General features: G+C 52.8%; 6 protein-coding genes across 16 annotated transcripts in view; 2 read left to right on the forward strand and 4 right to left on the reverse strand.

Annotated features, from left to right (window-relative positions):
• Nucleotides 1-1096: 1096 nt before the first annotated feature.
• On the reverse strand, nt 1097-8315 carry MYMK (myomaker, myoblast fusion factor). The gene is made up of 5 exons (XM_058038473.1): nt 8181-8315; nt 5740-5854; nt 3129-3277; nt 2231-2347; nt 1097-1243 (listed from the first exon to the last, which is right to left on the reverse strand). Exons 1-5 carry the CDS (start codon nt 8313-8315, stop codon nt 1097-1099), a joined length of 663 nt encoding a protein of 220 aa, XP_057894456.1.
• Nucleotides 8316-17159: 8844 nt separating this feature from the next.
• Nucleotides 17160-43755, forward strand: ADAMTSL2 (ADAMTS like 2). Of its 6 annotated transcripts, none has more exons than XM_058038444.1 (19): nt 17160-17491; nt 18927-19038; nt 19895-20037; nt 20514-20589; nt 20940-21042; nt 22632-22777; nt 22880-23003; nt 23947-24027; nt 25055-25230; nt 26138-26480; nt 27176-27524; nt 31293-31396; nt 33236-33362; nt 35216-35429; nt 37768-37923; nt 39709-39879; nt 39968-40144; nt 41001-41145; nt 42597-43755. In XM_058038444.1, exons 2-19 carry the CDS (start codon nt 18928-18930, stop codon nt 42713-42715), a joined length of 2865 nt encoding a protein of 954 aa, XP_057894427.1. In that variant the 5' UTR covers nt 17160-17491; nt 18927; the 3' UTR covers nt 42716-43755. The 6 variants fall into 6 exon arrangements, with proteins under 6 accessions (XP_057894427.1, XP_057894428.1, XP_057894429.1 ...); XM_058038445.1 differs by having other exon boundaries at nt 26138-26402; nt 27143-27524; XM_058038446.1 differs by having other exon boundaries at nt 26138-26402.
• A 121-nt stretch (nt 43756-43876) lies between these two features.
• FAM163B (family with sequence similarity 163 member B) lies at nt 43877-68304 on the reverse strand. Its single transcript, XM_058038449.1, has 3 exons — nt 68030-68304; nt 46439-46554; nt 43877-46357 (listed from the first exon to the last, which is right to left on the reverse strand). The coding sequence occupies exons 2-3, from the start codon at nt 46529-46531 to the stop codon at nt 45782-45784; spliced, it is 669 nt and encodes a 222-aa protein (XP_057894432.1). The 5' UTR covers nt 46532-46554; nt 68030-68304; the 3' UTR covers nt 43877-45781.
• Nucleotides 68305-77455: 9151 nt separating this feature from the next.
• DBH (dopamine beta-hydroxylase) lies at nt 77456-92458 on the forward strand. The gene is made up of 12 exons (XM_058038286.1): nt 77456-77833; nt 79833-79979; nt 81196-81453; nt 82999-83175; nt 83792-83894; nt 85038-85204; nt 86539-86682; nt 86766-86804; nt 87838-87897; nt 88566-88693; nt 89116-89275; nt 91984-92458. Exons 1-12 carry the CDS (start codon nt 77456-77458, stop codon nt 92116-92118), a joined length of 1896 nt encoding a protein of 631 aa, XP_057894269.1. The 3' UTR covers nt 92119-92458.
• Nucleotides 92459-93947: 1489 nt separating this feature from the next.
• On the reverse strand, nt 93948-120442 carry SARDH (sarcosine dehydrogenase). The gene is made up of 21 exons (XM_058038180.1): nt 120374-120442; nt 118880-119180; nt 117283-117461; nt 116028-116207; nt 115168-115291; nt 114904-115004; nt 113725-113829; nt 113195-113324; nt 110858-110944; nt 110671-110761; nt 108810-108951; nt 107271-107354; nt 106464-106577; nt 105827-105965; nt 104954-105067; nt 103105-103252; nt 102282-102375; nt 97124-97286; nt 95899-96067; nt 95396-95531; nt 93948-94383 (listed from the first exon to the last, which is right to left on the reverse strand). Exons 2-21 carry the CDS (start codon nt 119172-119174, stop codon nt 94216-94218), a joined length of 2763 nt encoding a protein of 920 aa, XP_057894163.1. The 5' UTR covers nt 119175-119180; nt 120374-120442; the 3' UTR covers nt 93948-94215.
• A 3447-nt stretch (nt 120443-123889) lies between these two features.
• The window catches only part of VAV2 (vav guanine nucleotide exchange factor 2), a 120501-nt gene continuing 106177 nt past the window's right edge, over nt 123890-138213 (reverse strand). For 2 of the 6 annotated variants that reach the window (XM_058038138.1, XM_058038136.1), the window contains 17 exons: nt 138108-138193; nt 137727-137859; nt 137026-137040; nt 136523-136632; nt 135778-135879; nt 135585-135673; nt 134812-134828; nt 134023-134044; nt 132732-132859; nt 132520-132594; nt 131944-131996; nt 131165-131281; nt 130961-131048; nt 130754-130877; nt 129812-129898; nt 127799-127953; nt 123890-126274 (listed from right to left, as the gene is read on the reverse strand). In XM_058038138.1, the coding sequence (XP_057894121.1) occupies nt 126227-126274; nt 127799-127953; nt 129812-129898; nt 130754-130877; nt 130961-131048; nt 131165-131281; nt 131944-131996; nt 132520-132594; nt 132732-132859; nt 134023-134044; nt 134812-134828; nt 135585-135673; nt 135778-135879; nt 136523-136632; nt 137026-137040; nt 137727-137859; nt 138108-138193 (1449 nt within the window). In that variant the 3' untranslated portion in view covers nt 123890-126226. The remainder of the gene's footprint in view (nt 126275-127798; nt 127954-129811; nt 129899-130753; nt 130878-130960; nt 131049-131164; nt 131282-131943; nt 131997-132519; nt 132595-132731; nt 132860-134022; nt 134045-134811; nt 134829-135584; nt 135674-135777; nt 135880-136522; nt 136633-137025; nt 137041-137726; nt 137860-138107; nt 138194-138213) is intronic. The other 4 variants (XM_058038139.1, XM_058038137.1, XM_058038140.1 and 1 more) reach the window with 3 other exon arrangements.

Raw genomic sequence — 138213 nt, forward strand, 5'->3', positions numbered from 1 at the left:
CCGCTTGCCAGTGACTCTTGGATGCTTGGGGGTTCATAATTCATTTCTATTTTTGTTGGAAGCTCATTCGGTTTTGGTTGTTGCCCCGTCGCAGGAAGTTGCTCTGATGAATGACTGGGGTGGATTTCTCTTCCAGAGGAACCCAGGCTTAATGTGGGCTTTCTGTGGACATCTCTGTATATCAATACTGCTCTAATTGTCCATGACATATAGTCTTGGCCTTTTTCCCAGACAGTCTAAATAAATCATACACTTCTGCTATAGTAAATAGTCTGTTAGAGGAGATGTTATAGGCTTACAGCCCTCCCCCCTCCCTCCAGGAGCTTCTTTTCTCTGCCTCTCATTTTCCATGTACTTTCCATACCAATGAGGCACCTGCTGCCTGGGCCTGCAGGTCTGCAAGGACAAAGTGCCCAGTGTTGCAGGTCCCTCCAGGTTTGAGGGGCTGTGGTGGCCGTGCCCAGAGCTCTGCTGTGGAATTGGCATCTGCCCCTGACTGAGCTGAGTGGAGCTGGATAGTTTCCCACTCCGCTGAAGAAATGCTGGCATTGCACACTGGCAAGGTCTTTGTTAGTATATATTATTTACATCAAGAGAATGCATAAATAAAATAGTTAATATCTCACAAAAAAATACAGGTTCTGTTAATTGGGTGTTGCAAACCAAGCTTTGTGCGCACAGCAAACCTGCACGGAGGGCACAACTTGGGTCCTGCCAGCCCAGGAGAAGGTGACGTGGCTGGGAGGGCAGGGGTCTCCTGGGGCAGGGGACAGGTCACAGCCCAGCTGAGTGCTCCTCCAGGGAGAATAGGGATATGTACCAAACTGGAAGTGCAAGCTTTGCTAGGGCTGGTGGTGGAAAGGTGAATCACAGGATGGTTTGGGAGGGACGTTAAAGCCCATCTTGTTTCAATGCCCATGGGCAGGGACACCTTCCACTAGGCCAGGTTACCCAGGGAGCTTCCCAGGGGAGAAAATCCCAGAGCAGGCACGGAGCTGGTGGGAAAAGATACCAGAGGAAAACCCAGCACAGGCAGGCCTTTTCCTTTTGGCTGCATCCTCCATCACCAGGGGCAGGAACACGCGTGCCCACGGGCTCAGACGCAGCAGCAGAGCGTGGAGCAGTCCAGCCTGGCGGGGGTCCCGGCACTCCCAGCCTTCTTGTTCTCCTTGGGCAGCAGCAGCACGAGGGCCATGGCCAGGGCACAGTGGTAGAAGCTGTGCACGTAGGTGTAATCCCACTCCTGCGGGCAGGGAGAGCGCCGTGAGAAGCGGGAGCAGCAGGGCCGGGGACATTAAATTTCTACAAGTAGCCGAAAGGAAGGGGATAAAAAAGATTCCTGAACCTTCTGCCTCCCTTTGCTGTCAGAGAAGAAAGGATTTCCAGTGAAAAAAGAACCCTAAAGCAAAGGGGATTTAACACGTTCTAATTTGCACATTTCCCGATTCTTGAATGAAGTGTTTCATTACCCCGCGAAGGACGCGGCGGCGAGGCCGGGGCGCGCGGGGAGGCGGCTTCTGCTAAGTGACATTTTTATGTTCTGCTAGAATTTGCAATTACTAAATGCTTTGAAAAATAATCCTTGGGGATGCCTGTGAGGTTGTATCTCGCAGCTCCCAAAGCACAGAGCAGCCGTAACGGCGGGGCTGAGCGCAGGCACGGCCGGCAGCTGTGTCGGGGGGTTATCGCCTGCCCGGCGGGACCCTTCCCAGCAGGATGGGGGGACTGGCCAGCAGCAGGAGGAGAAGGATGTAAACACAGCATCGAGTGCCCCTGGGAGTCACTGAGAGTCTTTTCTTTGGCGTGAGCCAGCTCTGGATCCGGCCATGCCTGGGTTGGATCCAGTCCCTGCCGCGTCGCTGTGAGGTGTCCTTAAGTCACCCGTGCCCAGTTTCCAAATAACCCTGCTCGCGCTTGACAAAGCCATTCTGAGGACCACATGTGCCTGAGGAAAGCACATCCCCTGTCCTTGTCACTCACTGAATGGGGGAAAAGAGACAGAGCATCGCCCTGCGTGCTACTTGCTGTCACACCTGCTCTGAATGGATCAGGGGATGGGGACAAGCATGGAGGGACCCTTGTCCCCAGCATGCCACCCCTGGAGCCCCACGCCTGAGCTGGGTTTTGAGCAGGGCTGGATGCAGCCCAGTGGTGTGAGTCGGGCTGTCCCTCTCTTGGTGATGTCCCTCACACCTTGCAGAGTCAGGGAGGGTGAGTGTCACACAGGTACCTCAAAGAAGAACCTCAGCATCAGCGCCAGCGCCCCGAAACAGAAGCCAGGACCAATCTGTTGGGTGTAGACACTCTTGTCAGGATAGAGCCCTTTCTTCTCCTTCATCTTCTGCAGCTGGGAGGAAGGAGAGAGCACACCAAGTGGATTCACCTGGATTTAGCTGGCTGCTCCACCCTCATTCCTTGTAATAACACATTTTTTTAAATATTCAGCCCCAAAGCCAGCTCAGGTAGAGTGTGCCCTCACAAACCCAGCTGTGGGAGAGCAGATCCCAGCACAGCATCTGCAGGCTGGAGGATGCAGGGTGCTCCCATGCCTTGGTCTCCTCCTTGCCCATCCTCTCCCCGTGGTGGCCACTTGCTTTTAGCTGCTGGCTTAGTGACAGTTCATAACTGAGACTTGCACCACTGTATTTCCACGATGTTTGGCATCATCTTTCTGCAATTTTTATCCCATCACTCCTGCAGTGGCTTCCCCACCTCACTCCCAGCTGGGTGCACAGCACAGTGGGACACAGACTGCAGCACTGTGCCCGACTGTCCCAGCTGGATTCAGGCAGACTGCAGACAGATTCCTCCCCACTTTATCACCGTGGTTTTATCCACATCTTCCCCGGATCTGGGGCAGTTTACCAGATCCCTCTGCCTCTGAGTAGCTGTAAAAACTCCATAAATACGTTCCTGCTGATTAGAAATGCAGGGACAGCAGATGTGGTAGATTGCTCGGACCGATCGAATCTGGCATTTATCACCGAGGCTGCTGTCTGCCTTCTGCTCAGGTTGAAGGAGGAATCACTGTGAGACTGAGAGCTGCACTGTGAGGAGGAAATCCCTGGCATGGGTTCAGCCCTTTCCCCAGGAGGAGCACCCCACAGGGCCCGTCCTGCCCCACGTACCCATCTGACCGTGATCACCAGCACGGCCGTCCCGATGGGGCCCGAGTAGACGCCGTAGCCCCAGCGGTCGTGGTAGATCCTCACGGCGATGGTGAGGACGCCAAACATGATGAAGGTCGATCTCTTGGGCTCGTCAAACTCTGCCAGGGCTGAGGGACAGAGAAGAGGAAGAACCAGCTCACAGGCCCCCTTTTACAGCTGCTTCCCTAAAGCCTTCCTGGGGTCTCGCCCCCCCTGCCCTGGGGTTGTATTAATGTGTGGTTTACTCTTCTCATGTCACACTGCTGGGGAAACTGAGGCACGTGGGGCAAAGCAAACCATCCTGAGGCATTTGAGTGGTGGGTCCAGGAGATGATTGTTGGGTTTTTATTTCAGTGTTGTATGGGAGAGGTTAAAGGAGATTCCCTGCCCAGAGGAGCTGCGGCTGCCCCATCCCTGGAAGGGCTCCAGGTCAGGTTGGATGGGGCTTGGAGCAACCTGGGATAGTGGAAGGGGTCACTGTCCATGGCAGGGGCTGGAACAAGATGATCTTTAAAATCCCTTCCCACTTTAAACCCCTCTATGATTTCCCTTTTCCTTGCCCCAGAATTCAGAAGCGATTGCAAAAACCCTCATGCCCTGTGAGCCCACAATCAGCTCTTGGGTTCATCCTCCATCTCCAGCCTTCCCAAACTTTCCAGCTCACTCTGGCACGGGCTCCACCACCCCAGAGCAGTGGGGCTCCCCCACTGATGCCATGGGGTCCCAGCTGCCCAGCCACACCAGCACCTGCCTGGGCTTTGCAAGCTGGAAGTCGCCAGTGTGAGTAAATTATTAGAGGCTTTTGTTTAGCACAGAATGGGGTAATAACTGATAAAAGTTATGGATCCCAGTGGGCTCCATGCTTTTCCAGCTTGCACAGCTGTGTTATGGCTGTCCTGGATTTGCATTCCGGGAAGTTTGCCCGAGGGTCTGCGTCCGCACATGTGCACTGGGGCTTTACAAGCCACAGTGAGAGGCTTCCCTGGGCTTCAGTCACCACACCTTCCATGTCCTTGGATCGTGCTTTTATAGGGAGTTTGGCTAAGGGATAATGTCCGCATGTTAATCTCTGTTGTTTCCCAGAGGGTCAATATTTTAAACCTCCTAGTCCAGGATTTGTATTTTTTTGCGAGGTTTCTGAACGCAGTAATGAAGCAATCAAGTTGAATTTTGCTGCAAGGAGCCAAAGTGTCTGGATCAGCTCTGACCTACCCTGACACTGCTGTTATCCACTGAAAATGCCCTTTGGAAATGATTTGCCTCGTTGCCTTTTCTAGCTGAGCAGAGAGAGCACTGAGGTGCCCTGGGCAGTGGGGGAGCCCCCTTGGGACTCACAGTTTGATGGGACAGAGCCATTCCTAAGGGTAATATTTCCTCCACATATTTTTCCCTGAATGGTAAATTGATCCTATTGCATGCCCTGGAAGGGGGGTGCTCCTGCATCCTCACAGGATGAATTTGCCCAGCTGAGGGGTCTTACCCCTGCTTGTGCTGGGTTCTGAGGCTGCAGGAACCCCATCCCTGCTGGAGGTCCTGCACCATCCCTGGTGGGGCAGAAGGGAAAATCCTGTGGTCATTTTGGGGCTGACTTCAGCTTATCATGGGGAGAAATGGAAACTCTGTCTGGAATGGGCACTGGTTAGAAATGGTCCAAATTTTTGGGCAAGACCTTTGTTTGTTGGAACATCTCTCTCCCCTGACCCAGCTCTCTTCTCCTGCCATCAATAATTGCATCTTTCCAAAACTCATGGTGACAAAATGGGAAAATTATAGGTTTGAACTTTTTGTCTTCCTCATTTTTTTTTTTGTTTCTATTATATTTTGTTTTGGTGGCAAATAAGGAAGAAAATGAGGAAAAAGAGAGTGAAGCAAATGTGGGGAAAAGGAAAACTGAATAACAGGGCAAGGGGTGGGATTTATAGTAAAAAGGAAGTGAAATAAATTTCTGCTTTTTCTAAGCAGATCTAATATTCCCATCAGCCCAGCCCAGGCTTTTGATAAACCAGGAAGTTATATTTGTTTTGACTAAACCACTTTGATTCTCATGCTACCAAGGGAAGTGGGAGATTCTGCATTTCTTAATGCCCCTGAGTGAGGCAAGACAGGATGATGGGCCTGATATGGGGAAAATGAGCAGAAATGGGAAATTCCCTGGTATATGAGGTTTCAGATTCAGTCATCTCATAGTCTTGTCCTGCCTTGAACTACAGCACAAGGTTGCCAGTGTTTTATTGTCATTTGAAGCAGAGGACATGTGTGAGAGCTGGTGCAGGCAGAGGAACACCTGACCAACAGCACCAGCAGGTGCCTCTTTATCTCCAGGAATAAAATGTCCCCAGCCACCACTCAACTGGTCTGGAGCCCACCAATTACAAAGACTTTCCAAGGTGTTAATGATACAAAACTGGATTAATCCTGAGCACAGGCTGACTTCCACAAAGGACAACTTCAGTGGCAGCTCAGGTGGAGCTCAGAACGAGCGGCATTTCTGGGGACTGTCCCCACTGACTGTCCCATCAGCCATCCTGACAAATCCAGCCCTTCCTGCCACTGGTGCAGCTCTCAGGAGCCACAACAGACCAGTTCTTACCCATCAGGGACACCCAGATGGACAGGGCTGTTCCGTAGATGCTGAAGTACTCCAGGATGTCGTAGCGCATAAAGCACAGCACCGATAACCCAGGGCCGTCACAAAGGTGGTGGAACTATTCAAAAAGAAAAAAAAAATTATCAGAAAACCAGTTTCTTACCCACTTACCAGTAAGGTAAAGGCTCTATCAACTGGTTTGAAATAGTGTAGCTGCTGAGAGGATGGCCAGCCAGGCCAGAACAGTGTCAGCTACAGCAGGATCACTGATATGCAGTAATGAATATATTTGAGTGATAATGTCATCGTTCCCAGTTGCAAATTGCCCAAGAATCAGCATTCTTCTCTTTTAGTACAAACTAAGACAGGCTTTAATTTGTCTCTTGGCCAGAATTTGCAATCTGATGACCAAGCTGCTTTGAGCTGGGCGCTGGGGGACGGCCTCTCCAGCAGAAGGAGGACTCTGGGGTTGTGGTTTTAATTGCGAAAGATTCTTGTAAAACAATTCAGAATGAGCGTCCTGATGAAATGTGTATGGATGCCAGGTCACTGTCCAGGCTAAAAGGGTTTATATGGCCAGACTCTGAATGCTGGGGAATTCACTCATTAGTGCATTCCCTTAAAAACTGCCAGTTCTTGCCCATTAACTCATTGATTAAGTTATTTGCAAAAAACCCCATGGTCATGCAACATAAACGAAGACCACTCCAAGAAACCTTTTCCAGTGCAATCAGAGGAATGCCGGTGTTTGCCTGGCTCTCTCCCTTTCCTGCCGGCCCTCAGCCCTGCAGGTTTTGCAGTGGCAGCACCAGGCAGCTCTGCTGTTCCTGAAGAAGTCCCTGCTCCGCTTGGCTGGGCGCCCTTGGAACGCTGCTCGCTGTCACGGCCCGGTGGGGATGCTGATATAATTTATAATGGGAATTGCTGCGAGCCCTCTGGCTGCCTGCAGCTTCTAGAAAAGATTGCACCATGGCTGTAACTCTTCTCCCTGCTTGAGATTGGGCTTGGGGAGTCTGGAGCCCGGGGGGAAGAAAGGGTGGAAGGCAGAGCGTGTTCCTGGCACTCGTCTGCCACGGCCATGTGCTTTCACTGCTCTGTTCAGCTCTCCTGCTGGAGGAGGAGTGGGATGCTACAAAAAATGCAACAGCAGCAGCTGCTGCCCTTCCAACCCCCTCCCCACCATGCTGGCAGCTGCCTCTCCTCCTTTCCCTTCTTTCCCTTCCCCTCTCAGGGAGATTTTTCTTCTTCAATCTCTTCGGAGAGGACCTGTTCCACCTCCCATCGAAACCTGTGCCAATTTTCCTACTGGCTTCTTGAGGAGGTGGGGCAGACACAGACCCAGTGCAAAATGGAATTGTAGATGTCTGGCTTCCCTGGGGAGCTGGGGTGGGGGGCTCAGGGATATTTTCGTATTAACTGCTCCTGTAGTTTTTATAGAACTGGCAGAATTTCTCCCCCTGCATTGCGGTTTAATCAGCTCAAATGGTCAAGGATGTTCTGTGGATCCTTAATAGGAGACCAAGCTGATTTTGAGCCATGTGGAAGAGCTTTTCACACTGGGAAGATCCTTTCTCTACTCCCTGCCTCAGTTTCTCTGTACAAGGACCATGCCAGCCCTCATGAGATGCCTTGAGATGGATGGGGATTATTGGGAAACGCAACATCAGCTGGGTTGCTGAGCTGTTTCCTTCATATTCCTCAGCAGATCATTGAAATGTAGTTAAACAGGAGATTTTTTTCCAGTGGGAATGCTGCTTTGGGTTCTCTGGTGTCTGTATGGAGTAACTTAGCAGGGATACAAAGCCCAGGGCAGCACATGGCTGGGAGCAGGAATAGGAATATTTTATATTTTATATATGTACAGACATTTCTTCACTTGTTATTTCCACACAAAGGAAGGCCAGGGAAACAGCCTGGTAAAAGACACATTTCAACCCACAAAGGGTTAATAATTATTGTATTTCAGCCTGTTTTAGTCTCTCCTTTCCCAGTGCAGAAACTCCCCTGACTCCAGCATTGCTCCCATCCCCAGCTGGCAATTGCAAAATCAATAATTTGACTACTATGTGCTTTTGGCTAAAATGACAGAGGCAGAGCAAGAGATTCTGGAGGCAATTTAAAGCCTAAATTCAGCATGGCCACTTAGCAGCTGTAAAACAAAGAGAAAAGCCAGCTCCAAAGCATTGCAAATCAGTCAAGGCTCTTTGCACCCAGACCTTCTCCCTAATCTCAGCCATAAAACACCACTAAATCTCTGTAAGGCCACACTGTAGGACATCCTAAACTGGAGCATCAGTTGCTCAGCGCCACACATGGTGGGAAATAACTGGAAAAGGATATTTTAGGGGTTGTGCTGGCTGCTCTTGGGTGAATCAGCTTCTCAGTGCTACAGGGGGCATCTGGGAGGATAAAACATGCAGGTAGAGGGGAAATTGAGCACTTACCGCCACGAAGAACATGGTGAAGAAGTAAACCATGGCTTCCATGTGGAAACGCCGCTTGGCCGCGATGCTGATGGTGGGGAGGAAGACCAAGGAGCTGAGGGTGGGCAGAAGGAGCTTGGCCACCAGCGAGCCCATGGGTGCCTCGTGGGCCAGCAGCTCCTGGGAGCAGGGCAGGAATGGTGGAGGGAGCAGTGGGGAGTGTGCTTTAAAGTTTAAATGCCCTCGTGGCAGGGAACAGCTGCCACCGCCACAGCCCTCGCTGCTGCCTCATCCCAAATTCCTGAAACAGCCGGTGGCTCCGGGCAGCAGATGCTCTGTGCCCCCAAAAGTGGCCTGGGTGTTTCTAAAGGAGGAAAAGGGAGTGTTGTCCTTGCACGCCTTGTGCTGGGTGTTGGATTTGGGCGCATGGTGGGTGAGCTCGGGCTCTGGGTTTGCTCGCTCCTCATGGGGACATCCCAACCCTACACCCTGCTGTCCCTGTGCTGAGCCTCGTCAGTGCTGCTGGAGCAGTCCTGCAGGGAAATCCATCTTCTTTCCTCACAAAGTGGAGGGGCAGGCACTGATCTGTCCTCTCTGGTGGCCAGGGATAGGACCTGGCACTGTCCTGTGCGGGGTCAGGAGCTGAACTTGGTGATCCCTGTAGATCCCTTGCATTATTTCATTATTCTCTGCTCTACATTTCCACATAGGAAGAACTGGTATGTGGCAGGCCCTAGGGTTTTTTTAAACAGTGGGATGTATCCTACAACCTTTATACACTTGAGAAACACACACCAAGCTCCAAACCTGCCTTTTATTTCCCCACCTGGGGACAGACACGGGGTAGCTGGTGCGACACAGCACCCAAGGCCTGCTGCCAGTGCCTACGTGCCCTCCGTGGGGCTCAGTGCAGCCACATTTCCCAGCCATGCCCTCAGCCTCTGCAGCCTGGCCACCTCCAGGAGCTCTGTCTGAAATTCAGGAGCCGAGCGTCTCCGGGCTGGAGGAATTCGAGCGGATTGTCGTGCGGAGCAGGAAAAGCTGGAGGAAAGGAAACCAAAATCCAAGCGGCGTTCGGGGCTGCTAATCCACTCAGTGGTTCTCTCTTTTATTATGACTTTTTATTATATCGCTGCTGCTCCCCCCCTGCGTTAATATCTTTTCCTTGGAGCCTCGCAGGGATTCTCGGCATCCTTTCGGCACAGCTGTTCCCGGGACACGGGCGGCAGGAATGCTCCGCTTGAGCAAGCGCCTTTGTGGCTGCGGCTTTGGGGAGGAGGCTGGGAGCTCTGATAGCAGCCACCAGCTCCGGGGCTGATAGGACGGGCTGGCCTCTCCCCCGGGAGGGGGTCTGGAGCAAAGACAGGCACTCACGGATAAAAAAAAAATATTCTTTAAAAATATTCTTTAAAACCACTGCAGGACGTTGGAGGGGGAGTGAGGGGTGTGTGTGTGTGTGTGTGTGCAGAGAATGGCACAGAGCATTGACACAGGGCATTAAAGCATTGACTCTGTGCCCAGAGCCTTCCCTGGGGCTCAGATGAGCTGGGTAGGGCTCCCGTTTTTAGTTGATACTGCAGGAACCATCCACATTCCCCATCCACATTCCCCATCCACATTCCCTGGCTGGCTGCAGGCATCGTCCCTCGGCGGGATGCTGCCCACACCACATCTCCAGCCGCCCTCCTGCCTGGGCAGGCTATAAACTTACCACAAAACTCTGCAGAACTGAATCTTGACCAATAAATATTGAAAAACCCCGGTGTCCCTGTTTACTGTGAAAATGAATCCCTCCAAGCCAGCACATTAAATACCCTGGTGCTCCCCAGGTGTCCAGCCCTGAGCTGAAAGCAGAGCTCCAGCACAGCCCAGAGTGCCCAGCTCCTTTTTTGGGCCATATCCTCAGATGAATCCATTATTCTGTGTCCACGATCTGCTTGGACCAAGGATGGTGCCATGGGGCACAGCAGGGCTTGTCCTCATGGGGGTTTTGAGCAGATTTGGGGTTAAGAGGGGGTTGCACAAAATATTTTGCATCCCTGGCTATGAAAACATCATCTGCCCTGCTTTTGTAGCCATGAGATGGATGTGAGAGAGGTGAAAGCACAGCTCCAAACCTGCTGCTGAGGGCAAACCTCCATGTCTGGGTGCAAAGCAGCCCCCACAGAACTTGTGGGGACACGGCAGCTGTGCTACAAGGGTGGTGGCTGTGCACAAGGCAAACACATCAGGTGAAAAATGCCATCAGGCAGTTGTTAAATACATCTCCTCACCCCAACCCTTTGCCCAAAATCCAGCTGGCTCCCATTGGAAAGGAAACCCCGTTGGCTGCTGGATGCAGCAAGTGCCAGCCATGGCAGGCACTCCCCAAGCAGGGAAGTGTTGGAGCTCTCAGGAGCAAGAAAACATTCCACAGGTTGTTGGGGGTTTTATTCTATTTTTTTAAAATTTTTTTACTCTCCCAGCTGCACACCCTGGGCTGGTGGTTGGGTTGCTGCCAGCGCTGTAGGCATGGGGGGGAAAACAAACTCCCATCAGGTTGCACACATGTTTCAGCTATTATTGAAAAAGAGCCCCCAAAATAAATGGGGAGGAGAGGGGCAGGCAGGTGGTGAGCTCCTGGCAGGAGCTGCTGCTGCTGCTTTAAAAGGTCTTTGTTCACTGCGAACACCGCGGTGCAGACGTGGGTTGGGCAAACCTTCCCGGGAAGGAACCCAAAAAACAAAGGGCCAGGACTTTGTTCCTTCTTTCCTAAACAGGTAGGAAATGGAGAAAGAGCAAATTTTAGCTCCTGGAGTTTAAGTGCTGCTGGAAAGGGAATTTTAAAACCTGCATTCCACAGGGCTAATTTCGTGTGGATCGGCGTGCACGCAGGAACGGTGATATATATGGCTGAAAAGTGGCTCCCAGATGCCAAACCCAGGTTCTGGTATGCTGTCCTGGATCCTTCCAGGGTAACATTAACCATGGCTTGCTGCAAGCCCTTCTACCCTTTCAACTCAGACGTTGCAGTGGAGGAAAGAGACACAGAGAGTTTTGTTTTATTTTTAATACGAGGGTGATGGTTTGAAAGCAGTGTGTGTTGGAACAGGGGCTGAGGGGGCTGTGCCAGCTGAGAGGATTGAGAGTATTTTCTCCTTGGGGTGAGTATGGGATGATCTTTCATCTGCCTGTGTTGCAGACTGGGTCAGAATTGAAACCTGCTCAGTAGTGTCACCAGTCAGTGCCAGGCTGGAGATACTGGTGATAACGACCCAAAAACAAAGAGTGAAGCTGCAGTTCTACCTGGGGTTGCACTTTGGTGCTGCAAAGTGGTTTTTACCGCTTCATTACTTCAGAGTTTAATTTTTTATCCCCACAACCCAGCTGATGGTGAGAGGCTGGATGGTGGCCTCCATCATGTGACAGAGTCCTGAACAATGTGACAACCATGGCACCATCCAGTTTGTGATGATTTCCTGCCTTTTTTTGATCGAGAATCCTCCTGGTGTGGAAGCACCTGGTGCAGGAGTGGAGCAGCCCACGGGCACGAGCCCTTTCCTGGCTAGCTGGAGAAGGGATGGCAGCAGCACCTGGATAAAACACCTCTCCCCATCCACTGCTTGGGGCTGGAGGTGAGATCCTGGTGTGGGGAACAATTTCTGGCCAGCTGGAGCCCAGACACAGCCCTGGCACCAGGGAAAGGAGTCCCACAAAGGCAGAGCCACCAGCTGGGCTGGAGCCCTGCTCAGCCACTGCTGCAGCCCCAGCTCTGATCACCCAGCCCCAGCCCTGCCAAAGCACCTGCATCCTCCTCGTTTTATTAGTGGAATAAATTGCCACTTAAAATATCCATTCTCCCTAAGGCCTGGCCTCATTTGAAGCAGCTTTAGCTGAATACTTACCCTTTAAAAAAAAAAATCCCCCTTCCTGTCTCCTTGTTGAATAAACCTATTATGCATATTGCTCTCAGGTATTCCTGCTGCTGTTTTCCTTAGGGTTTTTTCACTCTTCCCTTTCCTCTCAGCCCTGTCATGGCCCATGACAAGCATGTCACCATTAATGATAAGGATATCTGATTTCTTGTCACCACTTTTCCATTGCTCCTACCTTTGGGATGTCCTGGGGTGGCCCCCCACTGACAAATTCATGGAGGCAGTGCAGGGGTTTATTGCTCATTTCATGGTGTTTAATGGGTTTTTTTACAGTCATAACTCCTGGAGCCCAGTAACGACGTTGAGGGTCTCAGCTCTCACCCTGTTGGTCACAAAAATGTCATTTTCTGCAGAGAAACGCTTGAAGCTGTGATGCTTCAAGGCTCAACATCCAAAAAGGGAATGAAACCAGTCTTAGGGGTTTTGGGGAGTCTGACTCACAGATTTTGCATGCCTGTGGTTGGCAGGGCTGCATAGCTGATGGCCCTCAGCACAATACTGCTCAACTTCCATGGCAGACTCATTCCATTCAAAGAAAAGCCTTTGTACTTTTTTTTTCTCCAATCTTTGAATAGCTAAAATTTTGAACCGAGCTTGACTTGCCTGGAAGCTCCTCCAGGTTCTTGCAGGAGTGTGCAACCTTTGGGGACAGGTAAGCTTGAAGTCTGCACAGAAAAAAGAGGCTCTTGAAACCATTGAAACTCCACAGCAACGACCATACCTGGGGTCACTGCGGTCACTTGTGGCTTTCAAACTGCCCAGAGACATTTTTCACAGGAATCTGATGGTGGGAGCAGCTCGGTGGCTTTGGCTGGTTCAGTTTGACTCAACATTTTGCAAAGCCTCACGCCAAGATGCCATAAATCAGGCCCATGCCCAGTGTGTGGGGACACGCAGGGATGAGCTGCCTTGCCCAACACTGCGCCGCAGGTCACTCTGCAAGGGACCAAAGAACACTTCTGCCTCTAAAGAACGCTTCTTTTGGTCTCCTCTTGCGTGTTTTACTCACCCAGTGGTGGGCCACAGCTGCAGCCCTTGGCTGCCAGGGGCTTTTTGGGGGGCTTTGATCCCCTTGGTGAAGTTCTGGTCGTGCAGGGACCTCACACGCTCAGGGTACAGCTTTCATCTGCCCATGCCACACCAGTCTGGGCTGGAAACAACTGCAGAAGTGTCAAACAAATGCATCAGTTCTGCAGTCAGGATGAAAAAGGAAGAAAATCAACCAGTTGTCTCATACCTGAGGGAAGATGGAGCTGCAGGGGGGCCTTGGGCAAACAGATTCCTGACCATGCTCACACTCCTGGACCTGGGCAGGAATTTTGGGGAGCCTGCTACAGCAGAGCCATCACATCTCCTGTGCCAGGAAAGGGCTGATCTGGCTGGGAAAGTGGTGCTGGAGCTCCCTATCCATGGCTCTGGCTCACCAAGAGGAGATCCTGTGATACAGAGTTCATGGAGGTCTCATTCCAAGGATGTGCTTGGGGCTCAGGGGTGCTGGGTGTCAGCTCCAGCAGGTCCAAGGCTGGTGCTTGGGTCAGGATGGAAAAGTGTCCTGCCATGGGAAGCACAGGGAAGAGGTCAGTGTGTCCTGCCGGGATCAGAGCGGGCTGTCACTCTCTGCTCCAGGCTGAGTGAGGTCCCTCTGCCCCTGCAAAGGGATCCCCCAGCCCTCCCTCTCTCCTGATCCTGCAGAACCCCGAGTTTGTCCTCTCAGCTGAGCATCCCTGGCTCCTCCAGCAGCCCCAGTGCCCAGCCCAGGGATCTGCTGAACTCCTTTCAGCCAGGGAATCTCCTTTCCTCCACAGGCTCTTCTCTGGTCAAACCAGCAGCCATTGGAGCGTCTGCTGCTGCTTCGGGTTTTTTGCACTCTGAATTCCGGGGTGGAAAAGCCTGGCAGCCTCCTGGGACAGGGCTGTCCTGTGTCCCTTGGGGTGGCTGTTCTGTGTCCCTTGGGGTGGCTGCTCTGTGTCCCTCTGGGGTGGCTGCTCTATGTCCCTTGGGGTGGCTGCTCTGTGTCACTCAGGGTACCTGCTCTGTGTCCCTTGGGGTGGCTGCTCTGTGTTCCCTAGAGTACCAGCTCTGTGCCCCCCAGGGGTGGCTGCTCTGTGTCCCTCAAGGTGGCTGCTCTGTGTCCCTTGGGGTGGCTGCTCTGTGTCCCTTGGGTACCTGCTCTGTGTCCCTTGGGTCCCTACTCTGTGTCCCTCAAGGTGGCTGCTCTGTGTCCCTTGGGGTACCTGCTCTGTGTCCCTCTGGGGTGGCTGTCCTGTGTCCCCCAGGGGTGGCTGCTCCATGTCCCTCGGGTCCCTGCTCTGTGTCACTCAGGGTCCCTGCTCTGTGTCCCTCAAGGTCCCTGCTCTGTGTCCCCCAGGGTGGCTGTCACCCACCGTGTCCTGGGGCAGTGGCAGGAGTGAATGCCCAGCAGTGAATGCCCAGGATTGCTGCTCTGCCTCTCCCAAGTGCCGGATGCAGAGAGCAGAGCTGGATAAGGTACTCTCATCCAAACCCTAAATTTCCCTGGGAAAGTCCAACACGAGCCCTCAGTGACCGTCCCGGGTGGGAAAGGCTCTCGCTGTCCATGCAGGTGCATCTTGTCTCAATTTACTGCGAGCCCAAAAGCAGTAAATAACATCTGCAAATCATTTCTAACGCTCCAGCCAAAACCCGGGAGATAAAACCCGCTGTTGTCCGAGCCTGGCCGGCCGTGATTAATGCAGTACCTGCAGCAGCAGCCCCGGGGCTTTGGGGACACCGCTGTCCCCGGGGTTTTGGGGTGGCAGCATTGAAGCTGCGGGGTTTGGCCGATGTGAAACTCGTGTTTTGGATCTGCTCCGTGCTGCAGCGTGTTCTCGGGGCTGGTCGGGCTCCCATCGAGGCGATGGCATCGCTCCTGCTGATTTCACAGGGCCGGGGCGGGGCTGTGCGAGCCGCCAGGGATAACACTGTGATTTATGGCAGCAATCAGTTGCCACTAGGAGCTGGTTAGGAATTTTCCGATGAAACGGGGATTGCGTCAGAAACCGCTGAGTCATCTCAACTGTTTCATAAAAAAAAAAAAGAAAAAGAAAAAATACTATATTAAAAAAAAAAATCTTTTGGCTTTGATGAACTTTTGGTGAAGCACAGACTGAGTGTGTCTCGCCTGCTGCCGGCTCCCCCAGATCAGCATTCCCAGCCTCTGGCATTGCTCCTCCAGCCTGGGACAGGCTGTGAGGTCACCCAGGGATGGCATCTCCTGGGCTGTCACCTCCTGCCCATCCCCGGGGCTGGGGGATGCTGGGGCTCACAGGGATCCAGGCTGCTCTGGCGTTTTCAATGTGAAATAATAATTCGATGCTTTTAAAACCTCTCGTGTTCAGACTTTTCCCTCCTGGTTGTTCCAAAACGGAAAGGGTTTTCTCCTGCATGTCTCGGGCTGGGATATTTTGAAATGCAGGAGTTGGGTGAACTCAAGTGCTAAATTTTCCCAGTGTCCTGGTCACAGCCAACCGATGGAAAATTGAAAGTTGCAAATCAACCTGGCTGGGTAAATTAGAACAGGCTGGCAGACATTTAGCCAAACAGAAAAGGAGACTTCATTTCCCATGTAATTTTTTTGGGACGGATTCTCTGTCACACAGACATCCCTGGGAGGACTGGATCCAAATTAACAACGCTGGGATTTCTGCAGGGTACAGGGAGCTGTGAGGGAAACTGTGCCCATGGTGGGGGGACAGTCACCTCAGGGCCCTGCAGATGGGTGCCCCTGGCCTGTGGCAAATGGTGACAGGGCTGAATGTCACCCTCAAATCCAGGAACAGCCAGAGGGACAACATGCAGTGCAGTGCCCTGCTGGGGTTTGCACTGTGCAGGGAGGGAAGGAGGAAAGGCTGGAGCTGAAACATGTCTGGAGGGATGTAGGAACTGTTCAGGTGGGCTCCTCAGAGCTGCTGGGATGTGCTGAGGAAGGCACAGGAATGAATGTCACCACATTTGACACATACAGACCTCAGAACGCAGACAGATGGATCATATATCAAATATAGGTTGCACACACTGTGGCTGTGGCCTTCTTCCCCACAGGCTTTTCTCCCAGACACACAAACACAGATCAGACACGACCTGTGCGTGGCTGTTACTGAGCCAGGGGATTTGTCCACACCAAAAATGGCTCTTGATGTGCCCCAAACCAATTTTCTGACCCCATTTTCTGCATGGCACAAAACTATTTCAAGCAGCAAGACTGGGCACTGAGCTTGACCAAACAGCACCATAAGCACAGAACCTTGAGGATTTGGCTCATTTTCCAGCAGCAAGTGAAGTGAAAAGCCTGGCAGACCATTTCCCTGGCCATCCCAGAGGCAGCACGTGGCTGCACAATGCCCGTGGAGGCACCGGGAGATTTTTGGTGATCTGATGATGGGGTGGGGGCAGCAGGTCCCGTTCTGCCGCCCGAGGAGGGGAGAGCAGCATCCTCCGGGGGATGCCGGGGTAGAAAAGTGCAGCATCCTCCGAGGGTGCCGGGGAGTGGAGCATCCTCCCAGGGAGTGCCGGGGGAGGGGGAAAAGCAGAGCATCCTCCAGGGTGTGGGGAAAAGCAGAGCATCCTCCAGGGTGTGGGAAAAGCGGAGCATCCTCCAGGGTGGGGGAAAAGCGGAGCATCCTCCAGGGTGTGGGGAAAAGCAGAGCATCTTCCCGGGGAGGGGGGGAAGCAGAGCATCCTCCAGGGTGTGGGGAAAAGCGGAGCATCTTCCCGGGGAGGGGGGGAAGCAGAGCATCCTCCAGGGTGGGGGAAAAAGCGGAGCATCTTCCCGGGGAGGGGGGGAAGCAGAGCATCCTCCAGGGTGGGGGGAAAACCGGAGCATCCTCCAGGGTGTGGGGAAAAGCAGAGCATCCTCCTGTGTGGGGGAAAAGCGGAGCATCTTCCCGGGGAGGGGGAAAAGCGGAGCATCCTCCAGGGTGGGGGGAAAGCGGAGCATCCTCCGGAGGATCCCTGGGGATTGGGAGCACAGCATCCTCCCGGGGTTTCCCTGCCTTGCGTGGACCAGCGGGAACGCATGCGTGCGGTGCGGGCTCTCCCCGCCTGTGCCCCCCCGGTCTCGCCTCAGGAAACCGGCTGGCGGCCGCGGGCCGGCGCCGGGGGAGGCGAGGGGTTAACCGGGGTGGGGGCATCCCGGGCCGAGAGGTGTGAATTCCGCCCGCTCTCCCCCTGCCTCCCCCCCGCCGCCGCTATAAGAGCGGCCGGCGCGGGCTGGGGGGAGCCACTGCGGCGGCTCCTCCTCGCTGGAAGCCCCGGCGCTTTTGGCTGCCCTTTGAAGTCGGAGAGGGAGAAGGAGGGAGGGAGCGTCTGGGGCCGCCGCTGCTCCGCTCCGCTCCGCGCCGCCGCCGCCGCCGCTCCCGCCCGGCCCCGGAGCATCGTCCTGCCCGGTCCCTCCGCCGCCAGGTACGGCCCGTTCTGTCCCACCCTGTCCCACCCTGTCCCATCCTGTTCTGTCCCATCCTGTTCTGTCCCATCCCTTGCCCGCGGAGATGCAGCCCCGCATCCCCGCCCCGCATCCCCGCCCCGCATCTCCCTCCCGCCGCCCCGCTCCCGGCTCCGCGATGCTGCTCACGGCATCCACATCCCTCCCCCCATTTCTTAATTTTCTCTCCATCGAAGCACGCAGCCCCGCAGCCTGTGGGATAAACTCGGAGCGCGCTCTGGTATTGGCTTGGAGTCAGGAGTGTCTGGGAGCTTTAATGAGAACCAAGTGTAAGGCAAGGCTCAGCCACCTGTCCGCGGGATCCCCGGCCAAGCGCTCTGGGCTCCCATTAATCAATGGCTCTGCCTCTTGGAAAGTCTCTTTAGCACGCTGCACCTCTCCCCCAGGGCGATTGCAGAGCGGATTTGGGGACCTGGAAGCCCTGTGGTAATTTTGTCTAAGCCAGACAGCAAAGCGGGGCTGGTGCTGCCGGCAATTCAGTGGTTTCAAAACCGCTACAAAAAGCTTTGCAAGGAGGGAAAAAAAAAAAAACCCAAACAAAAATGAGTAGGAGAGAAGCTCTTTATATTGCAGGTCTGCAGTCCTGCCCTCTCTCCCCAGGAGCAGCACCTCTCCCACCCCCTGCTTCCCAAAGACACTGCCTAACTGCTTTTCAAGGGAAATTAGCTTAGGGGAGGATATTTTTTTTTTCTTTTTCCTCACAGACATGAGCTGCTTTGATTGCCTGGAAGCATGATTTCCTGAAACCTGCTCCTTTCTGGCTCTTGCAGGGAGGTTCACAATAAAACGTATTGTGGTTTTGAGCTGGGTTTTATTTAAGAAAATGCCATTCTGGGTTGGTCTCTTTCATGAGGCAGATGGAGAAAGAGATGAAAGGCTGACACTTGGGATAGCTCATTTCTGCTCTTTAATTGTGGGTCGTGTCTTTTCTATAAGGAAAGGAATCTTCCCTGGGAGCCGAGGGGAATTGGAGTGGAATAAATGAAAAAAGGAGGAATGATGCCTGCTAATTGAATTTTTTTGTTTTTGAAGCTTTTCATCTCATTCTTCCAGGAGCAGTCCTGTAAATGGGGATATTTAAATGCACTGCTTTTATAGATCCAGGAACACTTCTGGCTACTCACTGTGCTTCAGTGTAAGCCAGGCTCTGTTCCAAGGCAGCCTTGGAGCTGTGTCAGGTGCAGCCACTGGAAACCAGTGCAAAGTTGTGGTTTGACAGATAAAAACCCAGCTGGGAAGTGATCCTGTACCATGTTCATGCTGCTATTAATGAAATAAAACTTCAGGCTCAGGTCCCTGCTGGTCGGTGTCACCGAGCTGGAGCAGAGCTCAGGAACCCAGAGGTCTGGGGCTGGGTGGGAGGTGTGCTTAGTGCAGTGTTTGGTTGCTTTCTAGGATGAAGATATCCAAGTGGAGGTGGAGCAGCATCTCCATCAGTGCTCAGCTGCAGCTGAAAGGCACCCTGGCCCTTCTTCTCGTGGGCAATGTTGTCTTTGTCATAGCTCAGGTAAGGCTGTCAGGTTTTGGGGGCTCTCTGGGCTTTAAAATGCTCTGGTGTCTGGGATGGGAACCCCCTGGGCTGGCAGAGCTGTTCTGTGCATGCATCAGGTTCTCAAAAATGGTTAGGACTTCTGACTTGCCTTCACTCATCAGTCTGGGCTTAACCTAAGTTGTGCCTACCATGGCCAAGAGCATTCACAGAGCATTTCTAGGACCCTGAAGGGCCATGCCCTGCTCTTGGTGAGCACCACTCCTTGCTCCCTGCAGTGGCTGAGCTTTCATTTGTTTTCCATGCAGCATTTGCAGTTCCTCTGCCCTCTGATGCATGGTCAGGACAGGGGATGGGAGCTGGGGGTGTCAGGGACCCTCCTCAAGTGACAAACCTGTGCTTGCAGAGAGAGCACACAGGGTCCTGCACCCTTCTGGCACTCCCTGGCACTCACTGACCTGCTCTGCTGCTGCAGAGGGGTTTTGCAAGGGTTTGTTGAAGCTTCCAGTGGAGCTTCCAGCTGCAGCTGGCTCTGCAGCTCCCTGAATTCTCTGTGGAGCCAGAGTCAGAGAGCACCGAGAGTCTCGCAGAGTTTAGGGCTGTTTGGGAGCTCGGTTTTGCCAACTGAGCGAAACAATGAGAATTTCCTCTCCTGAGGAATCCCAAATATTGCCACTTCATTCCAATTTTGTAATGAAAACACAATTGCAAGAATGCAGGGATGGAAACCTCAGGCTTGACCTCAGCTGGAGAAGGCAATGCCTGGGTCGAGTGGGGCAGGCTGGGAGGGGAGGGCTGCCCTCAGTGTCCCCACACGGGCTCTGGGGTTTGGATGTGACTCCTGCTTCTCCTGCTTCCCCTGTGCTCCGAGCAGGACCTGGCACAGACGTCCAACAGCCTGGAGGAAGGGTCAGATGTCACTGCTTACTGGTGGGGAGAGTGGACCAAGTGGACAGCGTGCACCAGGACCTGTGGGGGAGGCGTGAAATCCCAGGAGAGGCACTGCCTGAGGCAGAGGTACAGCCCCAGGGGCTGGGCAGGGGCTCTGCAGCAGCTGCCTGACCCCAGAGGTCACAAGCACTGATGGAAATGTGTCTGGGCAAGCCCTGCTGGGGCAGGAGGGGGTTTCCTGAGCTGTGGCTGGTGCACAGGGGCAGCAGGCACAGACTGAGCCTGTTCTCCAGGCCTCGGGGCACAGCAGCCCCCGGTGCAGGGCTGGTTGGGGACCCACTGGTTCCATCTGCTTTGTGCCTGGCTCTGCCCTCTCTGGGCAGCGTGGTTGCCAAAACCCCCTTTGTAAACCTTGTCCCCATGATACCTCCTGGAATAGTTGGTGATGCAGGTGACAAAACCACAGAGACCTTTGCTACCTGCTCCAGGGACAGATCTCTGTGTGGCTCTGCTCTGTGCACACTGACCTTATGGAGAGCAGATATATTTAAACAAGGGAAAATTATTTCTGCCCCCCATCTAACCACCATTTCCTTATTCAGAAGGAAGTCGGTGAGTGGGCTGGCTAATAAAACTTGCACTGGAACATCCAAGAGATACCAGCTCTGCAAAGTCCAAGTAAGGATATCCTTTGTCTTGTTGGGAAAGTCATGTGTGGCATTTCTGGGTCCCTTGGAGAGGGGACACCATTTGTCCTCAAGCTGTCACCCTCTTCCCTGTCCAAGCAGCTGGGGGTTCTCTTCTTTGGTGCCAGTTTCTGGGCTTTGGGCATTTTGCCATAAAAACCAGAGAGTGGCTCTGGCAACAACTCCCAGGGGGCTCCTGCAGTGGGGGGAGGAAGAGGAGGAGGAGGAGGACGTGGCCTGGCTGGGGAAGGTGATGGAAACACTCCTTGCAGCTGGTGCTGATGTGCCAGAAACCTTTCCCGCACTTTGTTTCCCTCAGGATGTTAATGTATCCCATTCTAGGAGTGCCCTGTGAACGGAAGGAGCTTCCGAGAGGAGCAGTGCTCGTCCTTTAACTCCCATGTGTACAATGGCAGAACCTATCAATGGAAACCTTTATATCCTGGTAACAAGACATTCTTTGTGTGTTTCATAATGCTCAGCCAAATATTTTGATAGTTATGATGCTACAGCCCGCAGGAAGGCTCCTCCTCTGCTGTTTTAAAGTGGTTTTTCAGAGGCACAATCAGCTGTCTCCCGAGCTCAAAGGCTTGTTTGGCAGCTGCAGGGTAGCTTGAAAATTAAATAACAACATGAATTCATGTCTGTAGCCTGTGTTGGTCACAGCTCCCAGGGACCAGAGGCTGCAGGAGGATGTGGGAGCAGGAGATGTGAGGGCTGTGCTGGCAGGGTCAGTCGGGCTCACCATGACAAGTGTCCTTTGAGCCAGGGCCATTGCTGGCTGTGCTGTTTCAGTGACATTTGGTCTCTCCCACGCCCTCTGTGTGCTCTGTCAAATGTCACCGAGGTGCAGCTGGTCACTTTGGTCATCTGGGGTGAGCAAGAAATGCAGAAACGACTTGGGACTCAGAAACTGAGCTCTTATTGAATTTTTATTGAACACTGAACTCCCATCAAAATCAGGCATTAAACACAAGCCATGGATGAGCTTTAGAGCTGCTGGGAAGGCAGGACCCTTCTTCTGAGGAGGCTCCTGAGCTCAGATTCTTCAGATCCATAAAAACAGAGATGGGATCAGATCCTTCTTCATTTCAGATTCATTTGAGTGCTTAAAAATAAAGATGGGATCTCCTGCAAACTTTGTTTTAGGGGTCTGTACATACCCAAGAACAATTATCTTCATCAAATCAATTTCCCTGTGTACCAAGCCCCTGCCTCTCCAGCCTTTGCAGGGTCAGCAAGGCAGAACTTGGTCCATGAGCTATTTCTCCTTGGTGGCTTTTGTCCCTTGAAAGTGACAATTTCCTTAAACACATTTGCTGCTCAAGCTGACTCACCAGAGATGTTGCAGGAGTTGTTTTGTGTTTGAGCAGTTCATGTGGCTCCTGGGGGATTTGCAGAGAATATTTTGACACTGATGCTGCCTTGCTTGGGTGTGCAGGCCAGTGGGTCTCTGATTGCTCAGGAGTTGGTGGAGACAAACACTTGGGGTTCTGATGCAAATATGATTTTGTCATCTGCTTCCTGTGGATATTATAAAATGTGGGATTGCTGTGCTGGTGGGTGCTGCCAGCCAGTTGTTGTCTGCAGAAAGCAAAGGGTGAATTAAGTCCATCTTGGGTAAATATTTATGGAAAAATTATAGATCATAAAATGCTCTGAGTTGCTATGGTTTTGAATATAGTCTTACAGCTGTATTTCCAACAATATATGTGTAAATTTAACTCATGTATCAAGCGTTGCCAAGTGCACATGCATGTTTTTGTGTAATGTACTTGCACAAAGCAGTGCTGCTGCCTCAGTGCCTGCCCTGGGCTGGTGCTGGTGATGCCCCTGGACAGCAAAGGCTGTCACACTGTCCAAGTGCCATCTCCTGCCTGTCCTGAAACACAAGAGATGGCCACTTGTGAACTCTCACTGCTCTGCAGTTGTGCTGCTGTTGTTTAGCTTGGCAGAGATTCGCTGGCTTGGGTAGGATGAAAGTTGTGGTGTTTCTGCTGTTTTTGAATCTCTCTTTATATCCTTTCCCCTTAGATGACTATGTTCACATTTCTAGCAAGCCCTGTGACCTTCATTGCACCACCGTGGATGGTCAGAGACAGTTAATGGTTCAGGCCAGGGATGGAACATCCTGCAAATACACGGATTTCCGAGGGGTTTGCGTGTCTGGAAAATGTGAGGTTGTTAAACATTATAGCAAAAATCTCGTTAGTAGCATTCAGAGAATCGCAGTGGGTGCGACGTTTGCCTGACCCTCAGTGCTCTGTCTGTGCATTTTTTAGCCCATTGGCTGTGATGGCATTCTCTTTTCCACCCACACCTTGGATAAATGTGGAGTTTGCCAAGGAGATGGGAGCAGCTGCACCCACGTAACCGGCAGTTACCGGAAAGGAAATTCTCATCTTGGTAAGGCTTTGGGGATTGAGGGCTTGAGTTGAAAGGGCTGGGTTTAAAATTGACTTTTTTTTTTGGTAAATTGTTTTTAGGTCTTACCAACTGCCCAATTCAAGTTTTTCCCACGTGTTCTATGTGTGTTAATGTTGCTTGTTTGGGCAGAGAAAATCTTCTTTAAAAAAAAACCAAAACAAAACAGGAAATTTGCGTGGTGTTTGTCAGAAACCAGAGGTCTCTGATGATGAGTGGTGCAAAAGGGTTATGCAAGAGGCTGGTATCTATTTTAGTCTTTTTTAGTCATTTAGCCAAAAACAAGACACTCATGACCCAGTAAGACTAGAAATAAACGACTTGTAATAACAGGAAGCAACAATAACTTGAAAGACCAGGATTTCAAAAATCAGTGTGATGTAAAGCAGCCGAACATACAAGTCCTAAATATAACAGTCTAATTCAGGAATTATGATTAATGCTCTCTGAGATGGAGCAAACTGCAGGAACTTCAGTGCTGTGGGAAGACTTGTCCTGTCCCACCTTTTGTCTGGTGCTAGGCAAAGGGGAGGCAGAGGAGAAAGCAGCTCCCATCTCCTGCTGGGGTTTTGGGAAGGCTGGCTAACACAGGGATCAATACTGAACCACACAACAGCTTCTCTAGCTAATAAAACCATCTGTATTTTCTCATATCAGTTTAGATAAACATGATATTTGTGCATGTAAGGACTGAATCCTTTTCCCCCTTGGATGTGTTTTTCCTCCATAAACCAAGACACAATTCGCACATTTTTCTTCTCTATCACCAATAAGCTCCTGTTTGCAGCCTAAAACATGAAGGGTTGGGGCTTTTAAATCCATTAAAAACGTGGGTCCAGGCCAGGGTGTTGGCTAGCTTGCAGCTCTGCCTGAGGAGGGCTTGGTTCAGATCACTGGTCACAAAGATCCTCTGGTTAATCCGTAGGCTATTCCCTGGTCACGCACATTCCCGCCGGAGCGAGGGATATCCAGATAGTGGAACGGAAAAAGTCTGCAGATGTTCTGGGTGTGTATAACCTCTTGGTACTTCCCTAGGATGCATGCCTATGCTGGTTAATGCTTTTTCCAATGCAGAGCTGGATGTAGTTTTGTCATAGAATCACAGAATATCCTGAGTTGGAAGGGACCCACAGGGATCAGCGAGTCTGTTTGCTGCAGACATGAGTTAAATCCACAGGCAATGTAAATCCATCCATGTTGTCCAAGCCAGGGTTTTGCTCCTCTCTGCAGTCTGAGCACCTGGGCTGTGTTTGTCAACAATTTGATTGCTTTAAAGCAGAAAATGTTGGTAAATATGATTTCAGCAGGGTGTGACAGATGCCCTAATGCTGGATCACAGATGGCCAAGTGACTTCACCTCTCTGGTGATCCCCTCAACCTTTCCCTGCCTGGGGAATGTGCAATGACAACAGCACCAAGGGGATGTGACCTGCGTGTGGCCTTGCTGAAGTGTTGGTGACCACACACCCATCTCACGGGGGAGGTGACAGTGTGGAAAAATCCAGACTTGCAAAGAGAAGCACATTTGCTGCCTCAGAGGCTCGCGCCTCTGGAAGGTGGCTGTCACTTCCCTGGAATTGTTCAAGGCCAGGCAGGATGGGATTTTGAGCAGCAGTGGAAGGTGTCCTGGCCCATGGCAGGATGAGATGAGCTCCAAGGGCCCTTCCAGTGCAAACCATTCTAGGAAGATTCTATGGATGAAAAAGGCTTGTTGACGTTACCAGTTTCTGGGCTAGCTCAGGGGGCATCAGTGGCATCTTGGGCCACTGTGGGCTGGTGCCAAGGGGGTGACAGGATCCAGGGCCAAGTGTCAGCCACATTCCCAGGGGTTTGCAATGTGGAGGGACACGTGGCCCAGAAACTCTGAGCACATCCCCACATGGTGAATGCTGCAAACAAGTGGCCAATGCATTGCCATGTAGGAGAATCTCTTTTTTTTATTGCTGTGGCAGTGATTTTACCCCCTGAACACACCAGGGGCTGCATCCAGAGCTTTGCATGTGGCAGCACTGACTGTTCTCTCTCCTTTGAAGCTGTGGCTGATGAAGCTGGGTACTATTTCTTCAATGGGAACTATAAAGTGGACAGCCCAAAGAACTTCAACATTGCAGGCACGGTGTTCAAGTACCGCCGGCCCATGGACGTGTACGAGACTGGCATCGAGTACATTGTTGCCCAGGGACCCACAAATCAAGGGCTGAACATAATGGTGAGCTTTGACTTCTCTTCTCATGATGGGAAAGAGAAAATCCGCCTTGGATTGAGGAAGGGGTGAGCATGGGAGCAGAGTCCTGGCATGGTTTCACATGAGGAGGGGATGGGAGCAGTGATTCTGGCCAGTTCCTTACCCAACCTTATTTTATTTGTGTCAGAGCTCTCGGATTCAGGCGGGGCTGTCAGTGGTGAATGTGGGCTTGGTAACTCCTCTCTGCAGGGAGAAGATGCCTCAGGCACTGTGAGGGGATTTCTCCTCTGTTCCTTGGCATTTTTATCCAAGTTACCTGGCAGGAAAAGCAAAAATAAGAAACTGGGCCAGAGAGCTTAGACAAGTGCATAAACCTTAAACCCCAATTCTCTCTCGAAAGCAAACCATGTAAAACCAGGTATTTGGAGAAAAGTCCCTCAATTTTCTTCTGGGCAGCCAGCCAGAGCCCAACTCCTGACATCTTCCATGGAGCCCCAGGCTCCTCTGGAAGGGGAAGGGATGGTTGCTTGGGTGTTTAAAAAGCATTAGACCACTATGAGGCTGCCTCAGCTGGGAGTCCCCAGCCCCAGTGGGGTGTAGCAGCTGCAGGGGAGGGTGTGCTCTTTATAAAGTTACAAAAGTGGCTTTGCAAGTGATGGTCTTGTGAAGTTGCTGCCCTGAGCCTCTGGTCACTCAATGGCCAAGGAGGAAGTGTGATCTGGGGCTCCTGGGGTTAATTCCCATTGGCAACACTGCCAAATAACCCTTAGAAAATGGTGCAGGGCTCCAGCAGGAAGAAGCTGGCACTGTGAAGGAAAACACTCTGGAAACAGCAAAATTGATGCTCCCCAAGTGTCAGGTCCAAGATGAATCCCATGCTTTGCCTGCCACAAATCTCCTGCATCCCCTAACAACTCGATTTCTTTGCTAGGTCTGGAATCAAAATGGCAAGAACCCATCCATCACGTTTGAATACACTCTGCTGAGGAAGCCACACTCAAAGAACCTGCAGCCCATCTTCTACACCTTCTCCGAGTCGGAGAGCGAGGAGAGCCGCGAGTTCAACGGGGACGTGCCACTGGGCTTCATCCAGCACAATGCAACCTATTTTGGGAAAATCTCCAGTGAAAGGATAGACTTGGAGAACCAGGTGTTTGGAAGGCAGGACACGGAGGAAGATTTAAACTTGAGCAAAGGTCAGGAAACCAATGAGGTCTATGAAAGAGCAGAAACAATTGACTGTGAGCCAAAACTGAAGGGCAAACAACCCCAAGGTAAGGAGGAGACTTGGGCCTCACTGTTCTGCTTCTCAGAGCTCTTGTTGAGAAATGCTCTGTTTCTACCTCTGGTGGTTCTGCTGGTTTGTGTTTTGGAAACCTCGGAAAGTTCTTTAAAACATCTCTGCTCACAAATCCTCTTTGCCCTTCAGATTCTGGTTTCTGGTGGGGGTGTGTGGGGGTGGACACCGGGTGAGACCTCCCCGCTGGTGCCCTGCTGTGCTTTGCCTCATGCCAAGGACAGGAGGGAGCCCTGGGTGCACAAAACTCCCCATCACAACATCTCCCATCACCTCCCACCCCTCCAAAACCCCTATTTGAGTCCCTCGGGCATCCCACCCCCAAATTGCCTGGAGTGCCTTCCCAGCATGGCTGCATGGGCTGTGGGGCCATGGGAGCACCTTCCTTTCACCTCTGCTATTGCTTTGGGCAGTGCTGGCGGGTGCTGAGCTCCCCTCTGGCCACACCATAGCAGGATAAGCCCCCCCAAAGCTGCACACCCTTGGGAACCCCATGAGACCCCCCTGCCCTGCCTCTGGCCCCCCATGTGGCTGCTCAGGCTCCGGCGCGTCCCCGCTGCTCCGGGCTGCTTCTCCCTCCCAGCCTCGATGCATTTTGTGGTTGTCACTGTGGTTTCCCCCCTGTTGGCTCCAATCTAGATTCAAACGTAACCAGGTCTACTTACCAGACAGACCATGACGACAGAGAGCCCGAGGCCAGGCTCAGCTCCAGGGAGTTCCTTCTGGAGAACGCCATCACGGACAAGCTGCTGGGCAAGACCTCGGACTCCAAGGAGCTGCTGCTCAACGTCACCATGAACAGCATCTTCGCCCAGGGAGACCCAACCAACTCGGTGGGGTCACCCCTTGACAGCCTCTACGTGGACTATGAGGACAGCGATGGCCTCGTCACCTACTCGGTGAACAGCACCTTCATGGAGCTGAGCAATGGCAAAGCCACCAACACCTCTGCAGAGACGCCCTTCTCCAACGCCACCGTCACCATGAGCAGCCCCCAGGGGAACAGAACCCACAAAGCAAGGTAGGAGACGTGCCTTTCGTTAATAAATCCAATTTATTGATGTTCTTGACTTGTAAAAGCTCTGTGCTCAATGCATGGTTTCCATCCCTTTGGAAGCAGGAGGTAAGTGGGGGTAGGATGGTGGAAATGTTCTGTTGGGAGTTCATCTGCAAGGAAGGGCCAGAGGTTTGGGAGCAGGAAGGCATGAGAAGGTTTAAGCAAGAGGAAATCTTGATGTCCCCCTCATTGGCCATGCTGAAGTCCATGCTGATGTTTGTCAGATGGGGCCTTGCTCTCTGCTGTCACAGCTTCTTGTCAGAGCCACAGCCATGAGGAAGCCTCTTCCTTTTGCCTTCTCTTGACGTCCTGCTCCCATTCCCCAGCCCCTTCCTCCGAGTTCTGATGCAGCAGAAGTTGGTCCTGGCCCCTTTTCACCCACCCTGTTCAGTGCCACCTATGATCCTCCTCACTTGGGATGGCAGGAATATGCTTCCAGCAGCTCCCAGGTGTGGCCCTGCCACCAGGAGCTCCACTGTAGGTCCAGGAACAGCCTGGATTTGTTGCCTCAGCTCAGGGAGTCACAGCTTGGACAGGAATAGCCAAAGCTCTGCAGTAGCAGCTCATTGTACTGGGACTTAGATGGCTGGTTTGAGTGGAAGTGGGGAGGTAAAGAAAGGCCTAATGGAGCTTTAGCAGCAGGTTTTGCTCTGGGGAAAGGTGGAAGGAAGTCTTGGGGTAGGTGCTGATCCCCAAGCCTGTATCTATCAGCTTTTGAGATATCCCAGGGCTCTCTGGGGAGCAGCCTTGATTCCCAGCCCAGAACTCATTCCCAGTGTGGCCACATGGGGACTGAGATGGGGACAGTGCCCACAGCAGCAATTAGCCCTGCAATTAGCCCTCCTTCATGGTCAGCCACCCACGGTCAGCTTGAACTGACTCTGGGGCTTTGGGAATATCCAGGTCCCAGAACCAGGTGTGGATTTGGGTCCCACTGTGCATCCCCACGGCACCCCAGCCTCCTGTCAGCCTCCTCCTGGACCTGTAAAACACAGGATAAGATGCTGAGCTGGAGGAGATGCAAAGCCCTGAGCAGATGCTCCCTCTGGGTAGAGTTAGCTGGATTCACCCACAGCTTCCACTACGTTATGCTAAAGACACTCGTGCTGAAGAAAATGGCCATGCAGCCAGATGGATCAACAAACTTCTTAATGATAAGAACATGAAAACCTTGCCAAGGGCTTGAATCTATCATCTCTCCTCGTGCCTTGGCTTGGGAGTGCTGCCTTCAGCTGCCAAAGCAAGCATTTCATCCTCTCTGACAGAGAGGGCAGAGCCCTCAGCTCCCCTTACCCTGCCCTGGGGACTGCCCATCACACACCCTGTGTCCCCTCAGCTGCCCCCCTGCACCCCAAAACTCTGCCCCAGCCCCTGTGAGATGGGGGCAATTCTTCCCTACCTCCTGGGAGTACAGGGAGCTTGGCTTTTACAGGGCAATCACAGAACACTGGGGCTCCAGTGCAGTTTTTGGGTGCTAAAAAGCTCCTTGCACTGTCCCTGGCTGCCCAGCTATTGATAACAGTGATTTAAACCCCTTCAGGAATGTCACCCGGCACTGACAGCAGTTTTCCACCTGTTCTTCCCTTGGTTTTGTTCCACAGTGTCCCCTCTTCTCTCTCTGGAACAAAATACAAACTTTACAGATCAAAATACTGATATCCAGACCAGTTTTGCACCAGCCAAAATGCTGAGAGATGCTCAGGACCTTTCAACAGGAGCCACGAGTTTGCCCCTTTGCTTAGAAACAAAAACCAAAATAAAACACAGGAATGAGAGCCAGGGGCTGTGGATGATGATCCGTGGTGGTTTTGTGTGCATTTGTCAGGCTTATCCCTCTGCTGTGGGAGCTGTTTTGGGAAAGGGGGCAGCCCAGAACTCAGTGAAGGGTGAGGGAATGGTGCTAATTTTTGGTGCTGTATCTTGCTTGAAAAGCTGATTAAAAGCTCGAGAAGCAAATGTGTGACTTTATTATTTAGCTCATAATCAAGAGGAAAATTGAAAGAAAAGAGAAAATGCCCCCAGTTTTGTTAAACAATGGGCTGCTGTCTGTATTGAGAGGAGAACAAAATGACAGTTTTGTCTTTGCTGGAAATGAGCTGCCCTGTGCCCAAATGTCGGATTCCTCTGGAAAGATCTTGTCCCTGGGACCTTGACATGCATAGAAGCTCTTTATTTGGGATCACATACACTGAAGGGACACTGTTGAAAGATTTACTGTCCTCAGATGTGGGATAAAGCTTATTTTGAAGATTTTATCCTTTTAAAGACAGAGGAGTCCTGGTCATAGGATAACTTGGTGTTTACTTTGGTGCCTCAGAGATCAGGGGATAGACTGGAGGATCTGGGTAATATTTCCAAGCAAATTAAAGCACAAAAAGCAGATGTTGACTATGTTTTAATGAATTTGTGAGCCCTCTCCTGGCTGGGTGGCAGCTGGTGGCACAGGCCAGGGATCAGGAGCTGCTGTGGCAGATAAACACTATTTATAGTGAGCTGAGATTGTTATTTTTCCACTAAAAAAAAAATTTAAAAAATAGTCACATTCATTTCAGTTCCATTTCAAGTGCAGGAAGCAACCATTTGCCAAACTGACAGAGGCAAAATCAACAGGGAAAATGAGATTGTTGTTGTTTTTAATCCTTCTGGAGGCTCAGTGCTGGCGGTGGAAGGAGGGTGGGTCGGAAAGGAAACGGCTGGATTCTCAACAGTGTCCTTTGAAAGGTTGATTTGATAGGCTGGACCTCAACTTTTTCTTACAAACAACTAAATAAGGCAATTTCAGAGCTTCTGCTGCCTAGAAATCATACAAGCTGCATATCCTGCCAGGCCAGAGACAACTGGATGTGAGGATACAACCTTGTACACTATTCCAGTGTAGCTGTTCCAAGGGTTTGGACCAAGGTATGAGAACAGAACCGAAGCCTTTTGTTGTAAAGGTGCAGTATCCCTGAGGTGTTCCCCCCTCCCAGCAAGGGGAGCAGCTGCAATTCTTGCTTGGATAAATGTTTTTTCTCACACCAGGCTGACTCTGTTACTCCTCTCCCCGTGGCATTTTGTGTTTGAGCACAGCTTGGAGCTGGAGAGATGCAAATTCCCCGCTTGACATCCAGCAAAATAAATCAGGCCAAAAAACAGAGTGGCAAAAGCAGTGGGCTTTGAGGGGAGAGCTCAGAAACTCCTGTGCTGGCTTTTGGAGATTGGAGCAGCCAAAATCTCTGCTGCACTGAGCAGCACGAGTGGGTTTGCCCAGCCCTGGAGACACAAGGGAGGAGATACTGCACCTTTAGTCACTGTGGGCCAAGGGCCAGGTGTATTTGAGCAGAAAAATGCAAACTTTTGTTAAATTCTGAACTGTTTCTACTTGTGGGTATTTTTATCCCATTCTCTCTATTTCTAGACAGTGGAAGCTCTGCCTCTAACCGGGCTGGGGATTCTACTTGGGGCTCAGGACAGGTATGTTGTGAAACTAAAAAAAATTAAAAATTGATTCAAACAAACGAACCTCCCAAAAAATCAGAACAACTAAACCCAACCAAAGCCAAACCAAGCACATCCCCTCCCAAACCCAAACCCAACCGAACTGCAGCCAGATGTGTGTGTCTGTCATGGGCTGTCACTGCTTGCCTTGTAAATGGCTTTTTTTTGTTTTGTTTTGTTTTTTTTTTCTTTTCTCTTCTTTTTTTTTTTTTTTTTTTTTTGTTTTTTTGTTTTGTTTTGTTTGCTTATTGCTAGAAACAGATTGAAGTTGTTAAGAAAGGGCCAAGGTGTGAGTGCTGCTGACATGTACAGGTGGAAGCTTTCCTCCCACGAGCCCTGCAGCTCTACATGCACCACAGGTAGTTATGAGAAGCAGCCAAATTCTGAACAGCCTGCTGAAATCACCTGGTGTGTGAGTCCATATTATGTCTGTCAGGGATGGGAAGGAGCTGGTGGTGTTTAGGGGATCTCACGGGTTCTGCTTTAGCACGACCCCAGCTCTGCTGTGCCTGGGTGCAAAGGTGGGGAGAGGAGCTGGGGGCTGAGCATGCAAACCCCACTGAGCTCTCAGGTGTGTTGGGGAACCAGGAGGTGATGCCCAATGTGTCCATCATCTCTCCAAACACCCTCCCTCTGGGAAGCTCTGAGCACTGCCTTCACTTCCCAACACTTTGTGTCCCCCCTGGGGCTCAGCAGGATCCCCAATCCTGTCCTGAGCCTCCTTTTTTCCCCCCCCTTCCTCACCTTTTTGACAGCTTCAAGGGGTTTGAAAAGCTCAGCTGCTTCCCTGCAGAGAGAAATTTTAAAGATTGTTCAGCTCTGGCAGGAAACACAATAGCATTTGGCTTTTTGATTATGTTTTGTTTCTCCCACTCCTTCTACCCTGGAGCCTGAGCTCGGCTGCGAGGGTGTAAATCTGGAACAGTGACAGAGATGCCAGGGATATCAAAACTGAGCCTCTATTCTTCAGGCAGAAATTCCCTCTTTTTGCATTAATTCCTCTCTTTTTGCCCCTTGAAAAGCTTCAAGGCACCCGATCTCCTCCCTCACGCCTTGGTTAGGGGGTCCTGTCGATCCCTTGGGATGAATCAGGCGTGTGGGTTGTGCACTTGTCTGTGCTGCCCCTGAAATTATCCAGAGCCTGCAGTGCTTCTGGAATTAAAAAGAGGGAAAGGAGTGGGAGAGAGGAGTTTACAATCTCAGGGACGTCTCTTGAAAGATCAAATGCAAGGATTTTACATTTTAAGCATTTGCACTGGTCCAGCAGCCTCGTGCCTGCAGCAGGAGCTTTGCGAGCCTTCCCTTTCCCAGGATCCTGTCATCCACATGTTCTGGGACATTTTTGACTTCTTTGATCCCCTCTGAACAAATTTCTCCCTTGGCTGGGCCAGCCTGCTCTGCCCTGGTTTGCAGCAAGCCAAGAGAGGTTTAACTCAAATTTCTCCTTCCTCGCTGCCTTTTCTCACTGACATATCGCAGAGAGGCAAGGCCATGTCAAGAGCTGTAGATCTTTTTTTAGTTTCATGTAAACCATATGTTCTCCAGAGCTGCAATTCTTGTTACCTGTAGCCAGAGCAGCCTCCTGGTCCCCAGCCAGGTCCCAGAATGGACTTCCCAACATTTACTCTGGCACGGGAGGCTGTGGGGGAAAAGGTCTCGCTCTGACGGCACCAGCTCAGCTGCCTTGGAGGGGGAGCAGGAGGGGCAGCACCTTCCTTGCCAAATCCCCAGGATCCCTGCCTTGGCCTGGAGCTCTGGATGCACCTGGGGAGCACCTGGTGCAAAGGGAGGGGTGGAATGCCCCGGGGGAGTGAGGGATGGAGTGGGTTTGGGGACTGTTTGCTGTCGCCTCCACCCACCACCCTGTCTGCCGAGCAGACTCGTGGTCCTGAGTATTTCCTATAAAAATGTGTTAGTCATGTATTGGTTTTGGTGGCAAGCCCTGGCAGGGGTGGCCATGCCATGCCCTCCTCTGAGCTGGCCAAACTCAACCACACTGCTCAGATTGGTGGGGTGGCCACTGTGATATTCCCTCCCAGCAGCACCCATCCCATGGGACAGAACTCCAGCTTCCTGCTTCCCACAGGGAGGGAGTTTTGAGAAATGCAGCTAAAACCAGAAAAACAACAACAAAATAGTTTGGATGTGCAGCTCACCAAGCACTCTGCTCTGTGTGTGTGTGTTCTCTCTGAGCCCAGGAGTGATGTCCACCTATGCCATGTGTGTTCGCTACGATGGGATCGAGGTGGACGATGCCTACTGCGATGCCATGACCCGGCCCGAGCCCATCCATGAGTTCTGTGCTGGGAGAGAGTGCCAGCCAAGGTACTGCCTGCACAGGGCACTCCTGCAGCCTCTGTGTTTCCTCTGCCCTGGTTGTATTTTGGGGGAAGGTTGCTGTGGATTTGGGGGGCAGCAGGGATGGCCCACAGCACCCCCATCCCTCCTCCCTTAATTCCATCTGGGAGGCAGCAAGAGTTTCCTCCTGAGAGCTTTAGCTCAAGCTACCCGAGCTCTCCATAAATCCTGGCAGAGTTGGCATCTCTTTTTGGTGTCATTTTTTAAAACAAGCATTAGGGTACCTTTTGTGCTTAGATTCTCCCACTAATCTTTCCTAAAGTTGTCCCTCCTTATGGCTGTGCTGCTCCAGCTTCAGGGGCTTGCACTGTGAGGGAGAAGGGCTGCTCTGTGACTTTACCAGTGACTTCAACTGGGGAGCACTGGGAGCTCATGGGGCAGCCACCAGCACTTGGGCAGACAGGAAGATGCTTGGGCGGCCAAGGCTTTTCAAAGAAAAAAATGTTAATTTTGGGTGATCTGGATGGGGAAGTCCTTTGTTTCATTTCCCTCCTGAAGTTAGGTGCCACCTCTAAATGACGTCTCCAAATGTGTGACATCTCCCTAGGGCTGCCTGGACCCCCAGATGGGGTGTGAGGCCTGGGGGCAGCTGGGGCTCTCCTGCTTGGAGAACAGCAGCTGCCCACCTCCAGAGGAGCTGGGAATTCTGATCCGTTCACAATTAGCTCATTCTTTAATTGCGGTAATATTCCTGTACTGTACAAAAGTTGACCTTTTGTGATTTTCCCCTGGATTGCAAGCTGCTCCTGTCTTGTCAGGACAGAGGTGGCAGAGGACAGTAAAGGACAGGCAGTGCTTGGAGCAGATCCCAGCTCCTCCAGCCTGTCACTTGTGCTCAGCAGAGTCAGACTGATGGTGGGACATGAATTGTGTCCCACTGGGGCTCGGGCAGCTCTGTGTGACATTACTGCTGGCATCTACAGGGTGATGGATGCCGTGTCCTCCCCGTACTTCAGCTGAGCAGACAAAAAGAGGAGGTCAAACACGGGCAAAAAGCCTGACAGACAAATGTGCTGGCAGAGCCTGTGGTGACAAACGCTCACTTGCCATTGAGGACACTGGGCCAGGCCCTGCTGTGCCGCCCTGCCTCCTGACAAGCTGGTTTCAGCTTCAGGCATGAGCTGGGGGCTGTGGGGTGAGCCCAACATATGTTGATGCTTCCCATCCCTTGGGAACAGCCCTCAGGAGTTGGCAGCCTGGCTGCAGCTCACTCCTCCCTTGATGCTGTTGAGTCAGGGATGGAATGAAAGACTCCAGTCTTCAGAAGGTGAATCAGAAGGCAATTTAATGAAAGCAGCAGGTCTTTTTATAATGTGGCTCGCTAAAGTGAGACTTGATTGGTCTCAAAGTGAAAACCTCTCACACTATTGGTGAGCTATGAACAGCACACTCCGGAGAACCACATCTTTAAACAACGGTTATAGAAAGAGAGAGAAAAATGTTTTAATTCTTTTCTCTAAGTTTCCCACAGCTTCCCAGGATTTTCCTGGGACAGCTATGTCTCTCTCTGCTCAGAGGATATGTGATTACACACTCCCTGCAGCCAGGGCTGCTGTGGGCTGCTCCATGGGGTGATGGGCTCTGTTCCCTGCCCAGGTGTGTGGGATTCACATTTTCTGAATCTGAGAGAAGCAGAGAAAAGAATGATACTGCCACAATATAATAAAGTAATTAATTAGTAATTCTGATATCCATGGAGTCCTCCTCGTCATTCCTCCCTGCCATGGAGGTCACCGCTTTCCCATGCCTTTCTGTTGGAGAAGATCACCTTCCCATGCTTTCCCATGCTCTCCCATGAATTTCCATGCTTTCCTCCGCAGGTGGGAGACGAGCAGCTGGAGCGAGTGCTCGCGGACGTGTGGTGAGGGGTACCAGTTCCGCATCGTGCGCTGCTGGAAGATGATCTCGCCAGGCTTCGACAGCTCCGTCTACAGCGACCTGTGCGAGGCGGCCGACATCGCCCGGCCCGACGAGCGCAAGGTCTGCAAGAACCCGGCCTGTGGGCCCCAGTGGGAGATGTCCGAGTGGTCAGAGGTGAGTCCAGCGCCTGAGCCTGGCCTTTGCTCCCTTTTCCAATTTATCCTGATGCTTTGTGATTCCTGATGATTTTTTTTAGGTCGCTGCGTGGCCTAAAAAAGAGGCTAGATAGAGTTAAAGAATAAAGTAGGGATTTATTAGGAGGCCTCAATGGATCCACCTAGGCTCAGCCAGGGCTGCACCCAAGATGAACCAAAATGGTCCCAAAATGCTCAACTGGTCACGAAGTCTCTCACTTTTATAAGCTCTGCTCCGTTTGCATATTGGAATTAATCGTGATTCCTGATGCTTTGTGATGCCTTGTGGTTCCTGATGCTCTTCTAGGTCACCATGCGACCTAAAAAAGAGGCTGGACAGAGCTTAAGAATAAAGTAGGGATTTATTAGGAGGCCTCAATGGATCTACCTTGGGCAGCACAAGAGCCCAGCCAGGGCTACATCCAAGATGAACCAAAATGGTCCCAAAATGAACCCAAGATGAACCAAAATGGTCCCAAAATGCACGACCACTCACGGGGTCTCTCACTTTTATCAGTTCTGCTCTATTTGCATAATGGAGTTCATTGTCCAATTACAGCTTTAGGTTATGCAGTCTCATCCTTCTTGTTTTTCTCTCTCCAGCCCACGGTGTTTGTGCTCTTGGGCTGAGATTTGGATCATTTGTCCTTGGTCCCCAGCTGGAGCAGGAATTGTTTTGTCTCCCTGCTCTGTGCACAGAGCTCACCATGCCCTAATATGAAGCTCAGAACTACACACCAAGGCAGTACAGAATCTGAAAAATATAAAAGCTAAACCCTGAGGCATCAATTCTCATCCATAACCATCCACAGCCAGGATACACTGCCTGCAGTAATGCACGTGGATCAATGTGCATCAATATTTTTCCCCTTAAAATGAAGGCCTGGCTCCTGTTTAGGATGGGAGGCCATTGGTCACTCACAGGTAGGGCAGGAGCCCATGGCTCAGATCTCCCTATCAGTATTTCCTTGGCAGCCTCTTCAAACCCAACGTGCTGGGAAGGTGATCCCATCTCACACATAAATTACACCCCTATAAACGTCCCTTCCTCACCTCCTTTGCACCACATGCAGAATAAAACCTTTCTCTAGCTGTGCATTAAACCAGTCCCCAAAGCCTCTGGGAGATGCTTTGGGGAGGGTTCCAGCTCACTGGTTTCCTTGGGAAAACCTGTGGAGAGGGTTTGTGCCCCTGAATCCCTTTCCAGGCACGGACAGTGCTCCAGCACATCCCTTACAAACACAAACCCATGGAAATACCCAAACCAGTGCTGCTTCCTCGGGGTGCCTCTTCCCAAATCAAGCACAGGCCTGATCTAAGCAGGAGCAGATGAGCTCTGAGCCGAGCTGTCCGTGGGTGCCAACCTGCCCCATGGTTTGCATCACGAGGAATATGACTCTTCCTCCTGGGCAGCTCCCAAAAACTCGTCTTAGTCATAATTTAAACATCTCCATTCCCCTGCAAGCTGGTGTGCATCATTTCCCTGGAGCTGACAGAGGGGCTGGTGCATTCCCTGGTGGTGCAGGATGTTTTGACTTTCCCAGCTGGTAGAGAGGAGCTCCCTGAGCACGTGCTGGAGCGTTATTTTGTCCAGCATAGCAAATGAGTGGTTTATTTTACAGAAATGTGTATTCTCCTCCAGCATTTGTCAGGGACAGATTGCTTGAGACAGTGCTGGAGTAGATTGTTCTTAGCCAGCAGCAAAGCTAATCTCCTTTGGATCCCATCAGAGATGGGGTGCCAAGTTGGCTGGGGAAATAGGCATTAAAAAAAGCACATTTCAGGGCTCTGAGGATTAACATCTCGGCACGGTGCGTCTGGGCCCTGTGCTGTTGACACTTTTCCCTGCTTTACGTTATGCATGGAGCAAATGTAATGTGTATGTGAGACTGTAGTAACTCAAATCCAGTTCTAAATAATGTCACTGGGCTGCACGATGCCAAATTTATCCACAGCACAAAAATCTCAGTTGTGCAGTCAGGAGGGGGAAAGCATTCTCCAAAGTGGGGGAAAGGAGCTGGCTGTTCCTGGGAAGGAGGCGAGGGAGATCTCACCCTGTCTCCAAGTGATAGCTAAAGCTGCTCAGCTCTGAGCAGACCCTCCTGGAGCCTTTCCGCCCTTCTGGCATCACCTGTTGGAGAGCACAGCACCTGGGCAGGACACAGCTGGGGCTGTGGAGGGGGTTTGGGGGAGTCATTTGTGCATTCCCAGCGTGCGCTTTTAAACTTTTACGTTCAAATATGGGAAACACCCCATCCCAGAGCCGGCAGCTGCCGTGGTGCCGGCAGCCCCGGTGATGTCGCTGTCCCCTCCGGCAGTGCCCGGCGCGCTGCGGGGAGCGGAGCGTGGTGACAAGGGACATCCGCTGCTCGGAGGAGGAGAAGCTCTGCGATGCCAGCGCCCGGCCCCTGGCCGAGAAGAACTGCACGGGGCCACCCTGTGACCGGCAGTGGACAGTGTCCGACTGGGGACCGGTGAGACCCCGCCGTGGCCGTCGTGGTCCCACCGCAGGCTGGCTTGTCCCTGCTGCTCCTGGGGGTTTTGGGGTTGGGCTCATCAAACAAACCCGCACTTGGGTCCCAACAAACCTGCAGGCAGCCTGTGCTGGGAGCTGGCCTCAAATAATTCCACTGCTTGGGGTCTCTCGGGTCACCTCCGTCAGCGCTGTCACCCTGAGCCGCCCTGGCTCGGGCACTGGGGGTGATCCAGCATCCCAGTGGATCCTGTTCCTTCCCCTGGGCTTCTGCCTTGTGCCACCCTGGCTCGGGCACTGGGGGTGATCCAGCATCCCAGTGGATCCTGTTCCTTCCCCTCGGCTCCTGCCTTGTGGGGGATGTGGTACAGCAGGGGTTAAACCCTGAGAGACCTGGCTGAGGGCCTTAGTGGGTGTCAAAATCCTCTTGTCTGTCTGCTGTACAGCATTCCTTGGCAATGCTGATGCTCCATGCCCAGAAATTGAACATTTTAACTTTTTCCCCTTTTTTATTTTCCATTTCCCCCTTTCTGTTTCCCCTTTCTCCCTTTTACCTTTTCTCTTTCCTCCTTTCTTCCCTTTCCCTATTTTTCTTTCCTCCTTATTTTCTATTCTCTTTCCCTCGCTCTTTTTTTTTTCCTCTCCCCCTGGCTTTTTCCCTTCCTGCACAATTCTGCTCCAAAGACCCCCTCCATCCCAAGCTATTTTTACCCAGGTTTTGATACACTCACATCAGCTAAAAATAAGTGGTTTCCATGGCAGCAGCAGTGCTAGGAAACACCGAGAGCCTCTGCAAGAGCAACCACGGAAGCACGGGGAGCACCGGCTGCTCCGGGCACTGGGGGCTGGATTTTTCCTGCCACTTCCTCGGTCCCCTTTGTCACTTTGGGAGCCACTCTGGGGTTCCCTGCTCGTGGTGCTTCCCCTTTTTCCTGCCCTGAGATATGCTGGGTGCTGTAGCACAGGTTGCCCAGAGAAATTGTGGATATCCCATCCCAAGAATAAACCTCTCCTTTTCCAAACCCCTGGACAGGCTTTGGAAAAACCTGAGATAGCAGAAGATATCCCTGCCCGTGATAGGGTGTTGGAACAAGATTATTTTTAAGGTGCTTCCCAACCCAAACCAGTCTGGGATTCCATGATGATGGAATCTCTATTGGGGGATCTGCTGACCATCCTTGTGGCTGTTTAAAGCCCCAAAAACCTCTGTGAAATTTGGGGGAGGTGGGTGTGAGGAGGCAGCTGGGCCCTGTGGGGGCCTTGTGTCTGTTCTGAGGGCCCTGTCCTTGCTCTAGGGCCCCTGTCCCTACTGTGGGGGCCCTGTCCCTGCTCTGGGGGCCCTGTCCCTGCTGTGAGGGCTCTGTCCCTGCTGTGAGGGTTCTGTCCCTGCTGTGGGAGCTCTGTCCCTGCTGTGAGGGTTCTGTCCCTGTTGTGAGGGTTCTGTCCCTGCTGTGGGGGCCCTGTCCCTGTTGTGAGGGTTCTGTCCCTGCTGTGGGGGCCCTGTCCCCGCTGTGGGAGCTCTGTCCCTGCTGTCATGGAGGCCCTGTCCCTGCTGTGGGGGCCCTATCCCTGTTGTGAGGGTTCTGTCCCTGCTGTGGGGGCCCTGTCCCTGCTGTGGGGGCCCTATCCCTGCTGTGAGGGTTCTGTCCCTGCTGTGGGGGCCCTGTCCCCGCTGTGGGAGCTCTGTCCCTGCTGTGGGGGCCCTGTCCCCGCTGTGGGAGCCCTGTCTCTTCTCTGGGCCCGCTCAGGGGGGTTCCCTGGCACTGAGTGCCCGCTGTGGTTGCAGTGCAGCGGCGGCTGCGGGCAGGGCAGGATGATCCGGCACGTGTACTGCAAAACCAGCGACGGGCGCGTGGTGCCCGAGTCCCAGTGCAACCTGGACACCAAACCCCTGGCCATCCACCCCTGTGGGGACAAGAACTGCCCCTCACACTGGCTGGCACAGGACTGGGAGCGGGTAAGTGCAGATCCTGTGCTTTGGGGTGCGCTGGAGGGGTCAGGATGGGGTGTGCAGCTCTCAAGGGGCCCTGCTCATGACCCCACAGTGCAACACGACGTGTGGCCGGGGTGTGAAGAAGAGGATCGTGCTCTGCCTGGAGATTGTCAATGGCAAGATCAAGACCCGCAGCCCCTCTGACTGTGACATGGCCAAGAAGCCCGTGGAGGAGAGCACGTGCTTCGAGAGGCCCTGCTTCAAGTGGTACACCACCCCCTGGTCTGAGGTGAGCAGAGAGGGGGCCCCAGGGCTGTGCTGCCCCATCCCTTTGCACCAAGGGTCCCTCTGCCTGCAGAACCCCCAGGAGATGGGTGAGTCCCTGCAGGATGTGGTCCCTGAGGGTGTTTTTGCTGCGTGGTGCAGCTGGGGCTGTCTGTGCTCAGGGAGGACAGGATTGAGAGGGGCTGTTTAAGGCCAGCTGTAGCTTTATTTTTTCTTTATTTTTCCCCTCATGCCTGGAAGTGTGGATTGGAGCCCACAGGGTGACTGGCCAGGGGATGCAGAATTTGGGGATGCTCCATCACCCTGCACAACCCAAAAGGCAGCCAGGCTCCAATGGGCTTCCTGCAAGCCCTCCTGGATGCAGCCTCCCTGATCTGAGCTCCAGGAGCCTCATTTTTAGTCTTGCAAACCCTATAATTAACCAAAACAAAAGCCCTGCTGTAATCCCAGCTCCATGAGGCATCCAAAGGGCAGCAGGCAGTGAGTGTTGGGCGCAGCAGTGGCTCCACATCCTCCATGGACGCAGAGAGACCCCACAACCTCACTCCTGGTGCTCTGGGGGCTTCTATGGCCATCCATGTCCTACAGAGCATCACCTGGACAGGGACAGCTCATTTGTGGTCCCTTGTGAAGAGCAGCAGGAGGAGGGAGGGTGTCAGAGCCAGAGGATGGGACCACATCCACCTCCCCTGGGCAGAAGCTGATGGTGCTGGCAGCAAAGACAGAGCAAGGGGACAGCGGCGTGGCGCTGGGATGTGACATTCTCCTCCTGCCCTAACATCTCCAGTGAGCAGGTTCTGGCTCAGAACAGCCCCCTGGCATGGCAGGGTCTTGCCTCACCCTTTCTCTCTGTCCCCCAGTGCACAAAAACCTGCGGGATTGGCGTGAGGATGCGGGATGTGAAGTGCTACCAGGGCAAGGACATCGTGCGGGGCTGCGACCCGCTGGTGAAGCCAGTGGGCAAACAGACCTGTGACCTGCAGCCCTGCCCCACAGAGCCTCCAGGTGAGCCCCACAGCCTTGGTTTGCCGTGGATCCCTCCAGCAGCACTGCCCCATTTGGATAATGATCCCAGGGAGGATGTCAGGGACAGCTCTCCCTCTGTGCCCAAGCAATGCACAGGCTCCTTCTGGAGATAAATTAAGAGGAGAGCTCAGAAGAATCATGTTCTGACCTGAAGATAAAAGGTGCCTTTGGAGAGCTGATTTGGGTGCTGCTTCTGTAAGATTCCAGCTACAGCTGAGGAAGTTCTGTCTGTGCCATTATTTTAATGATTTTTGGTCTTTGGGTGTCCTGTGGGATTTGTAACTATCTCGTTATCTGGCTCGTCTGCTGGCTCAGAGTCCCTGTGATCTTTAGCAAACACACAGTTCTAATCCTTTAATAGGATTTGGGAATAAGGACAGTGTGGGAGAAAAGCATGAAAATGGGTGACAGATTTGGGGCCAGCTCCTGGCTCAGCTCTGGGTGCTCTCAGCTGTCCATTCCCTTGGGATACATGGAGCTTGGGAGTTGCCTCGTGGCCACCTTGCCCTGAGAGCAACCTGGTTTCATGCATCCTATGGATTTCAAGCAAAAAATACGTATATAAAAGTATAAGTCCTATGGGTTTAAAGCAAAATATTGCACTGAAGGAGTTGGGAGAGCGCTGAGGCAGCCTCATCCCTTTCTCCAGCATCTCACTTCCCCCTAACTCTGGGTGTGGCACTGCTGGATTCCCATTCCCTTTCTCAAATAGCTTCCTTGGGATAGAAATTGTGAATTTCAGGGGAAACCCTTGACCTGGGGACAACTCAGTGCCTTGGTGGCTCCAGCAGTCCCTGGGCAGCTCTGTTTTACAGCAAGGACATTGAGCTTCAGGGCTGGGACCAAGTGAGACTCCCCAAGGTGTCAGGTGGGAAGGAACAGCTCAACCTGCTCATGCCTTTGGCCAGGCTGACAATGACATTTCTGGAGAAGCTCCATGGTGCTTTCCAGGGGATGTCAGGGAGGTGGCAGCCACAGCTGGGCTGATGTTGTTGCTCATCAGCCCATGGTGTTTAAAGCTGTGTAGGGTGGAAAATGACCTCATGAGCTCACAATTGTTTATTTTCTTCTTCTTTTCCGTGCCATGCCTTGAGACATGGCACCCTGGGACACAGGGTACTAGTCTGCTCACACCTGCCAGCAGCCACGAGACAGTGGCACCAAAAGTGGCACAAATAAAGCTCCAGCAACATTTTAATTCAGGCTGGGAACAGCAGGAGAGACATAAATTAAGGGAGAAATCCTACCCTGACCACCTACTCTCCAAGTGCTTTAACAAAGGTTAAACCAAAAACCAGCCACCCCAGCCCCAAATTACTTCAGCACCCGAGAAAAATCAAATGTATCTGTCAGGGATTTAACCTGTGACCCCTGGGCCATATTTCCAGGCACTTAATGTCCTGCTAAAGTGTATTTTTTTCTCCCTGCAGATGACAGCTGCCAGGACCAGGCAGGAACCAACTGTGCCTTGGCCATCAAGGTGAACCTGTGCAGCCACTGGTACTACAGCAAAGCCTGCTGCCGCTCCTGCCGTGCCCCCCACTCCTAGGGCAGGGCTGCCTGAGCCAGGGCTCCTCCTTCCCCTGCCCTCACAGCCCAGACACTGCTGACAAGGATGCTCTTGGCCTGGTTTGTGTGTCCCCACCGAGGCAGGACTCCTCTCCTGGCCGCTGGACGTTGGGAGCCCCCCGGGGTCGGAGCTGTACAGAAATCTTGTATATTTGATTCCCCTCCCCAAAATCCAGCTACACCCAAGGTCTTGTCCTGTTTCTTCCCTCGGTGCAAGGTTGGGGTTGGCGAGGGGAAGGTGTGAACTCTGGGAAGTGCAAGTTTCCCTTCCCAAAATGGGCTTGGTGGTGCCTCTCTCCTGATTTATCCTGAGGCTCTCCTTAGCTGAATTAATGGAGAAGCTGTTTGTTAAATAAACTCAAGCCCTTTTTTGTAATATGTAGGTGTATACTTTTTCAGAGAATTTTATCTTATAATCAAATGTTAGTTTCATAGTCCTTACAACCCCTCCCTGATGCTGACATATTGTATATAATATGGAAACATAACTGCACTTTATATCACAAAAAAGACGTGCTCTTTTTTAATATATTTGTTTACAGACAGTGAACTTTATCCATATAATCATTAATTTGTACTCATATGTATATTTTAATAAAGTTGTCATATTTATGGTGGTATTTTGTTTTATTCTCCAGTTTGTAGTGGAGTCCTGGGAGCACTGGAATTGGGGCTGGGGATTTGCTGGTGCCCAGAGGAGGCAGAGCAGCTTTAAATCAGGAGAATCACAGCTACTTGGACAGTGATGGAAGGAAAAGTCCCAACAGTGGGGGGATTTTGGGACTTTTGGGGGCCCTTTGGGGTTCTGTGGCTTTAGAAGCTGCAGCCCTGAAGCTCCTCAGGAGTTTGGGAACAGAGAGATTTCTCATAGTGACAGCAAGAAAAGGGCTTTTCTGAGCTCCCAAGGGGTTATTGCTCTGTGTTTTTACTGTGTGACCCTCCCCCCAGACACTGAGCCAAAGCTCTTTAGCATCCCCCAAAGTTCTCTGTGCACCCCAAGTGCTGCTGCAACCCTCCCTCAGCATCAGGGAGCTCCTGAGCCCTTTGCAAACACCACCCCAGATTTGCAGATGCAGGGTCAAGAAAAAAGAAAACAAACAACAAACCTCAAAACCCATGTCAAAGTAATTTATTTCTTTTTTTTTTTTTTTCTTTTTTGACTTTTTCCCTCCCCAAAATCTGAGATTCCCAAAGTCCTGTACAACAGATCACCAGGTGAGGGTTAGTGAAAGCCAACCATTTGCTGAATTTCCAAGCTACAAGGGAAAGAAACGAGGAAAAAAAGGAGGAAAGGAAGACTGGTAGGAGAAATCACAAAAAACAGGAAGAGAAGGGCTCAAGGCATGGGAACAAACCCCAGTGAGAACTGTACATGGGGGCATGGCCTGAGTGGCTGCATCCCTCTGGGATGTGCTGGGCCACAGGGACCGAGCCCGGAATATTAAACACGTAGGAAACCAACCCCAGCCCTCCCCACCCCAAACAGAACCCCCCCAGAAAGTCAAAGATACTCATTTGCAAAGACTGACTTGTACTTCAAAAGGTTTCCTGCGGAATTAAAAGCCCTCAGTGGTTTGAAGTAAAATACCCAGCCAGGCTGCAAAGTGTCCGTGAGCCCCGGGGCCTGCAGCCATGGCTGCTTCTTCTTCCCAGAACATCTTTAAAAAGGAAAATTTCCCTGGAGCTCAGCCCTGAGGCCATCTGAGTCTCTGTGCAGCCAGTCCATCCTCGCCAGCCATCCCCAGGTGATGCTTTTAACCTGAATAATGCCCAGTCCAGGAGAAACAGGGAGTTCTGTCACATGGAGGGGAGGAATGGAGACAGCCACGAGAAACCAGAGCAGGAGGCCCCTCAGAGCTGCAATTCCTCTCCTAAATCTCTGAGTAAGCCCCAGGGCTCCCTTGCAGCACATTTGGTGCAGAGGGACCAGCTCTGAGCCTGCTGCTCCCCCAGGCTGTCCCTGCTGCATCCAGATGGGACAGAGCTGGTGCCACAACCAGGCTGCCCAGCCATGGCAAATGGCTCAATGGAAAATGCAAATTAGAGGTTTTGATTAAATTTAAAAGTGCTTTGACACTGTCTTGGATGGGAGGAAAGTGTCTTTTATAAATTTTTTGTTTAAAAAACCTCTCCCAAACAAATAAATGTGTAAAAATGTGCATGCAAGGGGTGGGCACACAGTGACCCCTGTGCCATGGAGCCCTCAGCCAGAAGTTGAGTGTGGCATCACTTGGAGCAGGGATGTTGATTATCCACAGGGATATTCCTCCATCCCAAGGTATGCTGTGTGTCATTTCCATCACTGAGTAATGCAGAGGTTTTACATCCCCAGCCCAGCTCCTTCAGGGGGTCCTTGAGGCTACTCTGGGGGGCTCCAGGGACAGGCCCAGCCACCATCCTAACCCTGAGGGGATTGTGCCTGGCACCTGGGATTGTGCCTGGCACCTGGGATTAGTGCCTGGCACCCGAGATTAGTGCCTGGCACCCGGGATTAGTGCCTGGCTGGGGCAGTGGGATGGGCTGGGGATGGTGCAGGGCTCACACCCACAGCCATCCCCACGGCTGCAGCAGGGAGCAGCACAGCACAGGCTGGCAGAAGGGTGGGCAGTGACATTTTGGGGTGGCTGAGTGTATCCTGGGGCTCCCAGGTCCTGCCAGCAGCTGCTGCTGACCTGCAGCACGTTTTCAGCCGTTTTCAGCCACCCATGAGCCCCATCACCCGCTCATCACCCCTGGCCAAACAGTGAGGAGGGGCAGCTCCTCCATAGAAAAGGATGCTCAATATCAAAATCCTCTTTATAAAAGAAAAAAGCAAACTCTGCAGAGCTGGGAAACCTCTCATTCCAGCTGCACCCTGGCACTCCTCACTTGAGTTTGCTCTGCTCCCTCTTTATACCGCCAGCCCGAAATACATTCACTCGTTTTTTCACTTCATATTTTTTTTGTTTTCTTTTGTTTTTCCCCTATTCAAAACTCCTCCACGGACTCCAACCAGTCCTCCCCGCTGCTGTCCAAAGGCCTCGGGGCTGGGTGGGCGGGCGGCACCTCAGACATCGGTGCTGATGCTGCGGCTGCGGGAGAACGCCTCCCGCATGGCCGAGAGCCGGTTGGGGTTGAGCGCCTGCAGGTTGGACACGGGCAGCGCCAGATCCTCCTGGCTCACCGTCTTGTAGCTCACCCTGTCCCCCCCGTTGTGCAGATCCTCGGGGGGCTCCTGCAGGAAGAAGGTGGGGGGCTCCTGCAGGAAGGAGCTGGGGGGCTCCTGGAGGAAAGATGTGGTGGGCTCCTGGAGGAAAGATGCGGTGGGCTCTTGGAGGAAGGAGGTTGGGGTTTCTTGGAGGAAGGAGGTTGGGGGCTCTTGGAGGAAGGATGTAGGGGTCTCCTGGAGGAAGGAGGTGGGGGGTTCTTGGAGGAAGGAGGTTGGGGGCTCGTAGGGAGTGCAGCTGGGGCAGCTGGGCCGGCTCTGGGCTGGTTTTTTGGCGAAGGGGGATGAGGAGTAGAGCGAGGGGCCGTTGGTCAGCACTACGTTGCGGTTGCAGTGCAGCGGAGGGATGTGCGAGTGCACGGCGAAGTCGGGCTCCTCCTCGTCCTCCTCGGATTCATCCTTCTTGCAGCAGTAGTACTGAAACGGGAGGGGCTCAGCTGGCACCTCCAAAGCTGCCACACCATCAGCCCTCCCCGCTGAGGTACCCCCAAGCCTTACCTGGAGCCTACAGTAGCAGAGGACGGCGATGATACAGAGTAAAATGACAGTCGCTAAAATTCCACCTGTGATGACCACGGTCCCGGCTGTCATCCGCCCTCTTCTCCATTAACAGCCTGCAAAATTGGGTACACAGATAAGGGGCTGGGCTGCAGAACCCCAAACTCTCTGCTTACCCCACTTTGAAGTGGATTAAAAAGCAGGAGGGCTCTGAAGGGCACAATCAGGATCCAGTGGGCACCCACGGGAAGTCACCAAGGAATCCCCAGAAATGCCACCTTGTAAGGGTTAAAAATATTTCATGCTGAGTGAGAAGCAGCTCAGGGGTCACATCAGGAAGGAAAGCCAAGGGAAATAACACCAGGCACCAAGGGCACTCTCCCAGCTCCTACCTGGTGGTAGAAAGCTCCAGTGATGGGAGAAGGAGCCTTGCCATAAGGATTTCTGATCTGCACTCATTTTCTCTGAGCCTCTAATCCATTTTCCCCATGAAAACAATGTGGTATTTGAATTTGGAATAACCTCAGCTGCTAAGTGAGCCTTTAATGACTGCAGGGAGCGGGGTGCTGCCCTCCCTGAGAGCAGGACCTGTCTGAGGCACCAGGATCCTCCACTTCACCACGGCCAAACCACAGTCTTGGGGGGCTCTGGGGACACCCCTGGATGATGTTTGACAGCCCCAGGTGAGCTGTCAGTGGACATCACAGAGATGCTGTGGCTCAGCATCATTTTGGGGTACCACCAGCACTCTTTTCTCCCTGGAATGCTCCTTGGGAGCTGGGACAGCACAGGGAGCAGCAGAAGGTCCCTGTCCCTGTCCCTGGGCTCTCCAGATGTTGTGTACCATGCACAGCACAAGCTCTGCAGGATCAGACACAGATTTTGCCCCAGGAAGGATGCTGGGCAGACAGGGTACCAGCCTGCTCACACCTGCCAGCAGCCACGAGACAGTGGCACTAAAACTGGCACAAATAAAGCTCCAGCAACATTTTCGTTTGGGTTAGGAACAGCAGGAGAGACATAAATTAAGGGAGAAATCCTACCCTGACCACCTACTCTCCAAGTGCTTTAACAAAGCTGGCTCCCAGCTCGTGCTATCAGGTTAAACCAAAAACCAGCCACCCCAGCCCCAAATTACTTCAGCACCCGAGGAAAAGCAACTGTATCTGTCAGGGATTTAAGCTGCTTCCAAAGCAAACAAACCTGGGCCATATTTTCAGGCACTTAATGTCCTGCTAAAGTTGGGTGAGCGCTGAATGGATAAAGCAGCATCACGTTTTTATGGTGCTGCTGAGCAGCTCGGGAGGAGGGAAGGGAATTCACACCCCTCTCACACCCCATGGCCACGGGGCAAGAGCAGGGCCAAATCCTGCCCTCCTTCCTCGGGGAAAATGCTCCGAGGAGGCTCAGGGTGAGCAGCACAGCCATGGGAAGGGTTTGCAAACGATGCATCAGTGATTTAGAAACTGGTTGCTGTTTGAAGAGGGATGGAGGCGCCTGGCTGGGGCAGGTGCCAGCTGGAAATGCCCATCCCTGGGCCCTTTGCTGCTCCCATTTGCAATCCCCCGGAGCCAAGGGCAGGGGGAGCAGGGCTGCGACAGGAACCTGGCTCTGGGGTGGCCACTCAACCCTGCAGGACCTGGAGGATGGGAGCTGCACCCATCACAGAGCATCAGCATCTCCCTGCTGGCCTGAGATGGGAGGACGCAGGCAGAGCTCTGCCAGGGAGGGCTCTCTGGCTCTTCCACCCATTAATTAAAGCCCCGGGGCACAAGCCAGGGCTGCAGGAGCCGATTTCCCTGGTTCCTGTCCAGCCGAGCCCAGCCAGACGTGGCATCGCAGCCACTGCTCCCTCCGGAGCTGGACCATTTGCATTTCTGCCTTCTCCCCTCCCCAAACATACTTCTCTGATTAAAGCTGCATACCTGGAAGCTTTAAACCCTCCAGCGTGCAAAGGGGGAGGAAAGCAGAGCATGTGGAGGCCCATAAGCTGAACAATTCCTGTCTAGACCTCCTTTTTACATTTGTTCCTAATTTCACGCTCCACAGGCTCCCAGATTCATATATTTAGCAATAAATATCCTGGTAAAAGGAAGTGCTTTGCAGCTCTGCTGTGGTCTTGGAGAAGGTATGCAGGAGCCCAGGCAGGGAGACAGTCCCAGGAGAGCTCTGATCCTTCCCTCAGCTTTAGGAGCCCTCCAGCTCTCAAGGATGCCTGAACCCATCCAAACTCAGCCCCAGATCATCATCCATCCCTGGCAGACAGCAAGAAGGGGCTGCAGAGGGGTGTAACCCCACACAGGCTGTTTGTGCCCAGCCCAATAGCCCTTTGCTGCAGGAAAAACAAATTCACAGTTCCCAGATTGTGAAGGTGCAGGTCCTGCAGGAGCTGTTTGGTTTTAGACACAGCCCAGTGCCTCCTGCTTGCTTTTGCACATCCCTGCCACAGCTGAGGATGTGGATTTTGAGGTTGAGCTGTTCACTAAGGGCTGGATCTGCCTCACCCGCTGATGTCTTTAAAGAAAAGACTGGCCATGGCACTTGGTGTATAGTCTGGTTGAGGTGTTAGGGCATGGGTTGGACTCGATGACTTTAGAGGTCTCTTCCAACCTCATTATTCTGTGATTCTGTGATCTGTGACTCTGTGAGTAATTCTGTGATTCTGTGATTCTGTGACTGTGATTCTGTGACTGTGATTCTGATTCTGTGATTCTGTGATTCTGTGATTGATTCTGTGATTCTGTGATTCCTGCCTCCCCTTGGGCACTGCCACAAGGAGCTGCCCAACCCAGGGGCTGGGGGAAGCTCCTCCTGAGCAACACTGAATAGGAGAGGGAGGATTTGGGTGAGAAATCATCCTCTTTGCACCTCCCCAGCACCTTGAACACGGCCCCAGGACCACCAGGGGGGGTGCCCAGTGTGGGGAGAGGCTGCTCACAGCTGTGCCTGGCTCTGTGCAGCCTCTGGGGAGGGCTGCGTGGGAGGAAGGCTTCCGAGCAGCTGGGCGGGCTGAGCTCAGCCCAAACCAAGGCTCCAGCAAATACCTGGCTCTGGAAAGCTGAGCTCCAGGTCCAGGAGCTCGTGTGGACTGCCCTGGGGGTGAAGGAGACCTGGGGATGGAAAAGAAAACTGCTCCTGGGTTCCTCTGAGCACCCAGCTAAGCCAACTTGTAGTGATTAAGAATAATCTTGTGGACAGTTAAATAAATGAGGCTTTCACCTGTCCCATCCCACCCCAACTCCCATCTGCAGGGTGACAAAGTCACTCCAAAGTGTTTTGCACCAGCTGGAAGTGCTGCCATGACAAGTGGTTAAAGAAAGGGAATGCTGGTGCTGCTGAAGCTGGGCCTGCACAAGGAGATTGTGTTTTACATGCAAGGAGCTGCATCCTAAAGCTTGTCCCTCTGCACTGCCACTGCATCCCCCAGCAGCACTGGGAGCCAGAGGCAGCGCAGCTTTGAAATTTGGGAATTGCCCTCATTCACCTCCCTCCAGGAGCTGGAGATTCAGACAAAACAGCCAGACTGGGCACAAAATGCCAGCTGGCAGCACAGACAGGAGTGCTGGCAGGATTGATCCTGCCCAGTGCCCAGCAGGCAGAAACACCCCCTGCTCCAGAGAGCTGAGCCCCCACCTTGATGAGCACGCAGAACACACAGGGACAAACACAGAACCCCCCCTCCTGCTCCAGAGACACTCAGCTCAATCCCTGGTGTGAGACCCTGCCCCTGGCTCACAGATTGTGCAGGGGAGCTGGGCTCAGCTCTGCCCTGTGCTTCCAAACAGCCAAGAGAGAGAGAAAACAGCCATGGAGAAAGGAAAGGAGAAAAAAAAAGGAAAACAGCCATCCCAGCCTCGGCAGGGAGCAGGGCAGGCCAGCACCGTGTCCTAGAGTGACACCACCCTGCCTGTCCTGGCTCTGCTGTGCACGAGCACATCCCTGGCTCTGCTCTGGGCTTGGACAAGCTGTTTGTGCACCGAGGGCCTGGGTGTCCTCCAGCACTAGGGAAGGGCCTCTGAGGGGGGACTGAGCCCAGCACAGCCCCCAGGCTGACCCTCATCCAGGCAGCTCACTGGCAAAGATCCAGGGCAAGGACCTCAATGGGGTGGTGATGGGGCTGGGGAGATTTAATTTCTGTGTGGAAAATGGGTGTTAAGCAGCTGTGTGAGGGCAGATGAGCCTGAGCCTGTGTGCTGCAGGGAGAGCCCTGGTTGGGCAATGCAGCCAATTCCCAGCTCATCCACCTGCCACCAACCCTGACACTGACACTGCTGGTCAGGCCCTGCCTCAGGAGGAAGAAAAAGAGCTCAGTATGATGCCAGGGGAAAATGTGAGCAATGCTGGCTGGCCCAGATGCCACTGGGCCTTGCTGCTTTCTGTCCCCATGTCAGGTGCAGTCAGCATTCAGGACCTTGAATCAGAACAAGAAATCCCACTGCAATAAACTGTCCGGGGCAGAGCAGACTAGATCCGAGCCCTTGATGCTGTAAATTCAGGATAAGCCTGGTTTACACTCCTCTGTGCTCACCCTGGGGCTCTGTAGGTGCCACAAAGGCAAACACCAGAGAGCATTGGTGTGAAGGAGCTGCCACCAGCCTGGGAGGGGGGAAAGCAGCAAATAAACCACGAGCCAGCACCAGTTTGGTGGCAAATCCAGCCTTCCTCGTGCATTTCCCCAGTTCCTGTAATCCTACCCAGTCAATGAATGAGAGCTGGGCTCTGGGAGCAGCCAGGCAAGGTGCCAGCAGGAGCCTTTGCATCAGCAGAGCCAGAGGGCAGGGCAGCTGCCAGAAACACAGGCAGGAACAGAATGTGGCTTTCCAGATGAAAAACACGTCAACCAGAGGGCCTACACCAGTCCTGTGTGCTCCCTGTCCCCTCCTGGGGACAGCATTACTGACCTGGGACACCATTCCTGCTCTGGGGACAGCATTCCTGCTCTGGGGACAGCATTCCTGGCCTGGGACAGCATTCGTGGTTTGGGGGCACCATTCCTGCTCTGGGACACCATTCCTGGTTTGGGGACAGCATTCCTGGCCTGGGACAGCATTCCTGGTTTGGGGGCACCATTCCTGCTCTGGGGACACCATTCCTGCTCTGGGACACCATTCCTGCTCTGGGGACAGTATTCCTGCTCTGGGGACAGCATTCCTGGCCTGGGACACCATTCCTGGCCTGGGGGCACCATTCCTGGTTTGGGGACACCATTCCTGGCCTGGAGACACAATTCCTAGTCCGGGGACACCATTCCTGGCCTGGGGACACCATTCCTGGTTTGGGACACCATTCCTGGCCTGGGGATACCATTCCTGGCCTGGGGACAGCATTCCTGGTTTGGGGACAGCATTCCTGGTTTGGGGACACCATTCCTGGCCTGGGGACACCATTCCTGGTTTGGGGACACCATTCCTGCTCTGGGGACACCATTCCTGGCCTGGGACAGCATTCCTGGTCTGGGACACCATTCCTGCTCTGGGGACACTATTCCTGGCCTGGGACACCATTCCTGGTTTGGGGACACCATTCCTGCTCTGGGGACACCATTCCTGGCCCGGGGACACCATTCCTGGCCTGGGGCTGATGTTCCTGCAGGCATTCACACAGCCAGGCTGGGTCACTGCAGACCCCTGCCTTTGACAAGGCCACCTGGGCACTCCCCAGCACAAGGAGACACGTGCCACCATTCCCTGCTTGCCCAGCAGGGCTGTCCCCATGGGAAGTCCCATCTCCAAGGGGTTTGTGAATATTTTATGAGCAGAGAGCACTTGGCTCTCTGTTGTGCCCTGTTGGGAGAGTGCTGCTCACAAATTCCCAGGCTCATCCACCACAGATGGGTCCTCCTGGGTGCTGGGGATGGCTCAGAGATGCCAGCAGTCCCAAATTCCCACCTGCATCCTCCAGGGCTGTGCTCATCCCATCTCTGCTCAGACATCACCCTTGGCAGAGCAGCTCCTGCACTCAGGAGAGCTTTCCCCACCCTGGAAGGTCCCACTATTGATGATCCCTGGAATTAGGGGAATTCTGTGAGCCTGTGGCACATCAGAGAGGGCTCCACCAGCTGGGAGATGCCTGTAACACTGTCCTGGGCTGTTAACAGCAAACACAACAGAGAACAGAACATTCCACATCCACCTGGCCCCTTCTGGTGTCCTTAAAGACTTAAAGCCAACTACAGAGGTCACTGTCACTGTCACAGGGGTAAGCCACAGCCCTGACCCCTGTGAGAGTCCCCCAGCCTTCCTGCAGCTGGGATGTTTCAGCTCCCATTGATGTCCAGAGCAGAAACCACACAGTGAAAAGGGAAATTCTCCCCTGATCAATTATTTACCAGCCAGGACCTTGCTGGAATAGTGCTCAGCTCTGCAGAACAGGATCCCAGCCACCCCCAGGCTCGGGCAGGGCTCAGGGCACACCTGGGGATGGCTGAGGGCAGGACAAACCCTGCTCAGGAAGGGTTTTACTGCCCTGACAGTGGAAACCAAGGAGGGACAGCAGGATCACACGGGTGAGCTCTGGGTGATTTCGGGATGGATCCCCCATGTCTGCATCAACCAGAACACACAATAAACTCCTCCAGAGGGCTGGAAGGACAAAGGGCAGTTCCTCTCCTCTCTGCCCATTCTCAGCTCAGCCCTTTGCAGCCAGAAAATCTCCCCCAGTGCTCGCAGAGCAGGGCTGAGGTGGGGAATGGGTCACACTGAGCTGCTCCTTCTGCCTGCTCCTGTTATAATTCAATATAACCACTTATAAAAACAGTATTTCAGATAATTACCCCCCTGGATTTTATAATGAAAAGTGTTTTGTTCAACATCACGTGTCAGTCCAACAACTCCTTGCTGTATAAGCTTTTTCCAAATACCAAGGACACTCTGTATATGCATCTCTGCAGGTGTCCCTGTCACAGAACTGAATTTTGGGTCAAAGGGACCTTTAAAGGGTGGCACACAACCTGTGTGACAGCAGCTCACTAACAACAAAACCCAGCAGAGGAGGCTCAGGCTGATCCAGAGATCCATCCTACAGCAAGAGCCACTCCAACTGTGGGGTTTCCTTAAGTTCAAAAAGCAGAAGTTCGCGGCAGAGTCAGGGATGCTCTCACACAGGAATCCTCTCTGTTTTTACAGCACAGATGAGCTCTCAGGCTGAGTTTCCAGCACTCTTCAGAAGGTTTCCTTGGATGCAGGGGTTGCCCATCCCGGCAGTGTGGATGTGCTCGGCACTAATGAGGCGCTAATGGCTCTGAGCACAAGCAAATCAGCCTCACAGAAACAATATTTGCACAGCTCATCAAAGTGCCGTGAAGGCTTACTAAGCACAGAGACAGGCAGGAATTTCAATGACTGCAGATGCTCCGTGGAGAGGCTGTGCTGGGGGAATCGCTGAATCACCTGGATGCTGCCCTTGGCAATGTCCCCTCCTGAAGGTGCTGCTGTCCTCACTCCAAAGGGACTGGGGAAGGTGCTGGGGACATTTCTGCACTGGTGAAGTGCCCACCCTGCTCTGCCCCTCTGTGAAAATGAATGGCCACATCCTGAAAGCATCCACAGGGGCGTTGGCAACATCGAGAGTGTCGGGAAAATTAATCCACAAATTTATGTCCAAAAAGGAGACAGAGGAGTCATTTTACTTTGTTCAAATAAAGGCAGAGGCCATGGGGCATTCCCCTGGGATCTGAAATTGGGGGAGAGATCCCCAGAGGAAACCCCATCTACAGGCTCTCTGACACCAGTGGCTCACTCCAGCATTCCTGCTGCCCCATCTCCCAGGAAATGCCTCGAGAATGAGGTTCCATAGCTCAGACAGGGCTGCTGGGCCATGGGGATGGCAAACACTCACACAGAGTGCCCAGGTGAGCTCTGAGCTGCTGACAGCCCTGGCTGGGAGCTGGAACTGCCTCCTGCTCTGGGGGCATCAGCCCTGGGATGGGATGGGATGGGATGGGATGGGATGGGATGGGATGGGATGGGATGGGATGGGGTGGGATGGGATGGGATGGGAGCAGCACTGCCATCCAAAATGACCCTAGGAACAAGGATTTAGAAGCCAGGGACACTGCACGGAGGGACAGCAAGGTCCTGGTACTCTCTGATGGCCACACAGAGCAGCAGAAGCAGAAACTCTCCCTGTGGCTGCTTTAGCCCCTGGGATTTGTGACTCTGCACATGCCACAGCCTCTGCATGGAGAACCATCCCTATGGGAAATCACAGGCTGAGGCACCCAGCTGTGCTAATGGAAGCCCTGAATGCTTCAGAGCTCGTGTTTGCACTTTTTAGCATCTGCTTCAGGCAGGCCCAAAGTCACACAGAGCCCTGCTTGGTTACACTGCCCCAGCTGCAGCTTCAGCCTCCCTGCACAGCTGGGACGCAGCTCTGGCTCTTTCCATCACCTCTGGTTTATCCCATCACCTCTGGTTTATCCCATCACCTCTGGTTTATCCCATCACCTCTGGCTCATCCCAGCACATCTGGCCACCCCAGCACCTCTGGCTCTCTGGCTGTGGCAGTGCCATGCCTGGCAGGGAAAGTGCTGCCACTCCAACACCCAGTTTTTCAGACAGGGAAGTTGTCTGATAAACCCCAGCTCTGCCTTTGAAGCCAAATTGCCTGAACTCCATCAAATTCCAGCCCGTTTGCAGATGACCTGGCTTCCAGCTGGCCAGGCACAGGTGAGCAGCGAGCTGGGAGCAGGTCCATGCTGCAGCAGCCCCCAGCAGTGTTTGGGGAGGGGGAGCCCCTCTCCTGACCTGCTGACCCCACAGATGTGCCAGGAGCTGAAGGAGCCATCGATCCCCAGCTGTGCTGAGCCGTGGATCAGTGAGGGGGAGGGCACCATGGGCACTGCCAGTCAGCACTAAATCCAGCAGCTCTGCGCTTCCAGGGGCTGGGAGCACATCTCCCTGGGATGGGAAGATCCTCAGCAGATTAAAGTCTTTGTGAGCTGCACATCCTGCTTGCCTCTGCTCAGGAGTCACAGATCCAGGCTGGCAACCAGGGAGATATTTTAAAATAAAATGCAGCAACCTGGGAGCTTCAGGGGCACCCTCTGTCCTATTTTATGAGCAGAGGGCACTTGGCTCTCTGTTGTGGGAGGGCTACTCACAAATTCACAGGCTTATGGGAATGGGTCCTCCTGGGTGCTGGAGGTGGCTCAGAGATCCCAAATCCCCACCTGCATCCCCCAGGGATGTGCTCATCCCATCTCTGCTCAGACAGCACCCCTGTATCCCTGCCCACCCCTGCCAGCTGTGGGTGGCTCTGTGGCAGCTGGTGACATCTCCACAGGCACCCCTGAGCTGTGCTGGGCTCTGCCTTTCCATGGAACCCCCTTTTCCCTGCTCAGTCCCCCTCCTCTGCCCTGGGGACACCGAGCTGGCTCTGTGCTCGCAGCTCCTGGTGTGACACCAGGGGACTCCCTGGCTGCTGCAGCCAGCCCTGCCTGGGATCTCCAAAGAGACACACACAGAAAAAACCACCAGGAAAAAGGGTTGGGAGTTTCCATAGCTACAGCTTTCCGTGGCTCTGGTGGAGGCTCTGGCTCAAGCCCTGTAATGAGGCACAAGCAGAGCGGTTTTTTCCCACTCCAGCCCAGCAAGGCAGCGTGGTGCATGAATAAAGGAGAGGAGAAGAGAGGGGGAGCTCAGGGATCTTGGAAATAACAAATAAATGGTAAGGATTGGAGTTTGGCACATGTTCCCATGGGGCAGGGCATGGGGAGGGAGGGAAGGAGCCCCTCAATTATCACAGGGTGAGTGAGAGGAACCTTGTGAGGAGTGGACAAAACTTGCTGCATTTCAATCCCTGTCTGCCTGCTGCCCCCAGGGAGCTGCCACAAGCAGGGCATTGCAGAGGTTTGGGGTCTCTGTCAGGGCAGAGCCTCTGCCCACAGCACCTGGGACGGGGGGCTTGCCTGGCCTCCCCTCCATGTCCTTTCATCAATACAACATCACCTCCTCAGGGCTGGTGCCAGCGCTGTCACACATGCGTCACAAAGTGATCACAGAATCACAGAATTCCAGACTGGTTTGGGTTGGAGGGACCTGAAATTTCATCTCATTCCACCCCCTCCCATGGGGGGAACACCTTTCCCTATCCCAGGTTGCTCCAAGCCCTGTCCAGCCTCCCCTTGGACACTTCCAGGGATCATGGGCAAGAGGGAGATGGGCTTCCTCAATGTTTGCACCCTGGAGATTTTCTACAGGCAGTAAAATCTCCTTATGTTATCCCCTTTAATAAGGATTTATCATTGCTGCATCAGGGAATTAATACAGACCGTCTGAGAGGGTAATTTTCAGATTCTTGGCAACTTACCATGAACCAGTTCCAGAAAATTTTCCCTTTTTTCCTCACCTTAATTTTGTTACAGCTTTTCCTGGGAGATGAGAGAGGGAAAGATTTAACTCAGATGGAAAAAAAACCCCACCAAAATGACAACCCCACAACAACAAAACCATAAGTGAAAGAGTGGAAAACATAAAGGAACTCTCACAGCTCAGCTGAAAACCCTCATTAGAAGAATAAAGAAACAGAGAAAAACCTTCACAAAAATTGCTCTGCTCAAGCCCACGTGGGCTGGGAACTGCCAGGATCAAATGTTGGAGATATTGACAGTTCCCAGGGACAGCATCTTTCCAAAAGCAGAACACGTGTGAGGGATCTTCTTGCCTCTTGTCAGCACGGGGATGACACCAGCCCTGCCTTTGAAATGACTCTTGGTGCTGGAGAGGCCCTGAGGGTGAGGCAGAAGCTCCTGATCCTCATCTGCCCCCTTGCTGTGCCCAGCCAGAGAAATGCTGCCACAGGCACCCAAATGTGGGAAACTGAGGCAGCTGAGGGAGAAGGATGGATGGGACCAGAAGGTTCTGCTCAGAATTTGTCCTTCTGAAAGGAGTGACTCTTTCCAGAATTGCTGCATCCACCTGGATTTTGAAAGGATTTTTTTCCACCTGGATTTTGAAAGGTTTTTTTTCCACCTGAATTTTGAAAGGATTCTTTTCCACCTGGATTTAGGAAGCTCCTCACCAGACCACCAGGAGCTCCAAGAGCTCTGTGGGAGCTGCTGTGGCACCAATGGCTCACTCCAGCATTCCTGCTATCCCATCTCCCAGGAAATGCCCCAAGAACGAGGTTTCATGGCTCAGACAGGGCTGCTGGGCCATGGGGATGGCAAACACTTACACAGAGTGCCCAGGTGATCTCTGAGCTGCTGACAGCCCTGCCTCCTGCTCCAGGGGATGCTGGCACATCCTGCAGCTCCTCCCTGCCCTGCTTGGCTCACTGGCAGCACCTCAAAGGAGCAGAAAATGCCAGGGGTCTTCTCTGAGCAAGCCAAGCCTCAGAGCAGGGCTCTGAATCACACCCTGAGGCACCCACAGAGCCCTGGGAGGGCCCAGAGCCCTGAATCCCCCAGGGATGAGCCCACAGAAGTGATTTCATCCATCCTGGAAAGCAGGGGAGGCTCAGACAGCACCCCCAAATCCCAGCTGGATTCCAGCTTTCCTCCCTTGCTCTCTTTGCCTGAGCACAGTTGTTGGGACTCCTTGGGAAGTGAGTTACAAGGTGCTGTTAGCAGCCCAGTCAAACAAAACCTTCTTCATTTCAGGTCCCGGAAAAGCTGTATTAATCTTTGGGATCCTTCTCTTTTTGAGCAAAACTCCAGCAGCAGCATGTGTCAGTTTTAGGAGCCCAGAACCAAATTAGCAAAGGTGCTGATTTTCTGAGCTGAGCTGGGATGGACTGGGATGGACTGGGATTGACTGGGATGGACTGGAATGAACTGGCATGGACTGGGAGCCCAGAACCAAATCAGCAAAACCTTCACTGATTTTCTGAGCTCTCCAGGCACCACCTCCCCCATGGAGCCCTACATTACCACTCTGCCTCAATGTGAACCAGATAGAGAGCTGAAGTCTGAGTCTGACAAAACCCAGAGCTGTGAAAATGTGAGCATCCTCCCTGCCCAGTGCCTGGGAGTGCCCCTTGGCACACAAGAACCCCTGAGATGCCCCTTTGGAAAGTCTAACAGACCAGAAATCTCCTCTAGGAATCAGGAATACATTCACTGCTCATGGCCTGGGTAAAAAACACCTTCCAACCTGGCTGCCACTGCTCCTGGGCTTGACAGAGCAGAGAATGGGGAGTGTGGGAGCTCAGGAATTTCTGCTGGGAGCCCAGGATGCATCACTGCTACTTCTGGCTGGTTAATTTGGATTACCATGGAATCACACAAGCCTGATATTTGGGTTACAAGGTGATATTAACAGCTCAATCAAACAAAACCCTTTTCATTTCAGGTCCTGGAAAACCTGTGTTCATTTTTGGGATCCTTCTCTTTTTGAGCAAAACTCCATCAGCAGCATGTGCCAGTTTTATACATCCCTGGGGCTGAGCAGCTCTAATCCTCTGCAGTCAACAGTTCTGCCACAGCCCAGCAATCTTCACACTTTATATTTACTACCCATCAAGTCAGACAGTGTTTTACAGCATAACCCTTTGCCTGCCAGTCTGAACATTCAACAGTATATTGCATTTATAATGGTACCTCGAAACCAGGTAAGATCATGCTTGTTTTCTCAGAAACTCATGCCACTGTTTTGTGTTTTCTGTAACCTGCATTGTTTTCTTCGAAAATACAACATAAACAAAAATGTGGTGCCAGAAACACAAGGGAAAATAGGTGCAACTAAGAAAACTTCACTTTCTGTGGGCTGAATCTGCTCCCACGAGCTTCTGTGAGAATCAGGAATAACTCTCAAGCAAACAGCAAAGCTGAAGTGTTGCAAATCAGAAAAAAATCATCTGGAACTGTCTAATATTCATTGTGCTTGTCTTTATCTCAGGGAGCTGGGCCTGCCTATGGGATTTCACATCCAGTGCTGGTCGCAGGGGATCACAGAACCCCAGAATCTCAGACTGGTCTGGGTTGGGAGGGACCTTAAAGCTGATCCCATTCCACCACCTGCCATGGGCTGCACATCTTCCACCATCTCAGGTTGCTCCAAGCCCTGTCCAGCCTGGCCTTGGGCCCTTCCACAGCTGCTCTGGGCACCCTGGTGCCCACCAGGTCTGCCCTGCAAAGAGGAGAGACCTGAAACCTCAGTGATGCCAGTTCTGGAGATCTGAGCTGCCCTGGGAATCACAGACTGGTTTGGGACCTTTAAAGGTCACCAAGTCCAGCCCCCAGCCAGGAGCACATTCCCAGCTCTGGGTGGACCCTAACTCTGGCACGGTCACTCAGAAAATGGCTTTTGGTTGGATGGGAGACATCACCTGGAGGGCTTTGAGAAACACCTTTCAAGCATTTTTATGCATTTTTATGTGGAAGTGGGGCTGGCTCTGCTCTGCTGGCACAGGCAGTGGCAGCCTGGTGCCTGTCACTGTTTGCACAAGGAGAAAGCCACACAAGAAGCCCATGGGACAGCCATAAGTTGGAATTATTACCCCAGTTGCTCCTTTGTGTAACATAACAATAAACCCACTAAATTTTCCTAACAACAAACGCAAATCAGCGCTCATTATCCTTCCCCTCCCAGCTCCACTCCCACTCTCTCAGCAGAGCTATTTTCCCCCAGATCCCACTGCTAATCTTCCCAGGGCTTAGCTCTCCAGCAGGCAACACCAATCAGGCCAAGACACCTCCTTCCCCTCCACAGGAGAGCCTGTATCCCTACAAATCCCTGCTTGCACCTGGGAGAAGATGGGCACAGATCCCCAGCAGCATCTCCTCAGCCACCCTCCCGTAGCTGGGACACCTGCAAACCGAGCTGTAATTCCTTTTGCCACACAAAATGCCTCCTGTTTGGAGGAAAACTCAGTTTTCCTCTGTCAATCCATGTTGTGTTAAGTGGAGAGTGGCAGGAGGAGCATCTCTGCCCGCAGGGGTGATGCAGGAACTGTCCAGCAGGGAGGGAGGGCAGGCAGCAGGTAAAGGAGAGAGTTAATGGTTTGCCAAAGCTCGGGCAGGAAAATCCATGCTGGATCTAAACCCAAATTCAGAGAGAGCAGGGAATCCAGATGCAAACCCCAGATGCAGGCAGGGAGAGCAGGGAATCCATATGTAAACCCCAAATGCAGGTAAAGGAGAGAGTGAATGGTTTGCCAAAGCTCGGGCAGGAAAATCTATGCTGGATCTAAACCCAAATTCAGAGAGAGCAGGGAATCCAGAAGCAAACCCCAGATGCAGGCAGGGAGAGCAGGGAATGCAGATGCAAAGCCCAAATTAGAGAGGGAAAGCAGGGACTCCAGATGGAAACCCCAAATGCAGGCAGGGAGAGCAGATGGAAACCCCAAATGCAGGTAAAGGACAGAGTTAATGGTTTGCCAAAGCTCGGATCTAAAGGATGGATCTAAACCCAAATTCAGGCAGGGAGAGCAGGGAATCCAGATGGAAGCCTCAGATGCAGGCAGGGAGAGCAGGGAATCCATATGTAAACCTCAAATGCAGGTAAAGGGAGAGTTAATGGTTTGCCAGACCTCAGGCAGGAAGATCCAGGATGGATCTAAACCCAGATTCAGGGAGGGAGTGCCGAGAATCCAGATGAAACCCTAAATTCAGATTGGGAGAGCAGGGAATGCAGATGCAAACCCCAGATGCAGACCCAGACCCCAGATGCAGGCAGGGAGCTCAGGGAATGCAGATGCAAACCCCAAAAGCAGGTAAAGGAGAGAGTTAATGGTTTGCCAAAGCTCAGGCAGGAAGATCCAGGATGGATCTAAACCCAAATTCGAGTAGGGAATCCAGATGCAAACTCCAAATGCAGGCAGGGAGAGCAAGGAATGCAGATGGAAACCCCAAATACAGGTAAAGGAGAGCAGGGAATCCATATGTAAACCTCAAATGCAGGTAAAGGGAGAGTTAATGGTTTGCCAAAGCTCAGGCAGGAAGATCCAGGATGGATCTAAACCTAAATGCAGGCAGGAAGAGCAGGGAATCCAGATGGAAACCTCAAATTCAAGTAGGGAGAGCAGGGAATGCAGATGCAAAGCTCAAATGCAGGTAAAGGAGAGAGTAATGGCTTGCCAAAGCTCAGGCAGGAAGATCCAGGATGCCTCTAAACCCAAATTCAGGGAGAGCAGGGAATCCAGATGCAAACCCCTGATGCAGGCAGGGGGAGCAGGGAATGCAGATGCAAACCCGAAATGCAGGTAAAGGAGAGAGTTAATGGCTTGCCAAAGCTCAGGTAGGGAGATCCAGGATGGATCTAAAAATTCAGGGAGAGCAGGGAATCCAGATGCAAACGCCAAATTCAGGCAGGGGGAGCAGGGAATGCAGATGCAAACCCCAAAATGCAGTCAGGGAATGCAGATGCAAACCCCAAAATGCAGTCAGGGAATGCGGATGCAAACCCCAAAATGCAGTCAGGGAATGCGGATGCAAACCCCAGGAGCAGGCAGGGAGAGCAGGGGATGCAGCTGGAAATGGCACGGCAGAGCCCGAGCAGCATCCTCTGCCTGCACCAGCGGCAGACACGGGCTCCAAACAGGAGCTCTGTGCCGGGACCGCGCTGTCCCTGCCGGCCGCCTCGGGAATACCACAGCATCTCCCCGGCAGAAACACCCCAAACACCCCAGAGAGAAGCGAAGGTGGAATATTTGGAAGAGAAACGAGCAGAGCTCTCTGTAGGTGAGTGATTTTTCTCGCAGGAGCCGTGCCTGGCAGCGATGCTTCAGCTGAACTGCGATTTTTGCAGCCGCTCCGAGGACTCGTCTGACGCTTCCCTGTGAAATCCCCCCCGCTCCCGGCACGCTCCCGCAGCATCGCAGCGAATTCCAGCCCCAACAGAGCCTCTGTGGCATCTTCTACATCAAAGTCCACCTCTCTCTGCTGGGATCAGCGCCAGCCGGTGAATCTTTGAACCTCCAGGCATTTTGATCAGATGAAGTGAACCCAGCTGGGGAGAGGTTGGGAGAGGAGGAATCCATCACAGGGATGAGGAGATCCCCAGGGGATTTCAAAGCAGTCCCATCAGCCAGCAATCCGGGGGTTTCTCTCTTTTCTGGCGTTTCTAGTGATGGATTTCCCCCTTTAATCCCAAATATTCTGTGAGTAAAGAGGGGAGCAGGCTTTGCCTGGTGCTAGCTCCGTGGGGACAAGGTAGTGCTGCTACCAGAGGTCCATCGTGGTCCAGGGGCCAGCTCTGCACTGGAAAAAATGCAAAAAATACAACCCCACAGGACTTTCCCTGCTGGTTTGCTGAGATGGGAAGAAAGGGGAGGAAATCCCAGCTGTGTGGCCTGCTCAGCACTTGCAGCTCCCCCAATGTAATGAGCTTATGAGCTTGTGCAGCTCAGATGAACTCGTACCTAGAGCAAAGCCTCAGAGCCAGACCTAAAGCTGGTGGTTCCCAGGGCTCTGTCCCCTGCTGAGCAAGATCATCTCCTTTATCCCCTCCCCAGGAGAGGCCAGCCAGCTCAGCCTTGACAGAGCCTAAGATAGACTTCAGCAGCAATTCAAAGGGAAAAAAAATTGTGTTTTTTCACCAAAGCCAGTTTTCCATGGTTGCCTCGCCACCTAAGGATTTTGTGATTGTTATCTCAGAAAGGGAGGAAGAAGATGATGGGGCTGTGGAGCAGAAGGGCAGGGCTGGAGCAGCCGGGGGTGAACAGAGGGGAAAAGGGAAGGATGGGATGGGATAGGATGGGATGGGATGGGATGGGATGGGATGGGATGGGATGGGATGGGATGGGATGGGATGGGATGGGATGGGATGGGATGGGATGGGTGTGTGGGGTCTGAGCAGCTCCCAAGGGCTCCCCCAGCACTGAGACCCCACAGCACTGACACAGCCTCACAGCAGCACCAGGTGAGGCACAGGAGGGCTGGAGCCAGTGGTTCAGCATGGTCCTGCTGCAGGCAGAGCCCTCTGCCCAGCCCCAGGGCTCCACTGATGGAACTCACTCACCCCACTGCCCCTCAGAACAAAACACTGAAGATATTGGGGAGAAACAGGAAGATATGTGAGCCCACGACATGATTTCCTCTGTGAGGGGCAGGAAATCATCAGTGAGCAGGAATTCTGCCCTGGGGTTGTGGAGAGCAGGCAGCAGTGGTTCCTGAGCCACAGCTCATCCCTCCCTCCCCTGAGCAGCATGCCTGTCACCTGGGCCAGGGAAGGGAGGACAGCTGGGCCCTGGCTCCTGCCAGGAATTCACTTTTCCCTTTTTTAATAGGGATTAATTCAGCGCTCTGGGAAGGGCTGAATAGAGGGGTGGGCTCCAGGTGGCTCCTGCTGTGCCCCCCAGCCCCCTCTCCCTGCAGAGCCTCCTACCCTCGGCTCAGGTGCTCAGAGCAGCTGCTTTATCCCTGGCTAATGACATTTATTTTCTCCTCAGTGCCTCGGGGAGGGCTCTTTCTCTTGCCCTCCCTGCTGATGTGAATCCTGCTGATCTTTTCAGTGAATATCAGTGAATCCTGCTGATCTGAGACCTTTTTTTTGCTGTTGAAGTGCTGGTGAGCTCCCCTGCATCCCCCATCTGTGCCCCCCAGCCTGCTCTTCCTTCATTTCCCAGCTTTGAGGCAAAGAGAAACCCCCTCACATTTTCAGCCTGGATCAGGTCCTTCACCTGGCTGGGACAGGCTGAGCCTCACTTTTGGGTTTTTGGGAAGTTCCCTCTAAAGCATCCCTCAGAAAAGGCAATTACCACAGTGCCATTAGAGCTCTCCCCACTGCACAGGCAGATAAGTCGCTGGGAGCTTTTTGAAATAACCTTTAAACAATAGATCCTGTCTTGTTTACTGAATGTTCCTGAGCTCAACAGTAATGCATCCAGATGTCACCCCTGCCTACCGTAGGCCTAACTATTTCTGGAAACACACCAAAGGCAAATTGCTTGGATAATGTCAGATATGGTTGCAAAAAGAATATGACAAGTTTCCATCTCCTTGATAAAAGCTGTGGAGCAGAGAGTTATTTCCCAGGGCAGCAGAGCTGTGTGTACCTTGCACTCAGCCCCGTGGAGGAGCTGCATCCCCTCCTCCTCCAGCTCATGGGCAGGTGGACCATGGCACGTGTTTTCCAGCTTCCAGCTCAGGAAAATATCAGTGTTGGTGTCCAGAGAAGCTCAGCACACTCACGACAACCACGTCTGGGGCTGCAGGTGGCTTTTGTCCTGCTGGAGGAGATGGGGTGAAGCACTGGATGGTGAGCAGGGGCTGAGCTGTCCTGGTGGTGCCTCAGCTCCTCTTGTGCCATTGTTGGGAGCGCAGTTAAATGAGTTAAATGCCAGCTCTGAGCTGTTCAATGAGCAGGAGGAAACTCTGTGTGAAGTGAGAGGGTGACAGAACTCGGCAGCCCCTGGCTCGTGTCCTGTCTCCACTCCTCGTCCTGCCAAGGGAGGTGCTGCACTCAACATTGTCCCTGCTGAGATTTCTCCAGAGAGAAACCTGCACCCTTGGACACACAGGATGAGGTAGAATCATCACTGTGGTGGTTCTGGCCTAAATCCAGTCCTGCCCCCCTCAGTGATGCCTCTGAGAATCCCATCTCCATGGAGCCTGCTCCTCCTGCTGCTGCCCTGAACTGCTGTTAATGGGTCAGGGCTGTAATTAACCTTTCCAGGGACAAAGAGGTCCAGGGATATTTCCAAATATCATTCTGACCTTTAATTTTGTTCCCTGACCTTTCCAGCTGCCCTCTGCCCAGGGCTGCTCTGGCAGGTTCCTGAGGTCCCAGCCCTGTCTGGGTTGGTGCTGGCTGTGAGTGAATGTGGCTGAAAGGTTGGGGAGGGTCAGAGTCCATCACCCACCTATCTGCCACCCTCTGCCCATCTGCACTGCTGGGGTAAAGGCTGTTTGCTCAGGCCAAGGGGGAACTGGTCCTACCAGAAGAGATCACAAGGAGAGAAGGAGATGACACACAATGACCTGGGAGAAAACGCGTTCAGACAGGGAATGAGTGCAAGCTCAACCCCAACAGCTGCCACCTCTGCTCCATCCTTCCCTGCCCCTCTTCAATGTCACAAGCTGCATCCCCAGCCGTGGTGCAGGAGCCCTGCCAGCATGCAGCACCTCTTTCCTGGCCATGTCCTTCTCCATATCCATGACAACACCACAGCCAGGTACGGGAGCAGCCCGAGTGACAAGGGACCGGCCATCCCTGCTGCTTCCACCAGCTCTGCGCTGCCAGAGGGAAAAGTCTGAGTCAGGCAAATCCCTTGGAGCTTGGCCAGCTGCAAAACCCCTCCTTGCCCCACTGAGGACACATCCTGCCATCCCAGAGGTCAGTGGCACAGACTGTGCCAGGCTGTGAGCATGCAGCAAAGCTCTCTGGGCTGCACAGAAATGCCTGAGGGAACTGAGCACCTTCATCTCTCTGAATCTGGCACCCAGCAAAACTTTTAAAGATCCTAAAGGAGTGCTGAGGAATGGCTGTAGGGTCAGAGTGGGAAATATTCAGAAAGGTTTGGGTCAATAAACCATGGGCAGTGAGTCTGTCCCTTACCCGCTGCTGAGCTCAGAGAGAAAAGGGTTCAGGCTTGACTCTGGTGTCACCTCCACGAGGGTTTAGGGACTGCCAGAGATTCAGTGGAAAAGGGTGAGGAGATGTGACAGCCAGACCCTCTGCCAGGCTCTGCTGGAGCACAGCGAGCACACAACCAGGAGCCACAGCAGTGCTGATGTTCTGCCACTCCTTGTGCCCTGGTAGGCACAGGTATTTCAGTGTTCGTAACCTGAAATACCCACTGACAATAAACCAGACTGGAACAAATGCTGTTTCCTTCTTTCCTTCCCCTCAAATCCCCACATCCTTTCTGAACGAGAACCAGTGTACTGCGGGGTGATAAATCAACATCAGCAGCTTTGCAGGGGATTTTGTTGAAGTTCTTTATCTCTCCTGAGCACCAGCACCATTCCTTAAGAGGTCCTGTCATCACTCTGCACAGAAATCCTGACATGCAGAGGGAAGGAGGTTACACTTCTAATTACAGCTGCACAATCTTTAAGGTGTTTAAATCTCTTTTCAGCAACTGACAGCCCCTAAAGCACCTTTCTGCTCGTTTCAGGCAAGAAGAAAATCAACCACAGAGACTGCAAACAACCTCCAGGTTTTCACCAGCCATTGCAGTGGGGCAGGAGCCTCAGCTCAGGTGTGGGATAGTTGAGGCACTCACTTCATGCACAATTCATGTCAACTGCTTTCCCTCACAGCGCTGCAATTTAGATGCTTCCTCAGCGAAGACAAGATGTGATGACTAAAAATCCCATCCTACTGGGTACTTTTGCTCAAATGAAGTCACCCAGGAGCACCATCTGCACTCTAAAAATCGGGATAACCTACCAGGTTCCCAAAAATGACAGCCATACATTACGACAGACTCAAGTGCAGAGTTTTCCCTTCTAGGTTTTATGCTGATTCCACTGCTCGTTTCAGGCTGGAAGACAATCTGTTGAACCTCAAAGTGCTGTCTTCTGTTACCTTGAATTTATTCTGCCAGGGAACTGTCTACCTTAATGAGTATGAGCACACCCCCACTACCTCCCAAGTTTGGTGATCTGTTATGTCAAATATAAATAATCCTGTCTGAAAGCGGTCGATATGGGGAAATGAAAAGCCATCTTCCCTTGGGGGATCTCTCTCTCCCTCCCACAGCCCCCCTGAGCCCTCAGGCTACCTTTAATGTGCTGAGCAGCATCCATGTGGCTCTGAGAGCACAGACCTTGATGGCTGCTGCATGCAGAGTGACAAAAAACAGCCCACAGGTGACAGCGCCATCACCTTCCTCTCATTCTGCCCCGATCCCTCTCCATCACTGACCGTGAGCTGATGGGATGATTTCCTACCCAACCCAGCTCTGCGGTGTCCTACAAACTCCTTGGGGTGGAGAGGGGGATTCTGGTGTCCTTTGGGGACAGCACATGAGATGGAAACAAAGTCAATCACATGGCTCCAGGTGGGATGTCCAGCCAATGAAGAGAGGCCGGTTCCAGTCCCACCCTGAGCGCACAAAGGGGACCGAGGTGTCCCTGGGGCAGAGAAGGACACGACCTGCACACCCAGGAGAGCCATGGCATGGGGGCAGCTTTCCCACTCATCCCTGAAAGGTGCTTTAATGACATCCCTCAGGCTTTGGAGCTGTAGGGCGAGGAAAGCCGAGCCTGGAGCACCCCAGGGTTTTCCAGGCAGATCTAAGCTGGCGGGACCTGCCCCATTCCCAGGCTGTGGGGCAGCGGATGCCGCGCGGTTCTCCGTGTCCCTCCTCACCATCTCCCCTTCCAGATCCCTTCCCAGCCCTCTCCCAGCAGCGGGGCTATCCTGTTCCTGCTGCCCTCCCTGCCGGCATCCCCGGGCTGCGGGGCTATCCTGTGCCCTCCCCGCAGGCATGCCCGGGATGCGGGGCTCGCTGCCGGTTCCCCGGAGCAGCCATCCATCCATCCCAGGCAGATTCGGTTCCCCGGAGCAGCCATCCATCCATCCCAGGCAGTTTCGGATGCACCGGCGAGCGGGCGGCGGGGGCGGGAGCGAAGCAAACAGGGGAAAAACACCGCGAGAGACCCCAGCGCTGGGAGATGCGGGGAGAAGGGGCCCAGCAGAGCCCGGCAGAGCCGGGGGGGTCCCGCGGAGCCCCCGCGCCGGTGCCTTCTCCCGCTCCGCTTACCTTCACACGGGGGAATGAATGGGGCCGGCTCGCTCAGGTGAGGACCGCGTCTCCCGAAGTCTCCGGCTCGGAGAGCATCAATACCAAAATAAACGTTTCTAAAAAAAAAAAAAAAAATTGAAAAAATCTTAAAAATGAAATAACGATAAAAAAATAATATATTAAAAATAAGCGGCAGGAAGGAGGCTGAGGAGGAGGCGGGCGGCAGCGGAGCAGGCAGCCGGCAGCAGCCACCCCTGTCGGCACATGGCCGGGCCGGCGGCTCTGCGGGGGCCGCTCCCGCCTCCCCGCCCCGCTCCCAGCGCCGCGGGGCCGCCAATGACGGCCCGGGAGCGGGGCCGAACCGAGCGGCGCCCGCCGAGCCCCGCAGCGGCCCCGCACGGGCAGCGCCGCGCCCGCCGCCCCCCGCCCCAGCCCGGGATGCGGGGATGCTCCCCATTCCCATCCCGGGATGCGGGGATGCTCCCCATTCCCAGCCCAGGGTGAGGGGATGCTCCCCATTCCCATCCCAGCGTGCAGGGATGCTCCCCATTCCCAGCCCAGGATGCGGGGATGCTCCCCATTCCCATCCCGGGATGCAGGGATGCTCCCCATTCCCATCCCAGGATGCAGGGATGCTCCCCATTCCCAGCCCAGCTCCCCATTCCCATCCCAGGATGCAGGGATGCTCCCCCTTCTCATCCCAGGGTGCGGGGCCGTTCTCCCCTCCCATCCCGCCATGCGGCCGCAGGGTCCCAGCCCCGGTGTGCGGGGATCAGCTGGGTATGAAGGAAGGGCAGAGCGGCGCTGGGAGATGGGGAACTCACCCCAGAGCTGGGTTAGCCCCAAAGAGACACAGGGCATCCTGCTATGGACACAGACCACCCCCCCGCAGAGCCGGGTCACCCCCTCTATAGCCCAACCACCCCTAGCAGAGTGGGGTCACCCCCTTTATACCCAGATCACCCCCCAGCAGAGTGGGGTCACCCTGTCTGTACCTGGATCACCCACCACGGAGCCAGGGGATGCTGGCTTGGACCAGAGAGCTTCACCCCCAGTGCTGGCACAGGAAAAGAATCCCCATCCCCATGCCCAGGGCACAGACAAAGCCAAGGCAAACCCCACAGCACCTCCTGTTTGATCCCACATGATGCCCAGGGCGTTTTACAGGTGGTGTGAGTTTGTTCCCTGCTCTGTTTTTCAGGTCCTGTGCTGGGGTTTCAGCTGGTTTTGGTTTCATGAACAGAACAGGGAATGTTTCTCCTCTTCCCCAAACCATGCCCATTCCAGCACAACCTCAGTTTAGAGCCCTCATCCACAGCTTTTTCCCACAGTGGTGATTTTCAGCAGCGGTGATTCACAAGGTTTCCTTAATGCTGGGGTGGTGACGACTCTTCAGAGCCAGAAAAAGCAACATTTAGGACAAAACCTGAACCCTAGAGGTGCATTACCCCTCTAGCAGGTGGGCAACCTGCAGAAGCACCACCACAGGAGGCATGGAGGTTGTCCCCCAGCCCCGAGCTGGTGTGACAGGGGAGCACAGACTGCCCCAGCTCTCCCTGAGCTCTGCATTCCCTGGTCCCTGAGCTCCCTGCAGGGCTCCCCTGGGCACAGAGGATGCTCAGTGTGTCTCAGAAGGCTCTGCCACCATCCTTGGCTCTTGCCACCCAAGCTGTCCAACTCCTGGTGCAGCAGGGACCCTTCTGCAGGCCCCTGGATGGTCTCTGTCCATTGGGATGTGTGACTTTTGTCCTGCAGCATTCATTTCCCTGGCAGTGACACTCATTCCCAAGAACTAACTCAATTTTTCTCATCAGCAGTTCCAGCCCACCGATACTTTTCTGTCCCTCTCAGCTGATGAGAATAATCAGTGGTTTTATAGCACATCTGCTCTTTTTGAGATGGTATCGCTCGTAGCACTCCTTTAATCTATACAGAGGGAAACAGTTGTATTTAATTAATTGCTCCCCAAATAAACTGATCACCTCCAGCAATTCCAGCACACTTTACACGCAGTTCAAAAGCCTGTGCAGAGATCTGAAAGGAAAGACACCCACTGTGATGACAAGAAATGAAGGTGAGGGAAAAAAACCCACAATTTGTCTTTAAAGACTCTACTTAGGACAAATATTATTTAATTATTCTATCAAATCACTTAATACTGAACTGTGTTGTGGTTGCTGTTGAGCTTTTCTTCAAGGTTGCTTGAACCACGTGCAGAAGATGTTGAAGGGATGTGCTTTAAAAAAAACCCAACCAATTTTAGCTTTTTATTACTTGTGCAGGTCAAACGTCACCGTCTGGCAATTTGTCACTGTATCCTTGCTCAGAAATATGAACTATGGAGCTTCTCTGCTTGGCCCATTCATTTTGGTTTCAATGCCTGCCCTCAGGTTCTGCAGTAAACATCCTCCTTGCTGCCCAGGGAGATGTCAAAGCAATTCTCACGGAGCTGAGCCCAGGATAAGAAGCAAGGAAAAGCAATGTTATAACAAGGACTTAGCAAATGCTTGGGCTGCCTTGAGAGAGCACAGGGCTTGTTTTTTGGACTTTAACATGAGGTTTGCTTACCCTAGGAGCAATTCTGGGAAATCAGAATTCTGTGAAGGAGAAAAATGTTTCTTATAATGTGTTTCTTGCACTGATGTACAAGACCTCCATGGTGAGCACGGTCTGGGCTGTACAAACACAGATTCCCCAGACTTTGCAACAGAAATTTTTACAGAAGGGAAGTGCTAATTAGCATCCACAGTTTGGGAGCCAGTTGATAGCCTCGAGACCTGGCAGCTGGCCAGCCACAACTTTCATCAACCCCAACATTTGGGAAGTGTCCTGTGCCTGCCAAGTCTGTGGGATAAACAGACCCAGCAGCAGCCAGGAGCCAAATCATCTGTGGGTTTGGAGTGCAGTGCTCAGGTTGTGCTCACCTCCTTCCCTCCACCACCAGCCCTGGGTTATTCCCAGGATCAATCCTTCAGTGATTTGGTGCCCTCCCACTCCTGCAACCCCAAATTCTTGTTTTTCTCCTTTGACTCACAATTTGGCATCAAACTACCCAGGAATATTTTATGATCTTCCCACCACTCAACATCCAAGGCTGCTCTCTAGGTTTTTTTTTTTTTTGCCCCACTCCAGATTTGTCCATCCCCAGGGCAGGTTCCCCTTTGGTTTTCCAGATCCTGGAGGAATCTTCCACTTGAGACTGATCTGTGAGCACAACCCACAGCCAAACCTGGGCACTGCCGGGAGAAATGGCCTGCTGGAGCACTGCCCAGCTCCCTGTGTGTATTCCCAGGGGAACACACCAGCCTGGGGATGCTGGTGATGTTTTTATCCTCAAAACTCCTCTAGCAACTGCAGTTGGGTGGATGTGACACACACCAAGTGTGCAGCCTTCCAGAGATGCAATAAAATACACACACACCTGAGATACAGCAGCAAAAGGGCTCTTAATATTGCTAAAGGATCCCACTGCTCGTGCAGGGCTTTGTTCCACAGGGGAAACACAGAGTTAGGGCTCTCTAATCCAACTCTGCTTTTCTCTGCCTCTTTCCCATGATTATGGAAGTTCCTTCTTTTGGATGATCTCCAAGTTGATCCCAAATATTCACGGCAGCAGCTTGAAAAGTCCCCACTGCCTCCTCCTCCTGTCTGCAGCACCTCAGTCACCTTCAGTGGATTTAATTGCAGAATTTTATATTGCTGAGAACAGCAGGAATTCCCAGCTTTGTGCTCTTCCACAGCCACCTCTCTGTACCTGCTTTAGCCCCCCACAATGTCAGAACCTCCTGGCTTTTAACACAGCCCCAACAACTGCCCCAAACTGAGACCTTGCTTGGTGTCTCCAACCAAAGTGGAGAAGAATTTGCCACCGCAGAGGTGGGAGAGAACTCTTCGGGGAAATTAAGAGAAATTAGGAGTGATCCTGTGAAATCAGGGATGGCTGGTAGTGGAGGAATGCAGGGTGCTTTGTGTCTGAAGAGGGAAAACCACGGTTTGGTGTGGTTATTAAAGGATAAAAACAGATCTTTCCTTGTGGAATTTGGGATTCTTCACCACAGGTTGGGTGATCAAGCTTGGAAAGGTGTCAGCTTGGATTCACAGGGAGAGAGAGGAGAGAAAACAAGTGGATGGATAGATGGATGGATGGATGGATGAATGGATGGATGGATGGATGGATGGATGATGGATGGATGGATGGATGGATGGATGGATGGATGGATGGATGATGGATGGATGGATGGATGGATGGATGGATGGATGGATGATGGATGGATGGATGGATGGATGGATGGATGGATGGATGGATGATGGATGGATAGATGGATGGATGGATGGATGGATGGATGGATGGATGGATGGATGATGGATGGATGGATGGATGGATGGATGGATGGATGGATGGAGGATGGATGGATGGATGGATGGATGGATGGATGGATGGATGGATGATGGATGGATGGATGGATGGATGGATGGATGATGGATGGATGGATGGATGGATGGATGGATGGATGGATGGATGGATGCTCATCCCATGGTGGAAGGCATCTGGAATGAGCTGGCACAGCCACGGGCTGGGAATGTCATCACAGGTGAGCATGGAGGGTGGGAAAAGGGAGGCACTGGTGGATACTGGGAGCTTGGGCTTGCACCTGCTGGGGGAAGAGTCACCACCAACTGGGAGGACTGGGCCAAGCTTCCCATGGCTCTCCTGCAGAGCGAGGCTGGAGCAGAGTTGATCCTGCCTGGAGCATCTTTTGCGGGGACACGTGAATCTGTGTTCCAATGCGTGGAGATGGTTATTGCAAAGCCACTTTATTTCTGGTGTTGTTATTGGCAGGGGAGTGGGAGTGCAATACAATTTTAGCCACCCTGATGTCTCTGTGTCCCTTACATCCCACCTCCATTCTAGAGCAGCTTTTCCCTCACATTACACGATCCTTTCGACTGTACAAAAGGGACTTCTTGCACCTGAAATTGTTAAAAATTAAGCTGGTCCTGCAGAGTAGGGTCAGGAGTGGGCAGTCCTGGGAGAGTTGATAGCTGTGTGTCCCCACCACCAACAGCACCCCTGGTCCCAGCAGGAAGAAGGATTTCCTTGCATATGGCAGGAGCAGGGGATGACCAAGGTCTGTGTGAGGCTCAGTGAGGATGAACTTGCTCTTGGAGAAGGATTCCAGTCACACCAGGAGCCCAGTCCAGCCCTCAGGCACGAGCAGAGCAGGAGCAGCCCAGCCAGCAGCACCTTTTTGTTCATTTAAAACCATCCCACTGAAGATCAGGGTGAGTCTCCAGAGCTGCTGAGTCGGAGACCACCCCTCAGATAAACTCCACTTCCCAAAGCTCACTCAAACCTCTCCCACCTCCCACTGGCACTATCCCCTGGATCACAGAACGCCTCATAAACACACCCAGAGAACGCTTTTGTCTCTTCCTGTCCTTTTCAGATATTTTGGGTATTTGTGGCAATCTCTCCTGTTTATATAACAAAGCCACAGCCCAGTGTTTGTGACACCATATCCATGGAAACCCTAATATAGCATGCACAGGCGAGGAGATCTCATTAGGTGCCTCAGCTGCGGCAGCACTGGGGAGGGAATTTCTCTGGGATGCTCTGCTGGGAAGGGGCCTGGCTGCTCACCCCGCCTGGAGCACCTGGCAGGACAGTAACACCTCCCAAAGAGCAAATAATGGTAATTTTGGGTAATTTTGGCCTTTCTCCTGCTGTCCCATCACCAGCTGACCGTGGCTTAGCCCAGATCCCCACCTTTGGCTCTGCAGATCTGTGGGTGCATGGCTGGAGCAGGGGGAGAGGCAGAAGGGATGGAGCTTCTCAGTCAGGGCAGTGCTGTCCTCACCTTCAGTGCCAGAGCAGGAGCAGAGTCTGAGCTGTAAAGAGCAGCTCAGGTCCAGTTCTGTCCCTAATTTGGGGCAAGTGCCTCAGTGGGGAGGTCTGGGGCTGCTTCCCCTTTGGATGTGAGGCAAAAGTTTTCTTCCACGGTGTAAAACAAAAAACAAAAAAAAAAAAAAAATCTGGTCCTGAGGAAGGCAAAACGGATTGGGAGAAAGCAAGAAACTGGAACAAGCAGAGGCTTGGCAAGGGGGATGTTACAGCAATTGTGCTGTAAGGCACAAACTCGGGGCAAGGAGGAAGGAATGGCTCTTCACACCCATCCCTGCTGGATCACTGTCACCTCCAAGTGTCCAGGACCATTCCCACCTGGATCAGTCACCTTCAAGTGTCCTGTCCTGGCTGGCACACGTCACATCTGTGAGTTAAACCAGCCCAGGCTGCTGTCACTTGTGGAAGTTCCCTGTAAAACCTCACAGCTCGCTGTGGCCCAGGTGACACAGGGACACTAAAGCTACTTTAGAGAGGGCAGACACTCACCTGCACCCCTGATGGGCAATTGAAAGTCAAATTGGCAGGGCCAGTGCTGTCCTGGTGCACAAAAACCCCATGAGCAGCCTCCAGATCCCTTCTGATGCCTCATGGGAACAGGAGTGGGCAAAGAGATCCTTTGGGAAGGATGATAAACAATCCTCCCCACCTTGGGGTGTGATGGAACACATCCTGTGAGTCCTGGGGCTGCTCCACAGCTCTGATCTGCTGGCTGAGGGCTGGATTTAGCCAGAGGAACAGCCCACATTGACCCCTGCAGGATCACCAAAGCCTGAGCATCCCCCCGTGTGCCAGCCCAGCTTTGCCCTGCTCACACACGGCTCCAGCCCGAGTCAGGCACTGCCAAACCTCATCAGCACCCAGAAAAACTCCATCCTGGGGCTGGGCAGGGCTGTGGAGAGCAGAGCCCCGGGGCACGGAGAGTGGGAGCAGACAGAGAGCTTCCCTTCCATCCCATCCCATCCCCTCCCTGTGCTTGCCCAAATCGAATTTCCATTTCTGTGAGCGAGGCAATGGATTATAGCTCGGGGGGCTCTGCCTGCTCCAGCCCCTAATTCGGAGCATCAGTTGTGGTTGAAGCCGTACCTGCGAGCAGCCTTTGTTCCCCGGCTCCCTGCCGGGCTCTGACAGCCACCGCTGGCCACCAGGTGCTGAGTGCGGAGAGAAAACCATGGAATTTTGTCACCGGGAGGGTTTGAGTGTGGGCTCGGCAACTCCCGGTGCGGGTTCAGCATCCAGCCCTGCCCGGGGGCTCACAGCCCGCTCCAGGTGTTCCTGGGCATCTTTCCTGCTTTTCTGCCTGGAGAGGGGGATGAGGGGTGTGGGGACACCCCAGTCCCATCTCCAGCACTGTCCTGCCGGCATTCCCTTCCTCAGGAGCTCCCACACGGGCACGAAGTGGCTGCTGTGCCCCAGAGGACGGGGCAGGACCCACGGCTGCCACCCCACAGCCCTCCCGTGGGATCCTGCTCCCGAATGAGTTTCCCAGTCAGGAAACTCTGGCGATTCTACATCTCCTTGAAGTCTTAAAATAAACACTGCCAGCAACGAGTGGAAAGCTGGATCCTCACTCCTCGCCTGGATTTATGAGCCACGACTCAGGAGAAACTGAAGGAGGGGGGCAGTGGGAGAGATGTACATAATTTTTTTTCTCTCTTCAAATAAATTCTCAGCGCTTATCTGCAAAGTTCAGCTGTTTTCAAGCTGACCTGCCCGTGTTCTGCTGTTCCACTGCAAATTCCTCCTGTACAGGAGAGCTCAGGAGCTGCACTTGCACACGCCAGCAACCTGGGGTTTCATCTCTGATGGAGGGAGGCAGAACTTGTTAGCTGAGGACCCCTCCTGCCCCCGGTGAGGATCACTTTGCCTTCCTGCCGTGCTTGGCAGCTCAGCATCTTCTCTTTACAATGAGGAAACGGAGCCAAGAGGGGAGGACAAGTGGGTGAATCTGCTTGGAGGGGATCAGGGATGGGCAAGGACAAAAATCTGTTCTATGGGGCTTTTGTAAGGCAGCCAGCACCAGGGCTGGGGGATGAGGGACATCCATCTGATGCCTTTGGTGTGTCCTGGAGCCTCAGGAAAAGGGGAAAATGCTGCATCCTCCATGGCTGGGGTGAGGTGCAGATGCAGGAGCAGCTCCAGTGAGCAGAACCCCAGAGATGCCACGCTGGGAGCATCCCCAGGCAGCTCCTCCTGCTATCCAGGCGTGCTTTTTAAGGCTTTTTAAGGCTTTTCAGCAGCTGATGTGGGACTGGGCTGTGCTCTGGAGTCACTGGGGGAGGGATGGGGATGAGGGACGCTCCTCTGGGAGAGCTCAGCTCTCCATCCCTCCCTGTGCTTGGCCTTTTGCCTGCTGGGGCTGACTGAGAGAGCAAACCCTGCGAGCAGCAGGTCACCCGGCAAGGAGAGAGACGCGGCCGGGATCAATTGACGCATTCCTGAGTAATGGTTGTGTCTTAGGACGGTGAAACCTCCTCGGGTTTAACGTGGAGATGCTCGCATTGATGACTCATTAAAACGCCGAGCTGAATCCATTTCCTCTCCTTAGCCAGGGCTGGGGGAGGCGGATCTGCCCCTGTGACATTGCTGCAAGGAGCAGGAGGAAAGGCGAGTCCCGAGGGGACCCGAGGGAACCCCACCAATAAATAAATTAATAAAATTAATAAATGAATAAAACAATTTTTATTAATAAATTAGTAAAACAATGCCACCGGCTAGCAGGATAAAGCCAGGCAATGTGTGTGCGTGTTTGCATCAAAGAGCTCCAGGCAGTTCATTATAATTCCAATTAACGTGGGAAAGGTAATAACTGAAAGAGAATCCATCAGATTTTAAACAAATGGGAAGTGGGACGGAGAGAGGCTAAAGGTGCCTTTAAACTTTAAACTGAGCCCAAGTCCCGGCTGCTACAGAGAAATAACAAATATTGAATATATCCAGTGGTCTAGGCAGGTGGGGGCTTCAGTGGGTACAAAGCTGGGTGGGAGAGGAGCTGGGTTTGAAAGGGCCAGAATTAAATCCCATAAAGCCCAAAAAGGAGAGGAGAAAGGAGAGGACACATCTCTTTTCTTGCTGTTTGGGGAAAATCAGCATTTTTTCTGGTATTGAGCTTTGCAGGGAAAATATTTCAATCCCTGTCAGTATTATTTAATGCCTGGGAGCTCAGACAAGGCTCAGGGTGCTTTGTTCTCCTGTCTGCCCACGTTTGGGGTGATCCCAGGCTGGGCTGTGCGGACACCCAGGCCAAGAGTACCACGAACAGTGCAGAGCATGTCCACAAGGGCTCAGCCAGAGCAGCCTGTGAGCAACCAGCCCTTCCCAGCCACTAAAGAAGATTTAAGAGCGAATCACATCAGCCCAGTCAAACCCAATTGCTATTGATAATGTCCATGTGCAATTAGAGCCAATTAAGGGGAGACAGCAGATGACAAGTGTTTGGCCAGGAGCTGACGGGGGGTCAATACACCAGCCCAATTTCCCAACAGCTAAATGCAATTAAAGACAATCACTTACCCAGCTTGCCCAGGAGGGCCAGCACATAAATGGGCACACCAGGTGCTGGGTGCTGTCCTGGCAGGATGCAGAGCTCCAGGAGCAAGCCCTGCTCCTGCCCCAGCCTCAAGCTGAGGGAGGTGGCATCCATGTACTTCACCCTGGTGGCAGCGTTCCTGGTCATCCTGGTGGTGGCCCTGCAGGGCTCAGCACCCCGCCAGAGTGATTTCCCCTACAAGGTGCCCCTGGATCCCCAGGGGCTGCTGGAGCTCTCCTGGAATGTCAGCTACCCCGAGCAAGCTGTGAATTTCCAGCTGCTCATCAAGGAGCTGCACTTTGGGCTCCTCTTTGGGATGTCGGACAGGGGCGAGTTTGAGAACGCGGACCTGGCCGTGCTCTGGAGCGATGGGCACAACTCCTACTTTGGGGTGAGTCACCTGAGTGTTGCATGGGTGCTTTTGGGGTTTCCCTCCTGGAAATGCAGCTCTCTGAATTGTGCTGGTGGTTTGGTAGAGTGGGGTACAGGGCACAGTGCTCAGGGTCCAGAAGGTTTCAGGGGTTTCTACCCCAGATCGGATGCACACGGTGGGTTTGGCATGGGGATTAAGATTAACCCAAAAGAGGAAAGAATAAACACAGCAAGGCTGAGGGAGCCAGGAGCTGGGTGTTTCTGCTGTGTTCAGCTGCAAAGACACACACATCAACACCCTGCTTCACTCGTGTGCTGCTGCCAGCCACATTAAAAATTAACCACAGCTCCCATTAATGGCTCCGAGACAGGGCAAAAGTCACCAGGCAGAGGCTGCTCCTGCCAGCAGGAGGAACCCAGCTGAGAGTTGCATCCAAAGGGATCAATGGGATAACAGGGCAACCTGGGGTGCTGTCAGATATTAAAGGTGCAGATGTATTTGGGAAAACTGATTTCCAGTTGTGTTGTTTGCTGTTGCTGGTGCAAACTCCATCCTTCCTGCCACTGTCTGTTTGTTGGGTTTCTGTCTGGGTGGTTTTCCCAGCCCACCACATCAGGCTGATTGTGATTGTGCTTGGCTGCAGAAAGAAATTCCCATTTTTGCCTTTATGAGGCTTTCCATTAAGTTAAATTTTACCTCTCTGCTTACTTCAAATTAACCATAAAACACATTCTTTCGCAATCAGCCGCAATGTGATCCGCAGTGCAATGAAAGCATGAAAAGAAGGCTTTATTATCTGAGCTCTTTTCCTGCTAATTACCAGCCTTTCAGGGTCTGTGGTGGGCCAAATGCTCCAGGATTTCACAGCATCATGTAAAGAAAACATAAAGGATCATTTCTAATCTGCCTTCCTGAGCTCACCCAAAGACAAACAGAAACGCCCGGCAGCGCTTGGGTTTTCTCTTTCACTTGGTGCTGAACAGCATCCTGCAAGGAGATCTCTATAAATCTCTCCAGCCCTGCTTTTCTCTCCCCCAGCAGCTTTTCTTCTGGATAAGTGTGTTGGCTGTTAAAGAGATCCACATTTGTTCAGCCCCCCATGTTCTATGAGATTAACTTGCGCTCCATATTCCTACGAAATCAAATGTCATGAGAGCTCCATGGAGCTGATTTCCCTCTCCCCCTCTAAGGACAATATGTTCTGGAAATATGACTCTATAGCTCTGGCTGACATGATGCCAAATTGCTTTATCCTTTTTCTTCTCTTTTTCTTCTGGTTTTTCCTCCCAAGATAAGAGAACCAGTGTGCACACAGCCAGCTACTTCCTGGGTGCCTTTTCTGAGTAAACAGGAGACCCACAGGAGAAACAAAAGATCAAAGAAACAACCCTGATCAAATCCAAATTATCCCAGGATTTTACACTCCAAGCCTTCAAACCCTGAGGCACAGGAATACCCTGCTGCTTTGCTTCTTGGGGTGGCTTTGTCACCATCCTCTACAACAAGCAGTTTTTGGGAGGCCGTGCTGGGCTTCCAGAACAATCTGGCCACAAAAAACAATTAAGGATTTTGCAGAAAATCTTTAGCCCAACAAGGGTCTGATCTTAAACTGAGGGAGGTTTGTGCCAAGGGTTTTGAAGAGCCCAGCTCTCCCTTCCACAGGGTCTCCCCAACACAAACACACCCAAATTCCAGCACAGACCAACACAACACCTTCACATGTCCCTGGGGGCTTTCCTTCCTCCCTTCCCCACCTTTCCCCACTCACATCTCAGCTTGTAAAGGTCTTTCTGCAGACTGTTAGTGCTGGCTCAGGTGTTTCCCAGGTCTGTCTGAGCACCAGGGATCCTGCAGCAGAGGTCATTCCAGCATGGATCTGCCCAGGAGGTGCTGAAGGTGGGCATGGAGCAAAGCACAGGCATCCTGCAGCTCTGGGGTGCTGAGGGTGCACACAAGAAGGACCTGTGGCACCTCTGGAGGCACCTCCTGGCTGAGCAGGCTGCTCTCTCCCTCACAGGATGCCTGGAGTGATGCCAAGGGGCAGCTCCACATGGATTCCCAGCAGGACTACCAGCTCCTCGGGGCTCGCAGGGCTCCTGAGGGGCTCTACCTGCTCTTCAGAAGAGCCTTCAGCACCTGTGACCCCAAGGACTACCTGATAGAGGTACGGCATCGCCCTCACTCTGCTGTGGCACCCCCAGCCCCATCCCAGCCCTGTTTGGGCACAGCATCAGGTGTTGGTGCTGTGCGAGGCACAGAGGAAGTGAGCTACAGATGTCAGCCCTGGCCCATGAGTAATGTTTGGCACCATCTATTCACAAGCCCTTCAAAAGCTCTCTCAAGTGTAGCTTTTAGCTCGTTTGCATCATCAGCTCCTGTTGAACATGCATTGGGTCTATATAAATCCTTCCTGCATCACTCTGCTTGACAGTCTGGAGCCAACTGTTGGGAGTGTCACGAAGAGGGGTTGGTGTATCAACAGCAGGCAAACAGGAGGGTGGTGACAGGAGCTGGGACAAAGGGACAGCAATTTGAGGTGCTGCTCTGTGCTCGGTGGTGTCTCCCTGGCTCTGCACCCACCACTCCTCTCCGAGCTGGGATTTGGGATAAACCCTCCTGTCAGACAGCTCAGAGGCTCAGCTACAGGCCCTGGAATCAGTGCAAGGCTCATCTCACATGAAAGCCTTTGTGGGCAGGATATTTTAGAGCCAACGTGGGCACAAAGTGTCCTCGAGTTTTTGCTGCTGGTGCTCAAAAGCTTCTCTTGTGGTGAGAAGTGTCTGCCGTCTGCCAAAACACTGAGAGCCCTGGAGGGAACAATCTGTGTGTGAGAGCCACAAAAACACTTGCTGGTCTTTATTCTCTGATCCTGCAGGAAAAGATTGTTCTCTTTTTCCTTCCTCCCTTATCTCCTGTCCAGAGCTCTCAGTGTTCTTGTGTGCAGCAGACTTTCAGCAGAGCTTCTTGTGGTTCCTTCCACCTGAAAAGAAGCTGGAAGAAAAAGGGAGGACTACAGGGAGAAGTTTTGTTCCTGCTGTTACCCCCAGGCTATTGCTGGGCTGCAGGGGATGATGAGCCCTGCACTGATGGGTTTGTCCCAGCCTGGAGCTCATGAGGGGCTTGGAAGGAGCAAAGAGGATGTGTCACCCTTTTGGAATTGATGGGGAACCTGCTAGGGAACCCTCAGTGACCACATCAGCCAGAGAAACACCTGGAATGTAGAGCTGTCCTGGGCCAGCACAGCACAATGAGCTGCTGGTGCAGCCAGGGTGGGGTCACAGACCCATTTCTGGGTTCATGCCACCAGTGCTGGTGCTGATGGTCCCTGCAGCTCCTGTTCAGCATGAAAACCCCACAGGAATATTCTGCTCTGTCTTCAGGATGGCACCGTGCACCTGATCTACGGCATCCTGGAGAAACCAGTGCATTCCCTGCAAGCCATCAATGTCTCTGCCCTCCACGGGGGGCTGCAGAGGGTGCAGCTGCTCAAACCCAACATCAGCATCCCTCAGCTGCCCAGAGACATGCAGACCATGGAGATAACAGCCCCAGATGTGGTCATTCCCAGCCAGGAGACGACCTACTGGTGTTACATGGCAGAGCTCCCCGAGGGCTTCCCCAAGCACCACATTATCATGGTAAGAGGCAGGAGAAGGGGGTTGCTATCCCCAGGGTGGGTCAGAAATTGTGTTCACATCCTGCAAATTCCATGTCACAGGGAGGCTTTCAGGCCCTGGCATCCAAATGTGGTCCCAAAACCTCTTCCAGGTCCAGCCCAGCAATCAGTAGCATCCTCTGGTCTCCTAGAGTGTCTCAGCAGGAGAGGACCAGGTAATGTTTTCCCACGTGGCACATCCAGCAGGTTCCAGGGCAGGCTCAAGGCTGACTCCCTGCAGAAGGAACAGACCCACAGCAGGATTTTGGCACACATGAGGAGCATAAAACCACAGAAAACAAAGGAACAGGGCTGATGAGAGCAGGGCAGAGCCAACCAGGATGGGAACTGCCATCTAAAAGATGAGGCATAGTCCAAAAAAAGAGTTACAGACGTAAATGCAACTTGTGGGCACTGCCAGAAGTGTTGCTTGGGCCATCTCCTGCAGAGGAGAGGCAGAAACCTGCTGGCAACCCTGAAGAAAGGATGGGAGAGCACCCAGCAGGTGTGGGGGTGGCTCAGGAGGTGACCTGGCACATCCAGAGTCAAAAGCACACCAGGGGGATGAGGAGAACCTGCAGACACTCGAGCTGCAGCGAGCGCTCGGTGATTTTGAGGGGAGAGACGATGCTAAGGGAGGCTCAGAAGGAGGATTTTCTCTCTGACAGATGGTGTGAAGTGAATCATCTATGTGTAAGTAAGAAGTGTGTAACTCCTGATACCTTCCCGCTGCTGCAGATCACTTCTGCAGCTGGCACTTTTAGCCAGAGATGTTCCTCAGCCTTGAGTCACTCTCTCTACCCCAAATCCTCCTCCCCATGCCCCAGGCAGCTGCAGGACACAAACAAAACCCAAGGGCTGCAGGCAGAGCTACAACAACAACACAGCCAGGACTCTCTGTAGGAAAAAGCAACATCCCCAGGGCCACCTTTACCTCTGGTAAAGGACTCAGTCATCACAAAACCGACCAAGGTCTTCTGCTGATCCCCATCTCTTGCTGGAGAAAGGACGAGCTGCTTCTCTGTGGGTTCTGGTAGGCTCTGGGTTGGTCCCTAAGCCAGCCAAGAAATTAAATATTTCCACAACTGACCTAAATGCTCCTTGGGCACTACTAACATGTTGCTTCCCCTTTGAAGTACCCAGGTGCTTCGCTCTGCCACAACCAAAATATGAGGTGAATGCTCTTGGCCATTGGTGTCTCATGCCCTGAACAACCTTCCTTCCCCATCCTGTGGCAGAAACTGGTACCAGGTCACAGATACTCCTGCCCTGGCACCTTGTGGAGCCTGCAGGGTTCAGGGATGGGCTCTCAGAGTGTCCTCTCACCCTGGAGAATGGGCTTGTTTAACTCTGCCATAACCAGAATATGAGGGGAAAGTTCTTGGCCCTCATTGCCTCATGGCCTGAGCAACCTGTGGCAGAAACTGGTACCAGGTCACAGACACTCCTGCCCTGGCTCCTCATGGAGCCTGCAGGCCCCAGGGATGGGCTCTCAGTGTCTCTTCTCCTCCTTGGGCCTGCCTTGCAGTACGAGCCGGTGGTCACGGCGGGTAACGAGGCCCTGGTGCACCACATGGAGGTTTTCCAGTGCGCGGCCGACTTCGACAGCTTCCCCCACTACAACGGGCCCTGCGACTCCAAGATGAAGCCAGAGCGCCTCAACTACTGCAGGCACGTGCTGGCAGCCTGGGCCATGGGGGCACAGGTGGGTGTGACAAGGGACATGTCCCCCTGGGTGACAACCAGGCCCTGCTGCCTCCCAGACCATCCCGGTGCCGCTTTGGGGGCTGCCCTCACCCTGGGCTTTGCTGGGGTTTGGCTTCAGCCCCTCCTGGATGTGTTGGATTTCCTATTTGTCCCCAGTTCTCTCCTCTCTGATGCCATAAATCAGTGGGGTGGGACACTAGAACAGCTCTCCAGGGAATGGTCATGGCCTCGAGTCTGAGGGAGCTCAAGGGGGTTTTGGACAACACTTGTGGGATTCTTGGGGCTGTCCTGTGCCCCAGGAATCCCACAAATGTTGTCCAAAACCTCCTTGGACAACAAGGGGGCCAGGAGTTGGATTTTGATGATCCTTTTGTGGTTCCCTTCCAGCTCAGGGTATTTTATGATTTTATGACAACACTCAGGTGTTGTGCCACTGCATGTGGAATGAGAGAAGCTTTTGGAAGCAAGGGCAGCTTTCCAAGCACAACCAATGGCACAAGTCATGGCCCATGGTGTGGGTCAGGATTACACCCACACATTCCCTTAGGCTTTCCAGCCTTGTTCCCAGGAAAGCCACCCTGCTGCTCCCCTAACACCCTCCCTTCTGCTTCCAGGCTTTCTATTACCCTGAAGAAGCAGGTCTTGCCTTTGGTGGCCCAGGCTCCTCCAGATATTTGCGTCTGGAGATCCATTACCACAATCCCCTGGTGTTCAAAGGTGAGGGGCTGCCCTGAACGTTGTTTTACCTGTGTGACCATGGCAGGAGAGCTGGGGAAATTCCAGGGAAGCATTGCCACCTTCTGGGGAGGCCTCTGGACCAAACCATGGCCCTGTGCTCAATTTTGTGGAGAGCTGATGGTGCAGATATGTCCCTGCAGGAAGAATGCATTAACCCCCCAGCATGCTGCTGCTTTTCTGGTCTCAGCAAAGCCATCCTCACTGAAATGCATGCCCAGAGGTGGGGAAGGATGTTTGGGAAAGGAGCCTGCAGGCAGAAAATTGCCCCCACAGAGTTCCTGTGGCAAGGATGTGATCCAGGGCAACACCAGGATTGAGCTGGGCTGTCTTAGGAGTAACCCCAATTTCCACACAAGGTGGTGGGGCTGGGTCTGAGCCCAGAGCAGGAGTGACAGCAGTGCCAAGGCACCAGAGAGACCAAGCTGCCTGGGGAGGGGGGGATGTGGATGTTGATTCCTGTTCTCCTGCTTCGATAACATTGTCAGGAGACACATTGGAAAAAAAAGAAGGATTCCAAACAACCCAGTTTCTTCATTAACATAAAAACAAGCAGCTTCTTGACTACCCAAGGATATTTTTAGGAGGCCAGAGCATATGTACTGTGGATCAATCATAGCACATTCGGCAACTTGAGAAGAAACACGGCTATAAATACAGAGTTCACATCTTCCATCATTCATCTGCTTTTGCCTGTTAACCAATAGTGTCTCCCCCGTTATTCTTATCCCTGGGTGGGCTCCAGCCTGGAGACAGGGAGCTCAGAGCTGCCCTGAACCCCTGCTGACCTATTGACCCTGCTCTTTCCCTTTGGCGTTTTGGGATTAAAGAAGCTGCAGTGAGCCCTGTTCCTGAGGGAGTCCTCCAAAGCACCCCATGCTCTGTCCTCCTACTTTGGTCTCTCCAAAGGCACCCTTACCTTGCTGTCCTGGGACAGTGCCCTCACCAGGGAGCCAGGTGCATCTGGGGACACTCAGTGAGGATTTCCACAAGAATCTGTAGGATTTAAAACAATTTCAAACAGAGGAAGGAAGCCGGGAGTGAGAGGCTCCCCACAGCAGGTTCTTGTCTTTCACCTGTTGGCCTTGTCCCTGCAGTGACTTGTCCTTGTCCCCTGGCCCCCAGGTCGCCGTGACTCCTCGGGGATCAGGCTGTACTACACGGCCACCCTTCGTCCCTATGATGCTGGAATCATGGAGCTGGGCTTGGTGTACACCCCAGTGATGGCCATTCCCCCTGGAGAGGACAGCTTCATCCTCACAGGATACTGCACAGATAAATGCACCCAGCTGGTGAGCGCCTGTCCCCTCCATCCCATCTGCACCTCAGAGGAGAAAGGTTTCCTGTGGCTTTTCCTTGGCTCCAGGCAGCACCAATTTCCAGGCTGCCAATTTGAAGTTTTAAACTCACCGTGAGGAAAGAAAAATCTGCTGTGTACAATAAACAGAGAGCAGCTGGTTGGGATGTGCTGGATCCCCCTGAAAGCAGCTCTCCTGGGGAGCCATCTGCTCCAGCTCCCTGGGGTACCATTCCCATAAAGCTCACTGCCGAGCTGGCCCTGTCCCAGTGGTGCTTTCCCTCACAGGGCTGGGAAAATTGGCTCCTGCTCCTGGGGAGCTTGCCAAGAGCTCCCTCAAAGATGGTTCCAAAGGGCCCACCTTGCTCTCTCAGGGAAGCTTTGGTTTTGTTTTTGTAGGGCTTACCCATAAGGAATCTCTTGTGCCACCACCAAGGACGGCAGGGAGGGAAGCTGGATGTGCCCCAGCAACTCCCGCTGCCCTGGAGCGTTGCTTTGGCAGCAGTGAGGGTTTGTCCCTCTGCAAGGAGCTCACTGAGCTGCTTCTCCAGGGGTACAGCAATCCCCTAAACACCGCGTGAGAGCCAGAACAGGGACAGCCAGTTCCCAGCACACAGCCAGGGATGTGAGGGAGGGGATGTGAGAGGGGACATCTCGGGTTTTGTGTTGCTGAGATGGCTCCTGAGGTATTAAAAGTCGTTTTTACCAGCCCTGTGACCGAAGAAGAAGTCGAGATTCCTTGGCTCTGGTTTTCAAGGTTGTTTATTTTCCTCTTATCTGTTCCATTCTTTCTCTGACCTGCTGAGCTCTGTCCAGCAGGTCGGGTCGTGGCACAGTCCCTGTCCTTGGGGTGGTGTTGGCTTTTTATACGAAGAACTACGTGTGCTTTATTTACAATAATTTTCCAATACCTATCACCTATGTTGGACAGTCTGTCTCTACTCTAAACCAATCCAAAAGTGTCCTCCATCCCAGCAGAAGATGGAGGACAAGAACAAGAAGAAGGACAAGACACACCCAGATCCCTCCATCTTGCCTCTTGAACCCCCATTCTAAACCCCCAAAATTCTACTTTTTTACCCTGTAACAAGTTCACTATCATTCTACTCAAACTCTTGTAGCCTCACACAAAGTTGGGAATTGTTTCCATGGGCTAAAATGGAAGCACAGGTGTTTTTGACTCCGTGCCAAGGTGTCTGATCTCCCTGCCAGGGTCTGGAGTGACAAGGGACATGCCCATGCCAGGGCAGCCAGAGGAATGTCCTGGATTCTGACAGGGACAGGGGTCCCACGGGGGCTTGAGCTGTCCCTCATTCCTTCCTTCCCCAGGCTCTGCCCTCTGCTGGCATCCGCATCTTCGCCTCGCAGCTGCACACACACCTGGCAGGGAGGAAAGTGGTGACAGTGCTGGCCCGGCACGGCAGGGAGAGGCAGGTGGTGAACGCTGACAGCCACTACAGCCCTCACTTCCAGGTACAGGGGCTGCAGGGGGCACGGCTGGGTGTCCCCCCTGGGCACGGTGCCACTCTGATATGTGCCCTTCCCTCCCTTCCCAGGAGATCCGCATGCTGAAGGAGGTGGTCTCTGTTTTCCCGGTGAGTTGCTCCAAAAAATGTTCCAAATGTTCCCCTGCCTCCTTACATCTCCCCATCCCATCTGGGGACTCCCAGCGGGGCTGGAGGGAGGTTCCTGGGTCATTTGTGCCATATCCATGCAGATACTTTGGGGACAACCAGGACCTCTCTCATATGGCCCAGAATTGATGTGTGGGCAGGTGGGAGCTAAATGAGGCTCCTGATTTAGCTGGGCTTCGTCTGGCAGAGGGAGGCTCCTCGGGGGGTGAGCATGAGCCACGGCGCTGCCCTCTGGCCTTGCTTGATGGGAGGAGAGGAGGAGATTCAGCATCAGAGTGGGAGTGGGTGGGAAAACAGAAAACAGGGTTGGAACCTGCCCCAGGGCTCCTCAGATGGGGAAGGACCTGACTGCAAAGATGGGGGCAGCTCCTGGAGCTGCTCAAAGCACTCAGCACCCAGTGGAGCCGTGCCCAGGGCTGCTCCTGAACTGCTCAAAGCACTCAGCACCCACTGGAGCCATGCCCAGGGCTGCTCCTGAACTGCTCAAAGCACTCAGCACCCAGTGGAGCCATGCCCAGGGCTGCTCCTGAACTGCTCAAAACACTCAGCACCCAGTGGAGCCATGCCCAGGGCTGCTCCTGAACTGCTCAAAGCACTCAGCACCCACTGGAGCCATGCCCAGGGCTGCTCCTGAACTGCTCAAAGCACTCAGCACCCACTGGAGCCGTGCCCAGAGCTGTGCCCTGGGGTGTCCCCACGGTCCTCAGCGCTGACTGTGGCAGGGAGGCTGCTGTGCCATCAAGTCAGCTCGTGTTTTGGCACCTCAAGCTCTTGCCTAAGTGCAATGCTAAGGTGTTTTCAACCCCGCAGAAATCCTTAAAAAGCGAGGAAAGCAGGAAACACCATCCCTGGGATGCAGCCCTGGGGAATCTCCTCAGGAGATGCAGTTTTAGCAAGGACTCCTGAGGGGTTGCAGGCTCCTGGTATGGGGAGCAGAGATTTCCATGTGGAACACTCCCCAATCCCTAAATTTTCCTGTGTTTGAACCCCCTAGGGTGATGAACTCATCACCACCTGCACGTACAACACTGAGGACCGGAGCAGAGCCACCGTGGTGAGTGCAGGGGCCACTCTGGGGGTAAACCAGGGTGGGTTGGGCGCACCCCCAGAGTGGGCACTTGCATGAAACCAGGCTGAACCCCAGCCAGAAGCCAAGGGAGGGTGGGAAGAAGGGAACTCACAAGGCTCTGCTGCCTGCAGCGGGGATGTGAAGGTGCTAATTGTGAAGTAGCATGTGTCACTGTAATTCCCATCACAAACTGTTCCACCAGGGATTAATTGTAATTAAAGAGAAGTGGCATTTTTTGACAGTGCATGTTATTTCCTTACATAGGCAGTGGGAAAAAAATATAAAAGAGCCTGTCAGAGGTACCATCAACAGCGACAAGGCTAAATATAGCAGAGGGATTATAGGAAATCTGCATTTTAATGTAAACCACACGGTCTAGGCTGGAAGTCTGTCCTTGCACAGAGGGCAGACAAGCAGAGAGCTGGCCATGCCATGCCATGCACCTGAAGGGGTGTGAATACTTATCTCTACGTCCATCTCTATCTCATCTTTATCTATCTAGAGATCCAGATCTAGATCTAAAAAGAGTTTTTAGGTATAGATGCATGTGAGTGTTGAGTGAGCTCTGTGCCCCCCTGCCCTCCCTGCCCCTGTACAGCCCCAGCAGGGCACAGCCATGCCCCACTTCCATCACCTTCCTGCCTGTGCCACAGGGAGGCTTTGGCATCCTGGAGGAGATGTGTGTGAACTACGTGCACTACTACCCCCAGACCCAGCTGGAGCTGTGCAAAAGCGCCGTGGATCCAGGCTACCTGCACCGGTACTTCAACCTTGTCAACAGGTAAAGAGCCCTGCACAAGGGGGCTGGGGGCACAGGGAGCATTGGTACAACAGCCAAACCCAGGGTTTGGAGGATGGCTTCCCACCAGGAAGGGAGGCAGGGACTGCTCAGCAAGAGTCAGTGTGTGGCTGAGTGCATGAATGCAAAATATTCCTTATAACTCGAGGCAGACTCCAAGGATCCACGCCAGGGGAGGAGGCTGCAGCCCATCCACCCATGAGGAGAGGGAGATGCTGACCTTGCACAGGGTGTCCTACCCACGGGCTGCTCCCAAATGCTGCCCTGCTGGCTGCTGCAGGCTGTCCCTGTGCCCAGCGCTGCCCTCAGAGCCATCCCAGGGTCAGGCAGGGGGGAATTGGTCACATCCAGCTCTGGAAGGGCACAGCAGTGCTGTGCTTCAGCCTGGCCTTTCTCCTGCCCAGGTTCAACGATGAGGAGGTCTGCATGTGCCCACAGGTGTCTGTCCCTCAGCAGTTTTACTCCATCCCCTGGAACACCTTCAACAGGGATGTGCTGAAATCCCTCTACGGCTTTGCTCCCATCTCCGTGCACTGCAACAAATCCTCGGCTGTCCGGTTCCCGGTAGGTACAGCCTCACTCCCAGAGATTCCCTGCACAGTTCCCACATGTAAGGCTGGGTCTGTGGTGCTCAGGACGCATCCAAACCCAGGAGGCTCAGGGCAGGGGGCTGGAGCTGCTTGGAAATCCCTGGTATCAGCAGGACACAGAGCCCAGCCCAGCCCTGGGCTTAGCCAATACATCAGGAGCCCACCATGGATGCTCCCAGCCAGATCCAATTAGGAGATGCATTTGCATAAAGTGATTTAGAGGCTGCTTTTGCTGACCGTTAAAGTAGGGCCAGATCCAAGGATCTGGATTTTAGGATTTTGGCAAATCCCCCCAGGTCCCAGCAGACCAAGCTCATTACACACAGCATCTGTGCAGCTTCCAAAGGTGGTGATCCAGCAAAACGTGAAGGATAAAGGACTGGGAGGTCTTTAAAATAAAACCAGGCCTAGAGATGAGGAACATGATGATGATGGTGGTGAAGATTTAAAACCAATGCTGGCATCATCTTCCAATGCCATTTGTCAGTGCAATAAATTTGGATTAGCCTGGATCCAGTGCTACCCACTGCAGCACAGGAGCATCCTGAGCTGATTGCAGGGATGACCATCAGCTTTCTGCCACTGTAAATCCCTTTTAGCAAAGTTTCACTCTGGGGTGGGCAGAAACCTTTTCAGTTCCCTGGAACTGGACACCAGGCACCTCTCAGAGCTTTGCTGCAGGGACAGAAGTGGTGCAGGAGTTTTGTGCAGCAGCAGAGTTACAAATTAAACCTCTTAATTTATGACTCAGACAACTCCCTTGATTTCAGAGAGGTCTTGGGGGCTGTCAGGAAGGGCTTTGAGCAGACCAGAGCCAGTGCTGGCACAAAGTGGGTCAGAGCATCACAGTGAGGGCGAAGGAGCCTCTGCTCTGCTGGTGTTTCAGAGCGAGCCCGACTTGGAGACATCTCATTTATTCCATGCTGCTTCTGCCAAGAGAAAAGCACCAGCTTCTAATTAAGCTCATGTTTTTGCAGTTCAGTGATCCCAAATCTGATGATTTCTGGGAGGAACTGAGTGCTGTTAATTACTGAGCCAAACCTCAAGGTAACACTTGTGAGCGGCAGCGGGGACGGTGCCGTCCCCGAGTTCCCCTGCACCCACAGGGGCTAGCAGTAAACTCTGTTCAGGTTTCAACTCGAAGGCACTGAAAACAACAACTATCAAGACACTCCACTTGCCTTTGATCTCTCCAAAGAGCAGGTTCAGGGATGTATCAGCAGGGCAGACGCCGCAGCAGATGGGCTCAGGGCTGGAGCTGAGCCCTGGAGCAGGAGCACCCTAAGGATGCTTAACTGCTCCCCTAAGCCATAAGGGCACAGGAAAGGAGTTGTTCCTCCAGCTGGTGCTCTCCTGCAAAGCTGTCCCCTCTCTGATCACTCCCCATGAGCTTTGGAAAGGTCCCTCCATCCCACTCCATCTTTCCCCTGGGCTTTCCCGGTGCCAGTGCCAGCTCTGGCCCATTTCGCTTGACATACCAGCAGAAATTTCAGCTGAAAACAAAAATTCCACTTTCATCTCGCTGATGACTCACGGCTCTACCTCTCCTCTCCAGACCTCCCTCCTCCTGCTCACGCTGTGGCTCAGCCTCTCGCTGACATTTCTGCACGAACACGCAGCTGGCAGCCCAGCCAGAGCATCATCACACTGAGCTGAGCCTCCCGTGCCCCCCCCCAGCCCCTGCCCACCTCTCCACAGCCACCAGGCCATGCCCACATCACATCTGAGCTGGATCCTGCTCGGCTGGCTCAGCCCTGGGCACTTTGGAGTTGTTCTTTGGAGAGAGCATCCCCAAGACAAGGTGTCACCATGGATGCGCAGAGTGGGGGGATTTGTCCTGGCTGTGGTCACTGTGAGCTCTGAGGGCTGTGACAGCCCTTCCATGGCACCTCAGCCAGGCTGCTGCATCCCTCCTGCTCCACAGGCACATCCCTGCTGGAAATTCCTGATTTTCCAGAGCATGGTGGGCCTGTGGCACTCCCTGGTTTGAGCTGTCTCCACCTGACGTGGCAGGTAACGCTTTTTGGGGTGGAAATTCCCCAGCTGTGGTGGATTTGTGGAACACCCCAGACGTCTGTGCCGCTCAGGGGATGTGTAGGTGCTTCTGCACTAGGAATAATTAGTGATGTCTCATGAGAAAACACCCTGATTTGGGCTAAAAACCCACTTCAGACGTGAAAACTCGTGCCATTTCTCCAAGCAGACAGAAACACTGAGCCTGCAACATCTTCTTCACTTTCTGGGGGAACGTTTCCACCTGCTGTGTGACCGTGTTCTCAGGGGTCTTAGGATGAGGGAAGAGATGAGGATCTGACTCCATGTTTCAGAAGGCTGATTTATTATTTTACGATATATATTATATTAAAACTATGCTAAAAGAATAGGAGAAAGGATTTCATCAGAAGGCTGGCTAAGAATAGAAAAAGAAAGAATGATAACAAAAGCTTGTGTCTTGGACAGTCTAATCTAGCCGACTGTGATTGGCCATTAATTAGAAAAAAACCAACATGGGCCAATCCCAGATGCACCTGTTGCATTCCACAGCAGCAGATAATCATTGTTTGCATTTTGTTCCTGAGGCCTCTCAGCTTCTCAGGAGGAAAAACCCTAAGGAAAGGATTTTTCATCAGAGATGTCTGTGACACTGCCGTGCTCTCAGGGTGCTGCTGACCTCTCTTGCAGGGCCAGTGGGAGAAGCAGCCGCTGCCCAGCATCACCGAGAGGCTGCGGGAGCCCAGCCCGCGCTGCCCGCCCTCCCCGGGGGCTCAGCCCGCTGCTCCCGTGCCCCTGCACCTGGGACAGCTCCGGAGGGACTGACACCCTGCCTGCCACCCAGCAGGAGCATCATCGAGGGGAGCATCCCTGCCGCACAGCCATGCCTGGCCCTGCCTCCGGAGGGGGTTCAGCTCGTCAGGCAGGGTTCAGCAAAGCCCTCCGCGGATGGGAAGAGCTATATTTAGTGTGTCATTAGCAATGCTGGCTCTGAGTAATGCTGCTTCCCACCCCCGGGATAATAACGGCGAGGTTTGCTATTGTGCAGCCCCAGGGAGGGGGGAAGGAGCTGGTTTGCCTGCGGGGAAACTGAGGCACGGAGCGAAGGGGTGTGTGGGAGCAGCACAAAGGCCTTGCTGGTGTCCCGCGGTCCTGCCTAGCTCAGGATGGCTCCACAGGTGCTCCCTCATGCTGGCAGCTCTGGCAGGGATGGAGGGATGGATGGAAGGATGCAGGGGTGCCACAACACCCACCCAGCCCTCCCCTCCCTCCCCACTCCTCCACGCTCTGGATTGTTCCTCTCGATGCCACCAGATGCCAATGGCTGGGAACAAAGGACACCTCTGGGATGGGGTTTGGAAAAGGGGAGGGGAGGAGGGGGAATGACAAATCTTTTGTCAGGAAAAAATTGCTCCATTAAATATCTAAATGTAAAATAAATTGCTTTTTGCTGTTGAGCTCTGAGTGGAGAACATGCAGGAGGAGCATAGGAGAGGCTGGAGGTGGAGGAGAGTCCATGTCCATCCCAGCTCTGGGACAGGTGGGATCCAGGCCAGGTGGCCCCCAAATCTCCTCCCCAGCCACCCTGGGTGTATGAGAAACCCCAGGTCAGAGCACTGCACACCAGAAAGAGCCTTTTAAAGCAAAACCTGATCTTCCAGGCACAGAGTGATGCCTGGCTTGGCAGGGAGGCAGAAAGCTCCTTCCCTCAGAACAGGACCACAGCCACCCCCTCCCCTGCCCTCCACCCTGCCAGAGGCAGGGCAGTCACCTCCTATTCAAGTGAAAAATTCATCTCAATCTTGGGTTTTAATGTTTTCAGTAAAACCAAAGCATTTCAGAGTTCACGCTCTTGCCCGTGGCGCTCGTGGCACGAGGGCAAGGAATTGAAATCAGCTCTAAAGAGGCTGTGACCCAAACAAACCTAGTCAAGGGAGGAAAAGGGGAGAGCAGGGAGTGAGATTATTTCTTCAGGCGGGTGAAAGCTCCAGCAGAGAGCCCAGAGAGGGGAGCAGAGCAAGGGATGGCGATGGGGAGTGCTGATCCTTCCCTGCAGCACAGGCTGTGTGCGTGTGAGGGCAAACCCTCCCTGCTGCCCCCAGGGCTGGCTCTCAGCTGCCAGAGGGCTTGGAGCTCATGGCTCAGCCTCTGCCAGCATCCCCCTCTCTGCTGGGAGCTAAAAGGAGCCACCTCCAAGGTGACCTTTGGGAAGAAGGCACAAGGGAACAGGGGATGGGGCCAAGGGCAGCTGTGGGGCCAGTGCCCCCCTGGCCACCTTACACCACAGCCTGTGCCAGGAGCAGCACAGGAAAATCATCCTGGAAGTGTCCAAGGCCAGACTGGATGGGATTGGAGCAGCTGGGCCAGTGGAAGGTGTCCCTGCCCATGCAACCCGTGGTATGAGATGGGCTTTGAGTCCTCCATGGTTCCATGGTTATGACACACAAACACAAACAGCAGAGAGGGACCCACAGTGTGAGCCCAGGCAATGTCCCTGCACTCTGCCCCTTCCCTCCACATCCCCACCCCAGCAGAGCCCCCAGGATGAGGTGACACCCATGGGAGTGGGGACAGACACAGCAAGGGACCCGTTTAGAGGCTCCAGCTGTATCGACAACCCAGCTAGTCTAAAAAAAAATCATTTCCAGGCTACATTTGGGGGGAAAGAGTTTCCAGCACAGTCAAAAATTGAAACCACTTCACACACAGTGAGACCAAACACTGTTTGCAGGCCAATTAACCCATGGAAAAGAATTATTGCTGCAGTATCCCTGCTTCACTGAGCAAACAGAGCAGCAGAGTCTTTGCACTTTTTGGAATCTTTTCCTCCTCTCCCCTTGATTTGACCCACAGTGACTCGGGGTGTTTCAGGAGGTTGCCCGGCTCTTGCAGCTGACCCCGGAGCCAGCAGGGGCCGGGAGTTCAGCCTGCAGCTCCTCTGCCCTCTGGGCAGCCCAGCAGCCCGCTGTAAAAGCCTTTCACACGTTTGTTGTCAGGGTCGAACGGGGATTTGGTGTGAGCTCGGGCCGGGAAGGTCACTCCCATCCGCTCCAGCTCGTAGCTGCCGCTCTTCACAAAATCCAGGGAAACCTGTGAGACAGAGCCATGGAAAAAACCTTAGAGGGTGGCAGCATCCCAGCCCCACCCCTGGGCAAGCTCCCACCCGCCCCACACATCTGATCTCTGCAGAAAACCCGGCTCTGCCGTCCCCAGAGGATGTGTGGAAAGGGGGACGAGAATTGTTAAAAGCACCCTGTTTAAAAAAAAATTAAAATCGGGGTTTGAAAATATTAGGTTTTTTTTTTTTCCCTGTGGAGGTATATGATGGAAAGAAAAAAGGGGAAAGGAAAGGGGAAAAGAGAGGAGAGGTGAAAGGGAAGAAGGGAGAAGAGAGAGGGAAAAGGAGAGGAAAAAAGAGAGGAAAAAGGAGAGGGAGAAGGAGAGGGAGGAGAAGGAGAAGGAGAAGGAGAAGGAGAAGGAGAAGGAGAAGGAGAAGGAGAAGGAGAAGGAAAAAGGAGAGGAAAAGGAAAAGGAAAAGGAAAAAGGAGAGGAAAAGGAAAAGGAAAAGGAAAAGGAAAAGGAGGAATATTCATCACTGGGAGAAAAGGGGATTCCCAGGGGCAACTGGCCCACAAAGCCACTTGCCTTGGGTCTCTTGCAGGGATGCAGGATGAAAAGCCAAGGTAAGCAAGAGCAGGAATCACAGCCCACACACAGCTCTTAGCTGGCACAGAAAAGGTCCCTGGAGACGTCACCCAACCTCTGTCCCCACAGCACGCTGCTAAATGAGGGCACTGAACGATTACCCAGGAGCCTCCCAGGGTTAATTAAAACCTTGCTCTGCTCCCATGGGCCATTGCTCCCTCCAACATAAGTGAATTTGCTACTGCAATTAAATATTTGGTTGCAATTAACCCCTGAGGCAGCACTTGAGCCGTGCATGGACCTCAGACGGTGACAGTGACACCAACTTTGGCATTTGGCACCAACCTCTCGCCCTCCAGCCTGCCCAGGGAACACGAGGGAGCTGCTGTGCCATGTCCCAGCCCAGGTGACAGCAGTGCAGGGAGGAGGCACAGCCAGCCCCGGGCTCTGCACTCACCGGGCCCCCTGCAGGATCTCGGATGTAGCCGTAGGCGATGGTTTTGTCGATGGCAAACCCAAAATCTGCCCGGCGGATGTGGCCGACCACCTGCCCGTCCCTCCAGACCGCCTCCAGGCCGAACATGGGCACCTTCCTGCGAGGCAAAGGGCACAGCTGCCACAGCACAGCCCCTCCACGGGGCAGGGGGCTCTGGCTCTGCCCCAGGGCAGCCCATGTGCCAGGGCTCCCACTGCCCACGGGCTCCGTCACCTCTCCGCGCTGAACCCAGAGTGCCACCAGCCCAACCTGCAAAACTCTGGGTGAAACAAGACCAACCCTCCCACCTCCTGCAGCTAAACCTCTGCCGAATCTGCAACACCTCCAGGTGGAACCAGATCAACCCTTTCACACCTCCTGCAGCTCCCACTGAACATCCAACAGGGAATTTGCTCATTCACCTCTCCCTGCTGAGCCCAGAGCGCCTCCAGCCCCATCTGCAATACCTCCAGGTGTGTACTCACTGCTCGGTGGTGAAGCACACGAGGCGGCGGAAGATGCCCTTGGCTTTCTGGGCCTCCACAGCCTCCCGGCCCAGGAAGGGAATGCTGGACTTGAGCTTGCAGGTGAAGGCCAGCCCTGCTTCCAGCGGGGTGTCATCGGGGCGCAGGTCTGCGTGCCAGTGCCTGTACCCTGCAGGAGCCAGCACGGGTCACCCACTGAGCCTGGCACAGCACCCCTGTGTTGCCATGGTATTTTCTGAAAAATCCCTTTGCTAGCAATTTTCTCTTGAGAAGATGAGAAGCTTCCGAAGAAAAGAAAAACAATAATTATCTGCTGCTGTGGAATGCAACAGGTGCATCTTTGACTGGTCCATGTTGGTTGTTTCTAATTAATGGCTAATCACAGTCAGCTGGCTCAGAGTCTCTGAGAGTCACGAGTTTTTGTTATCATTCTGTTCTTTTCTTTGCCAGCTTTCTGATGAAATCTTTCTTCTATTCTTTTAATATAGTATCAATATAATGTAATATAATATAATGTAATATAATGTAATATAATATAATGTAATGTAATATAATATAATGTAATATAATGTAATGTAATATAATATAATATAATATAATATAATATAATATAATATAATATAATATAATATAATATAATATAATATAATATAATATAATATAATATAATATAATATAATATAATATAATATAATATAATATAATATAATATAATATAATATATAAAAGCACCCTGTTAAAAAATTAAAATCAGGGTTTGAAAATTATATTATATTAAAATAGATATTATATTATATTATATTATATTATATTATATTATATTATATTATATTATATTATATTATATTATATTATATTATATTATATTATATTATATTATATTATATTATATTATATTATATTATATTATATTATATTATATTATATTGCATTATATTATATTATATCATATCATATATCAGCCTTCTGAAACATGGAGTCATGATTCTCATCTCTTCCCTCATCCTGCAAACACCACCACAGCCCTGCCCCTTGGACACCCACTGCCCTTTGTTCACCTGGATAAAACACCCCGGAGAGGAGTCCACAGGGGAATTCTCAGCGTTCTGAGACCCTGCCCCACCTCCAGTCCCACTGACCCACCCCAAAGCTGAGGAAAAGCTCCCTGCCCTGCTCCCCGCTCTGTGTGAGAAGCAGAGATTGCTGCTGGGAGGAGAACAAGGACCTTTCTCGATGCTGAGGCTGTCGATGGCTCTGTAGCCGGCGTTGGCGATGCCGTGCCGCGCTCCTGCCTGCATCACTGCCCGATAAACCTTCACACAGTCAGCCCTGGGCACGTGCAGCTCCCAGCCCATCTCGCCCACGAACGACAGCCTCATGGCACGGACCTGCAAAGGCAAGAGGGGAACATCCCCGTGGTGCAGCTGGGCTGGGCAGCCTGGCAGAGGCTCCCGTGGCACGGGAAAGCCAGCCTGGCCTGGGTGCTGGGGAAGATGGAACAGGAAAGCCTTATAAATATGATTGCCTGGCAAAAGACTTGGAGAATATAAAATTATAAGTGAGATTGACATGAAAGCAAGCTTTGAGATACCTCAGTTTCTGAACAACTGGGAAACAATGGTGTGGCCGGCTGAAGGTGATCCCCTTTTGATGAAACAACACCCTCTGCTTGCAGACAGGCCCAAAGGTCAGAGCAGACCCTACAGCTTGGCAGAAAGGCCCCAAAGAGGAGTTTGTAGGGTTTAAAATGTAACCCAGTATGGTGATGTAGTGATTCTTATAGGCTGTATGTAAATGCTGTAGGATTTGTATCTTGTACTAGATTGGTTAGTGAGAATTAGAATATTCAACACAGAAGATTTATGTATTGTAACAGGAACCTCACTCTCTTACCCTCTCATCCTCTCTCTCTCTCTCTTCTCCAGGTCCTGCACCCAGGCCCTTTGCAATAACCCACAAGTTCCATGACCTGGCTTCAGAGATCTCTCATCCCTGTCTGTCCTCACCATCCTACCCCCAACGCTCCTACCCCTGGGAACTGTGGTGGAAGGCAGTTCTGGGCTCTCCTCTCTTGCACCAAGACAGGCTCATGTAGCCCCACGTTTCTCTTCACAGAGAAAAGCAAGGCACAATTCTTCCCAAGAATATTTCTGGGATTCACATTCTCTGAACCTCAGAGAAAGAAAGCACGATTCTTATCATTTGCTGTGCCTGTGTTTGTTCCAAAGTAGAATGCAACATGGAGATTGTTTACCCACAGTGATGGTGTTTTGTTTCCTTGGCCTGTCAGGGCCAAGAGTGTGTGTTGGGACTGTTGGGTGACAGTCACGAGGTTCTGTGCAGTTGTGTGCAGGGTTGAGTGCTTGGCAGATCCAGTTTTAGATGTACAGAATAATACAGTATAATAAAGTAATGAATGAGCCTTCTGATATCAATGCAGTCCTCCTCATCATTCCTCCTTCGTCAGGGCCCTGGCACCAGTGCTGTAGGCTGAGATTGAATTCCTCATCTCTGGACATCCTAAGCCTGGCACCTCAGACCCAGCTACCATCAGTGCCAGGGGGCAGAGGTGGCTGCTGGAGCATCCTCTTCCTACAGACTCCAGGGCTGGGGTGAGATGTGATGCTCCAGCTCCAGCCAAGCTTTTGTCTCCCTCTGCTGATCCTCTGAGACAGGGAAGCTGTCCCCAGCAGGACTGTCCTGCTTTTGGGGCACTGCATCACTGCTGTCCCTGCCACAGGAATGTTCCTGGACCGTGCTGCCACAGCACCCAAGGCTCCTGGGCATGTCCCAGTGCCACCAGGGAATGCTCAGGGCTGTGTCCCAAAGCTGAGCTGTCACACGAGCTCCACACCAAACGCCAGAAGCCCCAAGGAGGGATGAGCAGATCAGCACAGGGGACTCGGTGCTTCTCCAGAGAAGCCTCATTCCCAGGGATGGGGCCTGGCTGCAGTCCCAGGGAACAGCCTGGCCTGCCTGTGTTCCACCAGCCTCTCACCCAGGCACCCTCCTGCTGTCTCTCTGGAACATTCTCCATTCCCAAAGCCTTCCAGGCCAGCTGGGACCGGCCCAACTCAGGCACCTTCCCTGCAGACAGCCCTGGAGCCTGAGCTGCCTTTCCCTCTGATTCATCCCATTGTGCTTCTCCACTTCCTCCTCCACAAAACCCCTCTGGTTCATCCCTCTGGGTACAAATCCACTGCAGACACAGAGCTGCCTTTGGGAGAGAGATTAACTCCAGAGTTCCTCTCTGGGCTGTGTTCTGTGCTGGTAACAAAGCTGTCCCCAGCTCAGGACACATTCCAGGCTGGCTCTGGTGGCTTTGGGCTGGCCTGGCCATGGCTGTGGCTGGGGCAGAAGCTGCATTTTGCCACTTGCTGAGCCCTTGCCCCAAGCAGAGCTGCTGCTCTCTAATCCCAAATGCAAACAGACCCCAGCAGCTGCTGCCCAAAGCAGGCAGAAGTGCCCAAAATCTGCCTGGGCTCTGTGCTGCCAGCATGGCACACCTGGGAGCCCAAATCCACTCCTGCTTCCCTTAGCACCAAAACCACATCCTCAAGCTGAATTTACAATTTTTAAATTGCAAGAAGCCTTAACCTCTGCATTAGGAGTGGGGAGGTGGAAGGAACACAGGATGGGGGATTTATTTTGAGCCCTGCCCTGGTCCCTGGCACAGCCCCGCAGCCAGGCACAAAGGCTGGCACTCCCTTCCCCAGCAGCACGGGCTCAAGGGGCTCAGAGAAGCTTTTTCCTCTTCACAAAGGTGTCATCTAATTAGGGAACAGCCTGAGAAGAGGCTGCTGCCAGCCAGCTCCCATCTTCACTGCGGCAGGAGATGCTCCGGGGATTGACAGGCAACTTCCCGGCTCGTTAACCCCGGATGGGACTGCAGCTAAAGCGCTCTGCACAATCAGGAGCAACTTACTCCTGGGAGAAACTTCCTCTCAAAGCACCTGTGCTCCAGGGGAATGAGCATCCCAGCAAAGTGCCCACAGAAAACGGGAAACTCTGGAAAATTGGGGTGATCAGGCAGCGGTCAGCTCAGTACAGGGAGGGACTGGGATGTGTGTGAGCCCCTCACATCCCACCACGGAGGGTGGGAATGCTGAGGGCTGCACTCAGCAGCTCTGCTGGATTCCCATAGGAACAGGCCTTCCAGCTGGAGCTGTGAAATAGCATCCATCCCTGGGCTTTTGTGCAGCGATTCAAAAGCATTCTAGGTACCATAGAAAATGAAAACCTGAATTTTTCCCTGTCTCCAGCAGTGAGATTCAAAGGGGGACCTTTCTCTGCTGTTCCATACAATGAGAGACTCTATATATAAACTCACAAACCAATCCATAATTTCCAGAGTCATTAACTCTGCTGGAACTCTCCTTTGACTCCAGCTGATTTTGTTCAACTACTGAGTTAATGCAGGAAAATCTCGGTGATAACTTTTTTAAGATGCTGGGTTCAGTTTAATCCCCCTGGAAGGTGATAATATCAGCAAAGGCTTCAGCCTGCTGCCCTGAGAAATCCTCCCACTCCAATTCCAGCGTGTGATGGGGTCCCTGGTGTTCATTGTCCAGTGGGACAAAGGAAACCTCCTGAAGGGTGGTCCAGTGCCCTCCCAGCTCACACCCCTGAGACAAGAGAGCTTTTCTCTGTCCATGAGGGAATTGACACTCCAAAGAATCCACAAAACTTCTGCCAGCTCAATCTTCCTTGAAGGACTGGATTATTTATAACAAACTTGAAGTGAAATGCAAATAAACTCATCACACTCCTGGAGACAGGAACATTTCCACACCTTTCTTAGGGCAAAAGCAGATTATTACAAGATGATATCAGCCTGCTACAGGCTGACAGGGGAGGGTGTGGGGAGGATTAATGAGGACTAAAATCCAGAATTTTGGACAAGCTGCACCAGTGGATTGGCTTTGAATTCCCCAGGCCTTCCAAGGGACACTGAACTCGCTGTGGGTTGAGTTGCTGGGCACCCAGGGTGCATTGATGGCAATGGTTTGGAGATTCATCTCACTTGGCCAAGATCTGTGCCTTACTTAAACCACCTTAAGGCCTGGGCAGGCTGTTGCTCACAAATCAAGAGGCTCTAATTTGATTTAGCAGCAATCTCTTCAGCAGGCAGCTGCAGGAGAATTAAAGCCATTTTAATTCTGAATGAAAAGTGGCTGCACGTGGCTTAACCCAATTTCCTTAACATCCAGCCTGCTGCCTTTTATGAGATTTACTGCTTCACCTTCACCTCCTTCATGCCCCACCAGGCTCCAGGCTGAGAGCAGAGAGAGTTCTGGGCATGGTCCCTGCTCCCATCCAGCTCATCCAGCAGGAGAGGGATGCTCTGGGACCATGGCCTGCCCAGGCTTCCTATAGAAAGGAGCAAGTTCAAATCCCACCCTCTCCTCAAAGTGTTTTTGCAACCATAGGAATATTCCACATGGGATAAACATCACTGAGAAATCAGAGTTTCTCCATGAAACCTGGCTAAAGCTTCTCCCTGATACCCAAAGTTTCCAGCAGCAGGTTTTCCTAGGACATTTCTCCTTTGAGAAAAATGACACTGCATGGTCACCAGCTCTTCTATTTGGAGTGTTCAAGCTCAATCAAGAGCTTCAGGGCATGTGTGAGGCCTGAAGGCTGGGCAGAAGCAGGATGATGTGTGCTGTCCTGGAAGCTTAGGGCTGTCAGGCTTCTCCTGTGATCAAGCAGCAGCTCCCAGGCTGCCCAGTCCCTGCTGCCAGTACCTGACAGGCTTTGCATTAAATTGTGCCTGTTTTTTATGAGGAGGGGGAAATGGAAAGTGTCTGGAGTGTCAGGTAGATCTCATCACCAGGGCTGGCCCTAATCCATGGAGGCATCTCTCGTTCCTGTGGCATTGCTGCAAAGCCATGAGTCACCCTGTCCCTTCCCCAGGCTCAGTGCTGTGACACCCCTGGCAGAGCAGGATGGCACCTGCCAGGCAGTCAGGGAGGGAAACACCCTTTTCTCACTCTGGGGTTTGGCCTTTTCCTACAGACACCACAACAAAACCTCTCAGACACATTCCCAACAGAGGGAGATGGAACAGTTTGCCCAGAGCAGCTGTGGCTGCCCCTGGATCCCTGGGAATGCTCCAGGCCAGGCTGTATGGGGTTTGGAACACCCTTGGACTGTGGAAAGTGTCCCTGCCATGGCATGAGTGGAACAAGACGATCTTTTCTATTCTATTCCATGCAAAATACAAAACCCAGTGCAAAACAATACCTAAAGAAACCACTTAGTGCAATCCAACAATCTTTCAGGTCCCTCCCAAGCCCAACCAGTCTGGGATTCTGTGCTTGGCTGGTGGGTGCACAGAGCCCAGAGCTCCCCGGGCAGCTCAAGGAGGGGCCCCTTCCCACCTGGCATCCTGCAGCTGTGGTGATTTTGTGGGTGGAGAAGGGGAAGGCCTCGTTGCTGAGGTCGGTGTCGAGCACTTCCTGCAGGACAGCACGGCTGTGGGGAAACAGCAAAGGGGAGAAGGGAGGGTTATCCCCAAATCCTGCTCCTCACCTTGCTGGCAAGACAGACTTGAGCTGAGGTGGCTGGTGTGCAGTGCTGTGGGAGCCTCAAAAGAAATTTCAGTTCCTTGGGAAGTGGAGTGATACTCCAGCCACATCAGCACTCGTGTCATGGGGCTCACACCTACCCCTGCCCAACACGGGGACCTGCACCTGAGGCAAACCTTCCTGCATCCCTGCATCCTTCCCTCCATCCCTGCATCCCTCCTTCTACCCCTGCATCCCTCCATCCATCCCTGCATCCTTCGTTCCATCCCTGCATCCCTCCTTCCATCCCTGCATCCCTCCCTCCATCCCTCCATCACTGCATCCCTCCTTCTACCCCTGCATCCCTCCATCCATCCCTGCATCCTTCGTTCCATCCCTGCATCCCTCCTTCCATCCCTGCATCCTTCCCTCCATCCCTCCATCCCTGCATCCCTCCCTCCACCCCTGTATCCTTCCTTCCATCCCTGCATCCTTCCTTCCATCCCTCCACCCATCCCTCCATCCATCCCTCTGCCCCTCCATCCCTCCCTTCATCCCTCCTTCCACCCCTCCTTCCATCCCTCCATCCCTCCCTCCATCCCTCCCTCCATCTCTCCACCCCTCTATCCCTCCTTCTATCCCTCCACCCCTCCACCCCTCCCCGGTCAGGTTACAGGGAGGAGCCCACACCTCTCACCTCAGCGGCCCCTGGATGCTCATCATGCCCAGCTCCTCGGAGCAGTCGAGGAGTTTGCACTGGAATTTCATGTCCTGCAGCACGGTGGTGATGTGGGACCAGTTGTGCTGAGCCACGGCCCCGCCGATGGCCAGGTAATAGCCATCCCCTGGAACACAGCCCCGGGCACTGTCAGGGCTGGTTCTGCTCTGCACAGCCTGAAATGCAGCCCTGAGCATCTCCAGCTCACACAGCCCTGGCTGGGACTGCCAATAAAAGGGTTAAAGAGCTGGGGGATTGGGGAAGGCTTTTTGTGGGGCTCAGCACAGTGAAAGCCAAATGGCCATTAGCAGTGAAAGTGTGTGTGAGCATCACAGGAAAAACTCCTTGAGAACAACAGCCAAAGCATCTGCACTTTTGTCCCAGCACAGAACAGACCCTCAAGGGTGGAGGGAGACAGAACAGACCCCTGTGGGTACAGGTGGGAGCAGGGAATGCCACACTGACCAGCCCATAACCACCACAGTACAATTCCTACTGTATGCAAGGAGGAATTTCATCTCCTCAGTAATCCTGGGTGGAAAAATCCCCAGGGATGGTGTTTGAGAGCTGATTAATATGTAATCAATCTTCCCTCTGTCTTTCCTGCCACTACGAAATTGCTCTCTGGTATTCTGTCATAACGATAATGAGTGCAGCCACCTACTGTAATTGGGAAAATAGACTTTGCTGTGATTAAACACCTCCAGTGCCCGCCAAAGCTGCAGCTCTGCCAGCCACTTCCCACCCTGCTTCCCCTGCCAGTGTCCCAGACAGGAGGGAGGAAGGATCCTCCCACAAGGGAGGGAAAAATCACAGGCACCCCACACTGCTGGAACAAACACGGCGACACTGCCATGGCACATCTGAAGGTGACACAGCACGGTGACATTGCCCCATGGCACACCTCAAGGTGACACAGCATGGTGAGATTGCCCCATGGCACATCTCAAGGTGATGAGATTGCCATGGCACACCTCAAGGTGACACAGCACGGTGAGATTGCCCCATGGCACGCCTGAAGGTGACACAGATGGTGACATTGCCCCATGGCACACCTGAGGGTGACACAGCATGGTGACATTGCCCCATGGCACACCTGAAGGTGACACAGCACGGTGAGATTGCCCCATGGCACACCTGGAGGTGCTGAGATTGCCCCATGGCACACCTGAAGGTGACACAGCATGGTGAGATTGCCCCATGGCACACCTCAAGGTGATGAGATTGCCATGGCACGTCTGAGGGTGACACAGATGGTGACATTGCCCCATGGCACACCTGGAGGTGCTGAGATTGCCCCATGGCACACCTGAAGGTGACACAGATGGTGACATTGCCCCATGGCACACCTGAGGGTGACACAGCATGGGGACAGGGCTCTGTGGCCACCCTGTGCCTGGCCAGACCGAGCTCAGCATCCTCCTCCTCCGAAGCTGCCTAATGCCATTCCTGCCCCCAGGGCTGCTCTGCTGCCTTCCAGTCCCCCTTAATTGCAGCTGATAAGGGCTGGGACAGAGGTCAGAGCTGCCAGGCAGGGCTGGACAAACCCAATAACAGCGATGAGCAGTGCAAGGCCCTGGGGACAGGGGCCATAATCGGGTTACAGGCACCGGGGATGGAGGTGGAAAAAGCCAGGTGGCTGCCATTAGGAAAATGCAATCAGCCCTGTGCCTGCAGCCCCTCCAGCGTGACAGGGAGTGCTGGGACAAACCTGCCCAGGACTGGAAAATTCACTGTGTGCATTGAAAGGGCAGCGAGGAAACCTGGGAATTCAGGGAGGGTGACAGAGCTGCTCCATGCTGCAGCACCCCCTTACTCAGGGTTTTACCTTCAAAAGCAGGAGCCAGGGGGGAGCCCGGGGTCCCGGGGCTGATCCTGCTCACGGTCAGGTCGCTCTCCACGCCGCCCTGGCGGTTCAGCATGCAGGTGTACACGGTGGAGCCTGTGGGGCACACGGGCACCATCAGCCCAGCAGCCAGCCTGGCACAGGCAGCTGGGCAGCAGGAAAAGGTGCCACTGTCATTAAATCACCCATCCTGGCTGTGCCCTGACCGACCATGGGTGTCCCAGCACCGGCACGGGGGAAGGAATGATGTTTTTTCCCTGTTCTGCGTGAGGAGCTGAAGTTGCACCCTTGGAAATGGCCAAAGTTGCTTCCCAGCCTCGGAAAAGGGGACAACAAACCACAGCTGTCTTTTTTGAGGGTTATGCTCGATTTACTCCAGCACCCATCGCACCTCCAGATGTGAGCCACAGCTGGAGCCAAAGGGAAACCTCCCTCCTTCATCCCTGAGCTCAGAGCACTGAGCCGCTGCAGCATTCAGCCAGCCAAAGGTGTCTCTGAGGTGAAACCACCACACATCCAGCCAGCCAAAGGTGTCTCTGAGGTGAAACCATCAAAGCTTCCACCTTTGGTCAAGCAGCAAGGGCCAGACGAGCCCAGGCACATCCCACCTGGCTATATTGGTATTTAATTTCAATATATTGGCGCCCAACGTGGGGCACGAAGCCGCAACCCTGAGATCGTGAGTCTCAAGCCCCTGTATGAACAAAGCAGAATTCAGACTGTGGTGAGGACAGGAGGAGCAGCCTCTTCCCAAACCCTCTGCAAAGGCAGCACTGAGAGGAAAAGCCAGTCTGGGGTTTTCTGGGTTGTTTTGGGGTGAGATCTCCCCAGCAAAAGGAGGAGCTGAGGCTGTACCTGGGGCTTTGCTCACATCAGCACTGAACAGCCAGTCTGCTGCTTTGGTAGCTTCAGGTCCAACCAGGTAGAATTTCCCAAAATAAGACATGTCAAAGAGAGCCAGGGCATTCCTGCACGTTAAACATTCCTTCTTGATCTGCAATTAAAGCAAACGTGGCAGTGCTGAGGCTGAGCCCACAAAGGGAAAAACAAATTAAGCCATTTGCATAACGGGAAACAATACCAGGACACTCTCCTGGTGCCTTTAAAGGCCTCAAAATGCTCCTGAAAGAATCAGGAATTTGCTGGAGCCTGACAGGCCATCCTGAGTGCCTGATCCCATTCCTCACCTCCCCACCTCAGTGACAGTTACCATCAATAACACCCAAATTTTATCAAGTTGGATTTTTTTTCCTAAGCTGCTCTCAACACTTCAGGAAAGCAGCAGCATAATTCCCATGGCCTCCCCCCTGAGGTTTCTGAGCACGGGCTACACATTTCTCTTCATACTTTTGGGACATTTTTCGCTGTTTTGGAGCTTCCCCTCCCTCCGAGCATCCCCCAGAGCAGCGATGGGGCACAAATTCTGCTGCCTCCAGGTCCCCCAGCTGGCTGGGGGTTTGGCAGGGCAGGAGGGGCTGTCAGCCCCACTCACGATGTCGTGGTGAGGAGGGAAGTCGAAGGTGTACTCATCCCCCAGCAGGCGGTTGTAGGTGTAGTCCCTGTGGCGCTCGTGGCCGTAGGCACCGTAGTAATCATAGTCCAGGACCTGGGGGACAGGGAGGAGGAGGAGGTGAGGCTGAAGCCAAAGGACTCCTTGGCATATTCACCCCACTCCCAGAGAGATGGCTGTGGTGGTGGGTGCCCACACTGGCATCCCTGATCACCACGGGGATGGGTTCTCCAAGATCCCTGATGGATCTCACCCCAACTTCCCAGCCCATGGGGATGGATCCTCACCCCAACATCTCTGCCCATGATGATGGCTCCTGCCAGAGCATCTCTGCCCATGGGGATGAATCCACAGCATCCCTGCCTTTAGTGATGGATCCCCACCCCAACATCCCTACTCTCAGTGATGGATCTCCATCCCAACATCCCTGCTCTCAGTGATGGATCCCCATCCCAACATCCCTGCTCTCAGTGATGGATCCCCATCCCAACATCCCTGCTCTCAGTGATGGATCCCCTTCCCAACATCCCTGCTCTCAGTGATGGATCCCATCCCAACACCCCTGCCCTCAGTGATGGATCCCATCCCAACACCCCTGCCCTCAGTGATGGATCCCCATCCCAACATCCCTGCCCTAAGTGATGGGTCCCCCCTCAGCATCCCTGTCCTGATGAGGGGTCCCCACCCCAAAATCCCTGCCTTCAGTGATGGATCCCCACACATGGTGCTGGGTCCTACCCCAGCTGGTCTCTCCAGGCTGAGGACCCCCCAAACTCCAGCTGTTCTTACCGGGGCTGCTCCCCCAGGGTTGAACCAGCCAGGTCTCTCCCAGCCGTGCCTCTCCTGGAAAACACAGCCCTGCCGCAGCAGCTCCTGCACAGGAGAAATGGGAACAAACAGCTTTTTATTAAAAATTTCCTCTCCCAGCTTTTTGAGCAGCACTCAGGCTGCCCTCCTCGGGTGTAGATGTGGGCTCAACACCAGACTTGTGACCCCTTGGTTTGGCTATCAACAGCCAAAAATCCCATTTAAAACATTGTCAAAACTAAAAATTGCCTGATTTTTGTCCCCCTCAGGCAGAGAAAGCCACAGCCCAGCTGTGCACCCCACCAAAACTTGCCCTGGGGTGCCCAAATTGCTGACCAAGAGTTGCTACATGCAGAGAGCAAGATTCCCCACCATGTTTACAGAGTAATTATATAATAACATTTAATATTTATACAGCAACCTTCTCATCCCTTCTCTGAGCTCTCAGGAAAGCCTCTCTGCACGCAATTAATTAGGGATCCATTAAGACATTCTTGTTTGGAGCCTCAGTTCGGAAAAGAATAGATTTTGTTGAACATCTCAGAAATCATTCAGTGCCTATTTATAAAACACAGCACATGTTCTGGAGATGCACGGATAAATAGCAGCCTGTCAGTCAAGTGGGCATCACTTATTAGACGTGCTATTAAAAAATAAATTGCATCCTCAGTGACAGAAAACAACTGAGCTGTCAAGCAAACACCGGGGGCTGGTAGGCAGGGGTGTCTGTATTACTGCTCCAGCCTCTGCCCTCCAGTTGGAAGAGGAATGGTGTGATGTCAATCAGAGGGAAGCAGGAATGGGCTTGTGAAATGTGGCTTTGCCAGGGCTGGGGCTGGGGCTGGCAGTGGATGAGGCTCTGGTGCTGAGCCAAGCTGAGTGTCTCGAGGGATCTGGGGGGTTCTGAGCTGCTGGTGCAGCAAAATGCTGGGAATTGGGGTTTTGTCTCAAGTGCTGCATCTTGAGAGCGTTCACCTGTGGGTATTTGTGTGAAGAAGGGGCTGGAGCAGGAGGGAGCCCTGGCTGGTGGCTCCAGGGAGCAAAACCACTTAGGAGGTGCTGGCAAAACCACCTCCACAGAGGCACATCCCTCTTCCCTTGTGCCCCAGCCTCACTCCACAATGAGAGACGTTGTTTTGGGGAGAAAGTGCTGCTAAATTGTGAGCAGGACACAGTGAGCAAGGGCAGGAGGTTCCTGTGAGCATTCAGCACCCTCAGCCCTCTCAGCTGCCCTGGGATGGACTCAGCCTCAGAGCTCTCCTCTCCCCTTTTCCCTTGCTCAGCGATCATCACCAGGTTCTTAATCCACATCTGCTGAGCTAAATATGGGAATTCTCAGGCTCTCTGAGCATTAAACCACCCATGGCCCCATAACCCTCGCAGTGAGCTTTGGGGTCGGGCAAGCATCTCCCCAGAACAGACGGATGGCACCACAGAAGCTTTGGGGAACGGCCCAGCTGCAGCCACTCCTTGTGAGCTCCTTTTTGCTGCTGTGAGGGCCAGCCCGGGCCCTGTCCTCACCTCATGCAGGGGGTCCTTCCTCATGTTGCGTCCTGCCAGGGGCTCGTCGTGGGGGAACACCACGGAATAGTTCTTGGCGTAGGACTCGTGGCTGCGCTCGCGCATCCAGCGGTTGTTGTCGGTCAAGGAGTGGTGGAACCTCCTGCAAGGCAAGGACATGGAAACATCTGGGTGAGCCCACCAGATCAGGGCCTTCTGCACCAGACACAGGTGTGGATTGAAGCTGCCGGTGTAAAGTTGTTATTGCTGATCCAGTTTTGTGGTAGGAGCAGAGGAGTCGAGCAGGATTCGGTGCTGGCCATGCTGCAGTGCTGACCAGCAGAGCTGCCCCACCCCAGAGCAACTGGGAGCAGAAAACAGCCCTGATGAGGAAAGGAAATAGGAAAAAAAATGAAATCTGAGGTTAATTCTGCCCCACTTCAAGATGGGACCAGCCTCAGGGTTTAAACCCAGCCCCGATGAGGGAATGAGCCCTGGACATTCCTTATATTTTTCACCCAAATCTCTCCGCACTGAAATATAAATAAAATCCAAAATATCCTCAATTCATTTGAAGTGTTTCCATCTTTCAAACAGCAAATCTCCTTGAAGGAGTGTGCCAGCTCAGCCCACAGTCAGGTTGGTAATCCCAGAGATCTGTAACTCTGGGAAACAGCCTTGGGCACATGTGGCACCTTTCCCAGGGCTGCAGAGAGGGAGCCAGGCAGGGCATGAAGGACAAAATTCCATTTTTAAGGACTTTTAAAATTATACTTTCAGCTTCCCTCCTTGCTGACTGGGGGAAGAGGAGGGGCAGGGCATGGGGCTGAGCCCTGCAAGGAATACAAGTGATGCTCCCCAAGAGCTGTGAGAGCAGCTGCTGGCAGAAGGTGACACTTGGAATGTCACCAGCACCCCTGGTCGCCCCATCAGCCTCAGCCCCTTCACCAACGAGCTGAATTTTTGACAGCAGCGAGCGGGCAACAGCTGCCAGATGAAATATTTACAAGCAAATGTTCTGAGAGGATAAATATTGAAATGTGTGGAAAAGGGAGTTATTTAAAGAGGAGCTTGGTAATTGTCACCAAAAGGAAGGAATGGGACTGACAGCTTGATGACAGGGCACATGGGACATGGGAGATGGTCGGGTGGAAAGCCCCTGGCTGCTCTCAGCAGGGCTGGGGTCCCTTGGGGTCAGGGGGTCTGTGCTGGTGTCAACCCAGTGCTCAGCCTGGGATTTCTCCATCTCTCCATCCCCACCCCTGGTGGAAGGGGACAGCTGAAGGCATCTCCCCCATCTCTGCAGGCCCCTCACCCCCACAGCCCAAGCCAACACGGCATTTACCATCTTGGCCACTAAAGCAAGGTGAGATTTTCAAAGCTTTGTCCCTCACAAGGTGCTTGCTGTCACTACAGGCTGTAAGAAAGCCCAAACCCAATCAAAGACAATCAAGCAAGTCAAAAGCAATTATTGAGCCAACATCTGCACGGCCACATCTCCCAGCCCTGGTGCTGCTGCACAGGGGGGCCGAGCTAATCTTTGTGCTGGTGAAATCATCCCCCTGATTATTAACTTAGAGGATTAGGCACGGCTCTAATTGAACAACAAAACCCAAACATAATTACCCTGTCCTTCCCCACCACCACCACCACCATCTCCCTGTGCCTGATGGAAGCTGTTTGTGTGGGAGTGCAATGAGGCAAACGAGATAAACCCCACCTGTGCACATTCATTAAAGCCACTGCCTGTAATTGATTCCAGCTCCTTGGAGGGACACACACGCTGCCTGGACAGCCTTTCCTGATGCCAGCCCTGCCTTGGGAGCACCCCCAAGGGGCAGCAGGGGTGAGGGATGCCCATGGAGGCAGCAGGATCACTTGCCTGATGTCGTAGCCGTACATGTCCTTCTCCGGCCGGCCGTGGATGATCCAGTGAGCCAATTCCCTGCCGCAGCCACCTCCCAGCATCATCCCTGGGGAACAGGGCAGGGTGCAGACAGGGCCAGGAGGCCAAGCAGGGCTGGGGGATGCCAGGATCCCCCGGGGATGACCCCTCAGGTCTCTCTTACCGGCGCTGTTGAAGCCGCAGCCAAGGAAGAACCCTCGGACCTCAGGAGCTTCTCCCATGAGTGGTTTGTGGTCAGCTGTGAATGACTCTGGAAAGCAGAGAGGGGACGTGCCAGCGAGGCCAGGACAGGGGGATCACACACTCTGGGGACACTCACACGCTTTACAGACAGCTTTCCTCCTGTGCTGAGCTCGTCCTGCTCCCAGAGAGATCAGTGGGGCCAGAACAGCTCCAACACCCAGCACTGCACAGCACAGGGGTTTGGAGTTGGACTGAGAATTTGGGAAGCAAAATGAATTCCCCAAGAGAAGGTGAACAAGGCACTGTGAGGGCTCTTTTCTCCTTCCCAATCCCCCAGCCAAGGGTGTCGCTATAGGACACGAAAAAATGCAAGTGCACACTGCTGTTCTCAAGGTGAAAGAAAAGGGAAGTTTATTTTATAACTCTAACATTTACAGTTTTCCAAGAGTGGCAGTGGATTGGAGGGTGACAGTGCCACCTCTCCAATGGCACTGGGCAAACTAACAGTCTATCAACTTTCTCTTCTTCTATAAAGGAATGCAAAACAATGAGTTATTTACGGAAAGTGTGTGAGAAAGTTCACTACAAGAATGTCAACATCAGAAGGCTTAGAAAATCTTAAGAAAACAGGGTGACACAAGGGGGCTGCACTGATCTGTTTGTTGCCATTTTAAATCTGGGCCCTGTTTCCTTATGGTGTATTCCACCTTTTCCTGCTTGGAAATTCCTGCTGGGAAATTCCATAATTTTGAGCCACTTGGTTCAGCTGAGGGAGGGTTGGGGTTGTCTCTCTTGCTCCAGTGCTGCCAGTGATATTCCACTGAGCCATCAGCCATGGAAATCCCTCTATAAATCCTCACCAGGGAGGACAGCAAGCCCCTGACAGAGGTCTGAAATCCTCCTCCCTGTTTGATGGTGCTCCATCCATCCATCCATGTAAAAGGAGAGAGGGAAAGCTGAGCTCAGTGTGGTTTTTCCCCACGTAGCAATGCCCAGTTTGTTTCCCCTGACCCCGCTGCTCCAGAGAAGGCAGGAGCAGAGCCAGAATATTTCCACTGTCACCAGAGCAGCTCCTCACGTGCCACTATCCCTGTGCAAATATGCCAGGCCACAAACTCAGGGAGTCAATGGAGCCAAAGCACCTCCCTCCCAGCACAGCTGACTTTGCCCTGGGATGGGTGGCGAGGGCTGCAGGGACCTTGGCACGGTGACCACAGCAGAGGGGACAAAGCCTTTGCCATCTGATCAGCCCAGCGTGACTCAGCTGCCACAGGCTGCTGGCTTCAGTCAAGAGGGAGAAAAGCAGGAGAGCTGAGCCTTGGAAAATTAGATTATTGAACGACAAAGAGGAGACATTCATCTACCAGCAGCCAGTTCTGCTCTGCAATCAAACCACTGGACCCAGGGCCAAGGTCTCCACCTTGTACAAGTCATGTTTGATCTGCTGCAGGGCACGAGATGTGCCCTACTTTCCCCTCAACACAACCCAATGAGTTTTACTTTAGGTGCCTCAGCAAAAAGGGCTTTTATTATAGTTAATTTCTTAGTGTATAGTTCATTTTAAGGGCAAACCAAGTGTGCAAGGCTTGGGCTCAATGTCTGGCACCACCTCCAGCTGCCACTGCAGGGATGGCTTTAACTCCACACCAGGGATGTAAATCTGGGTTAATCTAACCTCACTAGATCAGGAGCAAGTAATAAAAATAATTACAGGGGATAACACTTGGTAAAATAACAGCCACTGCTTAAAAACATCTGCCTCTTAATTTTCCAGTCCAGCAGCCACAACATCAGCTGGAGATCCATTTAATACCAGACTAAACCAAGGTAGGCAGCTCCCCAGGGAAATAAATGGCTTTAAACTCAAAGAGGGACAACTGAGATGATAAGAAATCAGTAAGATTATAAGAAATTATAAGATAGAAGTTATTTACAACAGGCATGGGGAGGCCCTGTCACAGAGTGCCCAGAGAAACTGTGGCTGCCCCATCACTGGAGGTGTTCAAGGCAAGGTTGGACGGGGCTTGGAACACCCTGGGATAGTGAAAGGTGTCCCTGACCATGGAATTGGATGATCTTTGAAGATCCCTTTCAAGCCAAACCATTCAGTGTGTCTCTGAATGTGTGATTCTATTTCTCCACCCAGGCTAGGCCTGGAATGCCACCCTTTGGAAGATGCCAGCACCGCAGCCAGACCAGCAGCACTTCCTCTGCATTCAAGGAGTTTCTCTTCTCCCCACGCTATAAAGTTTCCCATTGCCATTAGCAAGATCTTCAGAAAAACCCAGCCACCACAGTGCCACCACAGCCACGTTACCTGGCCCACAGACAGTGGATTTAATTCCTGTTTTCTCCAGAACTGGCACCCTGTTGACAGCACCTTCAATGTGTTGCATGAAAACATCCCAGTCCAGGTCAAAGAGGCCAAAAGCAAATTTTTCAGATACCTAAAGAGGAGAAACAAGAATCAGGGCACAGAACAGAGGATGGCTGACTGTTTGAGACCACCTCATCTCTGGCAGCCTCAGAGAAGATAAATTGAGGCTGCATTGAATCTCTGGGATTCTGGGGTTTTCTTGAGCAACCCAGACAAATCTGAAGTGTGAATTAAGGATAGAGGGATGAGCACCCTCAAACAGGGAGGAGGATTGCACAGTTCTGTCTCTCCTGTTGCCTCTGCACTGCATATCTGTGCCACAGACAGCCCCAAAGGGGAGATGCTCTCCCCGTCAGCCACCAGAGGTTGGTGCCTGCAGAATTTGGGGGCTGTGCCCACGCCCACTCCCCCGAGGTGGCTTCCCTGGAAACCTGCCTGGTTCCCCCAGCAAACCCCCAGGCTGCACTCACCTCCTCCCAGAAGATGGGGTTTGACTCATATCCACCCACGGAGAGGGCATCGCCTTGGAGACGCAGATAGACCGAGGCGTCGTGATCACGAACGTTTGGCATGTTCTGAAACATGGGCAGGGGGAGTGCAGGGGTCAGAGGAGGCCAAGAGCCACGGGGACACCCCTGTGGCACCCACCAAGGTCCACAAGGTGGGCACCTGCAGCAGTGACCTGTCAGGGATGGGACATGATTGCACCATGGGTGCTCCCTCAGCACTGAAATTTGGGCACCCCAAGAGGAAAGCACCCAGCTAGCATGGGAGAGCAGCTCACACAGAGACCTGAGCAGCACCCAGGGGTGCTCTGGGGACGGGGAGCAGCCCCTGGGGTTGATCCTAGCTCAGCAATCATCACTCCTCTGCCACCCGCCCCTGCAGGAGGATGCAGCAGCTCGAGGCGCAGGCAGCGGTGCACGAAGAATGAGGGATTTGTTCTTGTGAATAATGGATGGGGAAACATTTAGATAACACTGAGGAATCGGTGTAGGGCCTACTGCAAGCCATGTTGACAAGTGGAATTAAGTGGATTGAGCAGGAGGCACCGAGGTCTGTGAGCTGTAGCCTCTCCTCTGGAGCCTTTCTTGCTGCTTAGGGCACGGTGGAGTCACTGGGACTGAAATGTAATCATGGACCACAGCACCTTTCACAACCAGGCACCTCGTGCTGAAAGGGCAGGCACAGACTGTGTCAGCAGGATGGAAACTAATTAATGTGTCACCCTCAGTGCACTGGGGCCTCGGAGGATGAAGGCTCCTTCAACTCGCAAGCAATTCTCTGCAGCCAGATGGCAGGAACAGATTTATAGGGGCAGTCTGGAAATGCTTGGAGAGCTACACCTCTGCCTGCCAGGTCTGAGATCTTTATGAATGCTGCTATCAGACACCAAACACAAAGATCTTGAGGGAAAAAAAAAACCCCATCCTGCCAGTTATAACATGGTTAAATATTAAATCTGACTCTGTTCAAGGTGATCTGACAGCCCTGCTGAGGGTGTGCACTCCCCTGAGAGCAGAGCCTGACCTGGCAGCAATCAGGAGCTCCCACAGGTCTGGGGGTCCCTGGAAGGGGCAGGGGTTGTTTCTGCCTCTCCAGCCCTGTTCCCCAGAGCAGAGGAGCTGGGCTGCAGTGGGCAGACTGACCTGGATGCCCTCGATGCGCTCGGTCACCACGTAGGCGTGGTGCATGGCCACCAGCGGCACGTGCACACCTGCCAGCCGGCCCAGGGCCCGTGCCCACACTCCTGCAGAGACAACAAGCCCGTGCTGAGCTCCTCTGCATCCCCAGACAGCTGCAGGGCACAGCCACGGGCTGGTGCAGGCTTTCCTCCTCACGGGAGCAAAGCCACCGCTGAGCTGTGGCCGCTGTCCCTGTCCCACCCCTGCCCTGTGCCCCGTCCCCTGTACCTGCACAGTTCACCACGCAGGGAGTCTGGATGGTGCCGTGAGCTGTCTCCACTGCATGCACCCTCTTCACCCCGAAATCATCAGTCCTCACCTGGATGCCCGTGACAGGGCAGTTCTCGATGATCTGGTGGCACAGGAAGGGGGGCAGAGTCACAGCAGGGTCACCAGGGCAGGGGACAGCCCAACTCACCTGACATGCAGCCCCCAAAGCTGGGAAAAGGGAACCTAAGCAGCATCCTGAGTGTCTTGTGTTCCTCATAAAGGCCTTTTTTCCACCCTCTATTTTCCCTGGATCTCGTGGTTCCTGCCAGCTTTGTCACTGTCACCCAACCAAGAGGACAGCACCCTTCTTGGGAAAGCCCCAAATCTGCAGGAGCAGCTTTGCCCCAGTGGGAAAGGAGAAGGTGAGGAAGGCACCCCACCTTCTGCTTAGTATAAATTACTAAGTCACTTTTTACTTACTTAAATTTTACTGTACTAAAATTAGTATAAATTACTAATTATACTAATTAGTAATAATTTGGGAAAGCCCCAAATCTGCAGGAGCAGCTCTGCCCCAGTGGGAAAGCAGAAGGTGAGGAAGGCACCTTAGTATATAGTACTAAGTAATTTCTTACTATACTAAAGTTCTACTTTACTAAAGTATATATATTTACTTTACTAAAGTTATAATTAGTATGAATTACTAATTATACTAATTAGTAATAATTTGGGAAAGCCCCAAATCTGCCCGAGCAGCTCTGCCCCATGGGGAAAGGAGAAGGTGAGGAAGACACCTTAGTATAAATTACTAAATAATTTTTTACTAGACTGAAGTTTTACTATACTAAAATTAGTATTAATTACTAATTAAGAATTACCGTGGCGCCCCTGGCAGTCGCTGCCCTGGCCAGGGTGGAGCAGGTGCCAGCAGGGTCCATGGTGCCATCCTTGGGGACGTACAGGGTGCCATAGAGGTCGTCAACGTTCATCAGGGGGTACAGGTCCTTGGTCTGAGCTGGGGTCAGCACGTGGGACTCCACTCCATACACCTTCCCCAGCTGCCAGGGGACAGGAAAACCACGAGATCAGGCAAGGAACAAAAGATTTGGTCACCTCTTGCTGCTGAAGGAGTGGCAAACTGATTATTGTTATTCTGCTTAAACTGGTTATTGTTATTCTGCTTATGCTTTCGTGGCTTGCGGATCTTCATCTAAGGTTGGGAATTTGCTCCATGGGTCATAATCAAAGCCACAGGTGTTCTGGGCTCTGTGCCAGGGTCTCTGAGCCCCCTGGCAGGGGTTTGGGCAATCCAGGAGAGCCAGAGGAATGTCCTGAATTCCAACATTGGAGGAGAATCCCAGGACAAGTTTATCTCCCAAACCCTAAATCCAGCACGGGGTGATGCTCAGATTTTAGGGAATATAGCCCTGTTTTTGAATTCAGGCTGCCTGTGCAGCTGGAAAAATGGGGAAAACGATGCTACCACTATTTAAACAACCAAAACTACGAGGCTGGATTTAATTTTGCCAACTTTGGAGGAGTTTGACAAATTTTGCCTGCCTTACACAAGTCAGAAGGCTGCCTTGGAAAGGACCTGCTGTCCAGGTGGGAAGGCAGTGAGGGATGGGACATTCTTTGAATTCAAGCTGCCTGTGCAGCTGGAAAAACGCTGCTGAACAACGGAGAAAACACCGCTACCACTATTCAAACAACCAAAAATCCGGGGTTGGATTTTATTTTGCCAACTTTGGAGGAGTTTGACAGATTTTGCCTGCCTTATTCAAGTCAGAAGGCAGCCTTGGAAGGGACTTGTCCAAGTGAGAAGGCAGTGAGGGATGGGATGTTCTTTGAATTCAAGCTATATTGAATTCAAAGAACATATTCATAGTTTTTCCTGTGCAGCTGGAAAAACAATGCAGCACAATGGGGAAAATGATGCTACCACTATTTAAACAACAAAAAGTCTGAGGCTGGATTTTATTTTGCCAACTTTGGAGGAGTTTGACAGATTTTGCCTGCCTTACACAAGCCAGGAGCCTGCCTTGGAAGGGACCTGCTATCCAGGTGGGAAGGATGGGACATTCAGGGACCACAAAGAATCCTCCCCTCCTGCACCCCGCGGCTCCTCCCTACCGACATGAGCCTCTTGTACTCATCCAGGCGCTGCTTGTTGGAGGCGATGAAGAGCCCCCCGTTCTGCACCCAGCCCGTGTGCAGCCCGGTCTCGGCCGGCAGGTCCCGGCTCACCACGTCCCTCGTGTGTGCCAGCAGCTCCACCTCCACATCGCTGGGGCGCAGCTGCCACAGGAGCCCTGTGCGCGGGGGACACGGGGTGACACCAGCATCTGTCACCTCCCCGTCACACGGAGAGGGATGCAGGGAGTGGGGGGGATGGATCCCTGTGTGTCCTGTGCCACCCTGCGGGGCTCGTGCTCCATCTCGTGGATTTGTGGGAATGGTACAAAACACCGGGATTTGTTCTCTTTGGGCGCTTAATGAATGGGGGGGAAGGGGGTATGGAGTGGATGGGCCATAAATGTGTGAAAAAAAAATAAAATAAAACTTATAGAGCTCTGCCTCCCTGCCATAGAAAAGTGGCTTTAAAAAGGGGATTTGTGGGAATGCTACAAACCATCGGGTTTTGTTCTCTTTGGGGGTTAAATGCATGGGAGAAAGGGAGTTATGGAGTGGAAGGGCTACAAAAGTGTGGAAAAGTAATTTAAAAAGCTTATATAGCTGTGCCACCCTGCCATAGAAAAGTGTCTTTAAAAAGGGATGGAAACTGTGGAAAGAAAGTGTTTCCTTTTGCTGCAGCCACATAAATCTTGGGGGGAAAAAAGGAAATTTAAGGAACTTAAAAATATATAATATAATATAATATAATATAATATAATATAATATAATATAATATAATATAATATAATATAATATAATATAATATAATATAATATAATATAATATAATATAATATAATATAATATAATATAATATAATTATGTATAATATATTATATTATTATATATCATATCATATCATATCATATCATATCATATCATATCATATCATATTATTACTATATTTATTAGTACATTATTGTATTTTATATTATTAAATTATTATATTCTATATATCATACTATTGTATAAATATTATCTATTATTATTCTACATTATCATATTACTATATTAGTTATAATTTATATTCATGTTAAAATTATATTAATATACATGTAATTGTACACTTAAATATTATATATTTATATATCCATATTTATATTTATTCTATGTATATATTTTATATATGCATATCTATATTTCATATATGTATATATCCATATTTATATTTATTTTTCTATCTATTTTATATATGTATATCTATATTTCATATATGTATATATATTATTTTATGTATATCTATATTTTATATAGAATATATCTATATTTTATTTATTTTATATATGTATATCTATATTTTATTTATATTATACTTTAATATATTTATATATAGAATATATCTATATTTTATTTATTTTATATATGTACATCTATATTTTATTTATATTCTACTTTAATATATTTATATATTTAAAATTATATTTGTATTTATTCTCTTTTTAAAAAATATTACGGCAGAAGAAAAACCAGAAATCCTCAGCCTTTACATCCCAAACTCTCCCAGAGCCCGCCCCAAACCCTGAGCATCCCCGGGCAGCGCCGTGCCCGCCACTCACCCGCGGTGTGCCAGGTGGTGCCCGAGGTCAGGCGGTCCCTCTCGAGCAGCAGCACCCCGCGCACCCCCATCTTGGCCAGGTGATAGGCGGTCTGGCAGCCCAGGCTGCCGCCTCCCACCACCACCACCTGCGCCGAGGCCGGCGGGGCCCGGCTGGGCTGCCCGCTGCCCGCGCCCTGCTCCTGCAGCGTCTGCTGGTACGGGACGCTCTTCTTGGCCGTGGGGCCCGGGCCGCTGCTGAAGGGCCGGGGGCTCCTCCAGCGGGGGACGCGCCAGGCTCTGCTCAGCGGGGACATCGCCACCTGCACATCCCAAAAAGCGCCTCGCTGCATCCCTGCCTGCGCCCCTGCGGCACTCACTGCCTGTGCCGGGGGGTGGGCACAGGCTGAGCGAGCCCCGGGCACATCCCGGGGTCCCTTTCCAGCAGGGAAATCCCAGTTGTACATGTGTGCAGCTCCCAAACACGCTTTCGTAAAAAGGGATTTGGGAATTCCCTGACTGCGCCTCTGCTGCACTCACTGTCCATCTCTGGGTGCAGTGCAGAGGCTGAGCGAGCCCTGGGCACATCCCGGGGTCCCTTGCCAGCAGGGAAATCCCAGTTGTACCTGTGTGCATCTCCCAAACACCCTCCCTTACAAAGGGGCTTGGGAATTCCCTGGCTGCCCCTCACCACCCATCTCTTGGCGCTGTGCAGAGGCTGAGTGAGCCCCGGGCACATCCTGGGATCCCTTTCCAGCAGCTGGGGGTTCCTTTCCATCAGGATATGGGATCCCAGTTGCAGGTGTGTGCAGCTCCCAAACACCCTCCTTTACAAAAAGGGGTTGGGAATTCTTAGGGAATGGCACCCTCTGATCGCTCATGCCTCAAAAACACTTTCCCCCCCCCCCCACTAGAATTCAGGAGCTGTTTGGGCACAGAGAAGGTGCCAGGTTTCCTTCTGCCCATCTCTGGGTGCTGTGCAGGGGCTGAGCGAGCCCTGGGCACATCCTGGGGTCCCTTTCCAGCAGGGAAATCCCAGTTGTACCTGTGTGCAGCTCCCAAACACCCTCCCTTAAGAAGAGGTTTGGGAATTCCCAGTGCACAGCGCCCTGTGCTTGCTCATGCCTCAAAACCCCCTATTTTTCCCCCCCCCCACAGGAATTCAGGAGCTGTTTGGGCACAGAGAAGGTGCCAGGCTTGCCCTGGATCAGAGGGTGGGGCAGTGCCTGCTGGGGGACACACAGGGACAGGTCCTGCCCGTCCAGCAGCCCCTGTTTGGGTCCTGGCTGAGCACACGGCTCAGGATTTGCTCCTGAACAAAGATTTAGGGTGCAGTGGTGCCAACACAGCCCCCCCGACACAAACCACAGCCATGAGCAGGGGATAAGGGATCAGTGTGACCCCTCTGACACCCCTTGCTGCTGCCACGTGGCCACCAAAGCCCTCAGTGTCCCCCCAGTGTCCCCCCAAGCTTCGGGTGACAGCCCACGGCACATTCCCACCAGGCACCACTCACCGGCAAGGCTCACTCCGGGCTGCCTTTCCCTGCTAGGATATGGTGGGGCCCCTGCCTTCCTCTGATGCTCTCCTCCTCCTCCTCCTCCTCCTCCTCTTCCGTCCCCTTGGCCCCTGCTGCAAAAAATATTAACCAGCACTTGGAGGCGAGCGGAGCCAGCCTGAGCCGACAGCAAAGAGAGACTTACCTCCTTGTCCCCCTCCTTGTCTCCCTCCTTGTGCCCTTCTCGTGGCTCTGCTGCTTCCCAGGCAAGACAAAAAGTCTGGCAGAGCAGAGAAATTCAAAGCAGGGAGGAAAATTCTGCTTTTCTTCCCCGGCTGGGTGCCCAGCAGAGAACAAACAGCCCAGCTGGGGCCAGAGGGACTCGCAGCCTGCCGGGCTGGCTGGAGCTGTCAGCTGGATGCCAGAGAGCAAACACGGCCAGGAAAGCACCATCTGACCCCCCTGCTGCAGTTCCCAGTGGCTCCAGTCAAAGAACAGAGATAAAATTCATTTACACCCCAAGAGCTCAAAGTGAAGGTGGCAACACCAAAAAAAAAAAAAAAAATTTAAATTGGAGTTGGGTAGAAAATAAGGGTTTGATTTTGATCTGTAAAGCTGAAGGTTGGTTGTTCCTTCAGCTCAGGGCCTGTTTGGGCAGGACACAGAAGTTCTGCTGGAGGGCTCATGCTGGTATCTCAGAGAAGCAGAAGCCGGGGTGGAGTCAGGGTTTGGCTGCTGGCTGGGAGGGATTGGGGTCCCAGCAGCATCCTGGGCCCCCGGACAGCATCTCCCACCCCTGCAGAGCTCTGAGCAGCCATGGGATGGTTTTTGGGGGGTTTTAAGCATCCAGCTCAAGTGGAAGTGCCCCTTTTCTGCTCCTCAGTGCCCAATCCCTCTGCTCTTGCCTGTTGGACACCCTGTGGTACCCAAACTGCCCCAGTTTGGGAAGGGTTTGAGCAGGAGCCAAGGGGTTCCCTTATTCCAGCCTTATCCCCTGTCTCCAGCAGCATTTCCCCTCCTTTTCCCAGAGACAAAACCAAATTTTGTCTCAGTTTCTCAGTTTTACAGAGAGAGCCCCAGAAGTTCCTGCAGGCTTCTCCACGGACTAAATCGCTCAGAACAACCACAGAGCTGCAAACAAGTCTAAACTCCTGTTTGCTGTTTCTGTTTGGCAGGCCAGAACCATTTCATCAGCCTGTCCAAACTATCAATATGACCTTTGGGTTGGAGCTGACCTAGAACAATACAAGCCTAAGCCTGAGCCCTTCACCAAGCTCAGGACGGGCAGTGGGGACAGTGGCAGCTCCCACAGCCCCTCTGAGCCCTGATGTGGCTCCAGAGCAGGAGTGAGGGGGTTAATTTTTGGGGTGATCAGTGCAGAGTAGAGGGAGCCCACACAGTTCAACCTCCCCCTGTAATTTTTAGGTTAATTCTAAAATAAAGCTCAGGCGCCAGCTGGAGCTTTCTGGGTCACAGCAAACGTGGTTAAAGCAGGGCTGAGCCAGCCAGGCGTGCTGCAGACTGTCAGCATTGCCTCTGCCACCCAATCCTCACCCTCATCTGAGCTGTGGGCTCAGCTCTGCCCCACAACCCCAATTTGGGCTTGGGAAGCACCACCAGCACCTGCCCCTGAACCAAAAGCATCCCAAATCCCAAAAGCACCCCAATCCCACAGAGCCGTGCTGAGTTTCCCCATGCTGGTGGCACAGCAGTTTGGCCCCTGGTTTTGGGGTACTCTGGGCTGGGTTGGGTGAGCTCACCCCAGAGGGGCAGAGGGAGGTGGCCACGCTCTGGCTGGTGGCCAGGGGGCTCGAGGGGCAGTGCCAGGGCAGGGGGCTGTCACACAGTGACAGGGACAGCCAGCAAACACAGACACCCCCACGCTGTGTTTGCTCATTGGGAGGGGGGATTTCATCAGCAGCTGCTCTTGCTGGGGGAAAAAAATCAGAATAATAAATAAAACCCCGTGCCTGGTGTGTCCCCATCCTCCTGGGACAGGCCAGGGGCTGTGCAGGAAAAAAAAATCAGGATAATAAATAAAACCCCATGCCTGTGTGTCCCCCCATCCTGGGACAGGCCAGGGGCTGTGCAGGATGGAACCAGCCGGGCTGGCTGGGGTTTATCCTGCTGTTAATGGCCCTGGAACGCTGCTCCTGCTCTGGTTACTGCACCTGGCCCTGCTGGGAACGCTGGATCAATGGCCCATTCATTCCTGAGCTGTCAGACCCTGCACTGAACAACCCCCAGCAGCAGATTTTGGCACAAAGCTGAGCAAAGCCACCCACCTGCCAGCTCCAGCCACTCCCCAAGGCTGAGTGTCCCCAGCCTGGGCTGGCAGGGATGTCCCCAGAGGCAGCACAGAATGGGAACAGAGTTTTGCACTGCCCAGCTCTTGGCTGCAGGCTCCAGGGCTGATTTTGTGCCATCTCATCCACCCAGGGCCAGAATGGGGATCAGCAACAGGCACCTAATTCTGGTATTTAATCCATGGTGAATGTTGAGAGATGCCCTGAGCCCAAACAGCCACAAGGAAAGGGCTCATCCCAGGCAGGGCCAGCACCCGGACCAAGGCTTAACATCTGGCTGGGCAGCACCTTCCCAAAGCAGCATCCCAAATTCAGTGCCCATCACCTTCTCAAACCAGCATCCCAAATTCAGTGCCCAGCACCTTCCCAAACCAGCATCCCAAATTCAGTGCCCAGCACCTTCCCAAAGCAGCATCCCAAATTCAGTGCCCATCACCTTCCCAAAGCAGCATCCCAAATTCAGTGCCCAGCACCTTCCCAAAGCAGCATCCCAAATCCAGTGCCCAGCACTTTCTCAAAGCAGCATCCCAAATTCAGTGCCCAGCACCTTCCCAAAGCAGCATCCCAAATTCAGTGCCCTGCACCTTCCCAAAGAAGCATCCCAAATTCAGTGCCCAGCTCACGTCCTGATCCTATGATAAAACCCCTCTGCTCACCGTACATCCCCTTCCAGCTGAACCTGGGAAAATGAAGCACTGGGGACTCCAAGGGTGGCAAAAATTAATGTTGTTAATTAAATGACATGGCAGCTCACAGGGACAGCACATCCCTGCTCAAGGTGAGGCCTCCTGAACACCTCAGGGGTTTTATGAGCAACTGTGCAGCTTTTTTATTGCTCTGGAACATGCTGCTGCCTGCAGGGCCAGGTGGATTGTGGAATATGATATCCAGGAGTGACTAAAAGCCATGGAAAATCAGCTTCTTTCCTTCACCCTGCAGGGTTCAGCTCAGAAAAGGAGTCACAGGGAAACTCCTGCATGGGACAACTGCACGAGTGGCAGCTGCTCCAGGAATGAGAAGGAGCCTGGCAGCAACAGGAGGGATCTACTCCAAATTTTATAGGGTAAAAGCACTTACTGTTCATGCCAGGAATCAGGAAGGATCCATCCCTGGGAGCACCCATCTTCCCTGGATGGGCCAAGCCACCCCTGAACCAAGGGATTTTAGTGACAATGACCCTGACACCCCTGGCACATTAAAAACCATGGCTGGAAAAAAAAACCTATCAGCAAAATTACACTTTATTTTGGTTTTTTTTTTTTTCTGTTGGGGAATTTACTTTGATGAATTGTAACTTAAAAAGGCCTGGAAAAACCACATGCAAAAGGGTTTCTAAGTAGCAGCTAAAGTTTCTATTCCAGCATTACAAGCTATTCCAAATGATTTCCAAATTCCCAGCTATAAACTATTCCATTAAACAAACAGTTTTATCTTTAAACCCCCCTCCACCCTACCCCAGTTAGTGCAGTGCAAAGGAAAAAACCCAAGGAATTTACATATTATTTTCCAACTTATCCCATTGCAATTCCCAATGATCTTGAGACGACCTAAAATAATACATCCAATTTTCTCGCCATCATAAAAAAAACATTTCCCTTTCTTATTCACAGATATATTTGTGGCAAATGGCTGAATAATTACTTACAAACAGAACAATCTCTCTTTTTTTAACAAGTTTCTTACACCAGTAAACACAAAGAGGGAGAGCTTTCTGGGGGAGGGGGTTTGGCAGGGCAGGCAGAGGGTGGGGGTCCCTTTGGGGTCCCTGGGACAGGGCTGTGCTCTCCCAAGGTGATGCCCTTACAAAATTGGCCATGTTAAAAAGGAAGGGCTGTAAGGCTTTGGGATGTGAGGAAGAACAGGAGCCACCAGGATTTTGTGTGTCCCACCCACCCAAAATGCCCCCTCAGCCCCTGCAATGGCAATGGGACCCTCTGCCCTGCACAGGGGCAGGGAATTGTCAGCTCCCTGCTGGCTGCTGCCCTCAAACCGAGCATGGAGGGGCTGGCTGGGAGGGGATAGCACCAAACAGTACCTTGGGAATGCCCTGAGCCCCCCTCTGTGTCCCTGTCACCTCCCCTCTGCCCTGGCCAGACCCCTTTGCAGCCATCTCACACCCCACAAGTGGGGCACTCCCAGAGCTCCAGCAGGAATGGGGAGCAAAGCAGGGGGGCTCTGGGCTTGTCACTGTGTAATTCCCAAGTCAGCATCATTCCCTTGTTCTTGAGAGATCCAAACTCTTTCATTTCTTATCCCAAGCACAATTCTGCTGCTCTGTTTGCAGACCCCCATGGCAGGGGCTGAGGGCACGGCTCACCCAGCCAGCACTGGCATCTCCCAGACTGGCAGCAGGGTCCCACAGCAGGAACCACCCCAAATGCCAGGGGAACAACAGCAGGGCATGGAAGCACCAGCTCAAAATGCCAGGTTTTCAGAGGGGCAGCTCCTGGGGCTCACACACAGGGAAGCTGTTCCCTGCCATGCTCCCACACGTGGCTTTTGTTTGTATTTGCACTTTGGGAAGGACAGAGGGTGCTCAGGACACAGTGGGAATGTCACAACACACGGACCTTTACTTGACAGCAGCAGCAGGAACAGCCTGTGGGAGGAAGAGGAAGAGTGGGGGGCAACGCTGCCAGCCCCCAAAAGTGCACACAGCTGGGAAGAGGAGATGCTTTCACAGCTCAGGGACAGGATTCAGGACTTGATAGCATAGCCCTTGTTCAGGTGGGTTCACCCTGAGCTCATGAGGTGGGAATTGTCACAGCTGCAAGGAAAATCAGGCTGGCTTGGGGAGGACAGACCCATGCACACATCCTCTGCATGTACCTGGCGCCTTGGTGGCCTCTGAAACCCTTGTGTGGAGAACATCTCCAGTCCTGCAATGCACTGGGACCTCCTGCTCACCAGTGGCACCAGTCTGCTCCCTGGGCACCCCCCTGCCTGCAGCAAGGCTGGTGGGACCGAGGTGACTGTGAACAAAATGGGCTCGGGGGTGCCAAAATGGCTTTGTCCCCTCCTGGCTGACCTGGAGCTCCACTTCCAATGGTCACAGCCCTCTCCAGGCGTCCCCACCCTGCCCCTCACCCTGGCCACAGCACAGTGCTGCCCATGGCTGCCAGGGCCACTGCCAAAATCCTGACCTGGGCAACCCCCTGAGCGCTGTGGCAGAGGGTCTGCACTGCCTCCTCAGGGCTCCCTCCCCTGGAACCCCCAAATTCTCACCCAGGCACAAACCCTCCAGCCTCAGCCTCCCTCCAGCATCCCCAGGGTGGCTTTTAGAAGCCCCTGCCACAGGAGGGGTGCAGTGCCCACGCCCTGCAGGGCACCCAGAGTCTCTGAGCTCTGTCCATCGGGGAGAGCGCGGCTCTCCAGCGGCGCCGTCCCACAGCCCAGCAATCTTCTGTACACGGAACAGGGGGCCAGGCTGGGGCAGCCTGCACGCAGGGGGGGTCCTGAGGGGCTGCAGGGACAGTCCTGGGAGGTGTCCAGCACGGGGACAGTGTGCTCAGGCTGCAGCTGCTGGCTCCGGGCACTCGACGACTTCCAGCGGCCACGGCCGCGGTCACTGCACGCCCTCCTCCTCCACGTAGGTCGAGGGAAACCAGCCCACCTGTGGGGGGACAGGACAGGTGAGATGGTTGGGAAACTCAGGGGGAACAGCACAGAGCCTGCTGGAGCTCAAGGATTTGCAGAATTCAGGGTGGGGTTGTTGGGGTGTGCTGTGCAGGGAGAGGAGTTGGATGTAGCCACATTTCACAGAGAAAAACAAGGCACAATTCTTCCCAAGAATATTTCTGGGATTTCCTCAGAGAAAGGAAAAACAATTCTTATCTCATTTGCTGTGCCTGTGTTGTGCCAAAGTAGAATGCAAAATGAAGATTATTTACCCAAAGTCATGGTGTTTTGTTTCCTTGGCCTATCAGGGCCAGGTGTGTGTGTGGGGACTTGTCGGGTGACAGTCACAAGATTCTGGGCAGTTGAGGGCCTGGCAGATTCAGTTTAGGTATAATGTAATATAATATAGAATAATATAGTATAATAAAGTAATTAATTAGCCTTCTGATAAGATGGAGTCCTCCTTGTAATTCCTCTCCTTCATTGGGGGCAAAAATATCAATTATAGTTGGGAACCATGATCCTTGTGGGGCCCTTCCAACTCTGGTTTTATAAGGGAGCTCCTGTCCTGTCACTGGGATTATTGCCCTGCCATCAAATGCTGTCGCCAGTCCTGGATGTGGCAGATCCTGATGGTGGGAGCCCTAATCACCCTAATTTGGGGTGGTGTGATCACCTTGGACACACTGCCTGCGAGGGATCAGGCAGGAAGAATCTGTCTCCAGTGCTACAGAATCTGTGGGATACCAGGCCAAGCCACCAGGCTGTTGAGCCTTCCCCCTGCAGGGCTTGCAGACATCCTCCATGGGTTTAGAGAAGATCAGACCATCCCACCACATGCTCCCACCCACCTGTGTGCCCTGGAGATCACAAAACACCAAATGGCTACACAGAGGTGACTCTCATGAGGTGACAACCCATCCAGAACCCAGGAAAGAGTGAGAGGACATGGGACACACCCCCTTCTGTCACTGTCATACTTTCTGGAAAAATCCCCTTGCCTGGGATTTTGCTCCTGGGAAGCTGAGAAGCCTCAGAGAAAAATGAAAACAATAATTATCTCATTTGCTTCTCCTGTGTTTTGCTGCTTTGGAATGTATTTTGAGATTGTTTGCCAACAGGTGGTTGTTTCACTGGATTCTGGTGTGAATTGTTTTTAATTATTGGTCATGTCAAGACTCTGGAAGGAGTCACAACTTTCCATTATTATCTTTTTAGCTTTCTGTAAGTATCCTTTCTATATTCTTTAGTATAGTTTAGTATAGTCTTCTTTTATATAATACAGTATCTTAAAATAAGACACTATAATAATATAAAATATAATATAAATAATATAAAATCTTAAAATAAGATACTATCATATTAACAATATCTTAGAAAGGTAAATTAGCCTTCTCTGAGAACTGATGGAGTCAGATTCATCATTCCTCCCTCATCTGGGGAACACAAGACCCTTCCCATTGCCACCCTGACAGCAGGGAGGACACCCCACTGCAGGAGTTGCCCTGGAGGCACTCACCCTTCCGTTGGTCTCCCCCTTCCACCATCCCTGGTCCCCTCCAATCCTGCTGTAGATCTTCACCACGTCCCCCTCGCGCAGCGACAGCTCCCGCATGTCCCGCGCCGCGAAGTTGTACCGCGCCACGGCCGTGCCTATGACCCGGGGGGTGAACACTGCCAGGGGACAAAGCACAGCCTCAGCAGCAGCCCCGCGCTGGCTGAAGCCTGGGGAAAGCTTGCAGAGGTTCAACCTGGGTTTTTCACCGTGGTACTGAGAGGTGGAGCTGCTCAGAGGGAGGGGTGGTGTCACCCGAGCTGCTTGGGTGGGGTGGTGGGGTTGAACTGGGCTCCTGATGGGTTTGAAGGGTTCTGTGGGCTTGGGAAGCTCCTCTCTGGTGGGGATCACTGGGGTGAAGGGCACTTTTGGGAGGTGGTAAAAGGAAGGATTTCAGAGGATTACACAACCATTAACAAATCATGGGGAAATCCTGTTCAGCTCTCAGTGTGAGCTCTGGGAGACTGCCTCATGGAGCTGCCACCTCCCAGCACCTGATGGAACCACTTTGTGAATCAACTTGGATTTAAGCTACCTCAAAACCAGAGTTACTGGGAATGGACTCTCCTAGAGGTGTTGAGTGAATCCTGTGTGCTCTGCCATGAGGAGGAACCAGCTCCTAACCTGGAACCTCCCTGCTCCTGTCCCTTGGTCCCATCAGAGACCAAATGGTGCCAAACCTGACACTGAGCAGCACCTTGGGATGAGGAGATGACCCCAGGAGCCATCCCAGGAGCTGAGCTGCACCAGCAGCCCCAGGGATCTCCATCGCTTCAGGAAAGGGATGCTCAGGGGAAGCACAAGGAGGGAAAAGGCAGGGACAGCACTCAGCATTCCTGCCCCAAGGTCTGGGCACAGGGAAAAAAGGCTGGAGAACCACAGTGGAGGGATGGGATGGGCAGAGGAGGAGAAAAATGCACATCCTCTGAAGTTCACCAAAAAAAACCCAAAAAAACATCCTTAGGGGATGCTGTACTTCCCTCCCCTCTTTCTCCCAGGATTTCCAAGGGTTAATTTCAACTGTAAAAGTGTGCAAACCAAGGTTGAACAAAGTTTGAGGGAAAGCTTTGCCCAGGTTTTCAGCTCTTGGGGTGGAAGGAGATGAGGATGATGATGGTGTTGGACAAACAATGTGCAACCACTGGAGGGTTTGTCCATCCTGGCCAGGCAGCCAGGCTGGAGGATGGACAGAAATCATGGCAGCTTTGAGCTCTGTCACCAGGAGCTTGCTCAGAGCCCCTTGCTACACAGAAAACTTTCAACGCAGTTAGAGAATCTCAAAATCCCACATTTGTGCTTGAAAAATTCAGTGCTCTTCCCAACCACAGCACCAAGGAAGGCACATGTGGCTTTGCTGGCTGATTTTCTCTGTCGAGACTGAAAGATAAAAACTCCAATGGGAAGAAACTCTGGCAGGATTTTGCTCTGATCCCATCAGGAAGGAGGATGACAGCCTGGAAAGGATGACCCTGCACTCCCTGTGGGGACACTGAGCCCCAAACCACACCTGAGAGCACAGGTGTGACACTGTCCCCTCAGCAAGGGGCTCCTGGGCAGCCCCAGACAGCAGAGCTCAAACCCTGGATGTTCTCCTGGAGCACAAGGAGGGGCAGGCTGGGACAGGGTGAGATGCTGATGCTCAGGGTGACACACATGGGATAAGAGGTGGAGCTTGAAGTTCATCATGAGATCCCAAAGTGCTACATCCACTTTTTTTTTTTTTTGGTTAATTTCAGCCCCTTTTCTCAAACAGCAACAAGTCCATCTCCTCCCTGCCTTCATTTTGGGGAGTGCATTTTGCTGCCAACCAAGCCAGGGTTAATTAAGCTAATTAACTGATTTCCCAGGGCAGCACTGGGGACCCCCTGAACTGCCTGTGGGGATGGAGGGACAGGGGGGACCCCAGAGGTCCCACTGGTGATGGCTTTCAAGCTGGGGATGGTGGCAGGGCTCTCCAGCAGGGAGAGGCACTGGTACCTGACCAGAAGGGACTGGAGGAGCTCTGAGAAGAAAAGTTGAGGCCCTGAGGACTGAGAAAAGAAAAGTTGTAGGAAGCGCAGGAGGCTGCAAAGAGGTTAGAGAGAAACAGAAAGAGGCAGAACACGCATTAAAAAGGAAATTAAAATAAAATATTATAAGGCACAATGCTTGAAAAGCTGATGGAGGGATACAGGGCAAAGCATGCAGAGGGTCTTGTGCAGGGGCTCCAGGCTGGGACAGCTGAGAAAAGGTCTGGCCATAGCCCCACAGCCACTGGGGGCTCAAAATTCATCCTAAGGTTGTATTTAATGCAAAAAGGTACTTAACCAACTTTTAAAACCTGTCTTACTTTGATATTCTTTTCTAAATATACCAAGGAGAGAAATATTTAGAAGATATTTTTCCCCACAAAGCAGTGGGGAAAAGTTCTGCACTCAGGCCTTTGGATAAAACAACATCTTGCATTATTGCACTTTTTTCTTCCCATTTATTTTGATTTTTCCTTTCTTTTTCTTTTAGACAGACTTACCCTTTCACCCATCACCTCCATTAAAGGAGTCTCACTGGGATTCAAACCACCACAAGTGACACTGGAACCAGATCCATTAAAACACAAAAATCTCACGTGGGTGGGAGAGACGGGATAAATCCCGCATCACATCCCTGCTCCCAACCAGAGGATGGGCAAACAACAGGGTGGAAAACCACAGGAGAGGAACCAGCCTGTCCCAGCAAAAACTGTCCCTTCAGAGAGCCCCAGCTTGGCCAGACCCCATCACCTCCAGTGAGACCCATCCTGAAATGCCACCAGCCCTGAAGGACTTTTCTGCAAACTGAGCAGCTCAAACCCTACAGAGAAGCTGTCAATTCCTTCACCCACTGCTCCTAGAGCTGGCAGGAAGGGAGGGACAGGTTTTCCATGAGAGCCAAGGGTGTTACCTGGGGAGCGGGTGAAGGTCCTGGAGGTAGAGCGCTCCCGCGATTTGTAGGGGTATTTCAGAGTCGTGTCCAGCTGCTTGAAGCTCTCCTTCAGAGAGTGGCTCTGGTAGTACTCAACCAGCTCCTGGGGAGGAAGGAGAGGCACCTGGCTGTCTCTGCCACCCCCTTGTAGCAGACACAGAGCTACAAAAGGGAACAGAAACCCACCAGCAAGCTCTCGAACTTCTTGGCTTCCGTGATGTGGATCCAGTTGTCCTTCTCCACCACCTTGATGTGCTTCACCTCCTCGTTGAACCTGCCAATGACAGCAAAGGCACTCAAAAACAACACAGCCACGTGCTCCAGCTCTGGCTCATCCTCTGTGGGTGAGAAATGTTGAATTATTGAGTTCCTAAGTGGGGAATTACTCACTTAATACTGATGGCAAAGCGCTCGGCCTCGGCCGGCCGCTCCCGGATCAGGTAGGTGCCACTGACGTGGGTCTTGAGCAGGTTGTCTGTCTGGTGCCTCTCCATGTTCCCTGCAAACCTGAGCCCAGAGGTTAATTAGTCCATTTAATTCATTAAAATGAACTTGTATCTTTGAACAGGCACGTTTTTAGATAAAAAGAGACATCTTTTTAAAGGCATGAAGGATAGAAGGCAGGTGGAACAACATTTGAAAAATCCTGAGCAGGAAGGGAAGTGCCCTGAGATATACAAGAAGCTGCTGAGCCATGAAGCACACACAGAGAGTGGCCTCTTCCCTTTGAAGTACCTGACACCTGGAAAAACCCACTAATTGGGAATCAGCCTCCAGGTTAATGAGGCCTCAGCAAGAGCAGGAAGAGCAGGGCTAATTTATATCCATGAATTCATAAACCTGGCTGGAGCTGGAGAGAAGGAGCAGCAGGCAAGCCAAGCACAGCCTCTTCTGCCAAGGCAGGCGTTGCCTCCTCCCTCCCACAATCACTTTCTGGGCACAGAAAATGGGAAGAGAAACCAACATCTCCCTTTTTGCCTCCTCACCAGTGAAGAAATCCCCATAGCTGCTGCCAGGACTTTCAACACCCCCCAACCACCACCGTGGCAGCTCCATGGCCACAGAGCAAGCTGGATGCAGAGCTCTGCATGAGGAATTCCTTGCTGGGGTGGATTCCTGAGCCAGCAGCACCCAAAAGGCCAGGCTGGGCTGTGTCTGTGCCCACTCACCAGGGGTAGGCCGTGTAGTCGATCTCCCGCGAGGCCGGCCGGCTGTTGGGGGGCTGCAAATGGAGAATTTGCTCATTAGTGCAGAGCCAGCAGCTCCTCAGGCTGTGCAGCACGTGTGGGACGCTGCTCTCCACGGGAGCCTTCCCTCTGCCAAGCCATTCCCAGATTCTGGGCTTGGGCAGAGGAGGGCAGTGTTGTAGCTGAGCATTTCCCTCCCTGCTCCCAGCTGTGTTTGTTCATTTACCTGAGTGGTTTTTAATTGGGAAGCAGCTGACAACATTACAGCAAGCAGCTAAAAGCAATTAAAACAAACCAAATGCAGTTCTGCTGCACTGGGCCTGCTCTCCAGCACTCTGCTCCTGGGTCAGAGAAGGAACAGAGCTGGAAATGATGATGCCAAGCCCAGCCTTGGGAACAGGGCTGCACCATGGCAGGAGAGATCCACCTCCACTGTGAGGCAGAGGCCTGGCTGAAGGCCCAGGGAAGGGCTGAGGCCTTGAGGGGAAGGCTGAGAAGAGCGACAGGGACAATCCCACCCAGCTGGCAGTGCCTGCTCCATCCCTGTCTGGCACTTACCCTGGCATCCACGGGGCAGGGCTTCACTGAGGAGCTGGGGAAATAACCTGACTTCTTGGTCTGCAGCAGCCTCCCCTGCAAGGCCAAGCTGGGCATCAGGCTGGGGACAGGCCCCAAAGTGCCTCCCAACCCCCAGCACACCCCTGCACCAGGAAAGCCCCAGAATCAAAGGGATAATGTGGAAATCACTGGTTTAGGAGTTTCACCCTCACCTCCCACCACGGCGAGTCGGGGTCCCCCCTCAGCAGCTCCATCACGTCCCCAATCTGAAAGGTCAGCACTGGCTTCCCAGGAGGGGCTGGGTTCCCATGGTAATTCTGAACAGCCACCATTTTAGGACCTGGCAGAGAAGCACAACAGTTTCACAACCTTGTCCCAGCTGAAAAGAACCCAAAGAGAATCCCCACTCCTGAACTGCTCTCCCCATCCCTGACAGGGCACAGCAGGCAGGATTGAGGGGCAGGAAACATGAAAGCAGAAAGGAATGGTGTCCACAGTGAGTGTTCCTGGCTCCTGCAGTTACATGCATGATTGAGTTCCCTGAGCAAAAACAAACCCAGGGGGGACCCAGCCAAGCTGCAGCTCCAGCTCCCAGCCCTGCACCTGGATCTGAGCCTCACCAAGGAGCTCAAACCCAGCAGAGGAGAGGGAAATCAAGGAGAGAAGCCCTTGCCAGGCAACGCCTGGCCAGCAGTGACCCCACAATTGCAAAAGGGAGCAGTGAACACTCAGCTAGCCCTGAAAATCAGCTGGACCTGGGACTCAGAACGCCCCTGAAGCTCCCAGGCAAAGTCCACTTGTCTCGCCAACAACTGCACATTAAATAAACCTCCCCCACTGCACCAAACCCACAGTGTTTATCCTCAAAATGCCTCCCCACCTCTGCCTCTCCCCTCCCAGCAAGAGCACTCTGTGCTTGTTTTGTTGGCTTTTGTTGTTTTTTTTTCTCCTAACCACAAATTTGATTCAGGTTTCTTTTTGCCAGGCTTGGCTTTCCTTCCATCAGAAACAGCACAAAAACAAATTGTTCTTCTCCTTTGAGCCACAGCAGGGGTAGGGCAGGCCCAGAGCTCTGTCCAGGCAAGTTTTAAACACAGGAAGATAAAAAAGTTCTTGCAGGAACCTTTGTGACTGGTGGCACATCAGAGCACACTGGACGTGCCAGCAGGAGGATGCTGCCCATCAAATCTCCCTGCAAGGACATGCCTGCTCTGCCCTGGAGGTTGGTTTGGCACCAGGATGTTGTGCCAGGCTCTCCTGGGTGTGATGGGCAGCAGCTTTGCTGGCCAAGGGGCACGAGGGCACCAAAGAAATTGTGGGGCAGCAGGGATAGAGAGACCCCAGTGCCCCATGGCTGGCCATGAGGGGGCACAGGACCCTCTGCAGGCACTAAAGCTCTCTGCTGGCTTTGGAAGGAGCCTCCCTCTCTCCCACACACCCAGTGTGGGGGGTTCCTGCAGCCACAACCTGTCCCTGCCCTCTGTCCCACAGCAATGCCCTTACCAGGTCCTGCACCCACTGAATCCTGCAAAGAAAGAGGAAAAAAACTCAATGAGGACACACCAGCACCCACCTGATGCCTTTGGGATGAGAAAAATCCCTCCCCAAATCTCCCTGGTACCCGCCCAGCCCATGGTGCTCACCCCAGCTGGGTGCTGGCACCTCCTGAGGGCTCTGGGGCTGCTTAAACTGGGCCAGTTCTGGGCTGGAGAGGAGGCCACTGGTCCCAGTCCTGTCCCAGTTGTCCCCAGTCCTGTCCCACTGGTCCCAGTCCTGTCCCACTGGTCCCAGTCCTGTCCCAGTTGTCCACAGTCCCATCCCACTGGTCCCAGTCCTGTCCCACTGGTCCCAGTCCTGTCCCAGTTGTCCACAGTCCTGTCCCACTGGCCCCAGCCCTGTCCCACTGGCCCCAGCCCTGTCCCAGTTGTCCCCAGTCCTGTCCCACTGGTCCCAGTCCTGTCCCAGTTGTCCACAGTCCCGTCCCACTGGTCCCAGTCCTGTCCCACTGGTCCCAGTCCTGTCCCAGTTGTCCACAGTCCCATCCCACTGGTCCCAGCCCTGTCCCACTGGTCCCAGTCCTGTCCCAGTTGTCCACAGTCCCATCCCACTGGTCCCAGTCCTGTCCCACTGGCCCCAGCCCTGTCCCACTGGCCCCAGCCCTGTCCCACTGGTCCCAGTCCTGTCCCAGTTGGCCCCAGTCCTGTCCCACAGGTGAGACCCCTCTGAGCCAGGGCTGGCTCTTCCCATGAGCTGGACAGGGACCCAGGGGTGAGGAAAGGCCAAAGCACGTACCTGGTCTGCTGAAGAACCTGCAAGAGAAATGGAGGGTAAGGGGTTAATTTCACAGGAACAAACCCCATTTTCTGCTTCTCCTGATGCTCTGAGTGTCACAGAGCAGCATCAGGGGGTGAAGCTGAAGGCCAAAGCAGAGTTGGGGACACTTGGGTCACTGCTCTGCTCTGGGAGGGACTGAACCAGACAGGGCCATTCCCTCATTGCCACCAAGTTCTGCAGTTCTGTTCCTTCCTCCCTCCATTCCTCACCCAAAATCTTTCCAAAGCCCCCCTGTGACCCTTCCTGGAGCATCACCATGGTTGTGCCCTGGTTGGGCACAGGGGAGTCCCAGCTTGGCCCAGTTCAGAGCAAGGACACAAATTTCTGCTGTTTGGGGTCCAGAGAGGAGCTCTCTGTCCATCAGAAATGCTCTGCCTGCTGCAGACCCTCCTGCTTTCACTGGTAAATGATGAAGAACTGATCAAGGTGAGCTTCATCAGTTCATCTTCATCAACTGGTGAAGAACTTCTCTCTTCAATTCCCACCCACAAGAGCTGGAGATCCCACCCTGCACAGAGCTGCTGGGATTCCCTGCCATCCATGGGATTAACTCTTTGTTTTGGAGAATTTTGGCTGCTTTGTTTGTATTTTAAACCACCAACCAATGTGAATTACAGCCCTGGCAGGTGGGCTGGGAGCATCCTTGTGTTCTTTTATGCATTAACAAACATCATTGCTTGATAAAGTGAATTTCTCAGATCATTCAATGAGCTGCTCATGAAATTACTCACCCATCTTGCAGGGAGGAATAATCTCCAAGCACTCCTTGTGAGCACCTGCTCCACATTTGGGGCAAAGATAGCCCTGGTAGAAAGTTCCTCTGTGCCACCAAAAAAAACAAATTTAAAAAGTCAGAAAATCCTAATCCAGCCTCAGCTTTGGGATTTTTCTTTCTGTGTTTTACTGCAGAAGGTTGCTGCTCACCTCAGGAACATCCTGCAGGCTTTGCAGTTGGTTGTCTTTTCGAATGTGTACATCTGGAAGTTGTGGTGATTTGCATTGGCTTTCTCTGGCTTGATGTTGGACCTGAGGGAAAGGACCTGGGGGTTATCAGCCTGTGGCATTGCAGTCACAGCCTGGACACCACACAGACATCAAATCCAGTGTGGGAGGAGATCAGGGCTTGGTTGTGGAGAGGATTTTGCCCATTGCCTTCTCCTGGGACAGGAGTCATGGGTTTTGTTTGAGTTAACCATCAAGCCAAGCCCTGCTGTGCTCAGGACCAGGTCCTGCAGCACCACCCTCCCTCCCCACCCTGCTCCTGCTCCAGGGTCTGGTGTCCTTCCAGAGAACCACAGAAAGCTCTGGGTTGGACATTTAAAATTATCCTATCCCATTCCATTATCCCAGGTCACTGCAAGCCCTGTCCAACCTGGCCTTGGGCACTGCCAGGGATCCAGGGGCACCCACAGCTGCTCTGGGCACCTGTGCCAGGGCCTGCCCACCCTCTGGGGAAGTGAAGGGAAGGATTCCTGCCCAATATCCCATCTCAATGTCAGAAATGCTTTGCTGGGGATGCTCAGAGAACAGTTCCAAGCTCCATCCAGCCCCTATGAGCTTCCCCAGCCAGAGCTGCTCTGCAGTGCCCTGATGGCCCAAAACACTTTTAGACACTTTCCCCCCACTCCTGGCGACTGCACCCAGGGCTAGAGCAGCCACCCATGCTCACATGGCCATTTCAAACTGCTCCATCCACTTCCTCTTCATCTCCTCAGTCTTGCAGAAGAACTGGAAGCCCTGTTTCCCCTGCAGGTGGATCAGGTAGAAGCCGTAGGACCACTGCAAGAGGAAAAGAGATCTGATCTCCCAGCAGAACACACCACAGCTCCACTCACACAGCTCAGGCACTGCTCTGAGTGCCTGTCCCTGCCCCCTGAGCTGAGCCATGGCCAGGGACAGCAGGAGGAGGAAGCAGAGCTCCCTGTTTCTCTAACACATCCCAGTTAATGACGCCTGCAGCGCTTTGGGCGCTGTGCACTTGGAGCAGGCAGCATTTCATGGTGGCAGATGAGAGAAAACCCAGATTCTTCTGCTCCACTGGATCCTCCCCAGCCATTCTGTCTGGGGCTGACAGCAAGTGACAGCCCAGGAGGAGCATCTGAGCTGCCCAGTGCACATATGCTCAGCCCGTCTCACACAAACACACCACAGCCACAGGGGTGCTCTGCTTACCATTTTTCCATGGGACTAGAAAGCATAGGAGAGCAAAGTGGAGAGAGATTTCATTAAAACACAAAGCCAGGAGAGCAAAGTGGAGAGAGATTTCATTAAAACACAAAGCCAGCAGCATTCCCTCAGCAGCTCTTGGCTGTTCTCACCCCCAGTGTCCCTTATCCCACCTGCTCTCCCCATGGCATGGGAGTGCATTCAGCTGAAGGGGCTCAGTGAAAGCAAAAAACTGGGAGGTTTTTCCTCCATGGCTGCAGAGTGAGCATCAAAGCACAGGGAAATGATGTTCCTTCAGTGCTTTGAGTGCCAGTTTTGGCAGCCTGGTGTGCAGAGCTGCCTTTCCAGGCTCCTCCGCCCTGCAGCTTGTGGGAGAAAGAACATCGTGGACCTTCCCTCCCTCCTCCCTGCCCTCCTCTCCTGCCCATCTGATGTTTGCTCCCTGACACTGGGCCAGAAAGCAGAGAGCAGCTTCCTCCCTCCTAACTCCAACCATCCCAGCCTCCTCAGGGCTGCTCTGCCAGGACACAGGTCAAGGATCCAGCCCAGCCCCACATTAATAAACATTTCCCAACTCTATTTAAGGCTGCCTTGAAAGTTGAGCATTTATTTTCCAGCTTTTTTTCCTCTTTTAAAAGGCTAATGGGAACATACTACCCTGAAACAGCTCCAAAATGGTCTCCAGAGCTAATCCTTAGTCCACCTACCTTCTTAATGTCCTTGTTATTCATGGGGTCATCAGTCATCTTGTGGAAGAGCAGCTCAATAATTTCCTTCAGCTCATAATTGTATCCTTTTCTCTTGCAGACGATCACCACTTTATCAAATAAAAATAAATACCTGCCCAAAGCAAGCAAATAAACCAGCAAGCCAGTCAAACACATCATTAAAAAATCCAAGGGGAAAGATTTGTAAAGTTCTGAGGAGCTCCCCAGCTCAGCGTTCAGTGTCTGTGTCCTGCTGTGATTTCACACTGATGCTGGGCTATGGCAGTGAAATTCCAGGCAGTAATAAAAGAAATGAGCTCAAGGGGAGTCATTAGATGAGGGCATGTTTGGGGACACTGGGGACAGGGGCCACTCACTCACCTGTCCTGCTTGGTGTGGTTCACTATGGAGCGCACCTTGAGCTCCCCGTCGATCTTCGGCCTCCCAAACTCCTCCAGCTTCACTTGCTGCAGGAGCAAAGCAGGGC

Source organism: Melospiza georgiana, chromosome 20, assembly GCF_028018845.1.
Source record: "Melospiza georgiana isolate bMelGeo1 chromosome 20, bMelGeo1.pri, whole genome shotgun sequence".
Lineage (NCBI taxonomy): Eukaryota > Metazoa > Chordata > Aves > Passeriformes > Passerellidae > Melospiza > Melospiza georgiana.

Coding starts and splice junctions, on each gene's coding strand:
- MYMK (XM_058038473.1), bottom strand. CDS start 8,315: ATGGGCTCGCTGGTGGCCAAGCTCCTTCTGCCCACCCTCAGCTCCTTG. Junction 3,278..5,739: donor CATCTGGGTGTCCCTGATGG/GTAAGAACTGGT, acceptor TCTGTCCCTCAG/CCCTGGCAGAGTTTGACGAG. Junction 2,348..3,128: donor TGGTGATCACGGTCAGATGG/GTACGTGGGGCA, acceptor CCTTCCTCCCAG/CTGCAGAAGATGAAGGAGAA.
- ADAMTSL2 (XM_058038443.1), top strand. CDS start 18,928: ATGAAGATATCCAAGTGGAGGTGGAGCAGCATCTCCATCAGTGCTCAG. Junction 27,525..31,292: donor AACAGAACCCACAAAGCAAG/GTAGGAGACGTG, acceptor GCTTATTGCTAG/AAACAGATTGAAGTTGTTAA. Junction 40,145..41,000: donor ACACCACCCCCTGGTCTGAG/GTGAGCAGAGAG, acceptor TCTGTCCCCCAG/TGCACAAAAACCTGCGGGAT.
- FAM163B (XM_058038449.1), bottom strand. CDS start 46,531: ATGACAGCCGGGACCGTGGTCATCACAGGTGGAATTTTAGCGACTGTC. Junction 46,358..46,438: donor TCTGCTACTGTAGGCTCCAG/GTAAGGCTTGGG, acceptor CTCCCGTTTCAG/TACTACTGCTGCAAGAAGGA.
- DBH (XM_058038286.1), top strand. CDS start 77,456: ATGGGCACACCAGGTGCTGGGTGCTGTCCTGGCAGGATGCAGAGCTCC. Junction 77,834..79,832: donor GGCACAACTCCTACTTTGGG/GTGAGTCACCTG, acceptor TCTCCCTCACAG/GATGCCTGGAGTGATGCCAA. Junction 79,980..81,195: donor CCAAGGACTACCTGATAGAG/GTACGGCATCGC, acceptor CTCTGTCTTCAG/GATGGCACCGTGCACCTGAT.
- SARDH (XM_058038180.1), bottom strand. CDS start 119,174: ATGTCCCCGCTGAGCAGAGCCTGGCGCGTCCCCCGCTGGAGGAGCCCC. Junction 105,068..105,826: donor TGATGTGAGCAAAGCCCCAG/GTACAGCCTCAG, acceptor TGTGCCCCACAG/GCTCCACCGTGTACACCTGC. Junction 94,384..95,395: donor GAGATCCTGCAGGGGGCCCG/GTGAGTGCAGAG, acceptor TCTGTCTCACAG/GTTTCCCTGGATTTTGTGAA.